The sequence below is a fragment of the Prionailurus bengalensis genome, chromosome D1 (assembly GCF_016509475.1).
Source record: "Prionailurus bengalensis isolate Pbe53 chromosome D1, Fcat_Pben_1.1_paternal_pri, whole genome shotgun sequence".
NCBI classification, from domain to species: domain Eukaryota; kingdom Metazoa; phylum Chordata; class Mammalia; order Carnivora; family Felidae; genus Prionailurus; species Prionailurus bengalensis.
In genome coordinates, this window is record NC_057346.1 from 115,058,064 (window position 1) to 115,179,415 (window position 121,352).

The following is a 121,352-nucleotide window of genomic DNA, read 5'->3' on the forward strand; positions in this document are numbered from 1 at the left end:
TTCGACTCAGGTCATGATCTCACGGTTTGTGAGTTCAAGCCCCACATCGGGCTCTGTGCTGACAGCTCAGAGCCTGCAGCCCGCTTCTGGTTCTGTGTCTCCCTCTCTCTTTGTTCTTCCCCCACTCATGCTGTCTCTCTCTCTTTCAAAAATAAATAAATATTTAAAAAGATATCAATTCTCCCCAAATTGAACTATATTTTCAATGCAATTTCAAGCAAAACCATAGTGAACTTATTTATTTATTTATTTGTTTATTTATTTTTAGAAATTAATAAGCTGACCCTAAAATGCAAAAAGCAATATAAAAGACCAAGGAAATCCCAAACAGTGTTGAAGAACAATAAAGTTGGGAGATTCACTCTACCTGATTTCAAGTCTCACTGTAAAGCTGCATCAGTCAAGACAGAATGTTGTTGGCTTAAAGATAGACCTATAAATCAAAATACGACACTAGAGTCCAGAAATCAATAATGATGTTCGTGCCAGTGGGCTTTCAACAAAGTAGCAAAGGTAGTCCAATGAAGAAATGATAATCTTTTCAAAAAAGGTGCTTAAATAAACATCCATATGCAGATAAGGAGCCTCAACCCTTACCTCACACCATCTACAAATATTGACTAGATTAATTGGCTGATATTAACAAGCACTAAGTAGAAACAGTCCACAGACCTAAACAGAAGAGCTGGCCTCCCACCTTCCTCTGCCCCTCTCGTTCTTAGTGTCTCCGAGGAAGATGGCTCTGGGTCCTCCTGCTGGCCACCCAGCCTCTCTGCTGTCCTCCCTTCCGCTTCCTGCCCCCAGTGGCTTATCTTGGATGAGGGCCACGTCTGACCCACACATGCCACTCTGGAATGGAATGGTGCAGTCCTGGACATGAGAGGCCTCTGCCTGGTTTATAATCTCCCCTTTGTCGAGAGTAGTCAGGACAGAGAAACAAAAGAGGAGTATCTCTGTACAGCACTATCAAGCCTCCTGTTCATGAACATGGTCTGTCTCTTCATTACTTAGGTCTGCAATGCTTCGTAGCTTCCAGAATACAGATTGAACAGACCTGTTAAATTTATTCCTTCCTATTATACTTTCTTTTTTTTTAATTCTTTTTAACGTTTATTCATATTTTGAGAGACAGAACGTGAGTGGGGGAGGGGCAGAGAGAGAGGGAGACAGTATCCGAAGAAGGCTCCAGGCTCTGACCTGACAGCACAGAGCCACACGTGGGGCTCTAACTCATAGACCATGAGATCATGACCTGAGCTGAAGTCGGACGCTTAACCGACTGAGCCACCCAGGTGCCCCTATAATTACTTTCTTAATTTCATTTTCAGGTCACTCTTGCTAGTGTATAGAAACACAAATGTTGGGGCGCCTGGGTGGCGCAGTCGGTTAAGCGTCCGACTTCAGCCAGGTCACGATCTCGCGGTCCGGGAGTTCGAGCCCCGCGTCGGGCTCTGGGCTGATGGCTCAGAGCCTGGAGCCTGTTTCCGATTCTGTGTCTCCCTCTCTCTCTGCCCCTCCCCCATTCATGCTCTGTCTCTCTCTGTCCCAAAAATAAATAAACGTTAAAAAAAAAAAAAGAAACACAAATGTTTGCACTGCATCCTGCACGTTTGCCAACCTCACTCATTCTGATAGTTTTTAGTAGAGTCTTCAGGCTTTCTGTATTCAAGCTCATGCTACCTGCAAATGTAGTTTCACTTCTCCCCCCACCGCCATCTGGATGTCTTTATTTCTTTTTCTTGCCTTATTATCCTGTCCAGAATCTCCAATACAACGTTGGGTAAAATCAGCAAGGCCACACGTCCTTTTCTTGTTCCTGATGTCATAAGGAGCATATCCAGTCTTTCACTATGAAGCGTGATGTTAGCTGCAGTGTTTTTTGTAAATGCCCTTTATTAGGTGGAAGAAGTTCACTTCTATCCCCAGTCTGTCAAATGTTTTGTTTTGTCTTTTTCCGATCATGATAGGGGGTTGGATTTTGTCAAATGCTCGTTCCACATCTATTGAGATGACAATGTGGTGCTTTTTTTTTAAGCTATTGATATGCTGTATTATATTAACTGATTTTCAAACACCAAACCAGTCTTGCATTGGTGGGTTACACACCACTTGGTCATGGTCTATAATTCTTCTTTTATATGCTGCTAGATTCAGTCTGCTAATATTTTGTTGGGGATTTTTGTGTCTATATTCATAGGGTATACTGGTGTGTAGTTCACTTGTAATGTCTTTGTCTCGTTTGGTATCAGGGTTTTTCTAGCCACACAGAACGAGTGGGGAAGTGCTCCTTCCTCTTCTTGGAGCAGTCCATGAAGGACTGGTGTGAATTCTTCATTAGCATTGGGTACAATTTACCAGAGAAGCCATCAGGCCAAGGGTTTGTCCTCATGGGAAGTTTTTAAATTACGGATTCAATCTCTTTACTTGTTATAGGTCTATCCAGGCTTTCTGCTTCTTCTAGAGTCAGCTTTGATGGTTTGTGTCTCTCTAGGACTTCGCCCATCTCCCCAAGTTATCTGATGTGCTGGTGAACATGTATATTCATGTTTCAGAGTCCTTGGGGGGTCTTTGGCTTTACCCTTGCCCCTTATGGGGTAAATACAGCACACAAGGGACCCTCTGAGAGTGTGAGTGAGATCTCATTCCTCCTCTGCTCACACCTTCCATGGGTCCTGTGTCACCAGGGTGCCCTCTCTCATGCATGACTGTGTCCACATCTCTTCTTGTAAGGACACCTATAGTACTGGTCTAGTACCCACACTAATGATCAGGCAGTGCTGCCCACTTGACCTGAGGACACAGAAGCCTGGGAGTGTGAGGGTGGGGCAGCCCCCAGGGCCCTGAGATGATGGCAAAGTCAGATTATAACAGAGAGGGAGGGGCGTCTGGCTGGCTCGGTTGGTGAAGAGTGCAACTCTTGATCTCAGGAATGTGAGTTCAAGCACCATGTTGGGTGTGGAGCCTACATTAAAAAAAATAAAAAAATAAAAATAGGGGTGCCTGGGAGGGCTCAGTCAGTTGATGGTCTAACTTCAGCTCAGGTCGTGATCTCACAGTTCATGGGTTCAAGCCCTGCATCGGGCTCTGCATGGGTCCAGAGCCTGCTTTGGACCCTCTGTCTCCCTCTCTCTTGGACCGTCCCCCTCTAGCATGCATGCATTCGCTCTCTCTCTCTCTCTCTCTCTCAAAAACAAACTTTAAAAAAGGTAACAGAAATACATTTAAATAAAATTTGAAAAAAAAGAACAGGGAGGAGGAGAGGGCTGGGCTGGGAGACGTATGAGCAGATAGGGATAAAGACAGTACCCCAGGCCTGACCTCTGGCCCAGGAGACCTCTTGTCCTGTGTCCTTGAGGTCATTTTCCACTTTCGCTTAGCTTAGGTGGGTCACTTGCCACAAGAGATCCTTGACCAAGCCCATCCAGGGCACAAGGGGTCGTGGCGGGGCGGGGGGAGGGACGGTGTCTGGCATCCTCACTAGTTGTTGAAATAAAACCTTTGAGAGCCACCAAGCGCTGCCACTCGTGTCACCCCCACCCCCAACTCGCCTTGGAGGAAAACCTGAGAGCGAGTTCTACTTTCTTCCTGGCTGCAACGGTCACCACTCCTTGGGGGTCACGACTCCATCCACTCAGCTCAAGGTGGGGGAGGGAGTGTAGGGCTTGGAGCAGGTGCTGGGACACAGGTCATCCCTTGGGCCCCCGGCGCCTCCCAGCTGTGCCGTGCCGGGACATGCCGGTGCCCAGTGGCTCTGTGGAATGGACTCCCGGCTCTCGGAGCTGACTGGCCCAAGGGTCCCAGTAACAATGTCCCTGCTACTGCTGCCTGCTGGGGGAGAGACCAAGCCCTGCGGCCCAAGGATGATGGCTCCTCCGCAGACCCCTTTCCAGCCTCCTGCCACAGACACTGAGGCTGTGGCTCCTTCCCCCTCTTCAGGCACAAGAGAAAGAGCTGAAGAGGGAGACGGCGAAGCAAGGAAAGTTCAGGAGTCTGTGCCTGCCTCTGACCAGTGAGGGCTGGCCTGGGGAAAGATGGGTGAGCCCAAGACCAAGAGACCAAGAGGCGGGGATCCGGCCTCAGGTCACAGAAAGACTTCCAGTCACTCAGAGGTGGGGTGGGCTGGCCTGGGACCCCAGGAGGCTCTGAGGTCCTGCCAGCTCGGGGAGGGGGGTAGTGTGCACATCAGTGGGTGGGTGTAGAGCCTCCTACCTGCCAGGTCAAGATAGAGGGCCTAGACATGGCCTTGCTCCCAGGCCCCTTAGGCATCATGGGAGGGCAAAGGCACCTGTGTATTTCAACTGGCATTTGAATAAGAAATGGGGAGTTAGGAGCCCCCAGGGTGCTGGAGATTGGCTACGGGACAACGTGAATGTACTTAACACTAGCAAACAGCACCCTTAAAAACGCTTAAGATGGTAAATCTTGTGTATATTTTTAGCTGCAATTAAAAATTTAAAAACAGGCTGGAAAAGAAGACGAGGGTCATATTCTTAAAAGCGGGGTTTTTTGTTCTTTCCCCGCTCCGTGACTTCCGAGGGAGGTGCTGGGAACGGCACAGGCAGCCGGCTGGCGCTGGGGACAGGGGTGGAAGGAGGGCATTGTTTCCCAGTCGGCTCTCCGGGCACTGGCCGGATATTTTTGGAGCATTAATCTGGTTCCTCCGGGGCAGCGCAGTCCCACACCCCCTCCTCCCGCCAAGGAGGAGGAGGAAGGACGAGGCAGGCCAGGCTTTCGATTACACTTCGGGGGTGAATGCAGCGGAGCAGGGCTGCACCTGCGGGGGATGGGGATACGTGTTTTCTTCCCCGCGGGAGCTCGAGCTGCAAAGAGCCAGTGTAGAAAGAAACCGTGCCAGGAGTGCTCGAGCACAGAGCTCACCAAGGGGGTCTCCCCGGCTGATTGATAGCGGCCGTATCAAGAGATAAGGACCCTTATACCCCGATGAATTGTGGCCTCATAGTCCATGTGTCTCGGGATGGCTGTCTGTGCACTTACTCGATGGATGACGATGGCTGGAGAGGCCCTGGAGAGGCCCCGGCGCGTCCAGAGGAGGACGCCCCGCGCCCCAGCCCCACCTCCAGGTGCCGGGGCTCGGCGCCTGGTAACCAGACCGTGTATTTATGTTTTCAATTTGTTTTTATTATTATTGTCATCACTGTTATTTGTTTTTTCAGAATTAGAAGTCCATCAGGCATTCGCTCACCCCCAGAAGCGGGTCACATGTCTCCAAAGGGCAGGCAGAGAGCTTTCCTCAGATGTGAGCAGAAGAAAAATATCTCGTAATTACGTGGAATGTGAATAATTAAACTTACTATAACTCAGTGGATTGAGTCTACGCTTCTCGGAATCTGCCTGTTTCATCACAGGGTAAGCCCGCAAATCACTTCTCCACACGTGACCAGCCCGCGGGTTTGCACTGACGCAACGGAAGTGATTCCCGTGACGCTGGTGTTTAATAAGGGATTTTTCCCTTGTTTTTTTCCGGGACCCCTTCAACACGAGGATGGGTCACTCGGTCTTGACCTGACCCATTTCCTGAGTCATGGGTGAGGGGATGAGGGGGTGAGGCTGTCCATGGTTGGTGTCTGGGCTATCTGATTGGTGTCATGTTGGCTCCGCCCCATCACACGCCCACACGTGCTCACACACTCACACGTGCCCACATGCACTCACACACACTCACACTCACACGCATCCACATTCACAGGTGCTCACACAGGCCCACAAACCCCCACTCACGCCCATTCACACACACTCATATGTGCTCACCAGAGAAACTTTAGTCTCATCCCACCGCCCCGGACAGCCCTAATCCGGGGGCCCCAGGCCCCTCCCCAAGGCCCAGGAGGAGGGCTTGAGCTCGGGGCTGGAGCTGCAGGAACAGCGAAGGCCGGTGCTCCCTGGAGGAGTCCTGTGGGGGTGTCTCAGGGGTTCGAATTTGGAATTGTTTCTGGTCACCCGAAGGTGGCCTTTTATAGCTGGGTCCGCCGGTGAAGACCCACGGAAAGTCGCAGAGACCGCGTTCTTGGGCATGTGTCACGCCGGGTGGCCGCAGTTCAGCAGCCGGGACGCGACTGGTCAAGGCTACCGAGGGCTGCCGGCAGCCGGTCCTGGGAGGGACCCATCCCGAAAGGGAGAGGGCACCACGGGCACACCGGCACAGAGAAGACACCCCCGCCGGCCCTGCTCTCTTCCCGAGGATTCCCCGTCCCCAGGTCTGGTCACGCGGGCCACGTGTGGCAGCCCCAGGAGGGCGGCGGAAGACCTGCTCCCTCCCTGGAACGTTCAGCTCCAGCCCAACCTCAGGGCCAGGCCGAGGGCACCGGCTCCTTCTGCACTTGGTGCACCTCGGGGCAGCCTTGATCCCACTCGGCATTCTCCAAGCTTGGAGCTTCCCTGCTTCTGTGGCCTCGTGGCTCCTGTGGTCCCCTTACCCCCACGAGCCCTGTGGCTCCCGCGGCTCTGTGCCCCAGCTCTGGGGCTCACCCTTTCTCCTCCTCTGCACCCCTTCTCAGTCTTCATGGCCCCCTTTCTGCCACTGGCCTGCTCACACGGGCTTCGTGGGGTCTCTGTCTCCTGGTCTCCTGGCCTCTCCTGTACTGGGCCCCGGTCCACAGCACCTCTCCGGAAGATTCCAGCAGGACCCGGTTCCAGGCTCCCCCCAGACTGGCTGTGTCTCGGTCGGTTCCTGTTCTACTGATTTATCTCCCCTCCAACCACTGGCTCCTGAGGAAGGCACTGGCCTTTCTCTTTACCGCCTGGCCCTCTGGGAAGGAACAAATGGCTGGGGTAGGAAGGAACAGAGGGACGTACTCACAGTCCAGGTGAGCAGTGCAGTCTGGGGGGCTGGCCTGGGGCGGGGGGGTCGAGGCAGGACTTCTGCCCCAGCAGCAGGGCCGGCCAGAGCAAGGCCTCTGCTGAGGCACCTGACTTCAAGGGTACTCCGGGCAGTTCCCTTGGTCTTGTCAGGCCAGGTCATGTGATGATCATGCCTGGGGGATGGGAACCGGGCCCTGTGTGTCACTTCCTCACTATGGCCTGGATTGTGTGCCCCAAATGTATATGTTGAAGGTAACCCCAGTACCTCAGAATGTGACCATAATTGGTAATGGGGCCTTTCCAGAGGTGACTGAGATAATACAAAGTCACCGGGATGTGTCCCGATCCCTTGTGAGCGGGGTCCTTACAAGAAGCCAAGATCAGGACACAGATGCGGGCAGAGGGACGACCCCGTGAGGACACTGGGAGAGGACAGCCATCCACCCACAAGGAGAGAGGCCTCGGGGGGACCCGGCCCCGCCCACGCCTGGACCTCGGGCTCCGGCCTTCAGGACAGGGGACAGTGAATGTCCATTGCACGAGCCCCTGGGCTGTGGGGTCTTGTTATGCCTGGCCCCACCCATGCTCTCCCCGCTGCCCTCCCTCACACGGCCCCTGGTCTGGATATGCTGATGTTAGATGGGTTCCGAGAGCACCCAGGCTCCTGGGACAGGCCGTGGCCCGTCCACGATGCAGGCCTGGGCCCAGGGCGTGGGGGACCAGTTCCTGACCCCAGGCCTGCCCTCCACCCTGGCACAGAGCGGGTCCCTTTCGCTGGCGCGGGCGCCAAGGCCACTTGGCCGTGTGACTTGGGCATGTGGGTGTGGCCACAAGGGGTGGCATGTAGGTCCCAGCCCCATCTCTGAAGGGCTCCCCAGAGGAGACGCAGGGAGCACACTGACCCCAGAGAGCCCGAGGTGGTTCCACTGGTCCGCACACCCTCGTTGTGCAGACACGGCCGGTTTGGGGTGTTTGTCACGCAGCAACGGCCGACCAACGCGGGGCTGAAGGCTCCACGGCCTCTCCTACTCCTCTGTACGCCCCGTGAGAGTGCCAGGGGAAACCCACGCCCAGCCGCGTGCGCCCCTCACCCCAACCCCAACCCCGGGCTTCGGGCCCTTGTTGCCTCTGACCGGTCACAGCCCCGGGTGCGCCTCCAGGACCCAAGGCCTGGATGTCCACACACGAGGACACGAGAGCATCTCCTTCACGATGCTCAGAGGCCGTGGCACCAAGCGCGTTCCGCTGACGGAGTGCCCTGGGTAAAGCTGAGGCGGTTCCCCAGATGACCGAGTTGCCGGAGGGAGGGAGGGAGGCCCGTGACCCCTGCCGAAAACGTGGCTCACGCTGAGACTGAAGGCACGGGGGAGGGGCGGGATGGCCGTTCTTGTGCTCACGGGTGGCCACTGTGCGAGCCCAGGGGGCAGGGCACAGGGCTTGAGGAGAAAGCACTTTTCCTCAGCTCCCCAGGGGTGGGGTGTGGGGGGCCCTAAAAGCTGTCAGCAGTCAGACACCAAGAGCCGGAGTCAGAACAGTCACCACCAGGGTTAACCGTCCCGTGCACCCTGCACCCGGCCCTGCTGGGCCTCTGTGGCCCAGGGACAGCGGCCAGCCCACTGGAGCTGGTGTCGTGAGCCTGTGCATGGGGACAGGAGTGCAGAGGCGTGGGCCAGCCTGGGGCCCTGTGTCACCCCCACTCTCGCCACCACCAGGGCCCTCCCCTGCGACACTCGGGGGAGCCTGCCCCTTCTGTGAAGCCGGGAGCTTTCTGGGCCCCAGGAGGACCTCTCTACGTGGGCCCCAGGAGGACCTAAGACAGACCTGCCTGGCGGGTGGAGGCCGCTGCCTGAGGGCTGAGGTCAGGCGGGAGGATCTGTCCAGACTGGGACGGCCCCTCAGGGCCCTGAGGCAGGGGGAGGGTGGAGGCTGGCAGGGGCTGCTGCCCTAAGAGAGGGACTCAGGGCACGGTTTGGACTCAGCCTGTGTCCGAGGATGCTGAGGGCGGACAGCGTAGCACATGGGGCAATTCTGTGGCTGGATTTAGTGAATAGAAACACGGAATGTGCAGTTGAATTTGAATTTCAGATAAGCAATGAACATCTTTTTTAGTATAAGTGTGTCCTATGCAATATTTAGGGCATATTTATGCTGGAAAAAATAGTCATTGTTTATCTGAAATTCAAATGTGTCCTACAATCTGCCCAGCAACGCGGTGAGCAGGTTGGGGAGCCCCCCCTCCCACCCCCCCCCGCCGCGTAAGAGGTGTGTGCAGGTGGGCCAAGTAGGCGGGGATCGTGGGGGGAGCAGGCGGGACGGGATGCCAGATCGCCGGGCTGGGCCGCAACCTTGTGGGCTTTCAGCGTGTGTCCTGGGGCCCTGGGGCCTGGAGGGACATTGAGGCAGCAGGGGGGCGGGTGGAGACAGAGCTGTAGAGGTGCTCCCCCTCCACGCTTCAGGTCCAGTGGGGGGACAGAGGGACGAGGCCCAGCCAGAGGACCAACCCCCCCCGGAGCCCAGAGTCCACAGAGAGAAACTGCATCTGGCTGTGCTGCCTCCGGCCTCTGGGCTCCCGGGCTCCAGGCAGCCAGTCTGGAGGCCAGTCTCGGGAATCGGGACCCAGCAGCACCCGCGTTAGAGTCGCGGCTGCGCGACCAGGGTCGGTGACTGAACCTGGCCCGACCTAGACACCCGGCGGCCGGGCCCCATGGACTGCGATGATGCTGCACATGCCCTGCTTGGTTTTACACGAGGAGCAAACAAGCTGGGGGTAAGAAGGAAATGGGAGGGTTGGGGGTGAACAGACCCGAGCTTTCAAGTCCCTCTGAGCGGATTAGAAACAAGGAGAGACCGGGCAGGACTGCCCGCTGGTGGAATGAAATCCGGCTGCCGGCGTCGGCTGCCCACGTGGTGGGGGTCTCCTCTTTGGCCGAGGCTCTGAGCTCCCCTGGCTCCTGACACCCTGGGGCAGACCCCCCAGCCCCCTGGCTCTACTGAGGACAGGAGGCTCCCTGTGATGGTCCAGACGGGACGGTCCAGCGGTTAGCCTCCCCAGGTCAGGGTTCGGCCCGGCTAGGTTCAGATCCTGCTTCCCCTCCGGGAGGGCAGGTCCCCTTCCCTCTCCTGGCCTCTGCTGTCCGTGAGTGAGGGTGGTGGCCGTAGCCCCCGGTGCAGGGTCACAGGGACTGTTGGACGGGGAGGGCGTGTTCAGTAAGCGGCCAGGCGGGATCGCATCAGGGGCCTGGCGGAGCGCCCTTCCTGGGCCTGTCCCGTGGACGGTGCCCGGTGGTCTGGCTCAGAGGTCCGCTGAAGACGAAGCCCTGGGGCCTTCTCGGGACGCTCGCCTCTCCGGGCGCGGTTCTGCGGGGGTCAGCGTGAGGGGCCTCGGAAGGCCACCGCCCGCTGAGCGGCCAAGCCCACCCGGGTCCCGCCTTCTCCAGGACCACCGTCACACCCACCTCACTGCTGTGAGAGGGCCCGCCCCCATGCCCCTCTGCACCACCCCCACCGTGGTCCCGCAGGCCTTTCCCAGGGCCTTCAGGGGAAGGCCGACCCCCAGGAGGACTTTTACGCCTTTTACGCCTTGGCTTCATGGGCCACTTAGAAGTCCCTGCAGACCCAGGGGGCGGGGAGAGCCTCCACCTCAATGCAGCCTGCTGGGCTCGGGGGAGAACGGGGACCGGAGTACAGGACGCGCTAGCCAGCATCAACCTCCAGCCAGCCTTGATCTGCCGTCCCCTTCCCTGTGGCTGCCTCCAGCCGCCAGGCCCGAACATGACCCTTTTCCCTGCCGGATCATTCAGAGGCCCCCAGGCACGCAGCACCCCGAAGCCTCGGCCCCCGCCAGGCCTGCCTCCTTCCCTCTAGGCCCAGAGGGAGCAGCACCGGAAGGGCCTCCAAGCCTCCTGCCCCAGGAGCCCCTTGGCTGTGGCTGCTGTTGACTGTGGCCCTGGGGCCTCTCGCTCTGCTGACCAGGAAGTCGCTCAGGGAGACTTCCACTGGGCTGCTAACAGGGTGTCGGCCTCTCTCCTCCCGGAAGCCCTCCCAGACACTCCCGCTGGGCGCATGCCCCTTGTGCTTCCCGGGGCCTTGCATCTATCCAGTGGGGCCCCAGGATCAGCGGCTAGCCTGACAGGGGACCGGGTCATTGTCTGTGGCCAGGGGCCCCTAGCTGCCAGATGCCACCTCCCCCCAAAGGACCAGCCCTGGGGCCCGGGCACAGCTGAGCCCGAGCGGGTGTTGGGGTCCCAGCCGACGAATGGAATCAGAGGACGTGGTTGCAGGAAGGTGAGTGGGTCGTGCAAAGCCTTCCTCGGTGACCCTGCCTCTCCTCTGCCTGCCAGCACGCTCTTGCTCACCAAACGCTCCCCCTGCATGCACCTGTGTGGTTTACTTTGCAATCATGTCATGCCATCGGATTGACTTTAGGTGTCCCTGCCGCCCTCCTGACGCGGGTGCAGATCCTGAGACTCTGGGGCACATCACCTGCTTGCATCGCACTCTGCAGGGCCTCAGAATGAGGCCTTGTACACGAACAGAGCTCCCGGTTTCATAAAACACGCTTGCTGACGTTATTTCGCTCTTGAAGCCGCCCTGCGAGGTGGGCAGAGTCGTCCCCAGTTCACAGGGGATGGGGGTGGGAGGGGGGGACCTGAGGAGCGCGACGAGGGGGCCTGGGGGTCGCCGAGACCCACCTGCCAGCGGTAGGGAGGTCACTGGGTGGGCAGTCGGTCCCCAGTTAAACTGGAAGGCACACCCTGGAAGGACACAGGTGGAATCCGGAGTCCCGCAGGCAGGTGAGCAAGAACCAAGCAGACCCGAAGGCAAGGCGGTCGGTGGGGACGAGCGGGCCCCACGCCAAGCGACGGGGCAGGCACGCTTCCCGATTTCCAGACGTGCAGGTGTTCCCTGGTGGCGTCCTCGAGAGCACACCCTTCGCAGCGCCAACCGTTTTCAGCGGTTCACGTTTGCCTTGTGGACCAGAACACGGTTGTGTCTCTCCAGATGTTTACACGTGGGAAGGCGGGAGTTCCAGCAGCGTCGCTCCTGGGAACCAGTCTGTTTTACCACGGGATTCGCCTCTCCTATAGAGGTATTGATTTTTTTCCCTTGTTTTATCGTCTCCCCGGGAAGTGGGTTAAGATTTCCAATAACAAATGTGGATTTGTCTACTTCTCCACTTAGATCACGCGTTTTTCTTAAACCGAGAGAAAACACATCTGCACCTGAAACCTGAAGATTCGGCAGCACGATCTCATGACTCCTGCTGAACGCGCGCTCGTGTGTGACCCGATGGCGGCACGGCGTGCTCCCGGGGCGCCTCCCAGAGACCCTCACGTGCCCCCGGCGAGCACCGTTCGCACGTCTGGCACCCCACACTGATTTTGCCTGTTCTTGAATTTCGCAGAAATGAAATCAAACTGTACCTAGTCTTTTGTGTCTGGCTTCTTTCACACATAATAATGCCTTAATTTTTTTTATTTTTAAAGGTATCTCGCAGCCTGATGGAGGTAAAACCGAAATACGAGTGACAAGAGCCAATGGTCACGGCACGAATGCATTCCAGATAAATTAATTTTTTAACTGTGGTAAAATATACAGAGCATGGAAAGTACAGTTTTCACCGTCTCTAAGCGCGAGCTCAGGGGCATTAAGCACGTTCACCCTGTTGTGCAGCTGTCCCCACCCTCTGTCTCCAGAAATTTCCATCTTCCCAAACGGAACCTTCGTCCCCATGAAATTTGGACCCCCAGCCCCAGCGCCCACCGTCCACTCTCTGTCCCCGTGAATCACGGACCCCCAGCCCCTCCCCAGCCCCGGCACCCACTGTCCACTCTCTGTCTCCGGGAGTCTGGAGACTCCAGGGGCCTCGTGTGAGTGGATCACACGTGAGCATCACGTTCCCCGGGTCCATCCACGTGGTGGCAGGTGGCAGAACGTCCCTCCTTGTCAGGACTGAGTGACAGTCCCAGGAGCGGATGGACCACGTCTATCCATTGGTCCATAGATGGATACTGGGTTGCTTCCATGTTTCAGCTGCTGTGAACACAGGTGTGCAAATGTCCACTCGAGTCCCTGTTCTCAGTTCTTTAAGGTAAATACCCCGTGGTGGGATTGCTGGATCAAACAGTAGTTCTGGAACTACCACACTGTTTTCCACAGCAACTGCACCAATTTGCCTTCTCACCGACAGGGCACGGTGCTCTTAATTTCTCCACATCCTCACTGGCGTTTGTTATTTTTTGGGTTTTTGTTTTTGTTTTTGTTTTTGTTTTTGATAGCGGCCATCTGATAGGCATCATAATTGGTGTGAGGTGAAGTCTTATTGTAGTTTTGATTTGCATTTCCCTGGTGATTAATGATGTTGGGCATCTTTCCACGTGCCTATTGGCCATTCACATATCTTCTTTGGAGAAATGTCTATTCAAGTCCTTTGCCCATTTAAAAATAGCATAGTTTGTTTGCTGTTGGATTGTAATAGTTATTTGTATGTTCTAGATATTAATTATTTATCGGTTATACAATCATATAAAATTAACTTTGTAGAATAGTCTGACAAAGGGCACTTAGAATGCCCAAAAGTATAAATGAAAGACTGAAGTCTGTGTTGATCAGGGTCCTTAATCACAGACAACAGAATCCACTGCTGGTAATTTAAGCAGAAAAGGATTTGTTTAAAAAGTCACAAAAACTTATCAGGAATCATTGTCTTAGAAACAATACCCAATCCTGGTAGAGTCCTGCCACCACTGGGGCTTCTGCTTCTGCTCCAGTTAGGAAGCTGCCACCACTAGGAACAGCACCATCTATCAGTGCTGAGCAGGTGGAATTCTGAGAGAGTGCCCAGCTTTGCAAAGTCTTTCCCTCCAACCGAGTACCATTATTGAATATTTGATCAATCATTCCAACATTCTGTATACATTACAGACTAACAGAAGGAAAACCATGCAATAACAGGAAAGGCCCAATCCATTCAACAGAAAGCAACATTGGGAAGAAAAAGAAACGCAGAACAGTCAGGATAAATAGAACTCATGTAATAACATGATGATTTAGCCCCCAGTATATCTGTAACTATATTAGATATAAATGGGCTAAATGTTCCACTTAAAAGACAAAGATTGTCAGGCTGGATAAAAGGAAATAAAACTCAACTCTGTGATATGTACAGGAGACATATCTAAATCATAAAGATGTAGAAGACTGAAAATAAATGCTGGGAAAGCGAATACCATGTAAGTATTAACCCAAAGAAAGAGGAGATAGTTACAACCATATCAGAAACAAATAAACTTTAAGGTAAAAGGTTTACTAGGATAAGGAGGTCACTTCATAATGATAACAGGCCTGTTTCCCCAGGAAGATATGAATTCTAAATTTTTATGCACCTAATAACATGGTCTCAAAACACGTAAAGCAGAAATTCACAGTACTTCAAAGAGAGATGGATAATCCCCAGTCATAGTGGGACTTTTTAAATAAAGCTCTCAGTAACTGATACAACAAGTAGAGAAGATGTCAGTAAGCACATAGATTATATGAACAAACCAACAGCTGCATAGTACCTTTTTTTTTTAAGCACATGGATCACTTACATAAATGAATCCTATCCTGGCCCATAAAGCAAGTGTTTTAAAAATCAGAAAGGATTGAAAGTGTACAGGGTCTGTTCTCTGACCGCAGTGGAATGACGCTAGAATCCAATAGAGAAAAGATAAGCAGAAAACACTCATATATTTGGAAATGAAGACAAGCACTTAGTGCCAGATTGTCATTCATTCAGCATAATCCCTATTTGCCTCTGGATTCTTTTCTGTGTCCCGGCAGAGACAGCTAGCACCAGGATTTCCAGCACCCTGTATAGTATACATTCTGATGGTGAGAGCCCCTTGGGCAAGATGCAGAAGGCGGAGGGAGGGGACAGCCCTTATTTTCCATGGCAGCTGCAGGGAGACCATTGCTGTCAGTGGGGGTAGCTTCCTGGCTTCCAGGGTTCGCCTGAGACTCACCCTTGGCACCACAGGTGGCTGAGATCGCTGGGGCAGCTTCTAGCTACTTTAGGGCTGCAGTCGTCTGGGGTCCCTGATCTGACCTCCCCACCTCCTCTGTTCTGGAACTTCCAGATCTCCAGAGAGCAACCTTCCTCCCCTTCAATTTCCAGATTTCTCAGGGTTTGTGTAAGCCTGTAATTTCCTGCAATAAATCTCTTTCTACCCCCAAATACCTAAAGTAACTTCAATTTTTCTGGCCAGCTACCCCCTTCTGACCTTCCCTGGCATCAACAGTATTTCCAGGAATCGTAGAACCTTAAAAATAGGAATCTGGGTTTAGTTATCACATCAGGTTAAGTCTGAGGTAAGTAATGACTTTGTGACCATATGAGGCAGGCCGCAGAGAGTCCATGAATATAGTCACTAATGAAATATCACCTCCACTGGTTTGTGACGAGGGGCACATTGAAATGGCTTCCAGTGAGGCCGTTCTAGTGTCATTCCAATGAACGACAGCTTCCAGGGACCAAGGGCTCTCGCAACAGAGGGTTATGATGGCTTGTGAGCTGGAGACCAGTGAGGTCCTGCTGAGCACACTGGTGGGTTGGCAGCAAGGAAGTGACAAGCCGTGGCCCAAGTTCTCCGCTCAGGGCACGGCCCAAGAACCAGAGTGCTTCTGTGGCTCTTCTGAAAAAAACCTTATTTTATTTCTTGTAGTTTTCAGGGCAATTCTTTTTAAAGAGGACCTCCAATTTCATCTAGCAGGCTAGGGACGCCTGGGTGGCTCAGTCAGTTGAATGTCCGACTTCGGCTCAAGTCATGATCTCACGGTCTGTGAGTTCAAGTCCCGCGTCGGGCTCTGTGCTGACAGTTCAGAGCCTGGAGCCTGCTTCCGATTAAGTGTCTCCCTCTCTCTCTGCCCCTCTCCTGCTCATGTTCTGTCTCTCTGTCAAAAATAAACATTAAAAAAATTTTTAATCTAGCAGGCTAATACATTGCAGCTGAAGTACAGTCCGTGTTTTACCAAGTCTCTTCAGTAAAAGTTAGGGCATTTATTTGGAAAGAGTGTGATCATGAGAACTGGAGTGGATTTTACTGGATGTGAGTCCCCTGAGCACCAAATCCCCTGGACCACCCCCACCAGCAGAAGCAGCCCTTTCTCACCATGTGAGGTTGGTGTGTCCGTACCCGGGGACCCTGTGAGGACCTCGCCCAGGGGAACAACCAGGGGACAAGTTGGCAAGTCTCAAGCCTCACCTCCACCAACTCTCATGATTTCCAGATCGATGACTAGAGGCAGGGGTGAAAATGAGCACACAGTCACGCAGACACAAGGAAAAGACCACATACACCAAATGCAAGTTTTTGCCAACTTATAACAGGGGGAGCCCGGGGCATGTGTGGTAATAGGCTCTGAGAGATGAGGCCACAGAGGGGGCAACATGGCCCCGGGTCGGGTTGGACCGATCACCATGGGCTCACTTGCCAGAGACTCTGGGTTCGGCGAGTTTGTTCAAGAGCAGCTGGCGGTAGCTTTAGACGCTCGTTTGGTTGGTTGACTGAAGCTCAGACACAAAAGAAGGGAGATGTCAGACGGTCTTGGTATAATGGGAGGGAAAGAATGCAAAAGCGCAGAGACAGCAATGCTAGAGGGCTTACTGCGTGCACCTGTTCACGCCCGAGTGTCTCTTTGGAGGAAACAGGCATTGGGAATGTGTTGGGGGGCGGGGAGCACCAGCATCCTTGAAAAATTCTGCGGAATAAGGATGCTGGGGGGAGACGCTCCCGCCGAGGCAGACTCCCTGGATTCAATGGCACAATGTGACCCTGGGTGTCAGAAGCCAGGTGGCACCGCCAGCCACAAGGCGGGTGTCATTGTCTCAACAAGTAACTGCCAGAGCAGTTTTCCCTGCAGGACCTCTGGCAGTGGCTAATTGCTCAAGTGTCCCTAGGACTCAAAAAGACAAGTGACCTCCCAGAGTTTTCGCTGACCCCAATGAGCGACAGGGAACACCTGTAGTCTGGGGGGTCCGAGAAATGACTCAGGTCAACACGGTGGAGACTCATGACCCTTCCCAGTCCCAGAACTGAGAGACGCACAGACACAGAGCTCCTGAGCGAGAGGAGTCCAGATCGGGGCGCCTGGCGGGCCTAGTTGGAAGAGCATGCGACGCTTGATCTCAGGGTCACGGGTTCGAGCCCCCCGTGGGGTGTAGAGATTACTTAAATAAATAAAACCTAGAAATAAAAAGAGAGAGAGGGAGGAAGGAAGGAAGGAAGTCAGGAAGGATGGAAGGAAGGAAGGAAGGAAGGAAGGAAGGAAGGAAGGAAGGAAGAAAGAAGGAAGGAAGGAAAGGAGGGAGTCCGGATCTCCTGTCCATGAGAACAGCACGGGTGGAGTAGCAGCTTAGGGGCATCACACGTTCGGTCTAGCCCACCCCTCGCTGTCCTGACCCCAGGACCGGAGCCACAGGCCTCCCTGGAAGGTCTGAGAGGAACATTTCAGTACGTACTGGCAGTAGTATCTCAGATTTCCATCATGTTTCCTTTTTCCTCATCTACTTGTCGTGCATTTTGGACACGGCAGTGGGTTATGTAAACACGGTCATTCTGTCCTCCAGATGTGGTCCGTGTAATGGAACACAGGAAGCTCTTTTCGGACAAACGCTGTTCTCTGCGCGTGGGAGCTGACTGCGGAGGATGGCCGCCTTCACCTGGCAGGGACAACAGTATACCTTGGCCCACTGGCCTGGGACTTGTATCACGTCTCCGTTCTTGTCAAAGTACAGACCTCGGGACCCCCGATCACCCCACAGAACAGAAGGCCAGGTAAGTCTGCCAATGGCACAGCGGTGATCAGACCTGGAAGGAAGTAACAAATGTCCTGATGCCCTCAGGAAGACACTTGAGGCTGGACGGTGGGAGATAAACCCACGAAAACCAAGGACTCTGCCCTCTCAGTGCAGTTTAAGACGCCCTGAGGCCTGGGGTTGGTTAAGGTGCTCACAGCTGCTATGTCCTCCCCCTGCCACGAGGACGGAGGCCTCGTGGGATTCTGGAGGGGTAATATACTATGTTTAGGGTGCTGTTCTGAACGGGCTCACAGGGACAGGTCCCCGGCAGGTTTAGGCCACCTTCTGGGCGTGTGCACCGCGGCTCCACAGATCGAAGGTGTTTAAAGGGTCTGTGTCAGACAAGGATGCCATACCGAGTCTGGCAGACCAGGCCTGGCATTTGGGAGGAAGGTCATGCCCTCGTCTGAAAATACCCACTCTGTTTGGAGACTCGGCCCCTGGTTCTCCACTGGGCCTTGGTGGGGAGTTACAGCTAGGCCGGGGCCTCGAGGGACACCAGATCCAGCCATTACGCAGAGGGGGGACGCCAAAGGCTGGTGGGTCCTGTGTTGACACACGGCCCTCGCAGGAGCCCCCTGCTGGGATCTAAAACTGGGCCCCGTGTACGAAGGGGACGGGCAGGGAGAGACCCAAGGGGCGGCCGCTCCAGGTTCACAGGTGGCCGCTTAGTAAGCAAGAGAACTTCTGTGCGAGGCTCCTCCTGGGCAGCAGCAAGACAACGGGATCCCTGCACCCGCCTCCACATCTGACAGGTTTATAACGAGGCCTTAACTGGGTTCGGTCACGTCTACTGTGCACATCACCACCTCCAGGCTGTGACCTTGAGCAGCCTCCGGGACGGGAAAGGCAAGTGGATCCTGCATTCCAAGGACGGGGCGGGGGGCGGGGGCCGGAGGAGCTCCCAGGTGCCGGGTCCAGGCTTCTCGATGACCTTCCCCAACATCCGGGGGCACACACTTGTTGCCAGCTTGGGTGGCTCACACTCCAGCCACAGCGCCATCTGCCATGGACCGAATGTTTGTGTCCCCTCCCCCCAGTTCTTATGTCGAAGCCCTAACCCCAGAGTGGCGGCATCAGGGGGCGGGGCCTTTGGAGGGGGGGGGGGACGACGAGGGTGAGGAATCAGTGCCCTTGTGAGAAGGGACAGGACAGAGCTTGCTTCGCTGTCTCCCTGCCCCCGGCGGCACGAAGACGCAAGACAAGACGGTCGTCCGCAAAGCAGGACGCAGGCCCTGACCAGACGCCACATCCGCGGGCACTTTGGTCTCACACCCGCGGCCGCCAGAGCTGCGGGAGACAAACGCTTGTAGTGGAGGCCACCGTCTGTGACATATTCGTAGCGTCACATCCCTACCATATTTATACCACCCAGCCAAGACACCGTCTCCCCCACAACGTGCACCTACGGCCTTCCGGGGCGCCCCACGTGCAGGGGACCGAGGACAGGAAATCCGTCTGGTGGGCGGAACCCGGAGTGGAAGCGGCTGAGCCTTCGCCTGTTCGTGGGAAGGGGCCGGTGGTTTGTTCGGACGTCCAGGACTTGGAAGCAGTCAGTCGGGAGGGTTGGTGACAAGGGCGTCAGGGGCAGACTGTGTGGGTGGACCTTTCCAAAAGGGCACGAGGGGGTGGACGACGGGACCGGCCGGGGGATGTCGTGAGTCACGCCTGCTGCTCGCCCCCCGGGCTCATGGGCAGAGCGGTCACGGTGGCCGGGAGCTCCCCATGGCCTCAGATGGGGACCGTCCTCACCACGGCTGAATGATCCCCACCACTGCTGGGGCCCGACTCGCCGACACCAGAGGCCAGGCTGAGCCCCCAAAACAGACCCTTCCCCAGAGGGAGAAGCCAGGCACCAGTGTGGACAGTTGACCTCCTCTGACCCAGACCTGGGCCTGGAGCCTTTGGGATTATCCGGGCTCAAAGGCCTGGAGGAGGAGCCGGCGTGGGGGTGGGCGCAGGGCCTCCTCTATTCTGTTTGTCTCTGCGCCACCCCCCCCCCCCCGGGGAGCCCAGAGGGGACACAGAAGGATCCCACCCTCTTTTAAAGTCATGTCAGGGCTATCTAAGCAGCGTGAGTGCAGGACCCCTGCCCCTCCCCCGGCCTCCCACCCGGGTGCAGGGGTGCAGCCGCGAAGCTCCATCCACAGCCTCCCAGCTCTCTGCACCCCTCCTCTCCCCCAGGACCCCCTCCAGGCTGTTGCCTCCTGTTGCCAAACCCAAGGTCACACGTCCTGTGTCTTCCTGCTCCCCCTGCCTGGCGCTCCCCTGGCTTCCTCCTCGCCTCCCTCCCCTCCCTCTCCATCTGCTCTGGGCCCTGGTCTTCTGCCCTTTCTCGCTTTCCTGTCTCACCCATGTCTCTCGCCCACAGTCACCTCTGCCACCCAGACTGTTCCCTGAAGCCCAGGCCGTCCACCAGCTGGCACCTTGACGCGTCTCCTCTGCATCCAGGGGCACCTTTGACGCGTCGCCTCTGCACCCAGGGGGCACATCGAAGCCGCGGTGTCCAGACTGCACTCCTGATGCCTCCCCCAGGCGGCTCCCTGCACGACCTCCCGCGCTTAGCTCCACAAATGGCAACCCCCCACCCCAGGCCTCAGACCCAAGTTGGGGGCACCCTCGACCCCACACCCATGCCTGGTTCTGTAGCAAGTGGTGCTGCCAGCTCTGCCTCCAACGCACATCCTGACACCACGCACTCCTCACCTGGTGGTCAGGAGCTTCCTCGCTCACTCACCGTCTCCTCCGCCTCTCCTTTGTCCCAGCCCTGGGGAGGTGTTCCAGCAGCCAGAGCGGTTGGACCCCAATACCATCAGCATCTGTTCGGACCCTCCAGTGAGTAAACGACTCCCCGTCACCCGAGCCCCTGCCACCTCCCTAACTTGACCTCTACCTACTCTCCTGGCCACCCCCTAACTCTGGCCCTGTCTACTTGCAGGCTGCACACTCTGGGCCTGCTGCACCCCAGGACCATTGCACCTACCATCCTCACTCTCTGCAATCCTCCTCTCTGTAATTTGCACATGGCTGTCCCCATCCGAGGTCTCAGTGCATCCTAACAGAGAGATCTCACTTTCCTCTCTGTTTACACACCACTCTCCCTACACGCACCAGAACTACGAGCGCCTCCCTCCTTTATTCTCCCCTGCCCCATCCAGCCCCAGCAGGATAATATGCAATTTGACATTTCCTTCTGCATCTCCAGGAAGTCTCAAAGCTGGGGTCTCATCTGCCTTGTGCACAGAGGCCTCAGTAATACTTTCTGGATGCACATAACTTTGCTATTTGTTTCCTCAAAAATTTTAAATTGTGCTAAAATATACATAACATCAAATGTACCATTTTTAAGTGTGCACCTCAGTGGCATTAAGTGCATTCACAAATGCTGTGCAACTATCTGCTCTCCTCTAGTACCTTTTAACTGGTCACTTTCAGACATTATTCACTAACTTCCATTACGCTAGATGAGGATTAGCTCTGTTATAACTCTTCGCTTATCCTTTCCCACAGACTCAATATAGAGAAAACTCTAATTTGAATCAATAGGCAATATTTATGCCATTTTGGCTAAATATTGTTCATCCTAGTGAACAGATAGTGTATATTTCCTTCCTTGTACAGCTTATTGTTTTTCCTGGAGTTTGTTATTGCTGCATATTCTACTTGCATCAATTGCTATCCTTTTATCTTCAATTCTTTCCAATTGTTCTACCCTATTGTAGTAGTTTTTTATTGCTGCTATACCAAATTGTCACAAACTGAGTGGTGAACAACTTGAGAGACATGGGGACCAATGGAAAGTCCTAGAAGCATCTCTGTGTGTCCAGTTGGAGCAGATCATGGAAGCCCTCCCATGAACACAGTGCCAGGCCAGGGACTGAGCACAAGTGAGGAAGAGCATTACAGGGTTTCCACCCTAGAACTGGAAGATGGTGCGCACCAGGGAGGAGGTATGACAGCAGCAGGTGTCACCCGATGGATATATGACATTAAGGGCAAAGGCACAGAATCAGTACCTGCTCCACCAGAGATGTGCCTCCTTGGCTCCCTCCGTCCCTGGAGTGCAGGGCCACCCAGCTTCGTTTGGCACTCTGCCCCAGCATACAGGCCCTCAGACAAGCAACCGCTCTGAGACCGATTAAGTTCTGCAGTAAGCGTTTGCCTGCATGGCACCAGACAGCCAGAGGTGTTTCCAGAGAAGGCCAGCCTCCAGCTGAACCTGGAAAGAGAGGGGGATATGCGTTCCTAGGGGGAAGAAGGGGGACCTGAAAAGTGGAAGAATATAAGGAAGGGCCAGCTGGCCGGCAGGGACAGTCAGCACAGTGAGGTGTGGCTGAGGGGCACACCTGGGAACAGTGTTGGAGCAAGGCTTGCATCAGCAGACCAGGGCAGCACCATGGAGCCCGCAAGTCAGGCTCAGCCCCAGGGTAGGAAGCAAATCTGATGGGATGGGCACCCCAGATGGCTTGTGGGTAGGAAGGGGCTGGGTGTCGTGACAGTCAGGGGAGTCAGCCGAGACAACCCAGGATGAAACACGGAGAGGACAGGAGGAGAGGCCACTAGAAGGTTCTAAAAGGACAGCAGGGACACCAGCCTGTGTTTGTGTCTGAGCCTGGGCTGCCTGCAGCCCCGAAGCCCACACCCAAAGGGCTCTGAAGTGCCTCAACAGCAGGCCGTGGGCATTCTGGGCATGTGTTCTGTACCTGAAAGGCCAGTCCCCGTGGTCACTGCCGGGCCCGGGGGGCGGGAGCCCACAGCCAGCACCTCGGGGGAGGGACAAAGGCAACAAAGACGGCAGCTGGGGCACCGAGCCTGTCCCCATGCAGCCAGCCAGCCTCTCCTCCCCCAGAGTCAGGCCAGATGGAGCAGCTGGGGCCTTGGGGACTCAGGGCCTTTGTGCCCTTGGTCCGGTGACAGCCACAAACCATCCATCAAACTGAAGGACCCTCATTTAAATTCTAATAGGAAAGGGGCCAGGAGGCAGGGGCTTCCCTGGGACTGCCCTCCCTGCCTCCCCCGCTGACCACCCTGCAAGCCAAGAGACGTCCACACCAGCATCGCAAGGCCCCACAAAGTGGGGCGCACGTAAGTGGAGGGGGGGGCTTTCCTCTGGGAAACTCGGGACACGTGTTTTTGGTGGCTTTCCCAGGGACCCACGTGAATCGTGCCACCTGCCACAGGAAGAGCAGCAAACTGCCCGGGTCAGCTGGCGGAGCTGCTCCCCGCCCCCCTCCGCACCCCCCCTCCCCGCCCCCGACACTGTGGGTGGGGCTCTGAGGCTGAGGCGGTAGACATGCGTCCCATGAGGGGCTGGATTTTCGGGGGAGCTGTCAGTCCAGCTGGCATCTTGTTTGTTGAGTTACAAATGCCCGTTCCCCTGGTGGTGGCGCCCCACGCTGGGGTGCAACTGTGTGCACCGATGACCGGGGCAGCCGCTCTGCTCCCGGGGCTCCCCACCACCACCACCACCACCGCCGCCCACCCCCCCACCCCCCGCCCACGGCCTCTAGCTTAGCCTCAGGCCTTTGTTTTCATTCAGTCCAGAACGTGGGTGGTGGAGAGGGGTGCCAGCGGCCCGATGGGCAGGGAGGGGCCCCGAGGCAGCAGCGCAGTGGGTAAGGGTAGCCTGAACACAGGTGAGGGGTTTGCAAAGCGGGTTCCGGCGGGCATGGCAAGGACTTGAAATTTTATTGCAAAGAAATACGCAACCCAGGCCACATCCCGCTCCTGCGGACCCTCACCACCAACCAGAAGTGGGGGTGAGGGTGACGGGAAAGCCACAGACAACTCTCAGCTTTCTTTCTGCCTAAACAGCTGGGTGGTGGCTCTTCATTTACAGAGACAGCGTGGCTGGTGGAGCCGAGCCCACAGGGATACCCGGAGAGCCCTCTTTCTCCAGTGGCAGGTGACACAGCTAGGACGCAGCTCACGAAGCCACGCGTCCACCCCGCGGCGCCCTGGGCAGATCAGGGCCTCTCCTGAAATCAGAAAGTGCGCTGCGGCCTGACCCACTTCAGTCCCCCCCGGGTCAAAGCCTTTCCTCCCCGCCCGACAGAACCTGGGCTGGCGCCTCCGGTGGAGAAGGGGGTGGGCTCCTCGCCCCTCTCCTTCTTTCCCTGCTGCTTCTCTGGATTGGCTCCCCCAAGGGGATGAAGGAGGAGGGCAGGCTCCCCTCCTGCCACCCACAACCGTGGCTGCCCCCATGATGCTGTCTCCAGCAGGGCCCCTCCCCGGCAGCGTAGCCACGGCCTCCTGCTGCTGCTTCCCCGAGCCACCCCTATTGGACCCCAGGAGGGGCTCCCCAGCTGCCTGGATCGGAAGCAGGGAGCCCTGTCCAAGGCCGGGCCGGGCTGTGCAGGGCGGGCGCCTCCCACCCGTGCGCGACAGCCGAGGGCCTCTCGGGGGGAGCAGACTCTTCCCCACAGGCTTCTGGGCCGTGTTCTTGAAACACTGGCCGGCTGTCCTCTCCAGGGGCCTTATTCTAAGGCTGATGCTGAGGCGCCCGGGGGGCTCAGTCAGTTGAGCGTCCAACTTCGGCTCACGTCATGATCTCGCAGCTTATGAGTTCGAGCTGCGTCGGGCTCTGTGCTGCCGGCTCGGAGCCCGGAGCCTGCTTTGGATTCTGTGCCTCCCTCTCTCTCTGCCCCTCCCCTGCTCACGCTCTCTCTCTGTCTCTCTCTTTCAAAAGTAAATAAACATTGGGGGCGCTTGGATGGTTCAGTGGGCTAAGAGTTTGGCTCTTGATTTCAGCTCAGGTCTTGATCTCAGGGTCGTGAGTTCAAGCCCCACGTTGGGCTCCACGTTGGACACGGAGCCTACTAACAAAACAAAACAAAACAAAACAAAACAAAACAAAAGTAAATAAACATTAAAAAAAAAAAAGTTCTGGAGGTGGGCGGTGGGGACCACAGCACAAGATGAGAATGCCACTCACTAGAACGGTTAAAATGGTAACTTTTATGTTATGTCTATTTCTCCGCAGTGAAAAATCAGCAAACAGACATCAGTTGTTGACGCGCTGGCAGCAAACCATGGGAAATGGGGTTTGGAAACGAGATTTACAAAAGCGTCAAAAATACCCGATACCTGGGAAGCTAACAGAACACGTGTAAGAACACCGTTACGGCACTCTCAGGGCGTTTGACGACCGTCACTGAGAATGGGGAAACCCACCATCTTCACGGACCGGAAGACTCAGTCTCGTTGGGGTGTCCGGCCCCCCAAGCGTTCCACCCACGTCTGACCGCAGAGTTTGGGGGGATGCGTGTGATGCCTACCGAGCGAGTAGGGCCGTGGCGGCGGGTCTCTGACGTCGTGAGACGGAGAAAGTGCCTCTGCGTTCCTGGTTCCCTGGGCTGTCACCATGAAAGTCTCAGTGCACTGGCGTGTGTAACAGACCGCCCAGCGTGGGGCCCCTCGCCTGCACACACCAGCCTCCTCTCCGGCCAGGCTCGCTCGCTGACTCCAGTGGCCCTTGTTTCATTTAGGCAGCACAGAAACCACCCTGCCCTCGCCACGCGTGCGAAGCCTCCATCACTCTAGACGAGGAAACAGTGCTTCGCCCCGGGCGGGGGTGCAGGGGCGGGAGACAGCAGCGTGTGCGCGGCTCCTACGGGCTGTTTGTGTCTCCGCTCCCCCGTGACACGGTCCCTGGCTTTGTCTTTCACATCCTTATTTCCCTGGTGTGTGTCTGGGTGTACAGCCGTGTGATTGCGTGTGTGTACCTCTGTGGGCATGATGATGCGTGTCTGTGCACATGTGTCTGCGTGTATCTCTGGTGGTGTGTCTGTGACTGCGTGTGTACCTCTGTGTGTGCCGTCATGTGGATCTGGGTCTGCGTACAAATTTCTGGGTGTGCGTCTGTCTGTGATTGTGTGTGTGCTGGTGTGTACGGCTGTGTGTGTCTGTCTGTGTGTCTGTACAGATTTCTGGGTGTGTGTCTGTCTGGTTGTGTGCATGTGTGCGTGTGTACGATTGTGCATGTCTGTGTACTTGTGTGTGCTTATGTGTCTATAAGTCTTTCTGGGTGTGTGTGTGTGACTGTGTGTGTATCTCTGTGTATTATTGCGCACGTCTGGGTCTGTGTCTGTACAGATTTATGGGTGTGTGTCTGATTGTGTGTGTGTGTGTGTGTGTGTGTGAGACAGAGAGATGGCTGTGTGTATGTCTGTCTGAGTGTGTGTGTGTGATGGCTGCGTGTGTGTGTATATGTATCTCTGTGTGTGTCTGTGTATGTGTCTGTCTGCGATTGTGTATGTGTGTGGGTGGGTGTGTCTGTGTGTGTCAGATGGCTGTGTGTGTATGTGTGTGTGTCTGGGTGTGTGTGTGTGTGCATACAGCTGTGTGTGTCTAGGTGTGTGTGTGTGTCTGGGTGTGGGTAGGTGTGGGTGGGTGTGTATGGCTGTGTGGGTGTGCGTGTGTCTGTCTGTGATTGTGTATGTGTGTGGGTGTGGGTGTCTGTGTGTGTCTGATTGTGTGTGTCTGTGTGTGTCACATGGCTGTGTGTGTCTGTGTGTGTCTGTCTGTGATTGTGTCTGTGTGTGGGTGTGTGTGTCTGTGTGCGTATGTCTGTCTGAGTGTGTGTGTGTGTGTGTGTGTGTGTGTGGCTGTGTGTGTGTGCCTGTGTGTGTCACATGGCTGTGTGTGTGTGTCTGTCTGTCTGGGTGTGTGCTGAAGTGGGAGGCTCGCGCACGCCCGGCTCCGCCACCATCTTTCACCGGACGTCGGGCACCCGCCCGTGTAAGGGGGGCTCGGCGTGTTCCTCGGAGCCACGCGGGATGCCCTGCCACGTGGCCTCCCCAGTGTGGTCAGAGGGGCGTGGCCACCATTTCACACCTTCCTGGTCCTTGTTCCTTCCCGTGTCCTGCCTCTGGGGGGTCCGGTCAGGGCAGCGCCTGAGAGGCAGGGGTCCCTGTCTGGCTGCCCGTCCCCGCCGGTGACACCGGCCCCTCGCTAGAGCCTGGCGCAGAGGACGCGCCCCGACGTCCCCGGGAGGGACTGAGGCAATGAACGCGTCCATTTTACCCCCTGTTGCCCTCGAAGGCGATCCCCTCCACCACGGTTTTCACATTTACGGGTAAAACTTATGTGCAGAGTTCTCCAAACTCTTTCAGTCTCTTTGGGAGCTGTCATTATTTTCCTTTTTGTCTTTTTCTTACTTCGATCAAACTAATTGTTTTCTAAGCCCGGCTTCGGGTTTTACGGAGCAAGTCTACCGCTTAACTTCCTACTTTACTAATTTGCATCTTGCCTTCAGCGACTCCTTCCCGAGGGTGCATCTTGCTGTCCCTCGTTCCAGGCTCAGTGTTTTCTTTTCATCCTCACTGTCTCCCAAAAAGCCTGGAGGTTTCGCTGTGGACTCACAGTGTTTCCTTTCTACGCAGCTTGTAACTCGTTTTCTTCCTCTTTAACCGGAAAGTTACCTAGAGAGGTGTTTTCAAGTGTCCAGGGAACCGATTCCGGTGTCGGGGGAGGGAGCGCCTAGCAAGCAAGCGCGGGATCGGGGGCACCCCCCCACCCCCCCCCACTGTGCTTGCTCCCGAGAAGATGGGGTTTTCTGTTTGTTTCTCCCCTATCTCTCGGTCGTGCACACACTGGCCCCGAGGGAACCCAGTCCCGGGCACCTGCTTATCTGCTTCCCTCCTGCTCGGTCGCTGGTCACTCTGTGGGGCCTCAGAGGGTTTCACTGTGATGGCGGGGCCGTACGAGACCTAAGCTTTGCTTTCTGCGCTTTGGGGTCGAGCCAGGGGCTGCGGGTCGGTAAGTGTTGTCTTTTTGGAGGATTACACCGTCAGTCAGTGCAAAACGTCCCTCCTTCTCCCTCTCAAGCCTACTAAGCGAGCATTTGTGGTGCACAACGTCTGGTTCGTCTGCCTGGGGCCTTAACCCGCCCTTGTTGAGAGCTTCCTCTCCGTGTGGTTCCCGATGGCGCCTGTGGCCCTCTGAGCCGGAGGCCTCCGTGGAAGCGACGCCCTCCACACTTGTCCATGATCGCTGGTGCCTCTGTGCTTTCCCGTGTCCCGTTTTGCATTTCCTGTTTACGGAGGGTCTGGCCGCCGCCCCTCCAGTCTGTCACCCTATTGATTGGGTTTTCCTTGTCCGAGGCTACGGTCAGGGGTTTGCGCCCTACCTGAGTTCTGCTGGTGCTCCCCTGGAGGATCTGGACGCCGCCTCCCGCCGCCTCCCGCTGGGGCATCCAGAGGAGCCGTGGCTGGGGAGCACCGTTGTACCGTTGGGGAGCACGGTCGCAGGGAGCTGGGTCAGAGAGCGATAAGGGACGCGTGGACGTCTGCCCAGCCAGTCTTCGCGGTGCTTGGAGCCCGTGCACCTGGGCGGCGGCCGCCCGCACCCTCGTCGGCGAGCTCGCCCTCTCCACTCCCCTGGAGAAGCCCTTGTATGCTGGGCTTGAAGGCCTCACGTAAACCCCCCTACACATGTGTGCACACGCACACGTCCCTGCGCACACTCACATGTGTGTGCACACACATGCACTCACATGCAGACACACCACACCCACACCCACACACACGTGTCTGCAAATGTAAAACACACCAAAGTCCCTATGCACACTTACACGCAGGCACACTCGTGTGTGTGCAGATGGAGCACACCCATGTGTCCCTGTGCACACTCATGTGCGCACACACTCACGTGTCCCTGTGCACGTTTCTGTCTGTGTGCACTGTGTGTAAATGCCACACGCCTACGTGTCCTGTGCACATTTCCACGTGTGCATGCTCACGTGTGCAAATGCCACACGCCTACGTGTCCCTGTGCCTATTTCCGTGTGTGCACACTCGTGCGCGGAGGCAGCACACACCCACGTGTCCCCTGTGCACTCGCGTGTATGCTCACTCGCGTGTGCAAGTGCCACACGCCCGCGTGTCCCTGTGCACGTTTACATGTACGTGCACGCTCACATGTGTGCACTGTCACGCCGGCCCCACAGCTGTAGTGACGGGATGCCAGGGGCAGGGTCCGCCGACACACCCAGATGAGAGGCACGAAACCGCGCTGGCCAGTGTGGAGCACACAGGGGCTGGTGTGGCCTTTGCAGGGACTGCTGAGCCCCCAGAGGCTCAGCCACGCAGGCAGGACACGCTTCCTGTTGGTGGCTAAGCAGCTGGCGGTCACCGAGGAGCCTCAGTGGAGGGATGGCTCCCAGCTGCCAGCCCGGGGCCCAGGGGCAGGCAGAGGACCAGGACGGGACAGGTGCGGGGAAGGTGGGAGCTTCGGCTGTGGATGGGCCCTGGAGAACAGAGACCCTGGCCCAGAAGGAAGATCAGAGGAAGGTCAATCACAGCAAATGGGGAACCAGCGTGTGGACATGAAAGAGAACCCTGGGAGGGGAGAGTCGCAGAGACAGAGAGAGACAGAGACAGACAGAGGCCGCCCCAGGGGACCCTCTAGACCTGGACGGTGGAGTCCAGAGGGGACAGTGGGCTCTGGTGAGGAAGGTGCCCAGAACCTACAGACACCCTGTTTGCCCAGTGAACTGGGCCCACGTGGTGAGGGCTGGGGGGGGGGGGGGCGCCTGGGGGCAGCAGAGCCTGAGTCCTGCACATGGTGCCTCCCCGCATGGCTGCCCGTGTCCCCTGTGGGTCATCTCTGCACACAGACACTGCCTGTCCGCACTGGTCATCACCTCCCTGCATGGGTACCCCCGTGTCCCCCACAGAGCGCCTCCCCGCATGGACGCTGCCTGTCCACACTGGTGACCTCCCCACGTGTCACCACCGCCACCACTACCATCCCCCCACCCCGCGGCCGCATCCCCACACATCACCTCCCAGCAGGACGCCCTGTGTCCCCGTGGGTTGCCATCAGAGGGCGCCACCGAGCGAGGGGGGGGTTGTGACAAGGGCCCAGCGCAGAAGTGGAGGGACTGAGGGTTTCTCCAGGACACCTGCACCGAGAAGGCGAGAAGGTGCGAAGGCCGCATGGGGCAGGCGCTGGGCCCTGGGGGGGAGCGGGCAGGCGGGGGGTGCGCAGGGCCCTGTGGGGGGGGGGCGAAGCCAGCTTGGGAAAGGAGGTGCCCGACTGTGCGCGGGAGCCCCCGAGAGAGAGGTCCCAGTGGGCCCTGTGTCGCTGGGCGTCGCGCTTGCAGCAGACCACAGGGGTGGCTGGCGGGTCCCTTGTTCCCTGCCTTGCCTGCTTCTGTGGGCGCTCCTCCACGTGAGGACAGACAGGGCTCCACCTTCCTTGAGCCCTGTTATCAACACTGTCCCTAGCTCTTTCCGCATTCTTCACTCAGCAAAGCAGCGAATGGAGGTTTCCACAGTGTGACCCCTCCTACGGGCAGTGGGCACGCGGACCTGGAGAGCACGCTCACCCCTGCATCTCGGGGTGGGTCCTCTGGGCGCCACGGCCCCAGGCAGCCCCCTCCGGGCACACGGAAGGATGCCAGCCCATTTCTAGGAAGTGGTGACTGGTGAGTCTGAACTGCCTTTGTCCTTCGTCTTTGCTGTAATTTATTTAACTGCAAGTTTACGGACATTACCTGTTAACGGTGACTCAGCCCGTCAGAGGCTTGCTAGTCCCTGGAAATTTAGAGGTCAGATCTGCAAGCCTGTGGGGTCCACTTCAGCAGCCGCTGGGCAGAACTTAAAAACAAAGCAACGGGCCCAAAATGGAACTGCCTTTGCTACGTTCCACGTCACCAAACTGAGACTTCGAGTTTGGCTCTCCGAGAAATGGGATCTGTCAACCAGGAATCGCCACCGGCCACCTGCCCACCTGTTCCTGTGGCTTCCGCGGGTGGGTCTCACTGTGCGCAGCGCCCGGAGCTCCTGTCTGTCTGCTAGATAGGACACTACCCACTCGGGAAGTGTCGGATAAAGCCGGTAAGATCTGTAACAATTACTCCATTGAACGGCACTCTGGCATTAGCTGGTTGCATGGTCCCCACAAGGAGAAAACTCGGAGTTACCATCGGGAAGAGCCTGTTTTCCTGAAGTCTGTCCTGAGAGTGAAAATAAGGAAAAGGAGAAAGGGCTGGAAGAGGCCACCATAGAGAGGCAGGCCTTCAGGTGCAGAGGAGGGGCTGGAGTCAGATGCAAGGGGGCTGGGGTGGTGAGGGGTGAAGGTGGGGACAGGTTGGGAGTGAGGGGCTGGGGTGTGTGTGCTGGGGGTGGGTGGGGAAGGAGCCGGAAGGGAGGCCGGCACTCACAAGACCATCCTCCCTCAGCCGGGTGGGGACACACAGCAGATCCACGGGACAGAGCCGGCCAGAAGGTTCAGCTCCGTCTGGATGATACGATAGAAATAAATTAAAAACGATGGGGCGCCTGGCTGGCTCAGTAGGAAGAGCATACGGCTCTTGATCTCAGGGTCATGAGTTCGAGCCCCATGCTGGGTATGGAGATTACTTAAATAAGTAAATGAAAACTTTAAAAACAAACATAAACACATACAAACCCAGCCTCCGTTACAACCCAGTGCTGTTCCCAAGAGATTCTGTTATTTGCAACTTGCCCCTTGAAACATCTCTGAATGAGTTAACACTTTGAAAATTAACACCCAATGTTTTGCAAAGAGCTGCTATTTATAGGAATTTGGGATTTAGCAGATTCTCTAGAAAGGCCATTCTCACGCAGCTATTTACCTGCTGACTCTGCCTCCTGTCCTGGACGGCTTTGTGTGTGTCCGCCCCCCGGCACACCCATCCTACGCTATCAGGGAAGGGAGAGCCGGGCCCCTGTGTAGCCTCCTCATGCGGGACATCTCTCTTGTACAAACTCACCCACTCAACCCCCTCCCCCACTCTTCATGTGCTCTTGGGTAAGGTGCTCAGATTCCCTGACCTCCGTTTCCCTGTTGGCCTGAGCCCAGGTCCCAGGGAGCGGGTGAAGCTGCCCAGGAGTGTGAACAGAGTCTTAACACAGGAGGTGACATAGAGCGGGTCTCGATGGGCGAATGGATGTATTCTAGGCAGCGGGTGGTGGATAGGGACTTGCAGGCGGAGGGATCAGGGGGATGAACACAGAGATTTGGGTGTGTGGCCCGGAACGCATGAAAGCCCCGGCCCCTCCCCGCAGACCTCACCCGTGCATCTCTCCGTCTGGCTTTTATCTGCTCCCTTTAATATCCTTTGTGATCAGCCAGTAATCTAGTGACTAAACTGGTTTCCTGAGTCCCGTGAGCCGCACCAGCAAACTAATCAAACCCAAGGACAGTCGTGGGAACCTCCGATTTCCGGCCGGTGGGGCAGAAGCAGAGTGACCACATGAAGCGGGGGCCGCCTTGTGGGGCTGGGCCGTTGCCTGTGGGGCTGACGCTGTCTCCAGATAGACGGGGCCAGAATTGAGTGGGATTTGTAGGACACCCAGCTGGTGTCGGAGGACTGCTTGGGGAGAGGGTGGGAACGCGGTGTTGTAATAACCAAGAAAAACGAAAACACGTCCACATAAAACCTCACAATGTCCACAGTGGCATTATTCACAAAGGCAGCTAGTGGAAGAAATGGGTAAGCAAAACGCTGTCTCTGTGCAGGGAGTGGCTGGCCAGCAAAAAGTATGAAGCGGGAGTGAACGCGGGAGCTCAGAGGCCCCTGCACGTCTCTGTTCACCGCCCATGACTCACAACAGGGAAAAGGCGGAGGCAGCCCGAGGGTCCGTGGACAGGTGAACGGATAAGTAAGACGCGGTCCATCGGCAGACGGGACTGTCGCTCAGCCTTAAAAAGGACGGACGCTGACTCCCGCCACAAAGGGAGGTTGTGCCAGGGGCCGGGCGGGGGGTGACTAGGAAGGGGGCGCAGGGCGTCTGTACGGGCTGGGGGTGTTCTGGACGCCCTGACAGCCATCAGGTTGTGCTGTTGCAGTGGGTGGGCCCTAGGGTGTGTGAACCGGGGGAGGGGCGGGGAAGCGGGTGACCCGGAGCAGGACAAGGCAGGTGGGGGCGGTGGACGTGGAGGACGCTGAACACGGAACAAGGGACTGCTAAGAATCTGCCCTTGCCTTCTTCCAACACCGGGGCCACGGCCCAAATCCAGGGCCACGTTCCCCGGCCACTGGTTTCGCATCTTCTTGCCGGGTCACGTCCCGCATCCTCAGAAGGGAGCCCAGCCTCTTCTTCCGGGGCAGAAGCAGGAACAGGCGGTGGAGGGGTGCGGCCTGCCCACCGGTGCAGCTCTGCCTTCGAGTGGTAAGCCTGGGTCAAGCCTGACCCGCTGCCCTCGGACCCCGCCGGGGAGCCACGCCTGTGTCCTGGTCTGCACACGCGCAGAGGCCGGGGGACGCTCTGAGAGTAAGGAGTGTGCCGCCTTCCTTCCTCCTCCCGCTCCCGGCGGACCTGGACCCAGCCCGGGGCGGGCCCCCTGCTACCGCGCTGGGACAGCGGAGCGGAGGAAGGCGGGGCCGAGGGGCGGGACCGGGGAGGGAGGGACCGAGGAGGGAGGGACTGAGGGGCGGGTCCGAGGAGGGATGGACCCAGGGCCACGTCCGAGGAGGGAGGGGCGATGGGGCGGGGCCTGGAAGGGCGGGGCCGGAGGGGGCGGGGCCGATGGGGCTGGGGCTATGGGACGGGGCCGGGGGGCGGGGCTGTAGGCGGGGCCTATGGGGGCGGGAAGGGCGGGGCTGTGGGGCGGGGCCGGGTGGGCGGGGGCCGGGGCGGGATCTGTGGGCGGGGCCGGGGCGGGGCCGGGGAGGCGTACCAGGCGCGCTCCACCTGAGCAGTGCTTTCTCTGGGCCTGGCAGTTTTCACCGCAGAAAAGCTTTATTGTGCATGTCTTAAAAGTCCTGTTTGTAGTTTCTCACCTTGCTGGTCTTTTCCTGTCTTTAATCTGGCCCGAAACGCCTCTGCCCTCCCGGGACCGGTGCCTGGAAACACTGCTTCCTTCGGGTCGCGCTGGAGCGCACCTGCCTCCTGTGTGCTCGCTGGGGGATTCGCCTGAGCGTGGCCAGGTCTTCCGTCCCTTTCTGGAACGATGTGGGTCACTTCTTCCCATAGAAAAGAGACGCGTTCTGGCGCCCTGGGAGGTGCGGGACCCTATCTGTGGCTAGTGATTTCGGGGGAGGCCCCTGCTCTGGGAGCAGTGGAATGATAGCCATCTGCCAACCTGAGTGCAGACCCTGGGGGGCAGCGTGTCAGTGCTTCGAGGACTGAGTATCAGGCACCATAGCGCTGCTTCCCTGGCGGGGAGACAGCATGCGCTCCCCGCAGGCTTTCCCGCCGATACGCAGTCAGAGAAGAAGCAGCCAGAACAAGTATGCAGCAGGGCTAGAGTCTGGGTAGAAGGCAGAGGTGCGTTATTTCACTGAGCCACGCAGGGGCCGGAATAGCCAGGGCATGGAAATATCAGGAATGATAGGAGGTGGGCGAGTGTCCTGGGGCGACGGTGACAAAGTCCCGAAGATGGGGAGGCTCATACAACATTCATCGTCCCCCAGTCCTGGAGGCTGGAGCCTGAGGTACAGGCGTGGGCGGGACCGGGGCCTCCCAAAACCTCTCTCCTTGTATGTAGACAGCCAAACTCTCCCTGTGTCCTCACGGGGTCGTCCCTCTGTGTGTGTCTGTGTCCCGATTCCCTCTTCTTACGAGGACCCCAGTCACATGGGACCAAGACACACCCTGGTGACCACATTTCCTCAATCACCCCTGTAAAGCCCCATCTCCAGATACAGGCATGTCCTGGGTGGGGGGGTCAGAACCCCGACATAGGAGCCTGGGGGGATGGGTGCACCACTGTCTATCTACTCACAGGTTGACGGACATTTGGGTTGAGTCCCATTGTGGATGCCATGTAAGCATTCTTTGTACAGACATGTGCCTTGGTTCCTCTCAGGGAAGGACCTGGGGGTGGGATCTGACGGTAGGAATTCGCTTAGCCTTTCAAGAAACTGCTGAACCACCTTCCCAGAGCCACACCGTATTGCCCCTGCCAGGCAAGCTCGGGGGTCTTGGCCAGCCCTCTGCACCCTCGCTGGAACTGGTAGGGTCAATCTTTTCCTAATAGGTGCGCAGTGACATCGCTCTGCAGGTTTTAATTTGCATCTCTCCGGCGTCTAACATGCTGACAGGCTTTTCATATGCTTACTTGCCACCCATACAGCTTCTTGGATGAAGTGTCTGTTCAAATGTTTTGCCCATTTTTTTTTTTTTGAGAGAGAGAGGGAGCGTGTGCACAAGTCGGGGAAGGACAGAGAGGGAGAGAGAATCTTTTTTTTTTTTTTTAATGTTTATTTGTTTTTGAGAGACAGAGTGCAAGCAGAGGAAGAGCAGAGAGAGAGGGAGACACAGAATCTGAAGCAGGCTCCAGGCTCCAAACTGTCAGCACAGAGCCCGACACAGGGCTTGAAACCACAAACTGTGAGATCATGACCTGAGCTGAAATCCAGAGTTGGATTGTCAACCGAATGAGCCACCTAGGTGCCCCTGTTTTGCCCGTATTTAATTGGGTCATTTTCTTTTTATCGTGTTAAAAAGTTCTTGATATATGCCACATACGAATCTGTTATCAGATATATGAGTTGCAAGTGTTTTCTCTTGGCCTGTGGCTTGTCTTTATTTTCTTAACTTTGGAGAGCAAAGCTATTAAATTTAATGACACCCAGTTCATCAGCGTTTTCTCTTATGCACTGGGCTTTGCTATTGTATCTAGAAAATCTTTACTTAGTCAAGATCACAAAGGTTTTCTCCTGTTTTCTTGAGGAAGATTTGTATTTTCCCATTTACACATAGATCTGTGATTCATTTTTCGTTAACTTTTGCTAAATGGTGCCAGATGTGGATCAAGGTTCATTGTTTTGCGTAGGGATATCCGAGTTGTTGAGGATATCCAGCAGCGTTTGAGAAAACGCCATCCTTTTTCCAATGAATTGCCTTGGTGTTTTTGCGAAAAATTCATGAACCAACCACTAGTTTCTGGTCTGGCACGTAAGGAGCTTAGGAGTCCCCGCTGCTTCCGCATCGTGGAAGAGCTGAACACATGACACCAGCAGCTCTCCCGTGGTCCCTAAGAGGAGTGAGGTCAAAGGCCGCAGCGTGGCCGCAGCACAGGCCAGTTGTCCAGGTGACCCACAGCAGGAGGTCCACGTGCGCCAGCCTGGGAGACGAGGCTCCGGGGCCCAGCGGTCAGGGAGGAGGCCACCCCACTGCGGGGTCCCCACCTGGAGCTCCCGGGCTCCCACAGTGGACGCTGGGGAGAATGATCAGTGTCGGGAGGGCCCCGGGCCAGTGGTGGCGATCCTCCAGGGCCTGCTGGGCCTGCTCACAAGGCCACCGTCAGGGACACGAGTGAACCAGAGCCTAACCGACCGCAGGAAGGGGTGTGCCCGACTCCGGCCGCTGCAGGGGTGGGGAAGGCTGAGAAGCACCCATGAAGGTCAAAGCCCAGGGGGCCTGCTCACTTGAGACTGACCCCCACTCGCTGCACCTAGGACACGGCCACCCTGGGCTGTCACCCCACCGCCACCTCGCTGCCACCTCACCCCCAGCCCAGTCGCAGCAGCTTCTCGAAGACACAGGGCAGCAGCAGATGTGACCAGTTCATCAGGGCTACCGGGGCCGGCAGACCCGGGGGTCAAACTACTGGGATGAATACGCTCAGGGCTCTGATGGATGCGGCCGACCACGCGCAGGAACAGAGGGCCAAGGGGAGCAGAGAGAAGGAAGTCCTGAGAGAACGGGCAGGAGACGTCGGGGATCCACCACAGCGTGATAGAAACAAAGACTGTCCTTGTGGGGTCATCGGGAGACTGGACGCGGCCGGCGGAAGAATCTCGGGGCTTGAGGACAACAGAAGAGAAACCCCCAAAACTGAACATGAGAAAGGCTTCATTCTCACAGAGTGAACAAAACCGAACAGGGTAGCCGAGGCCCCGGGCCCACCACAGACGTGCCACACGTGCATCACGGGGACACCCGTTCTGTCTATAAGTAGACATCTCACCTGGATGTCCCTTGTTTCGTTTTGTTGCCTGACTGGCCTGGCTGCAGCCTCCACACAAGGTTGAACAGAAGTGGCGAGAGTGGGCGCCCTCGCCTGGTTCTGCGGCTTGCAGGAGAGCCCCCGGTCCCTGTCTGCAGCGCCCACTTTACTGATGCCCCGTCACCATTGGGGGTGCCCCCCTACTCCTGTCTTGCAGAAAGTTAACATCTACGATGGATTTGGGGTTTTGTCAGACACTTTTTCTGACTACTCGGATGCTCATCTGGTGTTTCTTTTTCAGTCTATGAATACAGGAAGGTACTTCACGGGACGGTTTCCCGATGTTAAACCGCCCTTGTGTTCCTGGGATAAACGCCATGTTGTCACGATGTATCATCCTTTCTACAAGTGGGCCAGTTCAATTTACTGAACATTTTGTTAAGAATTTTGCGTCTTGGTCGCAAGGGATGCTGGCTTGAGTTTTCCTGGGATGTCTCCTTCCGGTTTCAGTGCCACCACGATGCTGGCCTCACAGAATCAGCCAAGCAGCGCTTCTTCTGTTCTCTGGAGGAGTTTGTGTGGCATTGAGATTATTCCTTTCTCAGATATTCGTAGAATTCGCCAGCAAAGCCATTTCAGTCTGGAGTTTTCTTCGTGGAAAGGCTTTTAACTTCTTTAATAAAGAACTGCTTGCGTTATGTTTTTTTCTCCAGCGAGCTCTGATGATGCTTGTCTCTTAAGGATTTTTTCCATTACGTTCTCTTTCATGTAACTCAAGTGAAGTCGTTCACAACATTCCCTCATTGTTCTTTTTTTAAACTGAAGCATAGTTAAGTGCCTGGGTGGCTCAGTTGGTTAAGCGTCCGACTTTGGCTCAGGTCAGGATCTCCCAGTTTATGTGTTCGAGCCCCACATAGGGCTCCGTGCTGACAGTCAGAGCCTAGATCTTGCTTCGGATTCTGTGTCTCCCTCTCTCTCTGTCCCTCCCCCACTCATGCTCTGTCTCTCTCTCTGTCTCTCAACTATAAATAAACATTTAAAAGTAAATAAATAAACCAATAAATGGAAGCATCGTTGACAGATAATATTGTACTAGTTTCGGATGCACAACATAGCGATCTGACAGTTGCATACGATGCTGTCACCACAGTAAAGTGCAGCTACCACGTGTTGTCACACAGAGTTATGACTGTCTTTCCTATGCCATGCATTACGTCCCCACCCGTGGAAGCCACCAGACTGTGCTCTGTATCTATGAATCTGTTATTGTTTTGTTTTGTTTGTTCATTTTTTTTGTTTTTAGGTTCCACGTGTAAGTGAAATCGTATAGTATTTGTCTTTCTCTGATTTCTTTCACTTAGCATAATACTCTCTGGGGCCACTGATGCAAAGGGCCAGATCTCATCCTTTTGTTAACTTTTTTTAATGTTTTATTATTTATTTTGGAGGACTCCCCCTTCACGTCCTCGCCAACACCTAGTTCTTGTCTTTTTGACACGAGTCATTCTGACAGGTGTCAGGTGACATCTCACAGTGGCTTTGCCTTGTATTTCCCTGATGACGAGTGATGTTGAGCATCTTTTCACGTGTCTGCTGGACATCTGGAAGTGTTCTTTGGAAAAGTGTCTACTCGGGTCCTCTGCTCATTTTCCAGTTGGATCGTCTGTTTTGATGTTGAGGTGTATGAATTCTTTATATATTTTAAATAGTAACCCCTCGTGGGACATATAATTTGCAAATATCGTCCCCCATTCGGTAGATTGCCTTTTCATTGTGTTGATGGTTTTCCTTTGCTGTGCAGAGGCCTTTGGTTTGACGTAGCCCTGCTATTTCGTTTGTGTTGTCCTTGCCTGAGGAGACGTGTCCAAAAATTTTGCTGGAACTGATGTCCAAGAGTTTACTACCTCTATTTTCCAAAAAAAAAATTTTTTTAATGTTTTTATTTATTTTTGAAACAGAGCATGAGCAGGGGAGGGGTAGAGAGACAGGGAGACACAGAATATGAAGCAGGTTCCAGGTTCTGAGCTGTCAGCACAGAGCCCAACGTGGGGCTCGAACTCATCATGACCTGAGCTGAAGTCGGACGCTTAACCGACTGAGCCAACCAGGCGCCCCATACTGCCTCTATTTTCTTTGAGGAATTCTATGGCTTTAGGTCTTATGCTTAAATCTTTAATCCATTTTGGACTTTTTTCGTGTAAGGTATGAGAAGGTGGCCCAGTTTCATTCTTTTGCATGTGGCTGTCCAGTTTTCCCAGCTCCATTTACTGAAGAGACTGTCCTCTCCCCGCTGTGTATGATTGCCTCCTTGTCATAGATGAATAGACCCTGTAAGTGTGGGTTTTTACTTCTGGGCTCTCTGTTCTGTTCCACTGGCCCCTGTGTCTGGTTTTGTGCCAGCACCATACGGTGTGGATGACTATAGATTTGTAGGATGGTTTGAGATCTGGGAGTGTGGTGCCTCCTGCTTTGTTCTTTCTCAGGATTGCTTCGGCCCTTTATTATTCTTCTGGTATGTGTAGACTTTGTAGTGATGCCAACTTTCTCATTCCTGGAATTGGCAATTTGTGTCTTCTCTCTGTTTTTCCTTATCAGTCTGCCCAGAGGTTGATCAATTTTATTGGTGTTCTAAAAAAATTAGCTTTTGTTCCTACCGCTTTTCTCTGTGGTCTTTCTGTTTTCTATGCCATTGATTTATTTAATGACTTTATTTTTTCCTTGTTCCCTGCTTACTTAGAATTTAATTCACTCTTCTTTTTCTCGTGTCTAAAGGTGAAAGCTGATGGGGCGCCTGGGTGGCTCAGTCTGTTGGACATCCGACTTTGGCTCAGGTCATGATCTCACTGTTCGTGGGTTCGAGCCCCGTGTTGGGCTCTGTGCTGACAGCTCGGAGCCTGGAGCCTGCTTCGGATTCTGTGTCTCCCTCTCTCTCTGCCCCTCCCCTGCTGGCACTCTGTCTCTCTGTGTCTCAAAATTAAATAAACGTTAAAAATTTAAAAAAAAATACAGCTGATGTCAGTGATTTCAGCCTTCCTTCTTCTCTAACATAGGCATGGATTTTCCCCACGTACTATGTTAGCTGTATCCCACAAAACATAGTGTGTTGTTTTTAATCTTCACTCAGTTCAAAACACTACCCTTCCTTTTAATATCTTCTTTGATACATGGGCTATTTAGTTTCCAGGTATTTGGGGGGGGGGATTTTCTAGATATATTTTTATTTATTTATTTAATTTTTTTTTTCAACGTTTATTTATTTTTGGGACAGAGAGAGACAGAGCATGAACGGGGGAGGGGCAGAGAGAGAGGGAGACACAGTATCGGAAACAGGCTCCAGGCTCTGAGCCATCAGCTCAGAGCCCGACGCGGGGCTTGAACTCACGGACCGTGAGATCGTGACCCGGCTGAAGTCGGACGCTTAACCGACTGCGCCACCCAGGCGCCCCTCTAGATATATTTTTAATATCGATTTCCAATTTAATTCTCTTTTGGTCAAAGAATATAATTTGTATGATTTGAATCTTTTAGACTGTTTCCCGGCTTAAAATACGGTCTATGTATGGTTCCGTGAGCACTTAAAACTGTGTTTTGCTGTTGTTGGAGTTTTCTGAAAATGTCCACCATCTGTTTGACCGTGTCGTTTGGGTCTTTTGCACTCTTACTGAGTTCCCCTCCATCCTGCTGAACGTTGAGGGAGGGCGTGGAACCCCCAGCTCTCCTTGCGGTCATGTTTTGTTCTAAGTGTTCTGACGCCCTGTAACTGGATGTATAAACTCTTAGGATCTTTATGTCCTCTTGATATGTCTGTCTCTTTGTCATTTAAAAACGATCGACTTTATCCCTGGAGGTGTTAAGGCAGACCATGCTGAGTGGTCCACTCAGTGTCCTGTCCGTCATGTGAGTTTTGCTCCGACTGGTGGGAATAGGAGTGGTCCAGGCTCCAGGGGGGCTGGTGGGGGGGGGGGCTCGTGGTATTACTCCGTAGTTCTTACAAGTGGTTCTTTCCACAGCCTTGGGCAGCTTTACCCCATGTGTTTGCTGATCTGTCGGGCGGTTCTCTACAGACACCATCGCTCTTTCTCTGTGTGGGGCCCCCGCCCCCTGCACCCCACAGCACCAGTGCCCGGTCTCCTGGCTGCCTCTGGTCTCTGCCCGGGGGCCCCTCCCTGCCGGGCAGACCGGAAGCTCTCTCCGCGGTGAGCTGAGGCAGTCACGGGGATCACCTTGTTTCCTGTATCACCAGGACCGCTGCCCTGGCTAGTGTCTTAAAAGTGCTGCTTAGGGGCGCCTGGGTGGCTCAGTCGGTTAAGCCTCCGACTTCAGCTCAGGTCACGATCTCACGGTCCGTGAGTTCGAGCCCCGCGTCGGGCTCTGGGCTGATGGCTCAGAGCCTGGAGCCTACTTCCGATTCTGTGTCTCCCCCTCTCTCTCTGCCCCTCCCCCGTTCATGCTCTGTCTCTGTCTCAAAAATAAATAAACGTTAAAAAAAAAATTAAAAAAAAAAGTGCTGCTTACAACATTTGAGTGGATTTACGAAGCGCACACAAGCTGTTCTGTGGATGCCGACTTTATCGTCTGTCCCTATCGCGTACTATCCTATGTGTATTTCCTTCATATTTTGTTTATTTGTTCTTCCAAAGGTGCACGATGAGGTTGCCAACTTCTGCCACACAGCCGTGCAACAGACAGCCCGGGCGGGTTCGCTTGTGGGTCAGCGTGAGGGTTTCCAGAACACGTCCTCCGGGGACGGCTCCGGGGACGGCTCACGGGCAGCTCGGCTGCTCTGCCCCTTCAGGGAGCCTCCACCAGTGTGCGCTGCCGCTCCCGGCAGCCAGACAGGAGCTTCCCGACCCAATCCTCAGCTGGACCTGCGGCACCTCCTCGCTAATCGCTAATCGTGGCTCTTCTGGCCAAGGTCACGTTGTTTCTCTTGCCGGCAGTGAGCTGAGCGCTCCACGGGGCCTGTCCAAGCTTGGGGCTTCCAGTTCATTCAGGGCTCATCTCTCTGGTCTCTCTTTTCGTTTCATGGGATTCGGTGACTTACAGGAGGTATTTATATGTTGCAGGCACTAGTTAGTTTTTGGTGGAAGACATCATAAACGTTTTCATCCTTCACTTGTTATCCTGACCTTCCACACAGATAAGAAAAACATGTCCTCCAAAAGATTGTTTTGGAAATTAACGAGACAATAGACGCGAAATGTACAGAACAATAGCCGGTAGAGACTGAGCACTCAAAATGTTATTCTGACATTATTATGTCTCAAGAACCCCACCCAAGACATACAGAAAGCCTGTGTGGGGCTCCCAGGTACATTAGGGCACCCCATGAACACCATGGAACACACACCTGTGTGTGCCATTGGAACCTGGACGGAGAGGTCAGGAGAGTGGAACCCCGTGACAATGTGGAAATGGACTGGCAGCACTGATGTCACTGTAATGCCCCCGATTTCGAATCCGAGAGACCACCAAAGAGCCGAGACCGATGCAAACGCACGAGGGTTTATGTGCAAGCTCGAGCTTGGGCCCAAGTATACCTGACACAGCGGAGCAGGGACTTGGACCCCTAGGTTAAGGGGTGTAGCAGTTTTTTGGGGGCCAGTGGCCAATGAGATTGTAACACACACAGAAGGTTGCACATTCATGTCAGTCCACACGCAGGTGGCCAACTGAATTACAATTTACCCTATAGTAACTGTTTGAACTAGCCTAACACTCTGGTCAGAATTGGCACGCAAGTTTGGCGAGCAAAAGGTGGGGTTTACATTTTTTGGCGGTTAGGGGTTCCGCATTCCTAAATGAGCCGGTTTCCAGTAAGGGTGTGCTCAGCGGCTTGACTAGGGTGGGGGAGTGTCTTAGGTCATAGGGGGTTATACATGAGGTGGTGGGTGTAGCACAAAATGGAGTCAGTCTTGCTCTGCTTGTCCAGGGGTAGGGGATTTTTGTTAAATTTCTTGGGTCCCACAGTCACAGGCAGTGACACTACTCAGGGGACACAGCGGCAGGGCTCAGAATGCCAGCCAACACTGGATCTCTGAGACACCGCAAGCAATCAGTCAAAGGAACCAGTGTTTAAATTAGAGTTCCCTGTACCACCTACACTTAGCCCAGGAATAGTCTGCCTTTGCTTCCCCTGCACCAGGCACGTTCTCTGCCCAGTTCTGTGGCCCCTGCTCCACTCACTAAAGCCCCATGACGGTGGCTCATTAATTCCACCTAAAGCCCCACTCCAGGTTTGAAAACCCCCTTTCCCACCTCACTCTCATTATTTCCACCCACCAGCACCCTGTGCCCTTCTCAAGGACATCTAGTCCGTATCCTGATTGTCAGCCTGCTTGGCCTGCTGACCACCTTGGTCTCATGTTTGATTTCCTAAGTAGCCCCCCTCTCACTGTCCACACCACCTCCCAACTCCTCCACTCTTGCTCAAATTTCCCTAGACGGATCAGAGCCAAGGTGATGGCTTGTCCTGACTTTATCCTTTGCAAACATGACATAGATGTTGGAGTCCTCTGGTGTCTATTGGATCAATTCCATCAAAGCCAGGAATTGCTTTTTTGTTTGGCATGAGATAGGGGTCCAATTTAAATGTTTCCCAAGTACAGCCAATTGTTTTAATAAATTTATTGAAAAAAGTTTCCTTTCCCAACTGTTCAGCCAGGACAGCACGCTTGTAAATCATTTCCATATTCTGTTCCATCAATGAATCTGTCTATCCCCGTATCAACATCAAAACCTCAATTGCTAGTTTTACAATACATTTTGACATCTCATAGGACAGTTTCTTTCCGTCTCTTCCTCCTTTTCTTCCTTCTTCTAGAATGTTCTGGCTATTATTCAGCTTTTGTTCTTCCATACACATTTTAGAATCAGCTTGTTAAATTTCTTTTGAAAACACTCTTTTGGGATTTTAATGAGAATTTCTTTTGTAGGGCAATTTGAGGGAGAATTGACAGATTTCTGGTACTGGGCACTCCTATCCATGAATGTGGTATATAGTTCTTAACCTATTCAGGTATTCTTTAATATCTTTCAATAAAGTTTTATAATTTGTGTTTAACAATCTTTAAAAGGTTTTATTTCTAAGTCTTTTCTACTTGACAAAACTCCATCCTCTGGTTAGTGCTGATATTTAGATGCACGTGTAGGACAGTCTCCACCTTTCTCTGATTTTTTTTGTGCTCCAGGAAGTTGACCTCCACAGGTTGGGTTAATGGGGGCACCAAGAGATGAGTGTGGGGGCAAGTGAAGAGGTCAGAGTATTTATTTCCCCAGACCCCTCCTCCAGGACTGGGGTTCAGAGGACTTCATTCCTGTGCAAAAGCCACACCTTCTGCCAAGGAAGCCTCTTTCCCTGCTTAGGGCTCCCTCACCATGACTCACTCCTTCACTTAACTCTGCCTCTCTTTTGTAACTAGTTCATTTATTAAAATCCCTCCAATTATCTTTCTGAGCATGCCATCTGTTTCTTGCTGGGACACTGACTGATACAGTAATTGCTACCAGAAGTGGCCCCGGAAAACACTCTCAAAATGGGATTCTAGGATTGAGTTGCTCATCTATTTGATGAGCACATGGATAAAATCCCTGCCAAGGGGAACTTGAGCGCTGGGGATGTGTGTCATGCACTGGCATCCTAATTCCTCAAATTGTCACCAGTGGTGCCATGGGACGTAGTCCAAGTGGAGGGTACATATATGGGTAGTCCGGCGGCGGAAGAGTCCCAGTTGGTGTGGCATATATGGTGACTGCACAGACTATGTAGTGAGTGGGTCAGCCACTTGTGACAGCCCTGGTGAGTGTGCACAGCGGGAAAGGACGGTCCAGGTCAAGTGTACCAAGTTGGAGTGATTACCGGTTGCAACTAAGGAGAACATCACGAAGGACTGGGTTTCTGCAGGTAATGATGCAGAAGGTGTGAGGAAGCTGGTTTCTGCTCTGGTTCTGACGCTGTCAGGGGGCAGAGGTAATTCTGTGTTCCGACTTCTGGTCTGGACGGAGAGAAGGCCAGGGGAGGCTAGAGCGCCGCAGGTGATCCCAGAAGCGGGCGCGGGGAAGGCACGGGAGGGGGCTGGGAAGCCGTCCTGGCCCTGAGGGCGTGCGTGCGGTCGCACACGACTACGGCAGCCGCAGCCTCGCCGCGCCCGGTGGTAGCGAGTGGCCCGTGCACCGGCCCTCGCGCGACAGCGGGCACCGCGACTGGATCTCCGAGACCGGCCGCGCCCCAGCAGCTCCCTCGCCCCCGTCGCGCCAACACATCTGCGTGTAAGGGCTCCCCCGCCCCGAGAATTTGGGGCAGCTGCAGGGCTACCCGGTCGCTTTCCCTCCGCTCCGCTCGGAGGCTCCGAGGTGGAGAATCCTGAAGTCACCCGCCCCAGCCCCTGGCTGCCCCTCCGCTCCACTGCAGCAGAGCCGCGCGCCCTGCGAGGCCTCTGCCAGCCACGTGATCGGCGCGACCGGCCGGCGCGCATGCGCACACGGCCAACTCGGGAGCCATTTCGCGGGGCTGCGGCCCGGAGAGATCAGCTACGCAGGCGCCTGCCGGGAGCGCGCGTGCGTGCGTGCGTGCGTGCGGCGCCGGAAGGGGTGGGGCGGACTCGGCGCCTGCGCAGTGGGCGGTGCGGGGGCGGGGCCGGCCGTCAGCTGACCGAGGCGGCGGCAGCGGCGGCGGCGGCGGCGGCGGCGGCGGCGGCCTCGCGGGGACAGCAGTCGGCGTCGCAGACTCCGGCGCCGAGGGTTGCGGGCGCGTCCGCTCCCGGTGGGCGAGGCGGAGGCCGCGTAGCACCATGGCGACCACCGTCAGCACGCAGCGCGGGCCGGTGAGGGTCCGGGCGGGGGACGGGGAGCGGGGAGCGGCAGTCTCCGGAGCCTCTGGGAGGGCCCGACGACGGGCTCCGGGCGGGGCGGCAGCGCGGCGGGGCCGGCCCGGAACGGGGGAGGCCCCGCACCCCGGGCGGAGCAGGCCCCCCGCCCCGCACTCTCGGTGGGTTCCCTGGACGGGGGAGGCCGCCTGCACCCGGCTGGGTCCCCCTGACGGAGAAGGCCCCCCGCACCCCGGTGGGTGCCACCCCGCACCCCGGGTAGAGGAGGTCCCTCGCACCCCGGATGGTCCTCACATGAAGGAGGCTTCTCCAGACTGTCTCTCTATAGAGGACGACCCTGAACCCCAGATGGTCCCTGCGCTTCTCCCAGGCAGTGTGAGGTTCACAAGCCGCTTCCCGGGTCAGAGACCACTTCTGGAACCCTGTGGTTGTTTATTTTTTCTTTGTTTTGCAAATGAGAGGGTGGGAACCGAGGCCCTGGGAGGGACCTTCTCAGTTCTCGTTCTGAGGGCTCCTGTCTGGTCCCCAAAGCTCATTGGGCTGTTGCAGGAGAGCAAGTGTAGACTGGCTCAGGATGGCTCCAGGGTGAGGCGGCTTCCCAGCAGCTCATTCAGACTGCATCAGGGACAGGTTGTCACAAACGGGGAGGTTTTTATCAACAGCAGCTCAACACGGACAGTAGAGGACTGTTTTGGCCCTTTTGAGTAGGAAAAAGTTCCTCTGATGGGATACCTTCTTGTGCTTTCAGTTAAGTCAGCTCCTGCGTGTAGGCTCCCAGGTAGCAGGGCTTCTCGTGGTCCAGAGGGGACGTGGATGAATCCTGTTTGTGCACACTAGAGGAGAATCTTCTCAGAACGTTGTTCCCGAGCTTGAAAGGAAAACCAGGTTTTGTTAGAAGCCCGCTTTAGGTCGAGACGCTTATCAGACCTGAGCGTGGAAGCGTCCAGAGCCTGTGAGGGAGTTCTGGGCCCCTCCTCGCAGTGTGTCCGTCTTTCCGTCTTCAGTGACTTACCGCGGGCGGGCTCACTGCCAGCAGGTTCCCATTTTATGCAACTGGGTGATCCGAGAAGCAAGGGACCACATCAGCAGCTTGTCTCTCTTCCCACATCCTCCTCCCAGGAGCAGTGGGCTCCTGGCCTGTCACGTGTCCCCAGCCTCCTGGGAGCTCCTTTCCCTCCTGGGAACTTGTGCGGAACTTCACTGGTGGCACGAGACTGAGTGTAAACACATACAAAGCTGGGCTCGGTGTCCTGTGTGAAGGGAGCAGTCAGGGAAGGTGAGCGCGTCCCGGTACCGAGGGGACATTCGGCGCGGTGACAGCACACAGCGGAAGCCCCGTCACCCCATAGCGAGCGAGTAGGAGTGTCAGTGCTCACACGTATGGGGTCTGTGCCCTCCCAGGGTTCCAGGTCTGACTTCCTCGGTGTGCGCTGTCTCCTGGCGTGTGTGACACTTGTGTGGCCTGCACCCGCGTGTGGGTGTGCAGCACACGGCTTGTCCACGTGCAGTAACGTTACGTGTGGGCCAGAGCTGCTGGGGGGCTCCAGGGAGGTGTCAGCAGGGGCTGGGGTCTTGAGTGCCAGTGACGTACTCAGCCGTGACGTTGCTCGTGATGTTTGGGGCGGCCAGGTATGCCTGCCGTCAGGTTCTTCCAGCGCAGCACGGGAAACAAACGGGTCATAAGCACGCAGACGAGGCACGCACTCAGAGCTGTGCGTCTTAACTCCAGGTGGCCTGTCGCTATCGGGGTTGGGGTGGGTAGGGTTCTTGTGGGAGGTGCCACAAGCCGTGACACCTGAGGGAGGAGCTGGCGTTGTGGGGTTGGGGCTGGGGAGCAGGCAGGCCCGGAGGGAGAGAGGGTGGGCGCCTGCGGCACTGAGGGCAGCGGGCACGGCCAGGGTGCTTTTCCAGACAAAAGGCCCACGGGCAGCGAATGGGTTTGGTGCTTGGACTTCATCATCCGGTCGCTACAGTGTAAACCTGCTCTCACAGCTGGTGCCTGGCACGCAGCCCGCCGCTCCCCTCTGGGCTCACCGGCGGGCGGTGGCAGTTGTTACGGGTCTGGTGGCTCTCCTCTAGCCAGGGCGCACTGACTTGATCGAGCCCCACTCCCTGTGGAGGAACAGGACTAACACGGGTACCGGGCCGTGAACAGAAGGCAGCTGCCGTCCCAGCTGGTGGTGGCGAAGCGAGCATTTGTCAGTGCTGGGGTGCCGGGTCCTGAAAGTTAGCCCTATGCCGGCGGGCCCCATCCCAGCGTGCCGCACCAGCACTCCAGGGGACCCAGAGCCTGGACTCACTGGGGGTACTCTGAAGTCCGACCACCGGGACCACCGCCTCCCGCAGGGTCCCCCCCCCCCCCCAAGGGTAGCCTGCCTGGGGCGTGGGGTTCCTGTGTCCTTGCTCAGGGAAGCCTGAGGGGCGGGCGGGGCGGGGCCAGGACAGGGCAGGGTTAGCTCCTCCGGGTTGCCCCTGCTCTGCCTTGTCCCTTCAGTGGGGCTGAGAGGGGTCTTTGGCATTTGTCTGTCCAGGCTGGTTTCTTCCCGGAGCCTCAGCTGAGCGATGCCCCTGACCCGTGCTGTTTGCCCCACTGGTAACAGTGCTGGTATTCCTGTAACGACAACCTTTTTCTTTCCAGGGTTTCTGTCCAGTGCACAGACTCTTGAGAGGCACCTGATGGGCCCCCTGTCTTGTTAGAACTCAGGGGAGTTCACTCGGTGGTGCCATCAGCTCATGGGGATGGGGATCAAGGCTCAGTCAGAGGCAGCATCAGCTTTTTTGGGCTCCCTCACAGATGTGTGGGTGGCCCCCACGGAGTTCAGGCTGATGGGGCCCTGGCTGAGCATGACCCCTGGTCATCTTTCTAGAGGGGCTGATCAGTCAGCAGGTTTGGGCTGAGCCCACCGCCCTCCCCTTGAATACCCCCGTCCCTCCTGAGCCAAGGTGGTCTGCTAGGTGGTGTTCCAGTGACCTGAGGCCCTGCAGGGTCCTCATCAGCCTCATTTGACAATGATTGTTTTTGAAAGATAACGTGGTAAGAACGTTCTCACTTGCACATAAGTGTAAACAAACGAACATGTAATTAAGTAAATGCAAAGAAGTCGCAAATGTAATAGCAGTGTGCAGATACTGATAATTGTTGCTGAACCAGTGACTTCATCAGGGATGGCAGAGGGTGGTGTTTGTATTTTGTCCCGTGTTCTGTGGTGATTAACTGGGACTGTGTGTCCTGAAACACAGTTGTACAGCAAAGGCTGATCAGGCTCCGTTCTTGCTCGGGAACTTCCGGGATTCGCAGGGAAGAGTGGTTTTCTCTTCAGGCTCGTGTTTGGCGTTTCTTTTCTGGGCACCATGGCGAGCCCACGGGCCTCCTGCTCACACTGTCTGCCGTGGCACGCCTTCTTCTGCTCCAGTGGACCCACCTGCCCTGCCAGCCCCTCCCCGCTGGCCCGGGTCCTACGGCTGGTGGGCAGCCCGTTTCTCTCTGCTCTGGCCCGAGGCTGCTGCATCCAGGGTCGGAATTCTGGACCTTTCCGTAGGTCACACCTTGTCGGGGTGCGGTGACCTTACTGGCTGCACAGAACCTTTCTTATTTTGTCTGATGTTAGCGTGGGAATGTTTGCCTTAGGGTTTTTTGGTTTTTTTCCCATTCTTTGACTTGATATCTTTCTGCACATTTATATTTAAGATTGGTTTATCATCAACAGTATGATAGATTTTTAAAGTCAAATCTAAGAAGTGTCTTTGTTTTTTAAGTGAAACATGTTAAGTAATTTTATATACTTATACACATGTTCTTTTCAGATGTTTTCCTTTGCACGTATGTTTGTCCATTTTTTCCTTTTTTTCTCCTTCTTTTGGGTTGATTAAATACAGTTTTTGAAATTCAGTTTTTTCTTCTTTTCTGCCCTCTTCGTGGTTATCGTAGAAGCTTTAACATGCAGACTTACCGGGGTCTGAAGTCAGTGATATTTACCCGCCTCCTGATCAGGACGTAACCCTGAGGGACGTCTTCCCAACAGGGGTGCAATTTTGTTACATATGCCGTCGCTGTTTCCTCTTCCTGTTCCTCAGACCTCCGGGCCACTTTGTTTTGCTTTGAGAATTTCCGCTGGAGGCTGGCTGTCCCGGGTTTGGTTTTGAAATGCCACCCGCCGCCCCTCTTCTCGCCTGTGCGGGGCTCTGGCCTGACTGTCGTCCAGGTCCGCACGTGCCGTCCTTCCCCTGGCATCGGCAGCCGCCCCCCGCCCCTGCATTTCCAGGACCCTCCCCCCATCCCCCCAACCCTGTCCTGGATCAGCACTGTGGGCCCGGAGGTCTCAGTCCGGTTCGCTGAGCAACACTGAGCTCTGACTGTGGGCCAGTTGTCTGGCGTCTCTGCGCCTGGTCACCCGACTCGCGCAAGGACGGACTGTGGCATGAATGCAGCCTGGCCCGGGCCCAACCCGCAGGAAGCACCTGAACGTGTGGGCTGCTAGGTTCCTGCAAATTCATTTCCGCTTCTCGAGGAACCCTGCACTTCCCCACGGCCGTCTGTGCCCTTTTGTGGGCACCATTTACCATCCCCCACACCTCCCACCACTCTGCCCCGATGCTGTGGGGGCCGAGGAGCTGCTGGTGCAGGGCTATGGACCCTGGGAGGGCCGCTGCGTGAGCTGAGGGCAGGAGGCCCCTGGAGGCTGCCTGAGCTTTGGGGGACCGTGGGCAGAGGGCGTTCTGAACAGGGGCACGGCAGCGGTGCACTCAGGGTTCAGAGGCTCCCCCGGCTGAGTTCTCAGGCACTCTGGGCACGGTCGTCACCCATGAGCCAGCGGACAGCAGCCTCTCCCTGCTCTGAGGCCACTGTCTCTACCTGGGCTGTCCTTGCACCAGCTCCTTGTCTTTTCTTTTTTTAAATTGTTTTTAAAGGTTTATTTATTTTGAGAGAGGGGGAAGGGAAGGGGCAGAGAGAGAGAATTCCAAGCAGGTTCCGCGCTGTCTACCCAGAGCCCGACGCGGGGCTCGAACCTGTGAACCACGAGATCGTGACCTGAGCTGAAATCAAGAGTTGGATGCCCAACCGGCTGAGCCCCCCAGGCGCCCCTCCCCCTTTTCTGCGTGTCCTCGTTCACTTGGGGACCCTGGCTTCGGGTCCCCAACACCATAGTGGCTGCCTGCCTCCTCCCTCCTCCTAGGTCTCCTTCCTGAACTCCACATCTGTGTGTCCTGCCGCTCCTTGCCTTCTCCCCAGAAGGTTCCAGACAGCGCCAGGCAGCCCCTGCTTCCCTCACACCTTCCCCTGCATCCCCCCCCCCCCCCCCGTCCCGTATGGAAGTGGTTCCACCCTGCACAGCACTCAGGCTGGAACATTTGGATGACCTCGCCTCCCCTCTGTCCCCTTAGGAAGCCCTGCCTCTCTGCCTTCAGAGCAGACAGACTCTGCTTCTCTGCCTCTGTGCCACCCACACACTGCCACCCTCGTCCAACCGGCCCACCTGCGTCACACTCTGCGGTTGGATGCCAGGCGGGGCTCAGTGAGAGACACGGCAGGCCTGGCTCCTCGCTGCCCAGGCTCCCTCCCTTGGGACGTTGGGGCCAGCGCCTCGGCCCCCTGCAGTGGGGACTCAGTCAGCGGCCAGGCTGGGGGTCAGAGCCACCCCCCCATGCGGTCACTTGGGGGGACAGGCCACAGGGTGTGATAGGCCGCAGCAGGACAGGCCTCCGGGACCGCGGGGAGGCTCCAGGGCCCCTGGCCCACCAGACACTGTCCCGAGGTCGGGGGTCCTTGTCCCGTGAGCGCCTGACTTCGCCACCAGGCCCTTGGCACCCCTGCGGTTCTTGGCCACAGGGGCTTCTGTTTCTGTGTGGTCACATTCCTCCATCCCCTTCGGCCTCAGTTCCAGTCGTGAGTGGTGTGGAACGAGAGCCGTGGGACGAGCCAGGGACCACGGAGGCCTTTGTGTGGGGTCCCCTCTGGGTCATGGTGTGGGGTCCGGAGGCCTGAGTGCGTCCTCACGGCGGATGCCAGCCCCCGGAGGGTGCGGAAGGAACCCGAGGCCTCGGCGTGGCTGACGGCCCGCACGTCGCCACGGTTTTGTTGGGCGTCGTGTTGCCCTGGACTCGGTGGGGGACGCGGGCGCTGTGCCTCGCGGCAGCTGCTCTCACGTTAGTTTTCGTGCCACAGGATCTCTCTGTCCTGCCACCGAGCCGAGGCGCCGAAAAGAACACCCAGCAGTGGATTAGGAAGTACTTTCCCACATCACGCGAAAGTTAAAAGTTCATTAAAAATTTTCCAGATGTTTTGGGGCGCCTGGGTGGCTCAGTCGGTTGAGCGTCCGACTTCAGCCAGGTCACGATCTCGCGGTCCGTGAGTTCGAGCCCCGCGTCGGGCTCTGGGCTGATGGCTCGGAGCCTGGAGCCTGTTTCCGATTCTGTGTCTCCCTCTCTCTCTGCCCCTCCCCCGTTCATGCTCTGTCTCTCTCCGTCCCAAAAATAAATGTTGAAAAAAAAAAAATTTTTTTTTTTAAAGTTTTCCGGATGTTTTACCTTTACTGGAAAAGTAACAGTTGAATGAATTTTTAAATTCTTGGGTATGTCGGTACTACATTTGCATGAAGAGCTAACGAGTATGCGTAATTTGACGTGAGTAAATAAGTTACGTTAAAGGTTGCTCAGCAAAAACGGATACCAAGTGAAGTGTCAATGGCTTTTCAGTTTTTAACCTAACTTTTAACGTAAAAACTTGAGTCGTTCTTAGCCCCGCATTAACTGAAGAGTCCTGTTTGTACGTAGAGCACGAGTGGGCGCACGGGACAGGAGCCCTAGACGGTGCGTCTGCAGCCCTAGACTTGACGAGGGGCAGCAGGCAGAAGTGGTTTTGCAGCGCTCCTTGAGAGACCGCCTGCCCCAGGCCTGGGTCGGGACTCCGTGTGTTCAGCCTGTAAATGTGAGCCAGGTTCCGTTTTCAGATGTGATCTGTTACTTACGTTGTAGCAGGAGTGATCGTTCTCTTTTCCCTCCAGGCTGGGAGCCAGGATAAAGCATGTGTTTTTACGTGACCCTTCCTCCATCACAACGTGGCAAAAATCAGTCCTGAAAATTTAATACGTGTCAGTAATACAGGTGTTACCGTGGCCTTTGCAGACTGTCACTGGGGCAGGAGGGTTCATGTCGGCGCCTGGACGTGCGTGGGACACCTGACGCGTCACCATTTTGTCATGAGCAGGGACTGGTTAAGGTGGTGGAACCTGCTCGCTCGGACGAACTTGGGCTGCGACAGCGGGCAGGCCTGTCTGGTAGCTCCTGGGCAGCAGGTGCATGACCAAGATTTTGTAAGATTTTTACTTTGTAGGAAGTGAAGCACGGTGTCCTTCCTCTTTCTTCCTTGTTAAGTTAAATTGGAATTTTTTCTAATAAACCTGAAATTTTAGAGTTATGGATCAGTTGCAGACGGTGTGGAGAGCTGTAGTGTGCTCTCATAGACGGTATATCTGCACCTCGTGTCACCAAGGTCCACTGGTCACAGCCAGAGACCTGGCTTTGGCTTTGGTACGTGACTGCCACTGCAGGTTTGATTTGGACACCCCACGTTTCTCCCGCCGTCCCTCCTGGGCTCAGGTTCCGGCTAGGGCCCCGCGTGGCATCCAGCTGCCATAGGTCCTCCGTGGCCTGCGCTCCAGGGCCATCTCAGACTTTGCTCGTTCTGGGGACTGTGACAGCCTAAGGCCTGCCGCTCGGGGGTTCTGTAATGCGTCCCTCGGGTGAGAGAAGACCACGGGACACGATGTCCTCCGGGCTTCTCAGGAACCTGGTGTCCCCCAGCCTGTCAGTGCTCATGGGGTCCACTTCTCTCCCTTCCCGTGTTTTGTTTGTGCTGTTAATTCATGTGATAAAAATCCTTGTCTCACATTTATAGTTTTATCGTTAAAACCTTGTTGGAAAAGAATACTATGTCTTTGGCCTTTGATACAATTTTATCCTCCCCCACCCCCAATTAAAAAGCAGAGTGTTCTCCTTAAGCCCAGATGAGTTCTGGAAGTCCCGTACTGATGATGGGACGAAGGAGATAGACATACGATCCCCATGCCTGAGCAGCACGCTGTCACCACCATCCCTGCGTATGCGTGTGTGGTCCACAGCCCACCCTGCTGGGTCCTCCGAGCTGCGGTATGTGGCGTGGGGTGAGCAGTTACTCTCAGACCAAACGAGAATGTGGTCTGCGTGCGTGAGTCCGTCTGCCAGCCGTGGGTGCAGGCACCGGCCACAGACCCTGCGGGCGGAGGCTGCGAGGCCCATGGACGGTCGGCAAGGCAGCATCCGTCCCGGTGTCAGCTGGGTAGAGCTCTGGCTGGGGACGTGGCTCATGCCTACAGCAACTGGCAACTGACATCGGTCTCACGGCCGTGAAACCGGCCACAGCATCTCGGCCCTCCGGGAGGGCGTGCGCCCTTCTTTGCAAGGCGAGCCCTGGGCCCTCCTGGTGAGCCGGGAGGCCCCCTGGGAGGCAGCACTCTCCTCACCTGGCAACGCCGGGCCTCCCGGGCGTTGCTGCCTTCCCTTCAGTCTGTAATGAGTACTCAGGGCCCCTCCAGGCTGCCCGGTCCAGACACAGAGAATGAGAACGAATGAGATGCTGCCTCCGCCAGGCGCCGAGATCACTCCCGCACGTCCCAGCGTGGGACGGCCTGGCGTGGGGTGCAGCCAGGAGAGGTGTGCTCTTGCTTGGCAGAGAAAAGCTGCCGGGGCACCCAGCTGACTGCTGCCAAGGGGGAAGTGGCCGGGGGGAGTCCCTGGGCCCGGGGTCCTGGGTTGGTTTCCATTGGTTTCCGGGCCTGGTTTGGGTGGTCTCCAGGCCTGAGATGGGGACACCGACAGGAACCTAGACCTTTCTGGGGACTTTTGAAATGAAACAGCAAAAGGCACTTGGGGAGAAATGCTTCCCCAGTGGTGCTTGTGAGCTCAGCGAGTGTGGAGCTTTCTGGAATTCTGCTGGATGCCTGGTCCATCCGGAAGTCCAGAACTCCAGCAATTGAGGCCGTAGGATATCCAGCACCCGGACGGCTGCAGTGGTCCCTAGTGGCTGGCGTCAGTAAATGCCGTCTGCCATAACTCACTGACACACGGGGGTTTCCCTTGGCATTTCTTGAAAATAATGCTGCTTGGAGGCTCTTGTCCAGAGTCCCGTGTGGTGTCCCCGTGGGGCGGCTAAGGAGGACCCCGGACCACCACAGGCAGCACTGGCCCTGTGCCGCAGCTCGTGTCCCGTTTCGAGGACAGGCCCTGCTCCCTTCGGAGGGGGTCTGTGGCCCCAGGGGCTGTGCCAGTAGTTCATCTGGGCATTCCAGACCCTGAACCCAGGGAGACGGCGGTGTGAGGCTGCTCGGGGTGGTGAACACTCAGTGGGTCCTTGCTCTGCTGGCCCCGGGACACAGCCGCCCCCTCTGCTCGTGTGTGCCTGGAGAGCCTCGTCCAGGGCCAGCACCGCCATATGTCGCGACCGACTCCCGCTTTAGCCGCTGCCCCTTCACGGACAACTGGCTTCTGGGAACCTTCGGGCCACCGCGCAGCCCCCCTCCCGGCGCGTCCCCGCCCCATCTGGGAGCCGGGCCCTTCTCGGGAGGCCAGGCCACCTCTTGGACATAGGGTTCAGCAAGAGGCAGAGGGGTGAGGTCTCTGGGGCTCTTGTTTGTCTCTTCCTTCTGTCTTCTGGGGCGGTGCTGAGCTTGAACTGTTGCAGGCGAGGGTTTTCCTTGTGACTAGAAACCCAGCTTCCAATTTCGTCTCGCTCCGTGTTTGAACGAGCACGTTGCGGCCCACGGGCCCAGCTCGCCCTGGTGGCAGCAGGCAAAGCAGATCACAGACACGCAGGCAGAGGGTGTGTGACACCTGGACGTGGCCTGAGACTGTCCAGGGAGCCGGTGTGAGCAGGAGAGTCCATGGTTAGTGGCCAGAGCAGGTGGCGAGCCCCCAGGGAGGCCGGCGTGCGACCCCTTTGTCCCGAGTGACAGGGCTCCTGGCCAGAGAGCAGCCGCCGTGGGCGCGGGCAGCGCGGTGGTTCGGGGCGCTTGGCTGCAGACCCTCCACCCACGGGCCCCTCACTGCGTAGACGAAGAGGCTGAGCTCCCACCCCGCTAACACGCCTGCACTCTCTCCGAAGGTGTACGTCGGCGAGCTCCCGCAGGACTTCCTCCGCATCACGCCCACGGCTGCGCAGCAGCAGGTGCAGCTGGACGCGCAGGCAGCCCGGCAGCTGCAGTACGGAGGCGCGGTGGGTGCCGTGGGCCGCCTCAGCGTCACCGTGGTGCAGGTGGGTGTCCCGCGTGGGGAGCGCCGGCCCTGGCTGCCGTGCCACACTCTCTGCGTGGACGCGTGCTTTGCTGAGGCGTGCTCCTGAAACATAGCTGGCGAAGCGATAGACGTGAAAAGTAGCGACAATTGCCAGGTTCTACCAGAAGGAGCAGGAATAGTCAGTAACAGCTTCACGGGCTCGTGCTCTGGGCCGGGCACGGGCACGGGCTCCTGTGTGTGGACGGCCTCGCGGCTGCCGGGAAGGTGAGGGCGTGAGGGTGGGCTGGCAGCCCCTCCAGGCCGGCCCTGGCTGCTGAACGGATCCCAAGGAAAGCCAAATGCGCTGTCAGGATCTAAAGTGGTTTTGGTCAGCACGACTTCCTGTAAAACCGCGAAGCAAGGAAAGTCACTGCACGCGGTTTTGAGGAGACGCACACATACGCAGACAGCCACGGTCGGGCCTCGCGAGTTCCGTGGGTTTTATGGTGGCCACGCGTCCCAGATACTAACTCTGGCCACGCCCCCAGGGCCGATGGGGTCGCCTCAGGTACACACGAGCCGCCAGTCCGCACCCTCCACACGGTCCTCCCAGACCCTCGTGGCTTGGGCTCCCACTTTGCCCGCTGGGCCTCGCGGCGTGGCCAGTGGCTTCCCGCTGCCTGTGTGGTCACCCTTCCTCCCCTGGTGTTCGCCCAGCCCCCGCCAGGGCTGTTCCCTCATGTTCCCCTGTGGGGTTCTGTGTGGAGGCGTTACGGTCCAGTCGAACCCGCTTGGAATGAGCATTTGCCGACCGGCCGCCTGGGCCCCCGGAGCCCTCCCCCTTCACCCGCGTCCACGCTTTCTCCTCCCTGCAAACGCAGCCTGTCTGGCCGAAGGCTGGGCTCCTCGGGGCTCATGACCCGCAGCAGTGGACGGAGGACAGAAAGTGAAGCCGGGCCGTGGCTCCAGGGTGGCCCTTGGCTCTGATCAGCCTCTCCAGAGGGGACGTCGGAGTAGCTGCCCTGCGTGGCCCAGCGGCTCCCTTCACTTGACCAGTGGCCTGCTGCACCCGTTGCCCACGGGCACGATCGCAGCCACGTCCTGCTCCCGGGAAAATGCCGGAAGTGAGGAGTTGGGTGGAAGGCTGAGGTGGACGTGCAGCTCTCGCTCGGGTGGCGGCTGCTTGTTTAGTAACGTTGGTCGTGTTTCAGGCCAAGCTGGCCAAGAATTACGGCATGACCCGCATGGACCCGTACTGCCGGCTGCGCCTGGGCTATGCGGTGTACGAGACGCCCACCGCCCACAATGGCGCCAAGAACCCTCGCTGGAATAAAGTCATCCAGTGCACGGTGCCCCCCGGCGTGGACTCCTTCTACCTGGAGATCTTTGACGAGGTGAGAGGTTCTGCCGCCTTCACGGGCCCGGCAGGTGCAGGCCATGCACGGCGATGCCAGAGCCACGGGTGCCCTACCTTCCCGCCACTGAGGCTGCCCAGGAGCTGCAGGTGTGCCCCGACACAGGGCACGTCGTGGCTTTGTGACGGGTGTCCCGGGTGTCCTTGGAGGCGGGGGAGAGTATACGTCCCATGCAGCTACATTCAGAAGCAGCATCACCAGGGACAGGGACACCAGGCACTCTGTGGAGACGGTGTTGACGCGTCTCCCCTTCCCCAAGTGCCAAACTCGTCCCCAAACCCGAGGCTCGTGGAGGCCGGCCTTCATGACCAGGTGGGATGTAAAGTGTGTCAGACCCCATGCTGGGTGGGAGTGGGGTTCTTGGGCAAGTTGCCAGCCCCCCGGGTGTTCCTGAGGGGGATCAGATGCAGTGGGGCTCTTCCTGAGCCCGGTCCTCTGGGCCCCTGTGTGGGACAGCCCAGCCTTCCACGGCCCGGCCTGGGAGCTCCGGGGGCTCTGGTCGGCAGGATGAGAGGTCACAGGGAGTTGGGCAGCAGCAGGGCTGAGAGGTGGACCCCTCCCCCCGCCAGTGTGGTGCCCTCGGCTCTTTTTCCTTCCAGGTTGCTTCCTCCTACCCCATCTCTCCCTTTGCTTAGCAACAGGAGGGGAAGAACAGAGGGCATGGTTAGCAGGGAGAGTGCCTCCTTTCCCCCGTCCATGCCCGCTGGGCTTTGGACTTGCAAGGGATCCAGGGAGGGCGGGCAGAGACGAGACCACGCATCTCCAGACACTGACCACGGCTCTCCTGACCTTACAGGAATGAGGGCGGGGCCCCATGGGGTCCTCTCTTCCCCTGGTGGGGACCTGTACAAGGCAGAGAGAGGGGCAGCCCCCCCACCCCCCCCAGGTTGTGCCCTCACTGCCTGGACCAGGGCTGAAGTATGCACAGTGCCAGGGGCCAGATACTGGGGTGGTGGGGAGAGGAACAACTCTTTGGAGGAGGCAGGCCCAGGGACGGGGCTTCAGGGTGAGGCTGTGGGTGGGGCCTCGGGTAGGAGGTGCCACTGTGGGGCGGGACCGCTGGGTGAGGGCGGGGTCTCAGGGCAGTGGTGGCCCCTGTGTCTCCCCGTGTCTCCCTCAGCGAGCCTTCTCCATGGACGACCGCATCGCCTGGACACACGTCACCATTCCCGAGTCCCTGAAGCAGGGCAAGGTGGAGGACGAGTGGTACAGCCTGAGTGGCCGGCAGGGTGACGACAAGGAGGGCATGATCAACCTGGTCATGTCCTACACGGTGAGGGTGTGGGCCGTGTGGGCAGGCTGAGTGGCAGCTAAGTTCAGTGGAGCTGTTTGTCCCCGAGGGACGGGACCTTGGCCAGCAGGTATCGGGTGTTTTGGCGGGAGGAGCGGCGTTGTGCGGTGGCCTGTGGCCGGGGGGCAGACTCGCCCCGTGGCAGAGAGGGGTCTCAGGGCCACACGGCGTTTAAGGGAGAAGCTGCCGGCCCTCGGGTACCCTGGCTTGTGTGGCTCCATCGTCAACCCGCTGCTCTTGGGGTGGGAAGCAGGGGCGGAGGGGTCTGGGACCCTGGGCTCTTGCCACTGCCTTTGTCCCCCCAGGGGAGTGGTGGTGTCCTTGTTTTCACTTTGCCTCAAGGAAGTCCGCTGCAGGTGTGGCGGCACGGGGGTGGTCGGGCTATGAGGGTGGTCTCCCAGCCCGGCAGAATTTCGTCCCCGCTGCTCGTCCCTGGGCTGTTTGAAAGCGAATCCCAACACCGATGTGATTTTACTCAAACGTCTCGTTACGCGACTTTAACAGAGTTTTCACGTAAACACAGAATCGTGACCGCGATAGTTGAGCAGTTAAGATTTTAGAGGCAGTCAGGAAATGTTACAGGTGCTGACGCAGAGAGTACTGACTTGCTTCCCGGAACCGTGTTCCCTTCCGATTGCATCTCCATGGGAGGCTCTAAACAACCCCTGTAGCCAAACCACTCGCCCCGACCTTCCGCCAGGGCAGTGTTGGGACATCCACGTGGGCAGGGCCACACGGGAGGTTTCAGTGTGTGCTGTGTTCTTCTGTGACCCCGTGATCGTCCTTGGTGTGTTCTAGGCGCTGCCGGCTGCCATGATGATGCCGCCTCAGCCTGTGGTCCTGATGCCCACCGTGTACCAGCAAGGTGTCGGCTACGTGCCCATCACAGGTGCGTGCCACTTCTCCTGCCCTGGGCTCTCGTAGTGCAGCGTGGAGGCTGAGCCCTGTCTGCATGTGACTCGTGGGGCCCTTCCAAACACGAGGGTCTGATCTTACATTTGAATCTTTTATGCGTCTGTGGAATATAGGATTTTTTTCCCTTGATCGTTGGCAAGTTGAAGTTGACGAGGTATGGAAACGTAATTTCTAAACACGTTAGCGTATGCGTTATCGGCACGAAAGATCACGCTCTGTGGGGCAGAGTGAACCGTATGCCCTGATGTTCCCGTTGTGTCGTGTTCATTCACTTTTATAACAGTAGCAATTTGTGGCTGTACGGCAAAATCCAGTTGGATTGTAGCTTTCACGCTTTTGAATTTTCAAACTTTAATGTCAGCTGTTGGCTGACTCCCGCTCCTGGCTGCAACGGCGACTGGACTTCACCAGCCCCCGCGGTAGATGGCCGTAAAAGTCGGCAGAACGGAAGAGGGGGCAGCAGGTGGGCAGGCAGGACGGCGACCCCTCCCTGAGAGAAGGGAGGCGGGGCAGCCCCGGGTCACTGTGGCCTCTACCTGAGCTGGCACGGTGCGGGGAGTTGGGTCAGAGCACAGTGCCGTGGGGAGCCCTGCTTTGCGTTGAGGTCAGCGTGAGGACCTCTGTCCTTGGGTCTCAGTGGCGCCCTTCCCTGTGGCGGTTAAAGGGTCTGTGTGAGCTTACGGTTTAACTGCCCCTCGTTGGAGGTTGGAGGACGAACAGGCACCTCGTGGGGCTCACCGAAGGTATGAGCGCCCGGGGCGGCCGTAACAGAGTCCCACAGACAGCGATAGCCTAAGGCAGCAGGAATCTCTTTTCGCCCTTCTGGAGGCCAAAGCACAAAGTCGAGGCATGGGTGGGCCGTGCTCCCGGGAGTCGGCAGCAGAGGTGCTGGGGTGGGACCCTTGTGGTCCCCTGTAGCTTCTGGGGCTCAGGCGGCCTGGGCCGTGGCTGCCTCGCCGCCTCTGCCTCCGTGGTCACGCGGCCCCTCCTGGGGTCTGTGCCTGTACCTCTTTTCTCCGGGCGCTGCTCCCGACGGCCATCTTGTCCACGTGTGCCCGGGTGGGGACCTCACACGTGTTTCGGGGGGACGTGCGGGGACCCACACGGCCAGCAGCACCAGGACACGTTCGGTTAACGGAAAGTCTGCCTTCTCAGGAGACCAGATGTGTCGCTGGCCTTTTTCTGGTTTCTTAGTTCATTGTATAAATGAGAACTTTGTGCTCAAGTTTGCTCTAAAATGTTTATTTTGGGAAAGGCCAGACTTCTGTGTAATTGGAGACTTTGAACTTCTCTTTTGACTGCATCGATAAGCTTTGGGACATGGAGTTGCAGGAAGTTACCAAGGAGAGGAAGTCGTTTCTGCCTGGACGTCTCGGACCGAGGCGCCACCGGCCCCAGTCGCATTTCCCGCAAACAAGGACTTGCACCCGCTGCCCCTGTTTGCGTGAAACTTGTGCTGCAGCGTCTCCTTTGCTGCGAACACAGACTTCCCTGACCTCATCGGGAGGGTGTGCATGTGCGTGACGAGTGAAGTGTGATGTGCGAGTGTGTGCGTGCGCACGTGTGACCTGCGGGGTTCGTGTGCATGGGTGTGTGTGTACATGATGCGTGTGTCTGCGGACCCTGCTTCCGGAGGGCAGGCAGAACCTTTGAGCTGTGGCCCCCACGGGAGGGGGCTAACTATAGGTGCTACCCCCCCGCCCCCGGCAGGCAGAGACCCATGAGCTGCAGGGGTGGGGTGGGGGTCCCACGGGGGAGCTGATCCTGGGAGCGCTAAGAAAGAGCCTTTCAGAAGTTCTCTCTGCTTCCGGGTTTTCCTGAGCCAAAGTAGTACCTGGGAGGCACGCTGGCCGTGGAGCCAGGGCGTGAAGGACGCCAGTTCCTAAGAGATGGTGAAAGGTGCCCCCTGGTCTGGAAAATCCTCCGCCGCTGTTCTGCCCGTGTTTCCATCCATCCTGTAGACAGTGGACTGGAGAGCTGGGTCCGCGGTTCCTCCCGGCTTGGCGTGCGATAAGAAATGCTCACGGGTGCGTGCCTGGCTCTCGGGTTTCGCTAGCGTGCTCGTGGGCGGCAGAGGGACCCGCCTGGTGCACGGCCCGCGCCGTGGTCACCAGCGGGGCCGTCCACCCCCTGTGCCGGCCGTTCCCTGGCAGAATTGCTTTGTGGCCTTCAGGTCCCGCAGGCGGGCCCCTGTGGTATGATCCGGGACTTTAAGAGACCGCAGCTCGAGCGGCGCATCCCGGCTCTGGGATAGCGAGCACCCGCTGTGGAGGAGGGCCGCGGGCGGTGGAGTCGTGCGTGGGGCCGTGGGCCGGAGCTCGGTGTGGGCGTCGGTACCGTCGCGGGTGCCCCTCAACCGCATCTCACTTGCAGGTGTGCCCGCCGTGTGCGGCCCTGGCGTGGTGCCCGTGGCCCTGCCCCCGGCGGCCGTGAGCACCCAGCCCCGCTGCAGCGAGGAGGATCTGAAGGCCATCCAGGACATGTTCCCCAACATGGACCGGGAGGTGATCCGCTCCGTGCTGGAAGCCCAGAGAGGGGACAGGGACGCGGCCATCAACTCCCTGCTCCAGATGGGCGAAGAGTCCTAGGGCCCCGGCCGCCACGCTGCCTCTGCCCCTCTCGACCTGCCGGCCCCGCCCCCCTCCCCGTTCCTGTGAAGGAGCCCCGTGTAGCCTTTTCTCAGCCATCTGTAGCCCCAGTCCTCACCCTCGTTTGGGATGCATGCGGGTCGTTGGTCCCCAGCCACTGAGTGCCACCACCGCTTGGGTGCGGGTGTGGGCGGGCCTGTCCCTCGCTTTGTCGGGAGAAGAGTGGGCACGTGGGCCGTGTCCCGTCCACACGCTCTCCCCCCTGCCGCTTAGGGACGTGTGTCTTCAAGTGCCGTGTGCTTCTGCTCCGCACGCTGTCCCGAGAGCGCTCCGTGCGAGCAGCCTGACTCTGCCGGCGCTTTAGAAAGCGTCCCGTGCCCTCCTGGTTTGACGATGGCATGCGGTTACTTTACTCAGTCGGGGTAGACCTCGTATTTCAGGCACATAGAACATCGACAGCCGATTGGGATGGTTTTTACCAGTCCAGCTTCAAATTCACGTCCGTCCCTTGTTCCTTGTCTGTGGTCCGGGGCCGCTCACCAGCGTCCTGGGCAGGCTGACCTCTGTGTTGCCGGCCAGCGGCAGGTTCAGCGCTGATGTCCGTCCACCCGCCTGTCCCCACCTGTGGGCTCTGGAGCAGGGCTGCCCTAGGGACCCCGTTAGGCGTTTTCCTGCTGTGTCTCACGCCGACTTTGTGGGCTGTTTTTCCGAGGGACTGCCCCTCTGCTCCCTGACCAGCTCTTGGAACAGAACGTGAAACCGAGGGTGAAAAGTAGAAGGGGCAGTACTTCGTGTTTGTTCATTAAAGGGTATCAGGAACCGTTGGCTTACAACTGACGTTGATTTAAGCAAACGTGTACCAGTCCTGCGGGTTCGGTTTGGACAAAAAAAATAGCAAACCGATGAATGTCTGAGGCTTCCTAGAGGCAAGGGGTGCATGTGCGGCGCTGTGGACCGCGTGGCGGCCGAGGCTCCCGTTGTGACCACAGGACGGGACAGGGTGGGGGACACCTTGTGGAAATCTGCAACGTGGGAGGGGTCTCGGGCACTGCCTAGCCCAGGCGCGTGCACGCACACTTGCCTCCAGATGGTCTTGTTGCCGTGGGCCCCGCAGCCCCCAACGGTGTGGCCCTGCGAAGGCTCAGCCTGAGGACCGGACTCCGTCCAGCCCTCGGTGCACGCGGGGCCACCTGTCAGTTGGAGGATGCTGCCGCCAGTGGCGAGTGCGCGGTGGCCCGGGGTCGGCGCACAGAAGCCTGAAGGAGCGTGTCCGGCTGGCGTGGCGGCCTCACCAGGCGAGGGTTCTCCATGAAGATTTGCCTCCACTGAGTCCCGACCACCGGCTGGGACGTGGGAGCCCTGCCTTCTCGCGAAGCAGGACTTCCCACGTCGGACGGTTTGGGCCCGCGTCCTCGCGCAGATTCCTTCCCAAACGGGCGAAAGTGTTGGGCAGGCCCGCGGCTCTCACTTGGGGGCGACCTTCACGGACACGCATCCGGGACCCCAGGTCCCCCCGGGCCCCAGTGCCGCCTTCTGCCTTAAAGCTGTGGGGGTGTTTGTGCGTGTCAGGGACGTGCTCCCCTCGGGGACAGGCACCAGGCTAGCTCACAGGGCCTGGGCTGGCAGGAGAGGGACCCTGAACCTGTCGCTTCTGCTCCCCTTTTCTTGCCAACACCGTGTTTGTGGCGTCCCAGAGAGCCTGCACCCGGCCGGCCATGGCTGCCTGTGCTAGGCTGTCCTTTCTTCCTGCGCGCCCCGCTGTCCTGCGTGTGGGCTCGTGCCTGTGGCGGCCCGCTCCTCCTGGGGGACGGCACGGTTCCTCTGAAGCGGCCGCAGTGTGGCCGCCACGGACTCCCACGAGCCAGGGCGGCTACCGGGGCCCCGGGGCCTCCGCCCTCCGCGAGCTGGTCGGTGGCGTTTCCTCTGGTGGCAGCCCCGGCGCTGTCAGGGCGGTGAGGACACGGTGTCTGTGCACGTGGGTTCTTCCCGCGGCTCCTTCGGCGAACAGACCCCCTCCAGCGGCACGTGTGCGGCGTGCTGGCGGGAACGATCCTCAGAGCTTTCTCGAGTGTCTGTTGGGGTGCAGAGTCCGGATCTATCTTTGTAAAATATATTTTTGCTTATCAGCCTTCTAATTTAATAAATGATATCTATAAAAATAGAGAATTAAACTCCTCCGATGAAACTTGACCGTCTTGGTTCCCGAGTGGTTTTTCACTTTGCTTGGAGCACACTGGCTAATAAATCACTTGCAGGATGTACGACTAGAGGGAAAAGCCGCTGGCTCGGTTCAGAACGTTACCCTGAAAGGGCAGGAGGTTTGCGGTTTGGATTCCAGGGACGGGGAGGAGGCCCCGGTGCCGCGGGTGGGACTTGTCCTGCGTTTGCGCCTGGAGTCACGGCCTCACCTCCGGGGACCCGGGCTCCGAGTGGGTCTCTGGAGGGCGCCCGCGTGCCCAAGGGGCTGCGGCAGCAGGCCGGCCTTCACGGCCCGGCCCGCAAGGGAGGTGGCCCCGTGCCCCCACCCCGTCCCCAAGGTGGGGTCCCGCAGGGTGTGCTGCTCCACGGGGCTCGCTGCCGCTGGCTCTGTGTCCCCATAAATGCCTTCTGCCCACGGCGGCTGAGGACGGCGTGTGCTCATGCCGACGGCACGTGAGGAAGCCAGGAGCACGCCTCGTTCGGACCCTGGACGCAGCACCCAGAGTGCCAGCGAGGCCGGGCTCACTGCAGGGCTGAGCTAGAAGAAGACGTCCCCGAGCGTCTGTGGGGGCTGCATGGAGCGTTGCGGGGGACGGGGGGGTCCGTCTGTCCGCTCCCCAACGTTCCCCAGACGCGCACCACGAGGCAGGCGCTCCGTCGTGCTGGCAGGTGCTGTGGTCCTAGGCACCCAGGACGAGCCTTCTCAAGGCCACGGGCCTGGCTCCCGATGGAGGGGCCGCTGTCCAGCTGGTGCGAGAGGGAGCTGGAAGGGAAGGCAGCCCAAGGAGGCAAGCCGGAGATTGCTGGAAGCCCACAGCCCTGGGAGCCCCCGAGGAGAGATCGTGCTGCGTGCCGGGAGCAGAAGCGCGTTCTTCCTGGAAGGACACGGTGTGGGCCCGGCCTCCAGGGACCGAGCGGGCACACAGCCCCAGGACGTCTGTGTGCACGGGAGCAGCCGTGAAGCACGGCTTGGGAGCATGAGACCTTGAGACCTGCCCCGAACACCAGCGGAGACTTAAAATGGGAAAACAGGACAAAACGCAGAGTGGGAGCAGAGGACGAGAGGCTGAGAGACCGGAAAGAAGCCCGGAAGTGAGGACACAGCCACTGGACGTGGCAGCTGAACGGGCAGACTGGTGGCGGGTTGCACGCTGCCCAGGAGACCGTGGAGCGGTTCAAGAGCTACATGCGCCCCACGGAGCGTGGCACCCAGTGCCCATGACTGTGTGACACAGATCTGGGGCTCGGGGCTCCCCCTTAACTGCAGGAGCTGTTACTCAACGTCAAGGGGATCACTGGTGGGGTCTGCTGGTGTCGCAGCCGTGCACTCAGCCGAGACATGACGGCGGGTGGGTCTGTGGCCCCGTAGACGCGGATGGTAACGGGGCCCTGGTGGCCCATCTGATCCCGGGGTGCCCCTGGGAAGGGCTGGGGTCACTGCCCTGTCTGCTTGGCACAGTGTTGTAGGGCCGTCCGTGGGGAGCACAGCCTCTCCTCCAGCCGACAGCGCTGGATGCGGGGAGGGTCCCGGCCACCCGTCGAGAAGGCGGGCGGCCCTCTGCTCTTCTGTGTGAGCACACGTCCTCCCCAGTGGCCCCTCCAGCTTGCCCCCGGAGCCCCGATGTCTGAAGCCTGTCCTTGCAGATGGCCGCCCCCCAGGGCTCCGCGCCCTTCCCCCTGCCGTCTGGGCGTCTGCTATTCCGACGTGCTTGGGGCCGGTGTCTGAGGCTGTGCCGCCCCGGGGGCACAGGCTGAGCCCTGGGGTCCCCTCCTCGGCACCCTCAAGGGCGGTTCTGGGCTGGGTCGAACTGCCAGGAGCCAGCCTGGCAGCACATGGTCCCGAGCTGTCCCAGAGGCAGCCTGGGCTCTGGCCCCCGAGCCCGTGATCCCCTGAGCCGTGCTGCCACTGAGAGCACCGCCTCGTAACCTTCACGCCCCGGTTGTCGTTTGCTGTCGTGGCTGCTCATCGTCAGGGTGGGGGAGGCTGCTGGCCCGTGTGGCGCCGTCTGCCACCGCTCCTTCTGTGCACTGGCTCCGTGGTTTTCCGAATGCACGGTCGTCTCGTCTGCAAGTGGAGGTGGTGTCTCCGTCTGCGCGTCCGGCCGGCTGCTGTAAGAGGACACCGCAGATGGGACGTAACGGTGGACACTGCTTTCTCACCGCTCTGGAGGCTGGACGCCCACGATTTGGTGTCTGGAGAGGGCCGTCCTCTCCCTGTGTCCTCACGTCACAGAAGTGGGGGAGTGGCCCACTGGGACCCCTTTACCAGGCGCCAATCCTGTCTTGGGGGCTGCGCGTCATGACCTCGTGACCTGCCAAAGGCCGCACGTCCGGACGCCATCACACCGGGGGTCAGGCTTCCACATAGGACCTTGGGGGGCTCGTTCAGTCTGCAGCAGATGGCTTGTCTGCCCTCCCAGTGCCCACGGCCCTCGCACCTCCACACAAGCGAGAGAGATGTCTGAGAGCGGACCCTGGCCGCTCCTGGCAGGTGCTCGCCCTGGGCCGGGGCAGAGAGGCGGGAGGAGAGGGTGAGGCAGGGCCCGTGGGGAGGGCTCTTCCGCCTGTGTTGCGGGGCCCCAGGTGGTGAGCTGGGGCGTGGACACGGCGCGTGTCACTGCGGGGCCCCCAGGAACATTTCCACGTCGGGTCCAGCTCAGAGTGCTCAGGGTTCCGGTGGGAGAAGGCCCAGCTGGGGGCATGGCCAGGAGAGGGGCTTTCGGACAGGAGTGGGGACGTGTGTGCAGAGGCAGGACCGAGGATGCAGGAGGCGGGGGCTCGGGGAATCCTCCTCTCACCTCTGGACGTCCTCCTGCCTCTGCCCTCGCACCTGCTCAGGCTGGGTCACGTCCGTCGTGTGCCCAGAACGCCCGGCAGGCCAGAGCCCCTGCAAGGGTCTCCGGATCCCCTCCGACACCCACTCCCCAACCCTGCTCCAGCCACCGCCGGCAAGCCCCGCCCCAGGGCCTTTGCACACACACTGGCCTCCCTTAGCCTCTCCTCAGCGTCCCCTTGTTGAGCCACCTGGCAACTCCCTGCTCCTTCCCACGCCTCCCAGACCCTCTGGACTGACGCGCATCATCCTTCACCTTCCCACCGTCCTCACGGCAGATGCTGGCTTGCGGGGGAGGGGAGCCCAGGAGAGCCGGTCTGTTGCTCCTGGCTGTGGTTTCCCCTGCGCCCAGACAGGCATGGAGGGCTCCAGTCCTGGCCCCACGTCCGCTGCGGCCCTGGAGTAAACGAGAATTCCCTCCGGTCACCCACTGTGCGCGAGTGCGGGTGGCGCCCGGCGTTTGGGTGCGCGCAGACCCCAGCCCTTCTGGGCGTCTTCCCTGGTGCTGAGAGCTTATTGTTAGCATGAGCTCTTCGATTTTTGCTTTTGAAAATAATCCCCAAACACCTGTTGAGGAGGGAGTCTCTGTGGGAGGAAAGCCGCGGCTGGTTTTAGGGGAGGCTTGGCGCTCTCGGCGGGGGGCGGGGACGGGGAGACCTGGGAGCACCACACGGCAGAGCCCCCAGGAGAAGGCACTGGCCCCACGTTTCCGCTGGCGGCCGTGGAGCAGACCCGACCCGGGACGCGAGCACACAGCGTGGCCGGGAGCGCGTGTGTGTGTGTGGTGGCACGAGGCGGTCGGCTCCTGGAAGACGCTCACCCTGGCGGAGCCCAAACCGTCTTGCTACTAAGCTGTAACGTCCGATGCCCGTTAACCGTGGGCATCAGCAGAGTTAAAGCAGAAGACCTCACGTGTGAAGGGAAAGTGAAAACGTACAGACCTTACGACGAGTCGCTAACTCCACCGGGTTCATGTGGGTGGGATGAACACGGCGTGTGGCATTCACGCCTGTGCGGGCAGGGCGGGGTGCGTGCGGCGTGGACTGAGGGGCGTAGGGGAGGAGGGTGAGGCCTGGGCCCTGGGCTGGGTGGGGCTCTGCCCTCAAAGCTGACCCACCTCGAAACTCCCCGCCCCATGCTTCCACGGTTCCCAGATGAGCTGCGTCCCCAGACCGCAGGCCCCAGACGAGCTGGACGGTCGGGGAGAATGAGCACGTGACCCCCAGGTTACCCAGACTCTGAAGAAAGTTGCTGTGGCACAGGGGTCACTCAGCTCTTGTGGGCGCCTGCCAGAGCCCCTCACAGGATCGGGCTTGGGGAGAGTCGTCAGAGTGGAACACACCGGCGGGGTTCTAGAAAAGGCTACAACTTGTCCTGCCCCCGTGCCCCTTGTGAGCCACACGGGACGCCTTCAGGGGTAGAGCTGGGTTCCCTCGACAGTGACACGCAGGCCTCAGCCGGGTTGCAGAAGCCAGCCTGGGATCCAGGCGGGATCACGGTGCCAGGCAAGTGGTGAGGGTGCCAGGAGATGACTGAGGCATCGGGACCCTTCAGGCGGGGAGGGAGGCACAGTAGGCCCTGCATTGGGGCTGGACGGGGGACTTGGATCGAGATGAGGGCAGAGTGTCCAGGGGTTGAGGCAGCACCCAGCGGTCACGGGGCCTCCGTGGGCACAGTCTGGGAGGAGCAGGACCCAGCCCTCGTCCCTCAGTGACCCAGATTATGGAGACATTCTTCCCCTTGACCTCGCAGGGAGAAACGGGGCAAGGCAGAGAGCGGCTTGCCTAGGCAGAGAGTGCAACTGATGCGCGGCCCCAGGGTGGCGGTGAGGGGGAGGTGTCCTTCCACCACCCGGCGGAGCCGTCACCCCTGTCCGTGGGGACGCAGTGCCGGTGCCGGCCTCTCGCGGGAGAGCCCTTCGAGGAGTCAGCTCTGAGCCGGGGATGGCCAGGGTGGCCCGGCCACCCTAAGTGGGCAGACTCAGACCTCCATGGGAGCATCCCGGCTGGCTCACGGGCAGGCTCTGCAATGAGGCCACAGCGGCCCCCGTGGGAAGGGGAAAGACTCCCTCTGAGGCCGATAGCCCTCGCTGAGAGGGAACACCTCCTTCCAGGAACACAGCCAGTGAGGTTTGTTGGGACCATCCCACTGAAAACAGCCCCGAGATGCTAATAACATATGTTTAAAAGTTCTTTCTGAAGTTTTTGAAAATAGGACAGTGGAAAGGGGGACCCCAGAGAGATGCTTCCAGCAAGTGAGTATTTCAGGCAGCACCGTCGGGTTGGAGGGCGGGAGCCACAATAAACGGAGGGGCGTGCTGTGTTCATGGATTGAAATAGTATGTGAAGGTGTTAATTTCCCTCGAGGTAACTTACCTCAGCCTGATCCCCGGCCCACAAGTCCCGCCTCTTGGTGGTGGTGAAACTTGGGAGGTTGATTCTAAGCATGTGGGAGTCCCAACGGCTAAGGAGAGTCAAGGCGTTCTTGTAAAAGAAACAACAGGGTGTGAAGACAGTAAGGACAGTTGTCTGTACTTAGATGACAGACGGAGGGTCCAGTGGGACAGAACAGAGACCGGAGCGCAGGTGACAGCACAGCAAGGCACAGAGGGGCTTCTCGTACCTTGTGCTGGCACAGTTAGCCAGACGCCAGATGAGGGGAATTAGGCCCCTGCTCTGGGCCACGTTCAGTCAGTTCTGGGGGGACTCGGAACGTAATTCAACATGTCAAGGCAGGAAGATGCTGGAAAGATGGCAGAGAGGCCCTGTGAAGGGAGAGCCCGCCTCCCCACCCGGACAACATCTGCACAGGCAGAACCCGTCCCATGGAGCCATTCTGAACCCTGGAGTGTGTTGAAGGCCTGCAACATTCAGGGGAATTCCTAGAAAGCACGTCGCAGTCCATTTCAGCCAATGTTAGGACAACAGCAGCTACCCACCTGACCCCCGGCCCCAGGCAGGCGGTCACGCACGCACGTGTTCTGGAAACAGCCTGTATAGGACCTGCGGGAGCCAGGGTGGCCAAGAAGGACCCTGCCCTCCAAATCCTGGGGATCTGTGCTCTGACGGCTGTTTGCTGCTTCTGACCACAGAGGTGCAGACGGCCAGGGAGCCAGCCACTGCTGTTGTTCCCCCTCAGCCGCCCCCCCCACCGCCATTGTCACAGCCTCCTCCCCCGTCAGCTAAAGTGACTTCCCAAGGATTTAAAGGGCTAGTGCCCTTCCCCTCTTCATTCTTCTCTTTTTCCCTTTCTGGGAACCAGACACTAAAGACTGAGACATTCAAAACAACTGCAAATAAGGGGAAAATTAGAACATGACCTGGGATGCCCAGGAAAAGGCTAGGAAAAGACCTGAGCAGACATTACACTTACAGGTTGGTCTGATCCTTGGCACAGGACAGTGTATAACAATAATTTTAAAAATAACATAAAAGCAACACAAACTGCCAACCTGGGGAAGGGGGAGAATTTGATTTCCAGGGTTACCACATTCTTCAGTTCACATGTCCAGTATTCAATAAAAAAAATCATAATGCATACAAAGAAAGAAGAAAGTATGGTTTATAAAAAGGAAGAATAAATCAATGAAACTCTCTCTGAAAAGACCCAATAGCAGATGCACTAGATGAAGACTTTAAAACAACTGACAGAAGTTGTGGAGAAAGTCAAGAAAACCGTGCGTGAACAAAATGGAAATACAAATACAAATACAAACCTAAAAAGAAACCAAACAAATTCTGGAGGTAAAAAGCACAAAACTGAAATGAAAAATTCACTAGAGGGGGTCCAAGACAAAATTGTGCAGGCAGAAGAAAAAAATAGTGAACTTGAAGATAGGACAAAGAAAATGGTCAAGTCCAAGGAAGAGAAAGAAAAAGATCAAAGTGAACAGAGCCTAAGGGATCTGTGGGACACCAGCAAGCAGACCAACACACCGCTGTGGGAGTCCCAGAAGGCGAAGAGAGAGAGAAAGGGGCAAAGAGGATATTCGGAGAAGTAACGCCTGGGAGCCTCCCAAATTTGACATGAATATAAGCTTCCAGGAAGCTCAACAAACACCAAGGACATTGTGATCAAACTTCCAGACCCAAAGACAAGGAATCTGAAAGCAGGAGGAGATGGGGGCCTGGGTCACTCAGTGGGTTGCGCGTCCGACTTCAGCTCAGGGCATGATTTCACGGTTCGTGGGTTCGAGCCCCACGTTGGGCCCTGTGCTGACAGCTCAGAACCTGGAGCCTGCTTCGGAATCTGTGTCTCCCTCTCTCTCTGCCCCTCCCCGGTTCATGTTCTGTCTCTCTGTCTCAAAAATAAATAAACATTAAAAAAAAATTTTTTTTTTAAAGAAAGACAAATCAGCCATCCAACTTTACAGCATAAGGAACCAGAAAAGGGAGAAGTAAGTAGCCAGAGCTAGCAGAAGGGAAAAAATCATGAAGATGAGAGCCGGGCTTAACAAAACAGAGAAACAGTAGGAAAAAAATCAAGACCAAAACTTGGTTCTTTGTAAAGATTGACAAATTCGGCAAACCTTTAGTTTTGTGGACTAAGAAAAAGAGGGAAGACACAAATACTAAAATCATATTGAAAGAGGGGCATTACTGCCGACTCTACAGAAATAACAATGGTTATAAGAGAGTACTATGAACAATTACATGCCAAAAAAATGGATAACTAAGAGGAAATGGGCAAATTTCTAGAAACACAGAACCTACCGAGACCCCATCGCTATGTTTTTAGTTAACCGTATGCTAACTAACTGGAATTTAAGTTAAAACCTTAAAAAAAAAGCTACCAAGATTAATCAGGAGGAAATGGGAAATCCTAATAGATCTAGAAGTAGTGAGGAGATTGAACCAGTGATCAAAACTCTCCCAACAAAGAGAAGCCATGGACCTGATGGCTTCACTGGTGAATTCTACCAAACATTTTGGAGAACTAACCCCAGTCCTTCCTAAAGTTTTCCAAAAAACTGGGGTGCCTGGGTGGCTCCGTCAGTTGAGCGTCAGACTTCGGCTCAGGTCACGATCTCACGTTTCATGAGTTCAAGCCCCACGTTGGGGTTTGTGCTGACAGCTCGGAGCCTGGAGCCTGCTTCGGATTCTGTGCCTCCCTCTCTCTCTGCCCCTTCCCTGCTCATGCTCTGTCTCTCTCCGTCTCTCAAAAGTGAATAAATGTTAAAAAAGAAAAAAAAGGTATCTTTTAAACTTTTCCAAGAAACCTATGAAGAGGAGGAAATACTTCCTAGCTTGTTCTGTGACGCTGCATTGCCCTGACACCAAAGCCAGACAAAGACACTGTACGGAAAGAGAGCCCCAGACCAGTAGCCACGTGAGCAATGGTGCAGAAACGCCCAACAAAATACTAGCAAACTGACTCAGAAGTTGTTAGAAAATCATACACCATGACCACGTGAGGTTGATTTCATGGGATGCAAGGATGGTTCCACACACACACATCAGTGTGATGCACCACATCGGCAGAATAAAGCGGGGGAAACATATCATCGTCTCAACTGGTGCAGAAGAAACATTTGGCAGAATTCAATGCCCTTTCATGATAAAGACCTTCCACGAGCCAGAAACACGTGGAAACTACCCAACCTAAAAAATGTCCTAAAACATAAAACTGCCAGGGGCACCTGGTGGCTCAGTCGGTTAAGCGTCAGACTCTTGATCTCGGCTCAGGTCATGATCTCAGTTTGTGAAATCAAGCCCTGTGTGGGCCTCTGTGCTGACAGTGTGGAGCCTGCTTGGGATTCTCCCTCTCTCCCTCCCTTTCTGACCTCCCTGCCTCACGTTCTGTCTCTGTCTCAAGTAAACTACATATACATGTACATATATATATGTATGTATATACGTATGTATATATATGTATATATGTGTGTGTACATATATGTATGTGTGTGTGTGTGTGTGTGTGTGTGTATAAACTGCCAGTTTACCAGCAAAAATGGATTTATTTGGGACTAGCAGAGACCTGTAATCCTGGAAAAAAAAAAGCTACAGCACAACCAACCATAGGCAAGTCCCCAGAACAGGGGAAAAGGAGGCTTTTCACAGGGGCTTCTCCTTGGCTGGGCAGTGACAGTCTCTCATTGGCTGGGCTGTGATTGTCTCATTGGTTGAGCTCTGCCTCTCATTGGCTGGGCTGTGATTGTCTCATTGGCTGGGCTGTGACCGTCTCTCATTGGCTGGGCTGTGATTGTCTCATTGGTTGAGCTCTGACTCTCATTGGCTGAGCTGTGACCATCTCTCATTGGCTGGGCTGTGACCATCTCTCATTAGCTGGGCTGTGATTGTCTCATTGGTAGAGCTCTGACTCTCATTGGCTGGGCTGTTGTCAGTGGAGGAGGAAAATATCCTTCCCCCCCCCCCCAATGGGCTAGCACCTCTCTTCCTGCTGGATTTGCAATTTATTCTTGGATATGACACCAAAACCATAGGTAACAAAAGAAAAAAATAACCAAATAGTACTTCATAAAAATTTAAAAATTTTGTGCATCCATGGGGCGCCTGGGTGGCTCAGTCGGTTGAGCGTCCGACTTCGGCTCAGGTCATGATCTCGCAGTCTGTGAGTTCGAGCCCCGCGTCGGGCTCTGTGCTGACAGCTCAGAGCCTGGAGCCTGCTTCGGATTCTGTGTCCCCCTCTCTCTCTGCCCCTCCCCCACTCATGCTCTGTCTCTCTCTGTCTCAGAAATAAACATTTAAAAAAAATTTTTTTTTAATTTTGTGCACCCAAAGACACTATCCACAGAGTGAAAGTCAGTGCACATGATGGGTGAACATATATGCAAACGATACATCTGACAAAGGATTAAAATCCAGAAAATACAGAGAACTTCTTAAAGTCAACAACAAAAAAGTCCTAGCGATCCAATTAAAAACAAGGGGGCAAAGGAATAAACATTTCTCCAAAGATGACATACAGGTAGCCAACAAACACATGAAAAGATGCTCCACATCGCCAGTTGTCAGGAAAACGCAAATTAAAACCACCGTGAGATACTGGTTCATATCCACCAGGACGGCTAGGATTTAGTGACAGTAGCAAGCAAGGTGATATAGAAAAATCGGCACCCCCACACCTCGTACGTTACTGGGAACGTAAATTCGTTCAGTCGCCGTGGAAAACAGTATGGCAGTCCCTGAGAAAATTGAAATTAGAGCTGCCGCACGATCCAACAATCTGACCTCTGAGTGTAGCCCAAAGGAGGTGAAAGCAGGGTCCTGAGGAGACACCCATGTCCGAGCCGCATTCTCCACAGTAGCTAAAATGTGGAAGCCACCCACGCGGCCACGGATAAACAAAATCTGATACGCACACACAGCGGAATGGTGCTCAGTCATAGAAGAAGGGAGGCGCTGACACCTGCGACATCATGGATGAAACTGCAGGACGGATGCTCGGTGAATAAGCCAGTCGCGAGAAGGCAAGTACTGTGGGATTCTACCCATGTGAGTTACCTGGTGTCGCGGAAGCCGTAGAGACAGAGGGTAGCCGGCGGTTGCCTGGGGCGGGGGGCAGGGCCAGTGGAGAGCTACTGCCTCCTGGGTATAGGGTCTCTCGGTTCCTACAAGGTTAAAAGGATCGTGGGGATGGATGGTGGGGATGAGGGACAGGCGAGTGTATTTAATACCACCCAACTGTGTACTCAAAAATGGTTAAGATGGTAAATTTCGTGTTATGTATGTTTCATCCCAGCTTAAAAAAATTTTTAGGTGGGAGGCAAAATTGTCACGCTTCTAGAAAATAATCCAGGAGACCATATTTCTGATCCCAAGGCGGGGAAAGTTGCGTGAAATAGGGCCAAGAAGCACCAGCCTGAAAAAAGATACTGGCGACTTTGACGCGTTAAAATTGGGAACTCGTGCATCCCGTGTGTGGGTTTCTGAGAGGCGACGGTGCGGTGTGGTTTCTCTGCCTGTTGGTTAGGTCCCACATGGGGCCTGGTGAGATGCCAGCCTTCCGGGTCCCGGCTTGTTGAAAATGCCGTGTTTTCATTATCGCTTTCAAATGAGAGTTTACTCGCGTGTGGAGTCCAGCGTTCAAAGGCAGTTTCCGTCGTGCTGTTCCCGGTGCTGGTCCCGGTCTCCCTGGGGGGCGAGCACGCGGTCTTGTCCTTCCGGCAGCTCTGAGCTTTTCTCTTTGCCCCGGGACCCTCAGACCTCACCACCTGTGGCCATGGCCCCCTCTCACCACGGTGCGTCCCCCAAAACCTTTTGTCCGGGACGTCTGTCGGTTTCACTTTCTTGTTTTCAGCTCTTCTATTTTAAAAGGTCTTTCTATCTCTGTCGTGGTTTTTCTGTCTGTGGGGGAAGACGTGCCCACTTTTCCATCTGGAAACCAGAAATCCCTTTTCAAAAATATTTAAAGTTTAAGCAACAGTGTTTTGTCTTTATGCGCTGTGTTGGTTTTTATAGCTACCTCCTCCAGGGCCACGGTGGAGCCCTGTGGCTGACGGTGTGGACTCTGGAGTCAGATCTCCTGGACGGAGCCTGGCTTTCACCCTTACTGAAGCGAGTGTTTCCATTGCTGCGTGCCTCAGTGTCCCCACCTGCAAAGCGGAGAAATAATGGCTCACGCTGCATCGGGTGCCACCCCGCAGGAGCTGCACTTCGTGGACACGAGCTCTTGTCCACGGCAAGAGATGCTCATGTTCCCGGTCCCTTAGGAACGTGTTTAAATTAGGTAAGAAGTACATCTATTTAAGGAAGAGAGTGTACCGGGGGAATGACAGGCGTTTAAGGAATGCTGTTGTTTTGCACGGGGGTTAACAAAGACTCAGGAAATCAGACCAGAAGTTCAGGGTAAGCTTTCAGAAGTTGGTCCCAGGAGTGGGCAGCAGGCCTCATTTGCTGCACGAGCCGTCTCCGGCTGGCCAGGGCCCAGGGTGACCTGCCCTGGATGGACCTCTTGAGATCGTAGGAAAGGCCAGCAGTGGCCTTAAGAGAGCCCAGGCCCTTCTCCCTGGGCCCCCAGCCCCACCTTCCCCTGGCGTGGGGGGTGGGGGTGGGGGCATGGGAGCCACACTGAGTGCAGAGGCAGGTCATGTGACTCAGGGAGGGGGAGAGGCCCTCCCACTCAGCCCCCACCAGCAGCGTCCTTTGCCTCCCCAGGTGGCAGTACCCCCTGAAACCAGCTCTGCCCACTTGGGGGTCTTTCTCGTCCTTCTGGCCCAGGTAAGTGGGGCGCCTTCTGTGTCTGGTTAGCACCTCTCCTGTCTGCGCACCCCACCTGCTCCCCCATCCTTCCCACACCCACCATGTGCACGTGGAGCTCTCTGGGTACAGCGGCAGAAAAGAAGGCAGAGATCCCTGCCCCCTGCCCCCGCCTCCCTGGTGAGATGAGGCAAGAAGGGCCCTCGTAGAGCAAGTCGAGGTGGGACAGGTGCCTTGAAGAAAGCACACCGAGTGAGACCCGGGCCGGGGCCAGGCCCTGCAGCAACCAGCAGCTGCCTTGGGGTCTGGGCAGCATGGAGCACCCCTCTTCCGTGTGCACCCAGCCCACGAGGCAGCTACTGCCTGCGCTGACACGGCCCTGGGCTGCGTCCACGCTGCCAGCGGGTTTTCCAGTCTTCCGACACCAGTGAAACAGTCTCCTTATAAATCCCATGTGTTTGAAATGATGACTCATGCCTGGCCCCAGCCAATTCCCCACAGCCCAAGACTGACCCCGAGGGGCCTCCTTGCCCCTCACCCACCTGTCCCTCCCAGCGGGTCCGGCATGAGCCCTGGGGGTGCTATACAGCCTGAGGGGCCCTGCCTGGCCCACAGACGCACGGAGGGGGGCACTCGGCGGAAAAGACTCCAGGGCCAAGACATGTACACAATGCTCAGCGTTTATTTGGAAGATCGGGGCTGAGTGAGCAGAGGGAGCTCCGACGCCCCCCACCCCTGCCCAGGGCCCTCCTGTCGGCCATGGTAACCCCACGCCTGGGTCCAGACATGGGCCTGCCTGGCACCGCTCCCTGGAGGCTGCCGGCCTGGCCTTGCCTGGATGGGCCTCAGCCTGAATTCTGCTGCAGGAGGTGGCCAGCAGGAATCTGTTCCCCGGGGCTTTGAGGAGCAGCGGGGGGCAGGAGGGGGGCACGCAGGCCCACAGTGCGGGGAGCAGCATGGCAGCTGATGCGCACTTTGCTATGGGGCACACCTCTGACACCAAGAAGGGGGCGAGTCCGGACGGAGCAGGCGCTTGTGTCTCAAATGAGGGGTCGGCCCTGATGGCCAGGCAGGTGGCCAAGATGTGCTGAAGGGGCTCCGAGGGCAAGGCCCCCTCCTGGAGCCCCCCTCAGGCAGGCTGTCATGGCACCATCACCTCCAGGGCGCAGGTGTCGCGAGGGCACGGGTGGAGGGTGTGCTCGGACTCCTGCAGCAGGCTGGCCCGGCTATCCGCGGTTGGGTAGTGAGTGTTCTGGCTCCGGAGGGGGAGGGAGGGAGCTTGCGGGATGGGGTCAGAATGGCAACAGCCAGTGGTGGACCCCTAGATCGAGAAGATGGGGGTGCTGTCCTCGGGAGCCTCGGGAGCAGGGACGCAGGACGCAGCACAGCTGCACTCGTCCACGTGGGTGTAGGTGTGCTGGACCGCTGTCCCATCGGGACACTGCATGGTCACCACCTCCTCGTGAAGCCTTGTCTCCTGGCAGCAGGTGCACTGACGCTGCATGGCCTGGGCCTCCATGGAGAACCTGCAGATTTGAGTGGCCACCCTCAGGACCCGCCTCTTCCAGCCCCAGCCACCCAGCTCTTGCTTTCTCTGGGGCCTGGAGAGGATGGCTCCCACCCAATCACGGGCAGCCCTGAGCTTGTCCTCGGAGCACTGGGGGCTTCTCTGACCTGACCTGGGACAGCGCTCAGGGTCACCGAGCTCTGACCTCCTCTGGTCAGGCCCCCTCCCTTCTTGGAACCAGCTCATCAAACTAGCTGATCAGACAAGACCCTCCTCCCTCCAGGAACCACCCCCCCCCCCCCCCCAGGGTCTTGAGCCAACGTCACATCCTTCCTTCTGCTCTCCCCGCCTACTTGCTCCACCTGGCAGAAGCCAGGGCCGTCTGGGGCAGGGAGGGGGCCCTTGGGAGGGGCCCCGGCCTCGCTCACTTGGACACTCCTGGGCACGAGCCCTCGCAGAAGGTGACGTTGACCGGGGCCTGGGTGGCGCAGCCCTGGTGTCTCAGGACCGTCCTGTTGACCCGGACTTGGCAGGAGTCTGGGCGGAGGGAGGAAGGGCGGTGGAGGTGCGGGAAGAGCTCTCCCCTGACCTGGGCCGCTCCTCCCACCCTCGGGAGCCCCGCGCTCGGGGTGGGGTGCTGGGGCTAGAGGCAGCTTGGGGCAGAAATCAGTGCATAGAGACTGGGAGGGGCTGGAGGGTGGGGGCAGGTAGGCGGGCCTCAGCTTACCCACTTCCTCACAGGAGTAGCAGCAGCCAGTTTTCCTGAGGATGCCCTGCAGGGGTGGGGGAGACAGAGCGGGGTGGGGGGTCTGGGGGCTGGGCAGGAACTCCCAGGAGTAGGAGCGCGGGCGGGGCCTCTGGGGCCGAGCGTGGGCGGGCTTCCCAGGGGTGGGGCGTGGCCTCCTAGGTGGGGAGCGGGGAATCGGGTGGGCGTGGCCCTTGTGGGGCGTGGCCTCCGGGGACGGGCGTGGGCGGGGCCCTTGGGAGGGATCTCCAGGACGCAGGCGGCCCCGGGACACACACCTGGCAGCTGGACGGGTCCGGGCAGGGCAGCGGCCTCGGGGTGAGCACGTGGAGCCCGTTCCTGGCGTCGCAGCGGTACTCCGTGCAGTTGTCCACGAGGCTGCTGACCCAGGTCTCGTTGGGCTGCAGAAATGCGATGGGGAGGGTGGAGGCCCACAGGGGAATGAATGATCTGGTGGGCTGAGAAGGGCTGAAGGGAAGTCTCCCCTGGCGGGGCGGGGGGGCGGGGGGGCGGAGACCGAACCCCCTCTTACCTGGACCAGCCGGCCGTCCGGCGTGAGACACGCTGTCTGCACGCACTCCCCACAGCACTGTCCGTCCACCTTCTGGTACTGGAAGCCCTGAGGGACAGGGACGGTTACATCCTCACCCCCAGTCCCCCTCCCCAGCTCTCCTGAACCCCATCCATACCCTAAGGGCCCAGCGACCTCCTTAGCAACCTGCCCAGGGCTGCCACCAGGCAGGCACTACCGGCGTCTGCCCAGGAGGGTGTACCTGGGGGCAGGTGGTGCTGCAGTTGTCCTCCTCACACTGCACCGTTGGGTGCTGGGTGTCCACGGACAGGCAGGTGCATGTGTGGCAGGGAGTGACCGCTGGGAAGGTCGCACCGATCTGCAGTGGTTGGGGTGAGGGGAGGCAACATTGAGGGCACTGGTGGGGGCACAGGACCGGGGCCAAGACCCTTCCTTGCTGCTGGCTGGGCGGCAGGAAGGGAAGGCCTACAGAAAGTGGTTTCTTTGTTCTTCAAATAGAATTCTGCATGTACCCCCTGGCTGAGCACAGACCGGGGCAGAGGCAGGGAAGGCAGGCAGGCTGGAGGGGGCTGGGAGGGCGCGGTCCTACCCCAGCCCTCTTGCTGTGAGGAGGCTCCCGGGAGACCCTGAACCTAAGCTCTCAGAGGCAGGCATTCAGCCCATGGCCCTCCCAGGCCCTCGGCAGACAGTGCCGCCCCTGTGTCCCCCTCCTTCATGTCTCCGCTAGGCTCTACAGGACCCAGAGCCCCGTGCTTATCTGCTCTCAAGCAGGAGGCTGCAGGCAGGGCTGGGCCTGTCCAGACGAGGGGTGGAGGTCCCCTAGCCGAGGTGCGGAGCCCAGGGCCCCACCCACTGCCCCCTGGCTCAGCAGAGCCCTTACCCCATAGGCGGTGCCGTTGTAGGTGCACAGCTTAGGTCCTGGGAGGAAAGGGAGGGCTGAGCACCTGCCCAGGTGTTAGGGGGAAACCGCTCACCCTCCGCCGCCCGAGCCCCGCCCCAGAGAATCCCCAGCACAGCTCACGGCAGCTGAAGGTGGGGCAGCAGTCGCCCTCCTCCTGGGTGGCCACCAGCTCCTCTCCCGGCACACATTTGGGCGGGCTCTGGGGGCAGGTGGTCGTGTTGCAGACTGTGGGAGAGTCAGGGCGCTGTCAGGGGCACCCCTGCAGCTCCCCTTTTCTGGCCGTGCCAGCTCACAGTCTAGGGGAGTTTCTTGCACAGTCATTTTTTTCCTGGGGGTCGAATCTTCTGGGTTCCTGCTGGTCCCCTCGCTGTACGCAGCCACACCAGAAGCCACCAGCCTCACTTTAGGTAGAAAAATGAAGCACCAAGAGGCCCACCAACTGGCCCCCTCCTCGGCCCTCCTCACCCTGTGGCCAGTGGGGGCACGGGGCTCACCGCACAGTGTCTCCATGCAGCACGGCTTGTCAGCCACAGGCCTGGTCACAGTCACCAGGCCCGCCTGGCTGCACTGCGGGGGCCGGTCCTGGGCTTCGCACAGCACGGGCGTGCACCGCACCGACAGGGAGCCCTCATGACACACGCAGTCCTGGCAGTTGCTGACCCACCGCTCCCCGGGCTGGAAGAGACCAGTCAGGGTCCCTGGAGACTCCCAGACGGTGCCCTGGCTCTTGGGCCGCAGCCCTCAGTGTGGTCATGCCAGCCTTTGGCCCCCCGCTCAAGCTGCTATCTCTGCAGCAGCCCGGGTGACAGGGATGTGTCGCACACTGCGGCACCCCACGCCAGCCCCCCACAGGGCTGCCCGGGCAGAGCAGGGTGCCCTGAGATGGGGCTTTCCCTCCCATTGCTCAGGCGAGGGGGCAGGTAGCTGGGGGGCAGAATACTCACAGATTTGGGAAACCCGTCTGGTCCCACACAGCCTGCAAGGGGAGAAGGAAGGTGAAGATCACTGGGGGTGCTGGGTTCCAGACCCAGTGGGCAGAGACCACAGGCCCTGGGACATGTCTCTGCGGGCCTGGCTGCCCCCACCCCCAGCAGAGGCCTCTTCTTCCCGCTGGGGACACAAATTCCCTGGGGAACGGCCATACTGCGCCCTCTGTGGAGTGAGCACCCAGGAGGGACGGTCCTGGACTGGTGTCTTCCCACCCCAGAGCTCCCCTGCAGCCCTGTAGCTCAGGTCAGGGCAGCCGCGGCGGGTGCTTACCGCACTCGCGCACGCAGACGTTTGTGTGCGTGTTGAAGAGGGTGTGTCCATCCGGGCAGAAGCAGCCTTCCGCCAGCCCCTTGCCCACCTCGCTCTGGCGCCTGCAAGGACAGGAGGGCATTCCTAGGACCCTCGATCCACATGAGTGCAGTCCTAGGGGCGAGGGCCGAGGGCAGGGCGGGCTGCTGGGGTTGGCCAGCTGCCCGGGGCCACTCGGGAGCGAAGGCTCAGAGATCGGGGTGGGGGAAGGGAGCCCCAGGCCCTTTGGTGCCCCCGGACCTCGCAGGCAGGCTTTACCTGGAGTCGCAGGACGCGGGCTGTGCGGGGCCACACGGCTGGTACACCTTGCCGGACGGACAGGTGAAGTCTGGGGACAGAGACGGGGGTCAGGTGGGCCAAGGAGGCCAGAGCCCCCAGGGGCCGCCCCGACTCACTGCACAGCCCGCCGGTGGCGTTGCGCCAGCTGCTGCACACGCCCTGGGCACGGCAGAGGGCTGCGTAGGCCTCCAGGCTCTTGCAGGGCGCCTGGCGGTCGGCTTGGCAGCCATCACTGACGCAGGAGCTGAAGAACGGGCCCGGCGGGATGAGGCCGTGGCACTGTGCGAAGACCCTGTGGGCAGGGGCGGTCAGAGGCCAGGGCAGAGAGCAGGTCGCTGTCCCAGGACCACCAAACCCAGAGGAGACACTCACGGGCTCAGCAACAGCTCGCAGAGAGGTCCTGGGGGGCATGGGGAGGAGGTGGGCGTGGCGGGTGGTACCGGGGGCTGGGGGGTGGGTGCCCCGCAGTCCTCCCTGCTGCTCTCCCTGACCAGCCAGGTATGGGCCATGTCTTGGCAGGTGGGGGCGGTGGTGCCGTCTGGCTGGCGGCAGTCGTCTGTCTGGCTGTTGGTGCAGGTGCCTGGGGAGGTGGGGCAGCAGGGTCACGGTCTTGCCCTTGCCCCTCCCCCCACCTGCGCTGAGGCGGCTGTGGCCCCCACTCACCGCACTGGCCCTCCGTGTTGTGGCTGAAGTGGGTGTAGGGCAGCCGGACCTGGAAGACGTGCCCGTCGAAGCTGATGCTGACATCAAGGGCAGGAATGTCGATGCCCATCGTGGTGGTGCCTGTCACGGACACACTCACGCCGTTCTTGGCAAAGCCCGGGCTCACTTGCTTTCCGTCAAACAGTATCTGAGGACATATCAGGGGGTGGGGGTGGGGGATCCATGATCGGGCGGTGGGGCGGCAGGGCCTGCCTTGGAGGCTCTCCCTCCCGGGTGCTGGGGCCCCAAGTCCTTGGGGGAGTCCCAGCTGGCTGCGTTCTTCGGGCCCCCGGGGCGTCATGGCACGCCCTTTGCCCTTCCAGAGGCCCCTCCGGGGGCTGACCTCCAGGCCTGCAGGCCTTCCCCGGTGATGCAGGGCAGGGCCACTCACCAGGGGCTCCTCCTGCCCGTCGGCGCCGGTGCTGGTGGTGAGGATGACCTCCGTGGACTTATAGCGGGTGCTGAGGGCGCGGGGACACTGGGCAGTGGCTGAGGTGGCCCCACAGTAGTAGTTGTGCATGTAGATGCTGAGGTTCCCGTGGCGCGGGCGGATCTCCCGCATGAGCACGTGGGTGCAGTTGTCCACGAAGGAGTAGGAGGTGCCGTCAAAGGTGTTGTAGTGAGAGTTGCCCCAGCCACTGCACAAGCCTGCGGGACATGGGCAGTCCCCTCACCCCAAAAGTGCCACCCGGGGGAGCCACTCAACTGCCCTGGGCCTTGGCTGCCTCTTTTTTAAATTTTTTTTTTAATGTTTATTTATTATTGACAGACAGAGACAGAACCTGAGCAGGGGAGGGGCGGAGAGAGGGAGAGACACAGAATCCGAAGCAGGCTCCAGGCTCTGAGATGTTCAGCACAGAGCCCGACGCGGGGCTCGAACTCACAAACCGCGAGATCGTGACCTGAGCTGAAGTCGGACGCTCAACCGACTGAGCCCCGCGGGCGCCCCTCGGCTGCCTGTTTTATAAAATGGGCAAGTAGGCTGGATGGTGGCCCTGAAGGATAAGGACGTGTCCCCAGAGCCTGAGAATGGACCCTTATTTGGGGAAAGGGTCTTCATGTCAGTAATGACGTTAAGTATCTAGAGGATACCGTCCCGGATTACCAGGGTCGCTCTAGCCCAGTGATAAGTGTCCTTGTAAAGAAAAGAGCGGCCACGGGAAGGCCGAGCCACGGCTGGAGGCCCGTGGCCACAAGCCTAGGGATGCCTGGAGCCCCCAAAGCTGACAAGGCAGGGAGGGCCCTCCCTGCAGCCTCAGGCATTCCTGGTGCTGTGACCCAGTGTGCGGTCCTCACTTCTCCCGGAACCTGCCGTCCAGGCGTCCGGGGCCCAGGCCGGAAGGGCTCCCAGACGGCAGCTCCGTGAAAGATGCCCAGAAACCCCGGGGACGACGGCGCGGCTGCTGCTCCCGTGTGCACGCCCACCCCCCGTTCAGGAGCCCCTTCCATGTGGGGGGCTCCCTGCACACCCCCCGGCCCCACCCAGCTTACACTCGCACTCGAAACGGAAGTCGCACGGCTCGCTCCCCTGCCACACTCTGACTGGCGGATGCCCATTCACGCAGCTCACGCTGGCCGCCGACTTCCGCTCCAGAAGCACCATGCGGTTGTTGCCTTCACACCGGGCCACCGTGCAGTCGGGCAGGGTCCAGGACTCGTTCACCTGGGAGACAGAGGGTACGGTGCTCACCGGCTGGGGGCCATGAGACTTGCCACGTGGCCCTGCCACAGCCTCAGGTCCCTCGTTGCCCAGGACGGGCCCTGTGTCCTGGGCCAGCCCCAACCCTTGGCGCCTTCCTCCGGCCCTACCCGTGGAGGGGTGAGCGGGGGCCACCCACAGCCCCAAGCAGGGCAGGCCTCAGCCCCCAGTTGGTTGCCCAACCCCAGGCACACGGCAAAACAAGGAAGCACAGGCAGGAAGCGCACCTGTCGGGGAGGGACAAGGAGGTCGCAGGGAGGAGCTGCGGAGGAGGGGGCCAGGGGGGCCGAGGATGCTGAGGGTGAGGAGGTGGGGCAGGTGCTCTGGAAGCGGTCAATGTCACAGTGCTGGTTGCAGATGGCAGAGAAGTGGCAGCCCGCACTGTCCGTCTTGTTGTAGACCACATCCCCTGTAGAGGAGAAAATCACCAAGGGGATCACGCCAAGTTTAGCTCAGGAGAAGGTGGGGCTTGGGCGGCACCACCTGAGTCACAGGAAGCACACGGAGGGCTCCAGAGACCCAGGGTCTGAGTGCCCTGGGTGGACAGTTGGAAGGAACCAGGGGCTTCCTCACTCACCGGGAGAGAAGAGCTGCCCGTATGCCCGGCAGAGGCAGCCGGTGGTGAAGTGTGTGCTGCTGGATGCTGGGGGCCTCGGGGTGGTGACCACGGAAGTGGACGAGGTCCACGCCATGACAGGCAGGGACGTGGAGGCAGCTGGGGAGGGGCCCGGGGCGGTGCTCAGCGGGGAGCTGGTGGCCTCGGTCGTGGGGGGCGGTAGGGAGGTCCTGGTGCTGGAGGTGGCCCCGGCGGCGCTGGGCACGGTGCCGGGGAGGCCGGACGAGGTCTCGGTGCGCCACGTCGGGGACGCACTGACCCGGGTGCTGGGCGGGGAGCGGGAGACAGTGGTGGGCGTGGTGGTGGGCATCGCCGAGGTACGGGAGGTCTCCGGGGACAGGGAGGTCTCCAGGGACAGGGCCGCAGTGGTGGCGGGGGTGGTGGCGCAGTGGCTGTAGTCCTCACAGCAGAGCAGTCGCGCGTGGAAGTTGTGGCAGTAGGGCAGGGGCCCCGGCTGCTCGCGGTTGCGACACACCAGCCCAAAGCTCACGTTGCACTGGACCACCTGCCCCACCTCCTCCAGGGGCGCGTCGGGCACCTTCTCTGATCGGCACTCGATGTCCCGGGGCCGGTCACAGAAGACGTGCCCGGCCAAGCGCCAGACCGCGAAGGTCTCGAAGTCCCCGCCGTTGGGGCCCGGTATGGGGTAGTCCTCGTCGAACCAGTCTGTCCACGCGCACCGTGGCCTGCAGCCCGGGGAGGATGTGGGGGCCAGCGTGTGCCTGGTGGAGCCGGACTGTGGGGCTGTGGAGAGCGGCGTGGTCCTGGAGGTGGGCCTGCTGGGCCGGGACCAGGGGGTGGTCTGCCCACTGGAGGTCACCACAGGGACCGTGGTGGGTACGTGGACTGAGGTGGGCTTGCTGGTCATCGTGGGGATGCCCGGAGAGAGAGAGGGGCTGGGGCTGGAGACCCTCTCTATGATCCTGGCAGAGGGAGGAAGCGTCTGGCCGGTGGCCACAGAGAGTCTCTGGGTGGTCTGGGGGGAGGAGGGACCTGGCTGGGAGGTGGGGACAGTGACCCTCTGGGTGATCCCAGAGGAAGGGGGAAGGGTCTGGGTGGTCCAGGGGGAGGAAGGAACTGTCTGGGATGTGGGGACAGTGACCTTCCAGGTGGTTCCAGAAGAAGGAGGGGTCTGGGTGGTCCTGGAGGAAGAAGAAAGGATCTGGGTCGTCCCAGACAAAGGAGAAAGGGTCTGGGTGGTCCGAGGGGAGGAGGGGCCTGGGTGGGAGGTGGGGACAGAGACCCTCTGGGTGGTCCTTTGGGAGGAAGGAAGGATCTGGGTGGTCCCAGAGGAAACAGAAAGGCTCTGGGTGGTCCCAGGGGAAGTAAAAAGGGTCTGTGTGGTCCCAGGGGAAGAGGGAAGTGTCTGCATGGTCCCAGGGGAAGAAGGAAGGGTCTGGGTGGTCCCAGAGGAAGGAGGAAGGGTTTTGGTGGTCACAGGGGAAGAAGGAAGGGTCTGGATGGTCCCAGGGGAGGTAAAAAGGGTCTGGGTGGTCCCAGGGGAAGAAGGAAGGGTCTGGGTGGTCCCAGAAGAAGAAGAAATGGTCTGGGTGGTCCGAGGGGAGGAGGGACCTGGCTGGGAGGTGGGGAAAGAGACCCTCTGGGTGGTCCTTTGGGAGGAAGGAATGATCTGGGTGGTCCCAGAGGAAACAGAAAGGCTCTGGGTGGTCCCAGGGGAAGTAAAAAGGGTCTGGGTGGTCCCAGAGGAAGGAGGAGGGGTCTGGGTGGTCCCAGAGGAAGGAGGAAGGGTTTTGGTGGTCCCAGAGGAAGAAGGAAGGGTCTGGGTGGTCCCAGGGGAGGTAAAAAGGGTCTGGGTGGTCCCAGGGGAAGAAAGAAGGGTCTGGGTGGTCCCAGAGGAAGAAGAAAGGGTCTGGGTGGTCCCAGGGGAGGTCAAAAGGGTCTGGGTGGTCCTAGAGGAAGAAGGAAGGGTCTGGGTGGTCCCAGAGGAAGAAGGAACGGTCTGGGTGGTGGGGACAGTGACCCTCCGGGTGGTGGCAGGGGAGGAGGGGTGCGTGGCCATCGTCTGTGGCCCAGGAACCTGCGATGACCTTTGTCCTGTGCTGCTGCTGCTGCTGCTGGTGGGCTCAGGGACCGCAGAGCTGGCACAGTGGCTGTAGTCGTCACAGCAGAGCACGCGGATGTGGTAGTTGAGGCAAGTCTGGCCTCCTCTCTGCCGGTTGTTCCTGCAGATGAGTCCGTAGTTGACGTCACATCGTAGCACCTGGCCCAGCTGCTCCAAGGGCACGTCCGGGAAGAGGACGGCCTGGCACTCGATGGCCTCGGGATCCGCGCAGAGCTGGCCGCCCGTGTCCTGGATGTGGTAGTAGGTCTCAATGTCGCCCCCGAAGCGGCCGGGCAGGGGCTGGTCACTGTCCAGCCAGCCCGTCCAGCGGCAGGCGGGCTGGCACGGGGAGGTGGCCGCGGTGTGGCCCGTGCTGGGCGCTGTAAGACTGGGGGTCGTTGGGGACCAGACGGTGGTACTGGCAGCCAGTGTGGGGGTCGGACCCGGGCTGGTGGCCCGGGGGGTCATCGTAGTGGTGGCCAGGGTGCTGGGACAGTGGCTGTAGTCATCACAGCAGAGCACGCGGATGTGGTAGTTGAGGCACATCTTGAACCGGCCAACCTGGTCACGATTGTGGCACACCAGACCCTTGCCCAGCCTGCACTGCACCACCTGGCCCAGCTCCTGCAGGGGCACGTCGGGCAGCAGCTCGGCCCGACACTCCAGGTCCAGGGGCCGCTTGCAGATGGCTTTGCCGGCCGCCCGGATGTTGGCATACGTCTCAAAGTCCCCACCAGAGGCCCCTGGCACCGGATAGCTCTCGTCTAGCCAATCCGTCCAGGCACAGCGAGGCTCACAGGCCGTGGACCCGACTGCTGGTGACGTGGCCGTGGAGGCGACTGTGGAGGAGCCCGGGGCGGTGCTCGGCGGGGAGCTGGTGGCCTCGGTCGTGGGGGGCGGTAGGGAGGTCCTGGTGCTGGAGGTGGCCCCGGCGGTGCTGGGCACGGTGCCGGGGAGGCCGGACGAGGTCTCGGTGCGCCACGTCGGGGACGCACTGACCCGGGTGCTGGGCGGGGAGCGGGAGACAGTGGTGGGCGTGGTGGTGGGCATCGCCGAGGTACGGGAGGTCTCCGGGGACAGGGAGGTCTCCAGGGACAGGGCCGCAGTGGTGGCGGGGGTGGTGGCGCAGTGGCTGTAGTCCTCACAGCAGAGCAGTCGCGCGTGGAAGTTGTGGCAGTAGGGCAGGGGCCCCGGCTGCTCGCGGTTGCGACACACCAGCCCAAAGCTCACGTTGCACTGGACCACCTGCCCCACCTCCTCCAGGGGCGCGTCGGGCACCTTCTCTGATCGGCACTCGATGTCCCGGGGCCGGTCACAGAAGACGTGCCCGGCCAAGCGCCAGACCGCGAAGGTCTCGAAGTCCCCGCCGTCGGGGCCCGGTATGGGGTAGTCCTCGTCGAACCAGTCTGTCCACGCGCACCGTGGCCTGCAGCCCGGGGAGGATGTGGGGGCCAGCGTGTGCCTGGTGGAGCCGGACTGTGGGGCTGTGGAGAGCGGCGTGGTCCTGGAGGTGGGCCTGCTGGGCCGGGACCAGGGGGTGGTCTGCCCACTGGAGGTCACCACAGGGACCGTGGTGGGTGCGTGGACTGAGGTGGGCTTGCTGGTCGTCGTGGGGATGCCCAGAGAGGAGGAGGGGCTGGGGCTGGAGATCCTCTCTGTGATCCTAGCAGAGGGAGGAAGCGTCTGGCCGGTGGCCACAGAGAGTCTCTGGGTGGTCTGGGGGGAGGAGGGACCTGGCTGGGAGGTGGGGACAGTGACCCTCTGGGTGATCCCAGAGGAAGGGGGAAGGGTCTGGGTGGTCCAGGGGGAGGAAGGAACTGTCTGGGATGTGGGGACAGTGACCCTCCAGGTGGTTCCAGAAGAAGGAGGGGTCTGGGTGGTCCTGGAGGAAGAAGGAAGGATCTGGGTCGTCCCAGACAAAGGAGGAAGGGTCTGGGTGGTCCGAGGGGAGGAGGGACCTGGCTGGGAGGTGGGGAAAGAGACCCTCTGGGTGGTCCTTTGGGAGGAAGGAAGGATCTGGGTGGTCCCAGAGGAAACAGAAAGGCTCTGGGTGGTCCCAGGGGAAGTAAAAAGGGTCTGGGTGGTCCCAGAGGAAGGAGGAGGGGTCTGGGTGGTCCCAGAGGAAGGAGGAAGGGTTTTGGTGGTCCCAGAGGAAGAAGGAAGGGTCTGGGTGGTCCCAGGGGAGGTAAAAAGGGTCTGGGTGGTCCCAGGGGAAGAAGGAAGGGTCTGGGTGGTCCCAGGGGAGGTCAAAAGGGTCTGGGTGGTCCCAGGGGAAGAAGGAAGGGTCTGGGTGGTCCCAGAGGAAGAAGAAAGGGTCTGGGTGGTCCCAGGGGAGGTCAAAAGGGTCTGGGTGGTCCTAGAGGAAGAAGGAAGGGTCTGGGTGGTCCCAGAGGAAGAAGAAAGGGTCTGGGTGGTCCCAGGGGAAGTAAAAAGGGTCTGGGTGGTCCCAGGGGAAGAAGGAAGGGTCTGGGTGGTCCCAGGGGAGGTCAAAAGGGTCTGGGTGGTCCTAGAGGAAGAAGAAAGGGTCTGGATGGTCCCAGGGGAAGTAAAACGGGTCTGGGTGGTCCCAGGGGAAGAAGGAAGGGTCTGGGTGGTCGCAGAGGAAGAAGGAACGGTCTGGGTGGTGGGGACAGTGACCCTCCGGGTGGTGGCAGGGGAGGAGGGGTGCGTGGCCATCGTCTGTGGCCCAGGAACCTGCGATGACCTTTGTCCTGTGCTGCTGCTGCTGCTGCTGGTGGGCTCAGGGACCGCAGAGCTGGCACAGTGGCTGTAGTCGTCACAGCAGAGCACGCGGATGTGGTAGTTGAGGCAAGTCTGGCCTCCTCTCTGCCGGTTGTTCCTGCAGATGAGTCCGTAGTTGACGTCACATCGTAGCACCTGGCCCAGCTGCTCCAAGGGCACGTCCGGGAAGAGGACGGCCTGGCACTCGATGGCCTCGGGATCCGCGCAGAGCTGGCCGCCCGTGTCCTGGATGTGGTAGTAGGTCTCAATGTCGCCCCCGAAGCGGCCGGGCAGGGGCTGGTCACTGTCCAGCCAGCCCGTCCAGCGGCAGGCGGGCTGGCACGGGGAGGTGGCCGCGGTGTGGCCCGTGCTGGGCGCTGTAAGACTGGGGGTCGTTGGGGACCAGACGGTGGTACTGGCAGCCAGTGTGGGGGTCGGACCCGGGCTGGTGGCCCGGGGGGTCATCGTAGTGGTGGCCAGGGTGCTGGGACAGTGGCTGTAGTCATCACAGCAGAGCACGCGGATGTGGTAGTTGAGGCACATCTTGAACCGGCCAACCTGGTCACGATTGTGGCACACCAGACCCTTGCCCAGCCTGCACTGCACCACCTGGCCCAGCTCCTGCAGGGGCACGTCGGGCAGCAGCTCGGCCCGACACTCCAGGTCCAGGGGCCGCTTGCAGATGGCTTTGCCGGCCGCCCGGATGTTGGCATACGTCTCAAAGTCCCCACCAGAGGCCCCTGGCACCGGATAGCTCTCGTCTAGCCAATCCGTCCAGGCACAGCGAGGCTCACAGGCCGTGGACCCGACTGCTGGTGACGTGGCCGTGGAGGCGACTGTGGAGGAGCCCGGGGCGGTGCTCGGCGGGGAGCTGGTGGCCTCGGTCGTGGGGGGCGGTAGGGAGGTCCTGGTGCTGGAGGTGGCCCCGGCGGTGCTGGGCACGGTGCCGGGGAGGCCGGACGAGGTCTCGGTGCGCCACGTCGGGGACGCACTGACCCGGGTGCTGGGCGGGGAGCGGGAGACAGTGGTGGGCGTGGTGGTGGGCATCGCCGAGGTACGGGAGGTCTCCGGGGACAGGGAGGTCTCCAGGGACAGGGCCGCAGTGGTGGCGGGGGTGGTGGCGCAGTGGCTGTAGTCCTCACAGCAGAGCAGTCGCGCGTGGAAGTTGTGGCAGTAGGGCAGGGGCCCCGGCTGCTCGCGGTTGCGACACACCAGCCCAAAGCTCACGTTGCACTGGACCACCTGCCCCACCTCCTCCAGGGGCGCGTCGGGCACCTTCTCTGATCGGCACTCGATGTCCCGGGGCCGGTCACAGAAGACGTGCCCGGCCAAGCGCCAGACCGCGAAGGTCTCGAAGTCCCCGCCGTCGGGGCCCGGTATGGGGTAGTCCTCGTCGAACCAGTCTGTCCACGCGCACCGTGGCCTGCAGCCCGGGGAGGATGTGGGGGCCAGCGTGTGCCTGGTGGAGCCGGACTGTGGGGCTGTGGAGAGCGGCGTGGTCCTGGAGGTGGGCCTGCTGGGCCGGGACCAGGGGGTGGTCTGCCCACTGGAGGTCACCACAGGGACCGTGGTGGGTGCGTGGACTGAGGTGGGCTTGCTGGTCGTCGTGGGGATGCCCAGAGAGGAGGAGGGGCTGGGGCTGGAGATCCTCTCTGTGATCCTAGCAGAGGGAGGAAGCGTCTGGCCGGTGGCCACAGAGAGTCTCTGGGTGGTCTGGGGGGAGGAGGGACCTGGCTGGGAGGTGGGGACAGTGACCCTCTGGGTGATCCCAGAGGAAGGGGGAAGGGTCTGGGTGGTCCAGGGGGAGGAAGGAACTGTCTGGGATGTGGGGACAGTGACCCTCCAGGTGGTTCCAGAAGAAGGAGGGGTCTGGGTGGTCCTGGAGGAAGAAGGAAGGATCTGGGTCGTCCCAGACAAAGGAGGAAGGGTCTGGGTGGTCCGAGGGGAGGAGGGACCTGGCTGGGAGGTGGGGAAAGAGACCCTCTGGGTGGTCCTTTGGGAGGAAGGAAGGATCTGGGTGGTCCCAGAGGAAACAGAAAGGCTCTGGGTGGTCCCAGGGGAAGTAAAAAGGGTCTGGGTGGTCCCAGAGGAAGGAGGAGGGGTCTGGGTGGTCCCAGAGGAAGGAGGAAGGGTTTTGGTGGTCCCAGAGGAAGAAGGAAGGGTCTGGGTGGTCCCAGGGGAGGTAAAAAGGGTCTGGGTGGTCCCAGGGGAAGAAGGAAGGGTCTGGGTGGTCCCAGGGGAGGTCAAAAGGGTCTGGGTGGTCCCAGGGGAAGAAGGAAGGGTCTGGGTGGTCCCAGAGGAAGAAGAAAGGGTCTGGGTGGTCCCAGGGGAGGTCAAAAGGGTCTGGGTGGTCCTAGAGGAAGAAGGAAGGGTCTGGGTGGTCCCAGAGGAAGAAGAAAGGGTCTGGGTGGTCCCAGGGGAAGTAAAAAGGGTCTGGGTGGTCCCAGGGGAAGAAGGAAGGGTCTGGGTGGTCCCAGGGGAGGTCAAAAGGGTCTGGGTGGTCCTAGAGGAAGAAGAAAGGGTCTGGATGGTCCCAGGGGAAGTAAAACGGGTCTGGGTGGTCCCAGGGGAAGAAGGAAGGGTCTGGGTGGTCCCAGGGGAGGTCAAAAGGGTCTGGGTGGTCCTAGAGGAAGAAGAAAGGGTCTGGATGGTCCCAGGGGAAGTAAAACGGGTCTGGGTGGTCCCAGGGGAAGAAGGAAGGGTCTGGGTGGTCGCAGAGGAAGAAGGAACGGTCTGGGTGGTGGGGACAGTGACCCTCCGGGTGGTGGCAGGGGAGGAGGGGTGCGTGGCCATCGTCTGTGGCCCAGGAACCTGCGATGACCTTTGTCCTGTGCTGCTGCTGCTGCTGCTGGTGGGCTCAGGGACCGCAGAGCTGGCACAGTGGCTGTAGTCGTCACAGCAGAGCACGCGGATGTGGTAGTTGAGGCAAGTCTGGCCTCCTCTCTGCCGGTTGTTCCTGCAGATGAGTCCGTAGTTGACGTCACATCGTAGCACCTGGCCCAGCTGCTCCAAGGGCACGTCCGGGAAGAGGACGGCCTGGCACTCGATGGCCTCGGGATCCGCGCAGAGCTGGCCGCCCGTGTCCTGGATGTGGTAGTAGGTCTCAATGTCGCCCCCGAAGCGGCCGGGCAGGGGCTGGTCACTGTCCAGCCAGCCCGTCCAGCGGCAGGCGGGCTGGCACGGGGAGGTGGCTGCGGTGTGGCCCGTGCTGGGCGCTGTAAGACTGGGGGTCGTTGGGGACCAGACGGTGGTACTGGCAGCCAGTGTGGGGGTCGGACCCGGGCTGGTGGCCCGGGGGGTCATCGTAGTGGTGGCCAGGGTGCTGGGACAGTGGCTGTAGTCATCACAGCAGAGCACGCGGATGTGGTAGTTGAGGCACATCTTGAACCGGCCAACCTGGTCACGATTGTGGCACACCAGACCCTTGCCCAGCCTGCACTGCACCACCTGGCCCAGCTCCTGCAGGGGCACGTCGGGCAGCAGCTCGGCCCGACACTCCAGGTCCAGGGGCCGCTTGCAGATGGCTTTGCCGGCCGCCCGGATGTTGGCATACGTCTCAAAGTCCCCACCAGAGGCCCCTGGCACCGGATAGCTCTCGTCTAGCCAATCCGTCCAGGCACAGCGAGGCTCACAGGCCGTGGACCCGACTGCTGGTGACGTGGCCGTGGAGGCGACTGTGGAGGAGCCCGGGGCGGTGCTCGGCGGGGAGCTGGTGGCCTCGGTCGTGGGGGGCGGTAGGGAGGTCCTGGTGCTGGAGGTGGCCCCGGCGGTGCTGGGCACGGTGCCGGGGAGGCCGGACGAGGTCTCGGTGCGCCACGTCGGGGACGCACTGACCCGGGTGCTGGGCGGGGAGCGGGAGACAGTGGTGGGCGTGGTGGTGGGCATCGCCGAGGTACGGGAGGTCTCCGGGGACAGGGAGGTCTCCAGGGACAGGGCCGCAGTGGTGGCGGGGGTGGTGGCGCAGTGGCTGTAGTCCTCACAGCAGAGCAGTCGCGCGTGGAAGTTGTGACAGTAGGGCAGGGGCCCCGGCTGCTCGCGGTTGCGACACACCAGCCCAAAGCTCACGTTGCACTGGACCACCTGCCCCACCTCCTCCAGGGGCGCGTCGGGCACCTTCTCTGATCGGCACTCGATGTCCCGGGGCCGGTCACAGAAGACGTGCCCGGCCAAGCGCCAGACCGCGAAGGTCTCGAAGTCCCCGCCGTTGGGGCCCGGTATGGGGTAGTCCTCGTCGAACCAGTCTGTCCACGCGCACCGTGGCCTGCAGCCCGGGGAGGATGTGGGGGCCAGCGTGTGCCTGGTGGAGCCGGACTGTGGGGCTGTGGAGAGCGGCGTGGTCCTGGAGGTGGGCCTGCTGGGCCGGGACCAGGGGGTGGTCTGCCCACTGGAGGTCACCACAGGGACCGTGGTGGGTACGTGGACTGAGGTGGGCTTGCTGGTCGTCGTGGGGATGCCCGGAGAGAGAGAGGGGCTGGGGCTGGAGACCCTCTCTGTGATCCTGGCAGAGGGAGGAAGCGTCTGGCCGGTGGCCACAGAGAGTCTCTGGGTGGTTTGGGGGGAGGAGGGACCTGGCTGGGAGGTGGGGGCAGTGGCCCTCCAGGTGGTCCCAGAAGAAGGGGAAAGGGTCTGGGTGGTCCTGGGGGAATAAGGAAGGATCTGGGTGGTCCCAGACAAAGGAGCAAGGGTCTGGGTGGTCCCGGGGGAGGAGGGACCTGTCTGGGAGGTGGGGACAGTGACCCTCCAGGTGATCCCAGAGGAAGGGGGAAGGGTCTGGGTGGTCCAGGGGGAGGAAGGAACTGTCTGGGAGGTGGGGACAGTGACCCTCCAGGTGGTTCCAGAAGAAGGAGGGGTCTGGGTGGTCCTGGGGGAAGAAGGAAGGATCTGGGTCGTCCCAGACAAAGGAGGAAGGGTCTGGGTGGTCCCGGGGGAGGAGGGACCTGTCTGGGAGGTGGGGACAGTGACCATCGCGGTGTTCCTGGGGGAAAAGGCCTGGGACCGGGTCACTGCTCTGGTGGAGGCCCCTGGTCCCGGTGACGTCACAGCCCCAGCGGCAGTGCTGCTGGTGCTGGGGGCCGCGGAGGTGGGGCAGTGGGGGGAGGGCTGGCAGCAGAGCGCCCGGACGTTATAGTTGAAGCACATGTTGAACTGGCCCTTCTGGTCCGCGTTCCTACAGACCAGCCCTGTCTGCAGGCTGCAGCTGATCACCTGCCCGATCTGGTCGATGCTGACCTCGGGGTAGCTCTCTGCCCGGCACTGTACGTCCTTGGGCTCCCGGCACAGCTTGCCCCCGGCGGCCCTGATGTTGTCGAAGGTCTCCATGTCCCCGCCCTCCACCCCTGAGGTCGGGAAGTCCACGTCAAACCAGTCTGTCCACTCGCACTGGGGCTGACAGCCGGTCGTGCCCTGGCCGGTGGTAGGCCCGGTGCCCGGGATTCCCGGCGACGTCTTTGTCGTTGGCGTGGTCGTCTCTGTGGACGGTGGGCTGACGGCGCCGGTGCCGGTTGCGCCCGCTGCTCTGGTGACGGTGGGAGCCACGTGGATGGGTGTCGTCCCTGACACCGGGGTGGGTCCCGTCGAGGGGCGCCACGGGGTCCCCTGCGGGCTCGTCCGAGTCCACGGCCCGGCGGTGGTGGCGGCGGTGGCGGTGGGCCCTGCGCAGTGGTCGCGGCTGCAGCAGAGCACACGGATCCTGTAGTTGTAGCACATCTTGAACAGGCCCGCCTGCTCCTCGTTCCTGCACACCAGGCCGAAGCTGGGGTCGCAGTGCACGTGCTGGCCCAGCTCCGCGGGGCTCCTGCCGGGGAAGATCTCGGCCTGGCACTCGATGTCCTCCGGCTGCTTGCACACGGCCCCTCCCGCCCTCCTGATCTTGTCATACGACTCAACGTCCCCCCCGGCCTCCTCGGACTTGGGGTAGTCCTCATCGAACCACTCTGTCCACCGACACCGGGGCTGACAGGCGGTGGTGGCCGAGGCCGAGGAGCTGCTTAGTGTCCGGGTCCCTGTCGTGGTTGTGGCCTCCGTGGACTGGACGGTGGGGGCCCACGAGGACTGGACGGTGGGGGCCAGCGTGGACTGGAGGGTGGGGGCCGCCGTGGACTGGACGGTGGGGGCCCGCGTGGACTGGACGGTGGGGGCCCCCGTGGACTGGACGGTGGGGGCCGCCGTGGACTGGACGGTGGGGGCCGCCGTGGACTGGACGGTGGGGGCCCGCGTGGACTGGACGGTGGGAGCCCCCGTGGACTGGACGGTGGGGGCCCCCGTGGACTGGACGGTGGGGGCCCCCGTGGACTGGAGGCTGGAGGCCACCGTGGACTGGAAGGTGGGGCCAGACAGGGAGCTGACCAGTGGCTGCTGGGTGGTGGCACCAGGGGAGGTGCCACAGGGCACGTGGTCACAGCAGAGGACTTGCAGCTCATAGTTATAGCATAGCTGGTGGCTCTGCTCACCGTTGAGGCAAGTCAGCCCCCGGGCCACGTCACACTCCACTTTCTGGCCCAGGAGCTGCAGCGGGATGTGGGGGAATTTCTGTGCCCGGCACTCAATGGCCACTGGGGCTGGGCAGACCTCATGGCCCCTCTGCCTCAGGTTCACAAACGTCTCAAAGTCTCCACCTGCCAGGCCAGGCTCTGGATGGCTGCTGTCATGCCAGCCGGACCAATAGCACACTTCTCGCACACACACGGTGGAGGAGGTGGGGACTGAGCCTGTGGGTGGGAGGCAGGAAACTCATCAGCCTCCTCTGCATGCCCGCCAGCCGTGCCCAGGAGGAGAGGTGACCCAGGCCGTCCCTCACGCCCAGGATGCCTGCACTGACCTGCCACTTGGTGTTCCCTCACCACCCAGACTGTTGCCCAGACTCCGGGGTTTGGGAGAGGGAGGCAGGACCGGCAGGGCGTCCTCCAGGCTTACCTGTTGTGGAGAGGGGTGTCACAGTGGTGGTGAAGGTGAAGGGTGTCGTGGACGGGGTTCCGGGACATTCCACAGCCCTCCGAATGATGGTCCCATTGTTTCCACAGATGGCGATCAAACAGGCACCGAGCCCGTCGGTCGTGTTGTAGATGACGTCCTCGAAATGGTAGGTCCTGCCCTCGTAGGTGCAGGTGCAGGCTGGCAGACAGGGTAGGCGCAGGGCTGACTTGGAGACCCCAGCCCCCAGTCCCTAGCCCCGCGTGGCACCCCTCACCCTTACCTTCGAGGCTGTGCGTGCACTGGAGGCCGCCGGCCGTGCATTCACTAGGGAGGGGAGAGGAGAGAGCTGAGGGCCAGCCCCACTGGGCCGGCAGCCCCCGCCCCGGCTCCCCCGCCCACTCACCAGCTCTGGCAGTTCTCTGCCGTGGGGACCCTCGCGCCCACGTCGTGGTAGTTCCCGTCCTCATCGTAGCAGCCGCACTGGGCCACGCACTTCATCTGGTCCTCGTTGAAGAACGGCTCGCTGGGCGGGCACTTTGGGTAGCAGCCTGGGCAGGGGCGGGGCGGGCAGGAGACTCACCCTCGTGGCCAGGTGGTGGCTGCTGCCCCGGGGCGGCCAGCCCGCCACCCACGCACGACCCTGCCCTCACCTTCCAGGCCCGGCAGGTCGGTCAGGCAGCGGCCGCTCGGGTTCCGGCAGGTCCTCATGCAGGGCGCGCCGCACGGCTGGTAGTGCCACTCGCACTGGCCCTCGCGGTTGTAGTAGTCGCAGAACAAGGCTGCGGGTGAGGCGGCCGACTCAGCGGGCCGGCTCCTGCCAGAGCGAGCCACCAGTGGCCCCAGGCGGGGCGCCGCCCTGGCAACGACGGCCTCCAGGGCCACCCGGCGGCCGGCCGGGCTCCCCCTGCACCCCGACCTTCGACCAAGCCCCGTCCCTCCCCTGTGCCTCCCGCATGGGGCCTCGGGGTGTGTGGGCCCCAAATGCCCGTGACCAGACGCAGCCGCGGGTCCCCTGGCTCCTCGGGGGTGCCGCCTGTCAGGGTGGGAGACTCCGGCCGGAGCGGCTGCCCACTACGCTCCCCTCCGGCCAGGTTCTAAGCGGGCAGGGTCAGGGAGCAGGGCTCTACTGACCCCTCTGGGTTCCGGAACATTCTCCCGTTGTCCATCGGTGACACCCCTCCCCATTTCACGTTCCTTTCCGACACCCGCCGTCCCCCTCCGCGGGCGACCAGCCTTAACCGCGCAGTGTGTCCCTCCCTGGGGTGGGGGCCCACGGGCCCGCCCTGCCCCGATGACACATCCCGTGAACTCACGGCAGATGTCCGGGGTCCGCCAGGACACGCACACGCCCACGTCGCGGCAGGCCTGGGCGTAGGCGGCCACGGCCGTGCAGAGGCACTCACAGTCGCCCCCAGAGTCACAGGCACACGTGTCGCCCACGCAGGCCTCGTAATACTTGGTGGAGTCGACCTGGGACAGAGGGTGGTTGGTCTGCTCGACAGCCAGTCAGGGGACCGCCAGCCCTACCCCAGCAGAGGGACCATCTGATCCTGGCTTCCCACATCTGCGGTCTGAGACCCGTGACTCCCACCACCTGGGCACCTTCACCCGCGCCCCGGCCAGCCTGCCCCTCTGTGCCCCTCACCCCTCACCTCTGCTCACATCACACTCAACCACAGACAGCCCTCCCCGTAGCTGTGTCGTGACCCTGCCTGTCTCCTCGGGGTGAGGGGGCGGGCCCCCAACCACACTCCTCCCTTGAGCAGCAGAGCCCAGAGTGAACCCAAGACACGTTTGCCACCAGACCGTTTCCTCCTAAGCGGCCTGCGCGTCACGTCCTGGATCGTGAGACCGTGCTCGTGAGTGACGAGAACTCGAGTTCTCATTAAAGTCACAGGAAGGACTTTGGGGAAGAGTCTCCAAGGCTGACCCCAGTCCTCAGTACTGGTGAAGCCCGGCAGGCCAGGGAATGTGGGTAGGACAGGGAGGTGACACCGGGGGTCTGTATGGCTCACAACCCAGCTTCTAGGGGAATGGGCCTGAGGGGTCAAGGAAAGCTGTGGGATGATCGGGTCGGGACCCCTGGGCAGGACTTGGAGCACACCGTTTGGACCTCCCACCTGGTGTGCACCCACATCAAGACCGAGCTCAGAGGCCCAGGCCAGACCCAGCCCTGACCAGGAGGGAAGGAGGAAGCCCGACCCTCCAGCCCCCGAGGCCAGAGCGCCCACTTTGCACGGCCCACCTGAGAATGGCAGGCGGCGAAGGTGGCGCTGTTGAGGACACTGCACTGCTTCTGGGCCCAGGACTTGCGGTGCGGGTTGGCGGCGCAGGCGTCCCTGGGGGCCGGGGCGTCGGCGCAGGACGGGGAGAATTTCCAGCTGTTGCCAAACTCCAGGGCGTTGCCCACCACGGACTGGCTCCGCGTGGTGAAGTCATTGACGGCGTTGTCGTCAAAGTTCCCGCACAGCCCGCAGACCCGGCCCTGCACACGGAGCGGGGTGGGGGGGTAGGCAGCATGGGTGTTGGGGCTGCAGGGGGCAGCCCGAGGGAGCGGCGCATAGCCCAGGGGTGACTGCCTGACGCCTGGTGTCCCCAGGGAGTGCCCTGGGAACCTGCAGGCGGGTGGGGTGCACAGTGGGTCCTATGGCAAGCGGGCAGGTGGGCAGCCAGATGAACAGGTGGGCAGGTGGGCAGCAGGCCCGGTGGGCGTGGGGGGACCAGAGAGCAGAGAATGGCTTTCTAACCAGGACTCTGTCAATCGGTCCCTTGGGTCTCAACACCTGCCTTTTCAGAAGTTGGCATTGTGAGTGGACTGGCCCCAGCCCTCCGTGGATTGTCAGCGGCCAGACGGTCCCTTCTGGGCCAGATCTGTCCCTGCCAGAGGGGGTCCCCAGCCCGCCCACTCTCACCTTGTAGCCCTGCTGTAGTCGGATGAACACGCTGGTCTTTCGGTCCCAGGACACCACCATGCCGCTGCGGGTCTCGACAGTCAGGTAGACGCCCGTGTACCGGACCTTGTACGGCAGGTCTCCGCCCGGCCCCCTCTGCACCACCTTGTGGGTGCCCTCAAGCAGGATCAGCTCATAGTTCTGCAGAGGGGCACACGGAGGTGGTGGCAGCCGGGACGGAGGGGCCAGCCCGGGGGCCACAGGTACTCAGGGGCCCTCGGCACAGGGCTGGTGGGCTCCTGACTGTCAGCAAACACCAGGCGAGAGGCCAAGCCGACTGGGCTGGGAGGCCGCATAGGAAGCCAGGGCCACGGTAAGCAGGGGTGCACGGGTCCCAGAGGGAGTCTGCAGGACTGGCCACCCCAACTCGCTGGCCTCTGAGTGAGGCGACCCTGCTCATGCTCTCACCACCCTGTGGGGGAGACGTCCCCCGCCAGCAGTGCGCCTCTCTGCCCAGTGAACTCTGACCTCCCTCTGCTGGAACTGGGCACCCTGATGTGGTGGGCTGAACGCAGGCCCCCAAAAAGGTGTGTCCACATCCTGACCCCTGAAACCCGTGAATGTGACCTTATTTGGAAGGAGGGTCTTTGCAGGTGTCAGCGACGGATGAGCTCATCTGGGACTTAGGGCGAGCCTCAGTCCAACCACAGGTTTCCGTGTGGGAGAAGAGAGGGGCAGACAGGTGGGGGAGGGGCGGTGGAGCCCAGGAGCTGGGGGGGGTGGGTCTCAGCCCTGGGACACCTGCATGGTGGAGTCCTGGCGTCACAACCAAGAGAATGAATTTCTCTGGTTTCGGGTCCAGGCTGTGGTCATTTGTTCAGGTTGCCCCAGGACTGTCAGCTGGAGGGCAGAGGGAGGGAGAAGTTTCCTGGGGGCTCTCACCTCCAGGAAGAGCTTGATGGCCTTAGAGCAGGTGACACCCGTGGTCCCACAGGGGACGTTTTCGGTGACGACGCGGAAAGTCCCGTTTGTGGTGCCGGTGCCATTGCCCCCACAGTAGTCCTGGGACAGGGAGGGGTCAGGCTGCGGGAGCAGGCCGGGCGAGGGGGCGGGGGACGGGGACGAAGAGGACGGGAGGGGAGGGGGGGGAGGAGGACGGGGCGATGGGCAGGGATGAGGAGGCGGGGGTGGGGCGAGGTTGACGGGGCGAGAGGCGGGGACGGGGACGAGGAGGGTGTGAGGGGCGTAGGAGGGCGGGAGCAGGGGTGGGGCGGGGATGAGGAGGGCGGGGCGGGGGGGGGGGCTGGCACGAAGAAGACGAGAGGGGGCGTGGCCGGGACGAGGAGGGCGGGACGAGGACGAGGAGGGTGGGACGAGGACGGTGGGCGTGGCCGGGACGAAGAGGGCGGGGCGGGGGGCGAGGGGGGCGGGGCGAGGATGAGGAGGGTGAGGTGAGGGGCGAGGAGGGTGGGACGAGGAGGGCGGGGCGAGGACGAGGAGGGCGGGGCGAGGACGAGAGTGGGCGTGGCCGAGATGAGAAGGGCGGGGCGAGGGGCGGGGACGAGAGGGGGGAGGGCGAGGAGGGTGGGACGAGGAGGACGGGTGGGGGCGTGGCCGGGGTGAGGGGCGGGGCTAGGAGGCCGGGTAGGCGGGGGCAGAGAGGGGGCCAGGCGTACCTGCGCCAGCGTGTACTCGCAACTTCCTTCAAAGCTGTAGCGCTCGCCATCGAAGGTGATGAAGTGGCCGTCCCCGTAGGCCACGCAGGTGCCCAGGCAGGCCTTGCTGCTGCATTCCCACCTGCGGCTCCTGCACGTGCTGCGAGGCGAGGACAGGCGACGGCCAGGTCACGGGGGCCGCCCCGCCCCACTCTCCGGAGGGGTTAAGTGACGCGGCGAGCTCAGGCAGTCGCCGCCTGCCACCTGCCTGCCTGCGGCACTCCTGTCTCTGGGCTTCTTGAAGCCCTTGGCGCCTGGAGTGCGGCGGGGCCGGAGCCCCTGGGGTCGGCTCTGACCGGCCGGCCACGGCTAGGCCTGGCCCCTGGGGCACCTTCCAAGGACGAAGGGCACACCCCAGGGCTTTCCCGGGGGCGGGGGGCGGGGGGGGCGGGGGCAATGTCAGACCTCGGCCCTGCCCCGCCCCCCGCGGAGTAGCCCCGACCTACCAGGTGTTACAGTCGACCCTGATGGTCTCCCCGGGCTTGTAGGCGGCCTCGTTGTGCAGACAAGGACAGTCCTCCTCCGCCACGCAGCCTCCGCTCCCGTCCGACACCAGCCCCGGGGGGCAGACGCAGCCGGACACGCAGTGAGTGCTGAACTGTGGACCGGCACAGGTCAGTGCCGGTCACCCGCTGTGCCCGGGGACGCCCTCGGGCAGCGCCCTCGCCGTGCCCTCCCGGCCACTCACACAGTCCACGTCGAGCGTGTGGCAGCTCCTGAGACACTCGGCCCCGGGCGCGCCGGCAGAGACGTTGCGACAGTCCAGGTACACCATGGGGGCCGCGCACCCTGCAGAGGAGGCGGGGCTGGGCTGGGAGGGGCCCCTCCCCCCGCCCGGGGCCCGCGGAAGCCCCTCCCTCGCGGCGCTGCCCAGAGGCCGTACCTGAGCTCCTGTGCTCCGCTGCTCCCAGGCAACTCAGCTTCCCACCCACGCACGAGCTGTGAGAGACAGACGACCCTCTCTGGACCCACTGCCCACCCACCACCCCACAGACCTCACCCAGATCTCCGCCCGGCTGGGGGCACCCCTCCCCCGGCGCGGAGAGAAAACCGTCCTGTGCAATGCACACGCCCTCCCTGGGCCTTGGACCCTCAGAACCCTCTGGAGGCCAAGGGAGGGCTACCTCTTTACAGCAGGACTAAGGGGTGTGGGGGGAGGGGCAAACTTCCCTCCCCAGGGAGCACCTTTGTGTTTCAAAATCCTCTGGGAGACACCCAGACATCTTTGCGTGTGAAACAGGGTGACCGAGACCCTCGCTCTCCTGGGATGGGGCACAGTGATGTGGGGGGGGGGGAGCATGGGCCCAGCTGGCCCCTTACCACACCACGCTGTCGTCATGCACCACCTCCCCCGGGGCCACTGCAGAGCCACGGAAGTAGCAGGGACAGGCCTCAGCGGACACGCAGGCACCCGAGTCATCCAGGAAGGTGCCCGAGGGGCAGATGCAGCCGTCCACAGGCACGAAGGTGACGCCGCAGGTGACGTCGACCTGGCTCAGAGCGCGGCAGGTGGGCTGGCAGCCGGCCACCACATAGCTGTAGTTCTGGGACTTGGGGCAGCTGCTCACATACTTGGCTGGGGGAGGGGCAGCGTTCAAGTCAGTGGCTGGATGGCCCCCTCCAAACTGGTGTTTAAGCAGCCCAAGACTCAGTTTCCCCTCTGACACCCAGGGATGGTGGGACCCCAAGGTCCTTGGTTGGCCCGACCGAGGAAGCCAGAAGCTCTGGCTGAGAACATGTGGGTGGGGGGTGGCTGCCCCCAGCATCCCCAGCCCCCCTGCCCCCACCTGGTGCAGCCAGAGTGGCTCGGGGACACTCACCGCACACGCCGTCCCTCCAGCCTCTGAGCAGCACCCCCTTGGCGGCACAGGCGTGCACGTAGGAGGACAGGGCCGCACACAGACAGTCCTCGCTCTTCTGACAGTTGCACGTGTCGAACATGCAGTGCTGGGGACGGGGCCGTTGGGGACCGTCAGGAACCCCAGCCCACCAAGGCCCCTCCTCTTCCCGTGGATTCTTCCTGGGACCCCTGCCTGGACTGGGAGGTCCACCCCAAGGAGGCCCCTTGGCACAGATGGGCGGAAAGCGGCCCCCAGGAGGGGCACACCGCACGCCAAGCGACTGCAGAGGCCCGGTCAGGGGGCAGCAAGAAGGCGTGAGACCAGGCTATGGTCAGGGTCAGGAGGGAGCGCCACAGGACAGGGCCAGGGTCGGCCGCGTCCCACGTACGTCACGGGTTGTGCTGCGTGTGGGGGACACAGGTGGGGTGAAGAGGGTGCCATCTGCCCAGGCAGAGGTGGGCCTGGGCTTTCCACCTGGAGATGCTCCTGATGGTGCATTTTAGGGCTTTGAGCTTCTGGGAAAGTGGCCCATGAGCCAAGTGTTGTGAAGGATACGTGGAAACCCTAACCCATGGGGCCTGAGAAAATGAGCTTATTGCAAACAGGGTCTTTGCAGATGTTATTAAGACGAGGTCATGGGGATGGTCCCCGATCCAGCATGACTGGTGTCCTTAAAGAGGAAATTTGGACACAGACACAGGGGAGGGGCCAAGGCCGGGTGACCAGGGAGGCAGAGGTTGGGGTGACATGGCCACAAGCCCAGGGACACCTGGAGCCCCGAGAAGCTGGGAGAGGCAGGAAGGACCTTCTCTGTAGCCTTAGGAGGGAGCATGGCCCTGCCCACAGCTTGATTTGGGGCTTCTGGCTTCTAGGACCGGAACAGAATCAATATTTCTAGTTTTTGGTGAGCTGGTCCGTGGCCACAAACACCCCGACAGTGATGGTGCTAAAAGCCCCGGGCAGCCCCGGGTAGGACTGACCGACCAGCCCACCGTGCTGTGAGTGGTCCTCGAGATAGGAGACCACCAAGGGGAGGCTAAGGGGTAGGGGGCGGCTCCAGGTGGGGCAGGGGTCTCACCGAGTGGAAGGGTGCAGGGTTGAGGACAGAGTGACAGGGCGAGAAGGCTCCGGCAGGGTCGGTCAGCAGGGAGCACCAGTGCTGGGCGTAGTTCTCTGGGACAAGGGTGCGGGGGGAGGCTGGCTGACCGGCACCCACACACCTCCTCCCCCTCACCCGCCCCCTCTGGCTGCCTGCGCTCCAGCACACAGGCCCTGGGGGGCCCCACAGCCCCCAGAGAGCTGAGCTGGGATTTGGGGCTTGCCCACCGTGCTGAGGGGGCAGGAAGGTGCTCCTCCTCGAAACAGGCTCTGAGCACTGTGGCCTGCCCGATTTCACCCCAGGCCATGCACACCCGGACACCAGGGGTCCCCCAGGGCCTGGTGAGATGGGAGGTCTTGGCTCCCAGCCCAGCCCTCGTAAACAGAAGGCCCCCGGGGGGTGGGAGTACCGTTCTCCACGCTGAGGGAGCAGGGGTCCTCGAAGCTGTTCTTGACATTGGGGCAGGCGGCCTGGGTCTTCCAGGTATTGGCGAAGGCGGCGGCCGTGCCCTCCACCACGCCGCTGAGGATCCGGAAGTCATCGGCCTGGTTCTGGTTGAAGTTCCCGCACAGGCCTGGGGGCCGGGGCCCAGGGATGGGGCATTAGCAGGGCGTCCAGCCTGGCCATCCGGGGGGGCTTGCTCCCTGGCTCCTGCTCTCCTCTAGAAACCACCACACGGCGGACCAGCCCTGAACCCCCATCCCAGGAGTGGTTCCAGAGCCATCCGTAGGTGAGCCCCGATGGGGATCAGCCGCTGTGCAAAGCCTGACCTCGTAAGGGCAACACGGCTTGCTCTCCATCCCCCCAAGTGCCCTCCCTAGGGCCACACATCACATTCGGGGTGCCCTCGGCCGGTGCAGGAGTCTCCACTGTGCCCTGGGAGCAGCCGCCTCCCAACTTTCACCTCCTGCCAGACTCTTCCCGTCCTGCCCGCGGCCTGGAGCTGAGTCCGGGCACCAGCCCCCTCCCGGCCCATCGGCGGAGCCTCACCGCACATCTGTCCGTGATAGGAGGGGTCCAGCCTGAGGAACACCTGCATGAGGGGCACCAGCTGAACCTGCAGCTGCAGCCCGAGGCCCGTGTGCACCAGGACGAAGAAGGACGTAGGCCTGAAGATGGTGATGTTGGCTGCCGGGGGGTGGGGACGGAGTCAGAGTCTGCGTGGGGGCCAGGCCTGGCCAGACGGAGCCCCCTTGCTCCTGGGACAGCCAGGAAGCAGGGAGGGTCCCCTCGGGATGGCCTGGGAGGATCCAGGCATCTGGTGGGCCCGCGCCACCGCTCCGGGACCCACGGGTGGGCGGAGCTCCTCTGCAGGTGGTATTGGCAGTGACCACTCGTGATCCCCGAGAGGCTGCGCCCCAAGTGTGTTCGGCCCCGGTCCCCACGGTAGCCGAGGGGGGAGCATTGACATCCCACGTGCAGATGAGAAACCAACCATGGGATATTCCGGAACTGCCCCGGGCCACAGAGAACCAGCCTTGGGAGCAGACCACCTGGCTGCAGTGCGGCCCAGCTGTCCCAGACCGCGTACCTGCTGACACGGGCAGCCGCGTGTGCACGGAGTTCATGAATACCCCGCCGCTGGCCTGGATCTGGATGATCTGGTGAGAGGAAGCGGCCAGGTCAGCTGGGGAAGGAGCCTGCCCGGCCGGGGAGCACTCCCCAGGGGCCAGCCCAGCAGAGCCAGAGCCGAGAGGGGACCCCTGGCCCCTAACGTCAGACCAAGACCTCCACCCTGTCCCCACCCCCTTTCCCAGCGGGACCCTCACCCACCGTGTCCCCGCCGTTCACGCTGAGCGTCACCATTTTGAGGCAGTTCTCGTTGTCCGTCAGGCCACATTTCCGCAGCTCAGCCAGCACAGTGAAGCCGTTGCCTGCACATTTCTGACAGGGCAAGGCCCACCAGGGCGCTGGGGGTCGGCCACTCCCGAGCGCGGGCAGGGAGGGGGCTGCGTGTTCGTGTGTGGCGCCCCTGTTCCCAGGACCGTGCGTGTGGGGTGGAGGCTGGCCCCTGGGGCCACCTCCAGGCAGGCAGCTCATCTCGGGGCCTGGGAGCCCCTTGGCCCCGCGAATGTGAGCCTAGGGGCTTCCCTTTGGGGATGGGACCCCAGGAAGGGACCGGGGGGGGGGCTTCACCTACTCTGATGGCCATCACAGGACCCTTCCCAGGGGCAGGGAGGCCTGAGAGTCCCAGGACAGGCCCAGCAAGTGGGGACTGCGACCGTACCTTGGACAGGACGTAGCTGCAGTCCCCATGCACATCGTAGAGTCTCTCATCGTAGGTGGAGATGTGGGACCCTCCCTGGACGGAGCAGGTGCCAGGGCACGGAAGGTTCTGGCATTGCCACAGCCCCCCAGAGCAGGTGCTGGGAAGGGAGGCCATGAACAGAGGAAGCGTGGTGTGGGGGAGGTAGATCCCCTCCCATGCACCCCCACCAAGGGCAGGGGCAGCCAGGAGGCATACCAGGAGCTGCAGCTGGTGGTGAAGGAGGCCCCCGGGGCGTAGGTGTGGCCGCCGTGGGTGCACGGACACTGTTCTAGGGGCAGGCAGCCCGTGTGGGTGACGTCATCCAGCACCGTGCCTGCGGACAGCGGGGGGCAGGGGGTTGTGAGCGGGCTGGGTCGGGTGTTGGCAACACAGTGACTGGAGGCAGCCGGCGGGGGGTGTCGGGTTGGGGGCAGAGGGCCTGGCTGGGGGACAGTCCCCGAGGGCCAGGAGGACCTGCCTGGGGGGCAGAAGCAGCCATCCACACAGTGGTCCTCGCAGAGCTGGGAGCGCTCCGGGTTGGAGCAGGTGTCCGTGCAGGGCGAGCCGCATTCCCGCTGCTGTGTGTTGAGGGGGCAGGTCCAGGCTGTGGGGGGAGGCAGCGCTTGGGCCCCGGAAAGCCACCCGGGCGCGGGGCAGGCGGATGCTCCCAACCTTTCCCATGTCGTCAAGGGCCCCCCGAGGTCACAGCTGAGCCGGGGAGCCCCTCGTCTTGGGAGGCTGGGCCTCCCTGCTCCTAGCTCACACTGTCTTCTGGGTGAGGCGGCCCTCCTGTGCCCACCTGGGCTGTACCAAGGCCGGGTCCTCCCTCTGGGCCCCCCACACTCCCTTCTGTCCTCCTGCCCACCCTCTCGCTGTAGGACCCCCAAATGACTCCGCTTGCCCTGGGTCCCCAGCCAGATGCCAGATGTCCTGGCCCTCGTCCCCTCCCCACCGGGACCCAGTGTGGGCGTGGGGCCTGGTGCTGGCCCCGGCCAGGGGGCACTCACGGCAGAGGTCAGGGCCCCTCCAGTTCTGGGGCTGTCCCCCTGCATGGGCGCACTGGCGGGAATACTCGGCGAAGGTGGCACACGGGCAGTCCGGGCAGCGGCACAGATCCTGGGTGCAGGCGGCCACGTACACGGCAGGGTCCACCAGCGTGTTGCACTCCGAGAAGGCCGGGCCCAACAGGGTGCGGTGGCAGATGCCCTCCTGGGGAGCACAGGGGTGTGGCACCCTCCGCCCTCGGTGCTTGTGGGGGGTCCAGGCCGGGGGCCCCTTCCCCCCCTTGAGGTTCCTTTCGTCTCTCCATCTGTCCGTCCACCCACCCGTCCTTCTTTTTAACCACAGTGAACTTGCTGGGTGCAGGGCTCGGCTTGGCTCTGGGAGCGACCCGGGACCGTGGACTCCACCCACCCGCTCGGGGCTCCAGGCCACATCTGCCCACGGTGTGAGCACCCAGGAAAGGTGCGATGCAAAGAGAGGCGGGAAACGAGGGCACCTGTGTGCCCACCGATGACCCCCTTTTCTTCCCCCAGCACCCCTGCCCCTGCCCCCCAGGCGGCTGGGCCTGGGCTCCACATCCTGACTTGAGGCTCTGCGGGAGATTCTGTTGGTTTGGGCCTCCTGGAGCTTCCAGGCCGCTTCTGCCCGTGGAGGCCTCCCCGCTCCCGCGTGGGGCTTCTTCAGCTGGGCTCCTAAGTGCCCACCACGGACCGCCTACGTGTGGACACGTATTCGCATACACGGGTGGGCACACGCGTAGCCCACGGCCCGCACACGTAGAACATTCGTTTGGTAGGTGGAAGCTCAGACGGTGTCTCCGAGGTGGAAGCCGTGTCCCCTGCCCCCCCGGGGCTTTGAGACCCTCCGCCTGGATGCCTCAGGGCCCAGCCCAGGAAGCCTGAGATGACCATCCTGGGAGAGCAGGGGCTGGGGGCAGGCCGGGCCCCAGAGAGGCGCTCACCCTATCCGTGCAGTTGTTGGCGGGGGAAGGTAGGGGGTCCTGGCATTGCTCTGTGGGCCCATCCAGCTTCTGGAGATTTCCAAACTGGAGAGGGGTCAGCCTGGCGTCTGTGGAGAGATGCTGGGGTCAGGGTGCTGAGGGACCGTGGGGCCAGTGCAGGGGATGGCTGCCTGGGGACCCTTGCCCGTGCCCAGGGCACCCGAAACCTCTCTGGGGCGTCGCTGGCTTGAGTATTACCCCCACCCCGATTTGCTCTCCACCCAGAGCCTGGGTAAGGCCACCCCAAGGCTGCCCCCTCCAGGCCTCCTCAGGACAAGCCAGCCCTCAGCTTCCTGCTGCCTCAGGGGGCACTCACTATGGGCATAGAACTCGTTGACGGCCCGGAGTCCGTTGAAGTCCCCACACAGACCACACGTCTGGTTGGCGTACTTGGGGTCCAGCTCCAGCTGGGGGCAGAAGAGAGGCAGCTCCAGCCTCTGGGAGGCTGTCCCCAGTTGGGGGGGGGGGCGGACAGGTGGGGGCGTCCTCACCAGGGCGGCTTCCTCTCTGTTCCACAGGAAGGTTAGCACCAGCCGGACGTCAACCTTGATGTAGACACTGCTCTCCTCTACCAGGACGCCGGCGCGGCTGTAGGGCAGCTCCTCCCTGGGGTGGAAATTTCTGGTCCTCCCAGGGCCAGGGTGCGCAGCTGGGTGTGGCACCCCCCAGCAGCCCTGAGCCCAGAACCCGCCCCAGAGGCCCGGCCCTTCCCCAGCCCGGACCAGGCTCACCGCTGCCCGTTGATGAGGATCGAGCCGTTGGAGGCCTCCAGCACCAGCCCCTGGGTCTTGAGGATGATGTGGGTGATGGTAGGCCTGGAGCCGGCCAGGCCGCGGCGGACCTGGACGTTGAAGTCCTCGTAGGCGGCCCCGCAGTGCATGGAGAGGACGTAGTTGCACAGGCCCGGGAAGCGGAAGACGTCCCCGTCGAAGGTCTTATAGTGGAAGTCGCCCCAGGTGCTGCACACCCGCCCGTTGTGCGCGGCGTTCAGGGCTGTGGGGAGAGCGTGGTGAGGCCCCGGCAGGTGCCACAGGCCTCGCCCAGCCACCCACGGGTAGCCTTTTCCGGGTTGGGGACGGGGAGCTCAGAGGGCAGCCAGGAGGGCTGAGAGCCCTGCCCCAGCATCCGGGGTTGGCCCCCACCACTGTCCACAGGGAGCGCTCCCAGCCAGGCCCAAGGCCATCCAGCTGCCCATACCACCCCGGCGTCAGCCCCCCTAGGGACAAGCCCCCGCCCCATCAGCAGTGGGCAGCATCCACTCACAGCTCATGGTGGGGAAGACGGTGATGGGTGGGATGATGGTCATGCTCCGAGCTGCAGAGTGAGGGCTGGGTTACACTAGAAATGTGGCCAGACAGGGAATGGCCGGGGACACTCCTTCCCGGGACCTCTATCCTCCTCACAGGCCGGCCTGGGGCAGCAGCCGCCCTGACTCAGCCCAGGGAGCCCCAGGACTAGGGCTGTCCCCTCCCGAACCCTCCCCATCCACCCAGGACACACTGCTAGCCTGGGCTTTACTGTGTGTGTGTGTGTGTGTGTGTGTGTGTGTGTGCGCGCGCGCGCATGTGTCCAAGTACATGACCGTGTGTGCACATGTGTGAGCATTTTGGCCTCTTTGCTCTGTGCCTTAGCTTTCTTTGGCCCATCCCCTCTGCGATCCCTTCTTGTGGGCAGGTGGGATCCAGAAAGGTCTCTGTGTGACATGTGGCTCCTGTAGAAAGGGGTCTGTCCCCCCTCCCCTGTCCAGATCCCCGGCCCACCCCAAGCCCAGCCCCTTCTGTTGCTCGGGAGGCCTCGGCGCCCAGAACCCAGGCCGCATACCAACGTCCACCCTCCGACTGTTCACAGCAGGCTCCGTGCTGCCCTGGGTCTCTGCAGGGAAAGGGGACGGGAGTCAGTGAGAAGCTGGACATTTGCCATCCCTTCCTGGGCAGGCTTCAGGGTGGTGGCCACGTGACAGGGTCTAGCCTCCCCACCAGTCTACGTGGTAGCTGTCGTGGCCTCCGCAGGGATGGGGGTTCCCACAGGGAGCTGCATCTGGTGGCCTTGCCCTGACTCCCGCTCTCCCATCTACGAATCCAGAGTGCTGCCTCATCTGGCCATGACCCGGCAGCTGCTGGCTCAGGGCAGGAGAATGGAATCAGGAAAAGGCGTTGGTCCGTTGACCCTGGCCACCCTAGAAGAGGGTTCGGCCCCATCCCAGGAGTCCCCTGGAGAAGGACAAAGACCAGTTTTGTTGGGGAGAAGGACACACGCAGTCAGGGAGGCTTCTGGGCGTGACTTAGCAGAAACCCAAGACCAGAGTGAGATTCGAGCTAGAACCATCCATCATGGTGGGGGCGGGCCTGGAGGCCTGGGTCCCGGGATGGCTGCCCGGGTGGCCTGTGTGCCCACCGCCTGCAGGCAGGGCTTCCTCCGTCGGCCCGACCATGGCTACGCCCAGGTGCTCGCCCCCAGCGGCCCGGCCCCCACAGCCCCTCGCTGCCTTGGGGAGCAGCGGGGAGCCCTCCCTGGCCCCTCTGCCGGGCTCAGGCTGGGGCACCCCTCCGCACGGGCACTGTACTGCTTCCTTCCGTCTGCGGGGGGTCTGCACACTCGGCCTAACACTGAGCCTTGTCGGGGAGTGAGTGTCGGGCCCCCGACGTCCCCGTGTCCCTGGTGGGGCCAGCTCGGCAAGGGGTCCGGTGAGGCCACCGCCACAGCTTCCTGTCCGTCCTTCCCAGCGGGGACCTCGGACGCACGCAAGCCGCGGGCACTGGCGGGGCAACGAGCTTTCCTTCGGAAGGCCCCTCCCGCAGCTGCTGCCTCTGTCCACCCCTGCCCCACGGGCCGCGCCCCACAGTCAGAAACCAGGGGTTTTCCCGCAGGTGCAGCGAACCCTGCACCCCCATCCCCGTCCGGGGCCGGTTTCTACGAGAAGTGGCTCCACTCAGGGCCGGTGGCCTCGCGAGACCCGGGCTCCGTTGCCCAGCCAGGAAAATGCCCGCTGCCAACTGCCCCCCCCCAACGCTGTGGTCGACAGCGCACCCTCTGACGTGAGCCCCCTCGTCTCAGACCTCTTTTGCCTGCCCCTAATGGGATCGGCCCCCCAGAGAGGAGCAGGTGGAGGCTGAGGCGGCTCGCTGGGGAGGCCCAGTGTCCAGGCACCTGGTCTGAGGCCAGCGCGGCCCAGAGGAGCCCGGAGGAGCCGGCTGAGTAGGGGCCCCGGCTTCGCAAACCAGCAGACAGGCACCCGAAGAGCACAGCAGGCTGGGGTACGTGGCCGCCCAGCGGGAGCTGCTGCGGGGAAGTCCCCACCTCCCAGCCCTGCTGGGAGGCGGCTTGGGGCAGGGGCTCTGGGAGACCAGCACCCCCCCCGCCCCACCACAGATGGAGAGAGCTCAGGCCGGTGTCCACCTGCCCGGACCCCCGAGCCCGGCTGGGGCCCAGGGAGGAGGCCTTGCGGGAGCAGAGCTCAGGGCCGGGGCCGCGGTGGCCGGGGCTCTAGGCCAGCCCTGCCGGGCGTCACCCAGGCAGCCCCTGAGGCCGTATCTTTCATATTGACAGAAAGTATTAGGGCTGCGGGTGCTTCCCCCTGATGCTGAGAGCCCGGGCCTACGGCAGAGGAGAGGCAGAGGAGAGGCGGGCTGGCGGGCTGGGAAGAGCCTCGCGGCAGGTGAGGTGCGAAGTGTCTGACATGGGTCTGCGGGCTCATCACCTGTCAGCTGTTCCAACCCTGATTTGAGGAGGGATTTCGGAGCCGCTCCAGGAACTACCCTGACGGCTGTCGCCCTCACAGGGACCTGAGAGGTGCCAGCCTTGGGCCCCTCACCCGGCCCACACCCCCAGACCCTCTTGGTGGCTTGCCCAGGGGACCCAGCTTCTCCTGGGTGCAGACCGAGAGCCTGGGGACCCCCCTGAAGACACACGGGGCGGGGGCCGCCCTACCCATTTCAGGCAGGAGAAACCCCGGGCGGTGGCCTGCGGAGGCCTGTCTGCGGCAGAGAGGGAGCCGGTCTTCGGTCTTACCTGTCCTCTGCACCGAGAGCAGGGCCACAAGGGCCCAGGCCAGCGCCAGGCACCCGCTCGGGGCACCCATCCTGGGGGCTGGCACTGTGGCGGGCCGGTGGCAGAGAGGCAGAGGGCCCCGGTGCTCGCTCCCTGGGGGCCCTGGGGCTTATATAGCAAGAAGTCTTGGCCCCAAGCCCAGCTCCTGGGCAACGCAGGGCTCCGTCCTTTCCCCCGAGCCGGCCACGTGTGTTTGCTCTTGGGGAGGGGCCGAGGCAGGAAAGAGGCCTGGAGGAGGAAGGATTTGTGGCTGTGGGCCCCAGATTCACAGGACCCCTGCCCCCCCCCCATCCCACCCCACAGCTTCTGAGAATCGGAGAGGGGCCGGCTGCCTGGGCCTCCCTGGTCCTGCCTCACTCACACAGTGGGGAGGTGTTCAGCACGCCCACACACTCAGTCCCCACGTTGAGCCCCCCGGCCCCAGAGCCTGGCTGAGGCTGAGAGGCAGGACTGAAGGGGACAAGGCCTCCGCCATCGGGCAGCCTGGGGCACTAGCCCGGGGCGCTGACGGCAGGTCCCTGAGGGGTGGGGAGCGACGTGAGGCTGTCATCGCTGGGGGCCTGGGGCTCCTGCTCAGCTGGGCTGTGGTCAGCTGCACGTGGAGGGTGGGGTCCCTGGTCTGCAGAGCTTGGGGGTGGGGGAGACTCCGTGCCAGAGACCTTGGCCATGCTCACCAGTGCCCCCTGCACATCTCTGTCACCAAGTTCAGATTTAAGGAGAAACAGAGTGGACACCCAGGCTGGCTCTTGCCCAGCACCTGCCCCGGCATGTCTGACCCTCACCTCGCTCCTGAGGCTGGCTCGGTGACCTGAGGCGGGGTGGCACAAAGGAAGCTATTGTTCCCCAGGTCCCTGACACGCCAGGACCCTCCCCTGAGGGCAGGCTGCGCCCCGGCCGATGCGCACACACGCCGATGTGCCCCTGGAGGGCCCCCAGCAGGGCTGATGGGACACCAGGGGCTGGTGTCTCAACCCCAGTACTGCCCCGACTGGGAACCACAAAGGCCCCGCTCCCCAGCTGGTGCGGCTGGGCTGCGGGGGCGGGGGGGGGGTCACACGATAACCTCTCCCCTGGTCGGTGAACAGCTCGCCTGGCACGCAGTCCCCTCTGACTCACACTCCAGGCGTCTTACTCTAGGCATCCTCACCCCAAGCCTGAGCGCGTCTGAGTGCCTTGCGGGGCGGCCCCCGGTGGGGAGCACAGGGCCCCTGCGGGTGGGGGCGGCTTCCCCATTGGTTTGGGTGGTGAGCAGCGAGGTGCACCCTGTGTCCTCTGCACCTGCCTTTTCGGGGTTAATTCATAGACGCAGAGCTGCTGGGGGCAGCGGGCAAGCTGTCTTCAAAGCTCTCAACCATGTGCCCGGCCGCCACCCCTCAACACGGCTGAGCCCCGCTGCCCGGGCTGTGCATGTCTGCAGGCTCGCCTCGGAGGTCCCGGGATCTGCTTTTCATTTGGCTGCTGGCATCTCCAGAGCAGGGCGCACCCCCTGTACCTGCAGGGTGCAGTTTCCTGACATCAGAGCTCCTGCAGTCGGGGCTGGCATGGGGCCCGCTTGCGTGCACGGCCCTGCCAACCTCCGGGGCTCCCGCAGCCTGAACCCTCGTGGCCCGACCCCCTCTGCTCCCCCGAGTCCCCCTCTCAGTCCGTGCCCTGCTGGCACATCCTCAGCCCCCCACCCCCGACTCAGCTAGCACCCTGCAGCCTTCAGAGGGCCCCCGTGAGCCCCGTGTGGGGCGGTCCTCACCCCCCACACACGTGAGCAACCCGGGCCACCTTGGACTCAGGACCCGAATGTAAGTTATTTAGGGCCTCAGGTTTGTCGTCTCGGAAGGAGGGCTTCATGCAGGCACGGGCCGCACCCACTGTTCACAGCTGGCACACAGTAGGCACTCGGGAAGTGCACCGGACCAGCGAGGCAGAGACCTGGCTGCCGGCGTGGCCCGGATACCGCCCTGGTCCTTCCCCACGAGCACCGTCCTCTGGGCAGAGGCGGGTGGGGATTGAGACATCCCGGATGCAGTGCCTCGGAGCCCAGCCTGTTTGCTCAACCAGTTTACCTGTTCACACTTGAGAGAGCCGAGGACAGAAGACAATGAAGGGGAGCGGGCTGCCGGGAACGACAGGCCTCCTGGGGCTCGGGAGGGCTCCCCCAGGGGTCACGCCAGAAGCCTGTCCATCCTCGGGCTCGCAGGGCCTCTCCCCGCCCACGGACCCCACGGGGCCGTGCGGAACCCAGAGGCCGACTGCCCCAGCCCGGCCCCGCAGCCTGGTGCACGTCGCTCAAGGGCTTGGTGGGCACACAGGGGTGTGTGAGCTCACCCCTCCCCAACCGCCCACAGTGCAGACCGAGGACGAGGGCCCCAGGACGCATCAAGCCTCAGGCATTTACTGAGTCTGGTGGTGTGCCCGGCTCCAGCCGGGGCACCGAGGAGGAGGGTCCAGGAGGATCGGGGCATGGCCCTGGGGAGTCACAGGCATGGCTGGTTCTAGGTCTGCTCAGAGCCTGCCCTGGATTGGCCTGGGAGTGGGGCCTTTTACACCTGCTGCCTCCTGGTCCCCAGACCTCTCTGTGTGGCCACAACGGATGGGAACCGTGGGGGTCCCGGCAGCCCTGGTCTACACCCCATAGCTAAGGGGCCCAGTGCTGTGACTAACAGGCTAGAACCTGACAGCCCTAGGCTGGGTGATCCAGGTGGGGAGCGGGCCCAGGCCGGGAAGCACCCCAGACCCCACACGTGGGTGACAAGCCACTCTCTCCTGGGCCTTGGGATGGCTGGGCCTTGTCCCTGCTCCCAGTGCACTCAGGGTATTTCCAGCGAGACTCAGGGTGTCAGCCTGCTCCAGAAAGAGCAGGTGGAGGACGCGTTGGGCCACCACGGCCCCCCAGACCTCCAGCTTGTCCATCGACAGACATTACCGAGCACCCCGGCCCCGGGCTGGGCATTTGGGATACAGAGAGGTGGCTGTGACCGCCCAGCTGGTGACTGGTTGCTGGTCAGGAGGGCAAGTCACAGCGTTGGGGGTGGGGGGTGGCTGTGCGGGGATGGGCATCCTGGTCCCTGGAGCCACCCCCACTCTGAGAAGGACTGTGCCCCTTCCTCCCACCCTGCCTTGGGGGGAGACTACGAGCCCTCAACCTCTCCTCTTGCTTTTTCCTGGTCTTCACAGAGATCGCTTTCCTTGCCCGTGTCCTCCCTTCCTCCCTCCCTCCCTCCCTCCTTCCTTCCTTTCTTCTAGCAAATTCTGAGCCCCAGGGTGGTACTGCCCTGGGCACTGGGGATTCCGCTGGGACAAAAAGAACAGCACACAGGACCATGTGGGGCAGTAATAGGGGCCTTGGAGGGGCCAAGAGAGAGTGACAGCTCTGTGTGGGGCGGGGCGCAGCCGTCCCCACCTCCCTCTCCATCACCTTTGGTCTTTCCTGTAAGAGACTCTGTCCATCACGCAACTCCCACCCCACCCCACCCCACCGCCACCGCCCCGGCCCCTGGCGCCCGCTGTCTGCTCTCTGTCTTGGATGTGGCGATTCAGGGCCCAAGCGAGTGCAATCTGCACCATTTATCCCTCTGGGTCTGGCTCGTTAGCTGAGCTTCGTGTCTGCAAGGCTCCGCGTGCTGGCAGGTGTCAGAATCCCCTACCTTTTTGAAGCCCCGTAACAGCCCACCGTTTGAGTACGTCGCGTTTAGCTTTGCACAGTGGCTGTATCGTAGCCAATGAGGTTTATCCGAGGCGCGATTATTGCTAATTGAATACGTCGCGTTTTCGTACGCGGTCACCTGTGGATGGACGTGGGGCTACCTTCTGACTGCCGTGAATGCGGGTCGAGTCCTTGCTTCCGGCTCCTTTGGGGGAGCGCCTGGGAGCGGCCTTGCGAGTCACATCATCATTCTGTTTAACTCTGTAAGGAATCGCCAAACTACGAAATAACTACAGCCTTCCACTATCCCCACCAACAGTGCACAAGGAGGCTCTCTCCTGGGGTGCAGACTGCCGACAAGGGGTCAGGGGGCTCCGTGGGGGCTCTCCCACGATGGCGCGGCCCCCCTTCCTGCGGGCCCCACCCGCATGACCCAGCCACCTGCTGACACCGTCACCTCTTGGGGTTGGGACTTCAACACGTGGACTTGGGGGGCGCACGTGCAGACCGCAGGAAGCTCGAACAGGTTTTCGGTGGAGTTCTCAGAGTTTTCTATGTGTACGATCATGTCATCTGTGACCAGGGATAGTTTGTCTTTTCCCCTTTCAATCCAGGCCCCTTGTGTTTCTCTTTCTTGCCTGGTGGCCCTGGCCAGAGCCTCCGGGGCTCTGCTGAGCGGGAGTGGTAAGGGCCGACATCTCTGCCCCCGATCCGAGAGGCAAGGCTCTCGTCTTTTGCCACCGGGAAGGACGTGAGCCAGGCGCTTGCCGTATGTCCCCTTTACCGTGACATAGTTGTCGTCTAATCCTGCGTGGTTGAGCGTGTTTATTCTGAAAGGGTCTTGAATTCTGGCAAATTCTTTTTCTGCATCAATCGAGATGATCGTGTGCCCCCCCCCCATTCCATGAATGGGGTGACTGGCTGATTTGTGGAAGCCGGACTGTTCTTGCATCCAGGGAATAAACCCCACCTGGTCATAGTGTCTAACTCTCTAACACGCATCTCAGTTGCTTTGCTAGTGTTTTGTTGAGGATCGTTTGCACCAGTATTCGTGACAGACACCAGCCCGTGTTGTTGTTTTCTTTCCTTTCTTCTTCTGTCTTTGTTGGCTTTGGTGTCAGGGGAACGATGGCCTCAGGGTGACGTCCGAGCTGTCCCCCCTCTGCAGTTTTCCGGAAGAGTCTGAGAAGTATTGGTGTTAGTTCTTCTGTAAGTACCTGGTGGCCTCCCCAGTGAGGCCTTCTTGTCCTGAGACTTTCTTGGCGGGGAGGGACGCGATTACTGACTCACGCTCCCCGCTGACCACAGGTGCCCGTATTTTATGGGTCGGTTTTGTTAGATCGTGCATTTCTAGGACTTTGTCCTTCTCTTCCAGTTTATCCAATGCGACCAAAATTGCTCATGGCATTCTTCACGATCGCATTTGTGTCTGTGAAATCAATAGCAAAGCCCCTTCCACCTTCGGTTTTAGCCATTCGCGGCTTCCCACTTGTTCTCCGTCCACCCAGCTCGCCGTCTGTCTGCTGGTCTTTTCAGACCGGACTTTTGGTTTCGCTGGTTTTCTCCGCTGCCTCTGCCTCATTTATCCCTGCTCGAACCGTTATCGCTGCCTTCCCTCCGCAAGCTCCCTCCTGTTTCTGGGGCCATGAGGTGTGCGCTCGGTAATGGACCTGTCATCTTCCCCGTCCGGCGTCGCACGTGGGCACGTCCCCCTTGGCGCCCCCTCGCCGAGACTCACAGTCTGGCCTGTTGTGTTTCCGTGTTCATTGATCTCCCCGTGCCCCCTGATCTCTCCTTTCACCCGCTGGTTGCTTGAGACCGTGTTAACTTGCACGTATTTGTGAACATTACACTTTTCTCCCATTACTGGTCTGTAGCTTAGCCCCTTTGTAGTCGGGAAAAAAGAGCCCACATGATTGTAATATTTTTGAATGTATTAAAACCTGTTTGGAGCATCAGGTACAGTTTAGGCGGGAGGACGTTCTGTGTGAACTGGGGGCACACGTATCTTCGGCCCTAGCGAGTGTCCGCGTGTGGGGCAGGGGTAACGGGTTCATGGTGGGTGCCAGTTCCGTTTCCTTCTTAGCCCTCCGCCTGGCTCTTCTGCCGTCCCGGGAGCGCAGGGCGGGAGCCTCCGACTGTCACCTGGGCCTCTCCGCCTCTCTGCGCGCGGTTGTGTCCGTGAGGTTTGATTTGCTATTGCGGCATTTTCTCGCTGAATTGACTCTTTACCCATAATACCCTTCTCCGACTCTTCTAACCGTTTGGAATTTAAAGTCTAGTTTATGAGGTGCTGATGCGGCCGCCCTAGCTCTCTCCTGGTTACCATTTGCACGGAAGATATTTTTCTAAGCTTTCACACGTAACCTGTCTGTAACCTTAGCTCTAACGCAAGTGTCTTACAGACAGCGTGTAGTTGGGTTGTGGTTCTTATTTACTTTTATTTTTGTTTTGTTTTATTTGATTTTTAAGTAATCTCTACACCCAACGTGGGGCTTGAACTCAGGACCCCGAGATCAAGACCTGTGTGCTTTACCGACTGGCCCAGCCAGGTGCCCTTGGATTGTTTTTCTTTCTTTGTTTTTTTTTTTTTTAATTTATTTATTTGTTAATTTACATCCAAATTAGTTAGCATATAGTGCAACAATGATTTCAGGAGTAGGTTCCTTAGTGCCCCTGACCCCTTTAGCCCATCCCCCCTCCCACAACCCCTCCCATAACCCTCAGTTTGTTCTTCATATTTATGAGTCTCTTCTGTTTTGCCCCCTCCCTGTTTTTATATTATTTTTGCTTCCCTTCACTTATGTTCATCTGTTTTGTCTCTTAAAGTCCTCATATGAGTGAAGTCATATGATATTTGTCTTTCTCGGCCTAATTTCGTTTAGCATAATACCGTCAGTTCCATCCACGTAGTTGCAAATGGCAAGATTTCATTCTTTTTGATTGCCGAGTAATACTCCCTTGTATGTATATACATCTTCTTTATCCATTCATCCGTCGATGGACGTTTGGGCTCTTTCCATACTTTGGCTATTGTTGATAGCACTGCTATAAACATGGGGGTGCATGTGTCCCTTCGAAACAGCACACCTCTATCCCTTGGATAAATACCTAGTAATGAAATCGCTGGGTCATAGGGTAGTTCTATTTTAGTTTTTTGAGGAGCCTCCATGCTGTTTTCCAGAGTGGCTGCACCAGCTGGCATTCCTAACTATTTAATTTTTTAATGTTTATTTATCTTTGAGAGAAAGGGAGAGAGAGAGACAGAGAGGGAGGGAGGGAGAGAGAGAGACAGAGAGAGAGAGAGAGAGAAGGAGACACAGAATCGGAAGCAGGCTCCAGGCTCCGAGCTGTCAGCACAGAGCCCGACGCAGGGCTCGAACCCACAAACCGTGAGTTTGTGACCTGAGCCAAAGTCAGATGCTTCACCAACGGAGCCACCAGGTGCCCCTGGCGGGAGTTTCATAAATCAACCCTGATTAAATCAACCTGTGCACGTGTGCAGTGAGTACTGACAACGACGGACTTTCCTCCACCGCCTTACTGTTCGCCTCCTGTGCGTCTTCTGGTTCTTTGTTCCCCCCGTGACTGCCTTCTTTTGTGCTTCGATGGTTTTCGGTAGTGATGGCTTTTGATTCCCTTCTCATTTCCTTTGGTGTCTATTCCATGGGCGTCTTTGTGCTGCTCGTGGGGCCACCCAACACCCCAGGCTTCCGTAGCCCACGTGGGCCTGCTGCCGACCGAGCTTCCGGTATACACGCTCCTTGTGCTGCTGTGGTGACAAGTCACGGCTGCTACCGTGGACGCCCAGCAACACGGATTTGTGGTTTCCATGCGTTTGTCTTTTAAATCCCGTAGAAAATTAAAAGTGGAGGGGCAAACAGAAATTATAGTAACATTGACTTCTATATTTGCCCACATGCTTAGCTGTACAGGAGACCTTCACTCCCCCGTACAGCTTTGATTTACCGTCTAGTGTCCCTCACTGCAGCCCGAGGGGCTCCTTTGCATACTCCTTGTAAAGCAGGTCTTGTAATAAGGCTCTCCCTCAGCTTCTGTTTCTCTGGAAATGTCTTAATCTCTCCCTCGTTTTCGAAGGACAGCAGCTCTCCCAGAGAGAATTCGTGGCTGGCTGCTGTTTCTTCCAGGACTTTCACATCTACCACCCACTCCCTTCTGTCTCCTGAGATTTCTGGTGGGAAGTCAGCCGACAGTCTCTCGGTGGAGAGAACGTGCACGTGCCAAGATGCTTCTGTCCGGTCCTTCCAGGGTCATCTCTCCGTCTCTCAGCGGTCTGATTACGATGTGCGTCGGTGTCGATCTCTCGGAGTTGATCCTACTTGGAGATTGTCGTGCTTCTTGGAAGTTTTCACTTTCGTTCCTTCCAACATTTCTGCCCCTTTCTCTTCTCTCCTGGGTCACTCACCGTGCGTATGTCAGCCCAGGGCCCCTCCTGCACGCGCACTTCTCACTCTTTCCTTCTAGCAAATTCCTCACTTCAGTTGTTGTACGTTTCAGCTCCAGAATTCCTGTCTGGTTTCTTAATAATGGTTTTTATCTCTTTGTCGACACTCTCATTCTGGGTGCGCATCGGTTTCCTGATTGCCTTTTGTTTCCCATCTGGGGTCCCCTTTGCCCTCCGAGCACACCTAACACAGCTGTTCCAAAGTCTTTGTCCAGTAAATCTTCCTCGGGGATGATTTTGTTCCTTTTAATGGCCATGTCTTCTTTGTGAGCCTTGTGATTTTCGTTGAAAACTGGGGACGTGACTATTATAATTAAGGTAGCTCTGGAAATTAGAACCTCCGCCTTCTGCAGTGTTTGCTGGGTTTTTTTCTCTGCCTTTTCTTCTCCTCTCTTCTCTTTTCCTCCTTCCTTATTTCCTTGCTTCCTTTCATTGTTGTTGAAGGCTGTCCCGTCCATTTGTTTTGAGACTTGTCCAAACATTTTTACAAAGACTCTTCCTTGCCTGGTGTGATCACTGAAGTCTCTGCTCCTTTAGTTCGTGTTCAGCTCATGCTCTGGTAGAGTTTTCTCAACTCTCTCGAGCTTCTGCAGTCTTACAGCCTGGCTCTGTGCTGGGACGGGTCTTCAGCACTCGGGCAGGCTTGCTCTGAGCCTGGGGGTCTCGCCCGAACAAGGATGTGGTTTTCCAAACTCCCATTTGCACATAGCTGCTCTCACGTCCTGATTTCCCGAAGAGCCCCACTTGAATCGGTGCAGGCTGAAGGTAGACCAGTGCGTGTCTCCACCTGTGACCCCTTGCTCCAGGAATCTGTGGGTCTGTGGTCACCTAGAGGCTTACAAGAGCTGCGCTTACTGCTTTGGCCACCCAGGTCCCAAGTTAAGCAAAACGGAGATGAGCACCTTGTGTCAGCACTTCAGGTACCCACCAGACAGGTTAGAACAGACGTACACAATAATTTGCAGACAGGGCATTCTCTGCTCCTTCTGGTTTTGGGGGAGGAATAATGGGAAACTGGGCGGCCAGGCCAAGGCCAAAACTGCCACTGCACTGGGGTGGAGGTGGGGCAAGGATGGGGAAAAATGCCCCAAAGATTTCCTATCATTTTGAAGACGGCCCTTTCTTGATGGGACACTAGCTTGGTTTCTGCACTCCTCTGACAGTCTCGAGCTGTGGCAAAGTTGGCTCACCTCGTCCTTGGTTGTGCCAGTGTGTCCGTGGGGAACAGAAGCTTAGAGCTTCCCAGCCCCCTCTTTTCCTGATGGGTTTATATTTTTAAATAGATTCACACCGCAAATAGAAGTTCATGAGCTTTTACTGATATAGATGAATCAAGGAAAGATAAACAAATGGGAAAGAAGAGGAAGGTCTCCCCGCATCGGAATGCCAACTAAGGAGAGCGGGAGGGATTAGAGAGGCGGGCTGGCGCCCAGCTCT

The 121,352-nt window shown here is 59.8% G+C and overlaps 2 protein-coding genes and 1 non-coding gene across 3 annotated transcripts; 2 read left to right on the forward strand and 1 right to left on the reverse strand.

Moving 5' to 3' along the window:
• The first annotated feature begins 45,117 nt into the window (after positions 1-45,117).
• On the forward strand, positions 45,118-63,995 carry LOC122484148 (toll interacting protein). The gene is made up of 6 exons (XM_043582067.1): positions 45,118-45,348; positions 55,487-55,636; positions 56,808-56,990; positions 58,132-58,284; positions 59,101-59,191; positions 61,591-63,995. Exons 1-6 carry the CDS (start codon positions 45,316-45,318, stop codon positions 61,803-61,805), a joined length of 825 nt encoding a protein of 274 aa, XP_043438002.1. The 5' UTR covers positions 45,118-45,315; the 3' UTR covers positions 61,806-63,995.
• A 12,335-nt stretch (positions 63,996-76,330) lies between these two features.
• Positions 76,331-111,844, reverse strand: MUC5B (mucin 5B, oligomeric mucus/gel-forming). Its single transcript, XM_043582339.1, has 51 exons — positions 111,775-111,844; positions 109,588-109,638; positions 109,030-109,080; positions 108,498-108,825; positions 108,258-108,372; positions 108,083-108,173; positions 107,728-107,834; positions 106,772-106,973; positions 106,243-106,368; positions 105,981-106,098; positions 105,744-105,882; positions 105,290-105,400; positions 105,048-105,117; positions 104,507-104,644; positions 103,926-104,090; positions 103,496-103,590; positions 102,397-102,523; positions 101,897-102,152; positions 101,460-101,515; positions 101,265-101,365; positions 101,023-101,174; positions 100,538-100,676; positions 99,804-99,923; positions 98,883-99,062; positions 98,216-98,455; positions 97,284-97,440; positions 96,621-96,749; positions 96,374-96,518; positions 96,251-96,294; positions 95,947-96,168; positions 95,279-95,759; positions 86,198-95,041; positions 84,237-85,417; positions 83,887-84,068; positions 83,452-83,623; positions 82,352-82,608; positions 81,922-82,108; positions 81,631-81,838; positions 81,375-81,550; positions 81,238-81,307; positions 80,941-81,041; positions 80,625-80,656; positions 80,175-80,355; positions 79,801-79,905; positions 79,660-79,697; positions 79,021-79,137; positions 78,780-78,866; positions 78,526-78,648; positions 78,230-78,275; positions 77,931-78,039; positions 76,331-77,521 (listed from the first exon to the last, which is right to left on the reverse strand). The coding sequence occupies exons 1-51, from the start codon at positions 111,842-111,844 to the stop codon at positions 77,317-77,319; spliced, it is 16,947 nt and encodes a 5,648-aa protein (XP_043438274.1). The 3' UTR covers positions 76,331-77,316.
• A 3,653-nt stretch (positions 111,845-115,497) lies between these two features.
• LOC122484630 lies at positions 115,498-115,633 on the forward strand. The gene has a single exon (XR_006297670.1). It is a non-coding gene; the product is annotated as a U4 spliceosomal RNA (small nuclear RNA).
• Positions 115,634-121,352: the final 5,719 nt, after the last annotated feature.

Bases quoted from the DNA above. Each gene is read 5' to 3' on its own strand.
- LOC122484148 (XM_043582067.1), top strand. From the start codon at position 45,316: ATGGCGACCACCGTCAGCACGCAGCGCGGGCCG. The intron at 45,349-55,486 runs GTGAGGGTCCGG...CTCTCTCCGAAG, and splicing joins TCAGCACGCAGCGCGGGCCG to GTGTACGTCGGCGAGCTCCC. The intron at 56,991-58,131 runs GTGAGAGGTTCT...TGTCTCCCTCAG, and splicing joins ACCTGGAGATCTTTGACGAG to CGAGCCTTCTCCATGGACGA.
- MUC5B (XM_043582339.1), bottom strand. From the start codon at position 111,844: ATGGGTGCCCCGAGCGGGTGCCTGGCGCTGGCCTGGGCCCTTGTGGCC. The intron at 104,091-104,506 runs GTGAGGCTCCGC...CCCGGCCCCCAG, and splicing joins CTATCACGGACAGATGTGCG to GCCTGTGCGGGAACTTCAAC. The intron at 95,760-95,946 runs GTCCTGCCTCCC...CCACAGGCTCAG, and splicing joins GCCTGGAGGACGCCCTGCCG to TCCCCACCTCCTCCACCGTG.